Here is a 142,556-nt window from a genome sequence, read left to right as displayed (position 1 = left end):
TGGTTTCTTCTTGGTCCCCTTGGCCCTCTGGGAATGCCAAGTCCTGTTCTACAGGAGCCCCAGATTTATCCCTCTGGCTTCAAATGTAAATTCTCTTCATCAATTATGACCTCATTCTTTCATCCAACAAGCATTTGACTAGCTAGACAGCCATATAAATTCACAGTTACCATCTGTGTGCTAAATACAAATGTAGGTATTTACAAGGTGCCAAGGAAGGGAGAAGATGATTCAGGCTGGGGAGGGTTAGAGAAGATGGATGGGGGCGGTAGAGGCAGTTTATCAGTTGTAAGAGAATTGTGTAATAAATAGTCCAAGCAAGATCTGGTGAAGGGGGAAGGGATGAGGGAGAGTGATGCTGTGGAATGATCTAGACCAAAGAGAGATTATAAGAACAACTGGAGGGAGCTAGTTGCTATTGGCTCAAGCCTGTAATCCTCACTACTCAGGAGGCTGAGATCTGAGGATCACAATTTGAAACCAGGCTAACTGGAGGGGATCAAGAGGTGCTACATCCAAGGAGACTCCTAGATTTGGGGTCCAGATTTGGACACTGAGATAGGTTGGTTGCTGTCCCTTCCTTTTCCATATCTAGTTGTCCCTAGTATATCCATCCAACCTCCAACCTACCAACCTTTATCACCTCTCTGTGACTGGGTCTCCTCATCTGTAAATGGTGATAATAATGGGCATTTGCACCTAAGTCTGTAGGAAGAAATAAGCTGTTCAACTATCACATATAATGCAGTTTTGTACAGTCCCTGTGACATAATGAACAGCCAGGAAGTGGCAGCTGTGGCGACATCCCTGACGTCATCATCTTTGATCATCATGGCCATCAACATCGTCACCACGGGCACCATCATTGCCAATATCGACTTGTCATCCCCTTACCCGGAACCCTCCAAGAGTTACCACTCTCTGGATGGATGGTACTCATTCTACTATCTTTTCAAGCTTCCTATTTCTGGTGTTTTTCAGATTTCCCCACTCCACCCCCACCCCAAGTTTCTGCTTCCAAAGGCACTCTTTGTCCCAAGACTAACTGGCTCTCCGTGTATGTTGAATTAAACCTGGAGGTCACTTCCTCAGCCCCACCGACAGCATTCTCCTCCTTCTGCATCCACAGACCGCTTGGGTCTCCAGTGGATGAGAAAAACAATCTAATCAAGATGGAAGCCCCCTCCCCTGGGTGACAGGCTGTTGTGGAAGCCTGCTTTGTTTTTCTTTCCACTCTCCAAATCCTCACAGATGTCTCTCTGTTTTCTTCTGTGATATGCTTTCCAAAAGAGGGAGGCTGATCAGATACATGTAAATAGTTTAATCCCTCTTTTTCTTTCTCTCTTACTATCAAAAGAATTCAAGGGGTGAGTGAGGTGGAGTTTCGTTTCGATTGACCAAACAAACCTGCAAGCAACTTCATCTCATATTCTGAGGGGGGAGGGAGGGATGGCAAATGAACTAGAATGAGTTCTTAACCCCTTATTCTCTGCCCAGGATGAAAGGATAGGAATGGCTACTTGTAGCTTGAGATAAGAGTGGCATATTGGGGCTGGGGATATGGCCTAGTGGCAAGAGAGCTTGCTTCGTATACATGAGGCCCTGGGTTCGATTCCCCAGCACCACATATACAGAAAACGGCCAGAAGTGGCGCTGTGGCTCAAGTGGCAGAGTGCTAGCCTTGAGCAAAAGGAAGCCAGGGACAGTGCTCAGGCCCTGAGTCCAAGGCCCAGGACTGGCCAAAAAAAAAGAGTGGCATATGTCAGGCACCAGTGGTTCATGAACGCCTGTCATCCTAGCTGCTCAGAAGGCTGAGATTTGAGGATTGTGTTTCAAAGCCAGCTGGGGCAGGAAAGTCCATAAGATTCTTATCTCCAATTAACCACCAGAAAATTAGAAGTGGTGCTGTGACTCAAAGTGGTAGAGTGTAAGCCTTGAGTCAACAGAGCTCAGGGACAGCACCCAGAATAATAAAATAGAAATGACCCGCCAAAAAGAAAAGAATGGCAGAATAAGGAGTGGTGACAACCACAAACTATAGCATGAAGCCACTCTTCAGAGAAGACTGTGCCTCTGGGGTCATAACCATTAAAGTGTATATGAGCACAGGAAAACATTTACTACAGAAGGTGTGACACGTGACACAAGGTCACTCTAAATTTAAAGACTCACATCAGAACGTGGGAGTGTAAATTCATGGAAAATCTGTGACAAGTAAATTAGCCAAATGAGTCAAGAGCTATAAAAATACTCAACACCTTGACTCAGAATCCCACTTCTGGGATTGGAACCTAAGGAAATCACTCTAAATATAGAAAAGGATGTTTGCTGTGCTGTTATTTATAATTGCAAAAAAATGGGAACATCCCTTCTGCCCCTTTGTAAAGGGAGAGAGAGGAAGAAAAGCAGGTGTCTTCCTAAGCGTATCCCCTCACAGTATGCATTAGAAAGAATCTACCCAGACCATTGCCTGGGGATGGTGGCTTATGCCTGGAGCATTGTACATGGTTCAAAGCCAGTCCTGGCCAGAAAGTCTGTGAGACTCCTATCTTCAATTAACCACCAAAAAATGCTGGAAGTGGAGCTGTGGCTCAAGTAGTAGAGTGCTAGCCTTGAGCAAAAAAAAAAAAAAAAGCTCAAGGACAGTGCCCAGTCCCTGAGTTCAAACCCCAAGACCAGCGCACACAAAGATTGAAATCAATAACTGCATTAAAATTTGTGAATGTCATGGTTGTAATAAACAGTGAGTTTTTTTTAAATGTGTATGCTAGGATTTCAACCATGGGTGCTATATGAAGATTGTGCATTTAAAAACCACTAGCAGAATAAAACAGATGAAAATATATTTATGTTGTATTTGACGATAGAGCCATGTCTAGGTCTTTTGTTGTTCTTCTTCCTCCCCCCTTCTGTATTTTTCAAGAGTTCTTTAATGGAGTTTCTCACTTTTAAAGTAGAATTACGGCCTTCAAATTAGAAAAATCCATCAAGAGTTTTTGCTTCTATGTCTAAATGAACAGCTTTAAATGGGAGTCCTCCCCCCTCCCAAATTGTTTGGGTTTTTTTTGTTGGTTTGTTTTTGTTGTTTTTTGTTTGTTTGTTTGTTTGTTTGTTTCCAGTCAGGGCCTGAGCACGGTCCCTGGCTTCTTTTTGCTCAAGGCTAGCACTCTACCTCTTGAGCCACAGCGCCACTTCTGGCTTCCACCACCCCCCCCCCGCCCCCGCCTCCGCCTCTATATGTGGTGCTGAGGAATCGAACCCAGGGCTTCATGTATGCAAGGCTCTACCACTAGGCCACATTCCCAGCCCCCCAGAATTGTTTTTATTCCATTGAAAAGTCCATTGATGCTCAAATCCTGCCACTCCATGCATGTTAACATATCTCTCCTCTCTCAAAATGCCATGATCGCTCCAAGCAGAGTTGGGAGGAGGGGAGCGGCATCCAGGTCCCTCAAGAGTGGAAGCCACTAAGAAGACAAGGCTAAACATAGACGCGCTGCTTAAGCTTCTGGCAGGAAGACCCAGAGGAAGTCGGTATAAAATCTTCCACTGGATGCCCTCGCTCACCTGAAATGCCAGCAGTCTGCAGAACACAGATAGAAATAGAGTTAGAGGAATAAGAAAGCCATTGCCTTCAGGCCTGTGGAAACTGCCCCAAACCTGTGTGCTGAGGAAGGTGGGGAGAGGGTGAGGGAGGAGGCAGAGGGGCCTGGCTGGCTTCTCTGGAATAGCTGCTGAGAAGCCCTCCCCCTCGCCCCAGGCCCAAGGCTCCCATTTGTGATCCTAGTCACTCAGGAGGCTGAGATCTGAGAATCAGACTTCAAAGCTTCTGATGTGCTGGCCTGGGCTACCAGGATGACAGGCTCCTCAGGAATCTTTGCAGCCACTAAGAGTAATATCATCTTGTTCCCTCCCGCACCTTGTTAGGGAGAGCAAGGCCCCATTTTGCTGATACCTTGTAATGCTAGAGCCCATGGAGAGCTGTGTGCATATCATTTTTGGTGTCTGTGGTTATCCATTAAAAGCCCTGGGAAGCCCTCAGGGAATCCTGTACCAGCTCCACTCAACCACTCATCCCCTCCCAGTCTGATGGTTTTCGGTAGATTGCCCTTGGGCACGGAAGCTGCTTCACTCTGGGAATTTCAACCTTTTTCCCCTGGGTGACCACAGCCAACAAGTGCTGAATTGGAGTATGAAAAGGCCCAGGGCCTTTGATTCAAGGTGGTAAACCTTTAGGTGGAATTTGTAATGCTGGAGTCCCCATGGGGGCTCTGCTGAACTTGCTATTCTCTGGAGAGCAGTTCCTGAGATCCTTGGCCCACACACCAGTGGCTCCTGCCTGTAATCCTAGGGACTCTGGAGGCTGAGATCTGAGGACCCTGGTTCAAAGCCAGCCCGGGGACAGGAAAGCCCCTGAGACTCTTATCTCCAATTTACCACCAGAAAAGCGGAAGTGGTGCTGTGGCTCAAATTGGTAGAGCGATAGCCCTGAAGTGGAAAAAGCTCAGGGACAGTGCCCAGGCCCTGAGGTCAACACCATCACCACCACAACAAAAAGACAGAATCCAAATGCTACTGGTGTGTTACTCAAAAATAGATTCCTCCCAACTACCTCCCACTCTCTTACTATCCTCTACTTTCCAAACCCCGAACAACCAGGGTGCTGAGCTTTGAAAACAACTTCACATCTGAACATCTATGCTTATAGTAAAAGAACACTCGTGGTTTTTATTCAACTTTACAAAAGAACTCACCGCAGGGTTCTTCCCACGGGGAGCCCAGTTGTGTGCTTAAAATAAAATTATAAAATTTTATCCAAAAAGAAAAAAAAATAGAAGCGACCTAATGCAACTTTCCAGAAATAACACATCCTATATAAAGCAGTACCCTGTGTACCAAGGTAATCATTGAGACTTTCAAAGTCCTCCATGTGCAAATGGCTTTCCCCTTGGGAGCCCCCTGGTAAGTCTCTCACTCTTCTCCATCCCCTCTGTTGTATCCTGAAAGGAGTTGCCATGGCGACCGTGGGACGGTGACCTCTGGGGAGGAGCTCTGAAGAAAGGGTTTCCCCAGTGTGGCTGACAGCGAATGCCTCCACTTCATGCTGGCAGATGCCTCATGGGCTTAGCCTCCCACCCAAGAAAGGGATCCTACGTAAGAGAGGGGTCCAAATGCCTTCTGGTGCCCTAGAGCTGACACAGGGCGCACCCAGCTACATTTGTGCAAAAGCTAACAATACACCTGGTTTCCACCAATATCCACACGGAATGAAAGGTCATCCTAGAGGAGGCAAGTTGGGGCTGAATGGCTCTAATGAATTCATCATTGGAGTCCACTGGTATAAAGAAAGGGCCAGTACATATGCAAATAACTCTGTGTTTATCCCAGAATCTAAGCCTATTTAACCAAAGAAATGAGAGCTATGTCCTTTTGGTTTAATTAGCTCATCTGAATAGAAGAGACGCCAAAGAGACATAAGACATGACTCATCTGTCACTCTCAATACAGAGACCCTCCCAAGTTATTAATATTTGTAATTATAAATATAGTATGTGCTTATTGTAACAAGCCAAACAATAGAGACTTTTTTTCCTCCATCCTGGGGCTTGAACTCAGGGCCTGTATGCTGTCCCTGAGTTTTTTTGCTCAAGGCTAGCACACTACCATTTGGAGCAGCAGCTCCACTTCCAGTTTTCTGGTGATTTATTGAAGATCAGCATCTCAGGGGCTTTCCTGCCTGGCCTGGCTTTGAACCACAACCCTCAGATCTCAATCTCCCGAGTAGTTTAGGATTACATGCGTGAGCCACCAGTGCCCGGCATTTCTTCTAGGACAATGTCACCTCTTCCCTCAACAATAGAGACTTTTCAAGTTAATCTCTCCCCTTCCTTCATTCCAGTCCCAAACAGTTTACACTACCACCATGAACTTCCTGAAGTATACAGCCTTCTGGATGTTTCTTTGAAATCACTCAAATGGTACACACCTGCTCCCCGTCTATCTGTACATCCTGTGAATCCGAGTGCACCTTGCACACCAAAATACGGCCCAACTCAAGCTTGAGCTTTGGTTTCTCTACTTAAATGATATCATAGGGATTCCTCCAGGTCAATATTAGTCTAACTTGCCTTTCAATAGTTCTAGAATGATCTATAGTATATATAATAATTTTCTAAGTATCCCTTTATTGATGAACCAAATTCTACCCTACTTTTGTTACTAGAGACAATTCTACAATAAACAATATTGTACGTATGTATAATACCTATGTGAATATATATAACTTAATACTGCTGCCATTTTTTCTATAGAATATATTCCCAAAATTTATATTGCTAAAGGATCTGTTCTTTTTTAATGCTAGTAAATTGAGACTGCTTTAACAAAAGGGTTTAGCACTTCACCTAGCCATGAGTTCCTGTTCCTCATACATGAGTTCCTGTTTCCCCACATACTCAATACTGCATGTGATCAATCTTTAGTTTTGGCTATCTGATGAGTGAAAATGATACTATTATTTCACTTTGCATTTCCCTGACTACACAGAGTTGTGTGTATATCAGAGGCATACTGGCTATTTATTTGTATTCTTTCATCTGTAGAAGGCTTGTTCCCATCTTCTGTCTGTTTCTTTTTTGAAATTTCTTCTTTATTCTTATCATATTGTACATGAGGGCTGTTATTTCTCATCTTCCTTATGGATCTTAATTAGTCTTTTGGCTTAGTAAGAATTGATCGTTTTTGTCCCTTCCTGTCAGCTTCTCTTGTGAATGTCAGCTTTCACCCTTTTCTTACTTAATGGGCAGAGACATGGAACTAGCAAAGAGTAGGCGATACCATAAAACAGGAGCCTGAAGTCAGCAGAGCAAAGAAAAAGAATCTATGAAAGGAAACTGAGAGAGGAGGCTGGGAAAATCAAAGCAGATCACATTCAGCACGTATAATGCTCTTTTTTTCCCTCTGGAAAAATTATGTCGGCTGTATGCCATAGACTCCTGCCTATAATCCTACATACTGAGGAGGCTGAGATCTGAGGATTGCCATGTGAAGCCAGCCTGGGAAGATAAATCTGAGACTTCTATCTCCAATGAACCCCCTCTAAAAAAATAAAAGGGGAGTTGTGGCTCAAGTGGTAGAGAACAAAAGCATGAGGCCCAGATGGGATGAATTTGATCCAAAAAATTATTGCAAATTAAGTTGTAATAATATCACAATGCATTGCAAATATCACAATGAAATCCCTTTGTACAAATAATTCATGCTAATAAAATTTTTAAAAGAATCTCTTAAAGAAAAGAAATATAAAGAGGGATTATAACTTCATTTTTAAAAAAGACCATGAGATCCATCCCCTTAACAAGTTTTAACTGTGCAATATGTTTTTTATTAACTGTAGGTATAATGTTGCTTTGGTAAATCTGTAGAGCTTGACTTATAATCCTCATACTCAGTGGAAAGAGAAGAAAGTAGCTTTTCCAGAATTTACTCTTTGCTCTGCGGTAAATGGTCCTCTTCCTCTCCCACATGGCTTTATGTAGCTCACTCAGCAACCTTCAAAACTCAGCTCAAACATTGGAACAGCTCTCCTAGACCTGCCACAGGCTGATCTAGAGGTCCCTTCTGGGCATAATGTGTGTTTGTCAAGTCACATGACCCCTTGGTATCTGGGGAGTCCCCTCCAGGATGACTGCTCCTTTACAACAAGACCCCTTTTGCTTGATGTCTCTATCCTCAGGCTCTGACACCTTTGGGAAGTATTCCATTTAGGCAAAGAATGACAAACAGATGCAACAAACATTTCTTCAATAATTGTGTGCCAGATTACTGTGGAGGTAACGGGGAAGAATTATTGCACACGACCCCTGACCTCAAAGTGACTATAAACTCACTGTGACATTGTCTTTGCTCACTGTAAAGACAATAAACACAGGCAGTAATTATGCCAAAGTAGAATATTATGTAATAGAGAATATAATTGCTGCTGGGTGCTGGTAGTTCATACCTGTAATCCTAGCTACTCAGGAGGCTGAGATCTGAAGATCATGGTTCAAAGCCAGCCCAGGCATGAAAGTCTGTGAGACTCATTTCAAGTAACCACCTGAAAACCGGAAGTGGTATTGTAGCTCAAAGTGGTAGAGTGCTAGCCTTGAGTAGAAAAAGTTCAGGGACAGAGCCCGGGCCCCAAGTTCAAGACCCATAACTGGAAAGAAGAGAGAGAGAGAGAGAGAGAGAGAGAGAGAGAGAGAGAGAGAGAGAGAGAGAGAGAGAGAGAGAGAGAGAGAGAGAGAGAGAGGGAGGGAGGAAAAGGAAGAAAGGAAGGAAGGAAGGAAGGATACAAGTGCTGTGGAAGCCTATAGCTGGGTAGGATGTGGCATATGGTTGGGATTTGGGTAGAGGGTAAGAAAAGACAAGGCAGCCAGTGTGGGGACAGCGATGAATGCCTGGAACATGGAACAGCAGCGGGGATAGATAATATGACCTGAGCAGAATTTATGCCAAGAGGAAGAAGAACACCAAGGTGAATGGTGTCCAGCTTCCCAGCACAGAGCTGCGGGGTTCTATGTAAATATGCAGGCTGCCTTCCCAGGTCCTGCTGGCTGACTGTGCCACTGAAGACTGTGTGTACTCACAGGGCTTTCTCAATGGTGAGTGGCAGAATCATGTGTATCTCCCGCTCCCTGCAAAAGATATAGATATCCTCATCCTAACGCCTGGAAACTGTGACTGTGTTGCATTAAGTGGCAAAGAGGCATTAACTTCTCAGGTGGAATTAAGGTTGCTGATCAACTGACCTTAAAGCAGGCAAAGTATCTGGGTTGTTCAGGTAAACCCAGTGTCACCACCTGGACCCTTAGAAAGGAGCACATGTGGTCTCCGTGTCTCTCCTGGAGAGCACCCACACTCTGTTAAGAATATGCCCCTTCCTTTCTGCTTGTCTGTTGGTCTGCTTTTTGTCTGCTTGTCTGCTTGCTTGCTTACTTACCAAGTTTTCTTTAAAGAAAGAAAGAAAAGAAAAGAAAAGACCACATGCAGAGAGAAATGTGACTGCGGAAGAAGGCCAGAGTGGCGCCCTGTGAAGAATCTGGCTTGCCATGCAGCTCTGAAGACAGAGGAAGGAGGCCACAAGCCAAGGAATCCAGGGAGCTCAAGAAGCTGGAAAAGACAGAGAAATGGATTCTTTACTAGAGCCTCCAGAAGTCACACAGCCCTCCCAACCCCTTAGGTAGCCCAGAAACACCTGCTTCAGACTTCTGACCAGCAAAACCATAGGATAAAAGTACATCATTTACATTGTTTTCAAGGTGCTGGGGACCAAACAGCATCCTACAAAGAGCTCTCGCATACAAAGCAGGTGGCTCTACACCGAGTTCCAGAGGTAATTTTTTACAGTAGCAGTTGGAAACTTACATAGGAGGAATCTCTATGTGGGCACATCTCATACACATTTTTCTCTCTTTTTTGTGCCATTATTAGGGGTTGAATCGGGGATTTGATTTGTTGCTTGATTCACAGCTCCACTTCTGGCTTTTTGCTGGTTAACTGGAGATCAGAGTCTCAGAGATTTTTCTGCCCAGGTTGGCTTTAAGAAACCTCAGATCTCAGCCTCTTGAGTAAGTAGGATTACAGGTATGAGCCACCAGTGCCAGCATGTTGCCTATGTATTTACATCCACATATAACCTTGTTCTAGCTATTGAGGTGTTCAATTAAGAACACTTATTTGCCAGGCACCAGTGACTCATACCTGTAATCCTAGCTACTCAGGAGTCTGAGATCTGAGTATTGCAGTTCAAAGCCAGCCTGGACCAAGACTCTTTATCCCCAATTAGCCACTAGAAAACTGGAAGTGGCACTGTGGCTCAAGTAGGAGACTGCTAGCTTTGAGCAAAAGAAAGCTGAGGGACAGTTCCCAGGACCTGAGTTCAAGCCCCACAACAAAACAAAACAAACAAACAAAAAAAAAAACCCACAAAGAAATGCTTACTTAACAAAATTACATAATGAGTTCCTCATGTCTCCACATCCCTCCCAGAAAACAAAAACAAAACTCCAAGTTGCTTTGTTCTTTCCCTTAGCCTTTGCTTTTGCTATTATAAATAACACCAGAGCCAGCACCTTCCTTCTGTTTTTCAAGCAATTTGCTTATGCAAGTAGTATTCCTGCGCCAAGGATGATGCACTTTTGTTTTAATGGCTCACCTATTTAGCCAACTTTCCACCGAGTTGGCACTAAATTTATCCACCCACTCATGATGCAAGCAAGCACCCTCGTGCATAGTCGCTCCCTGTGCATCAAACACGATCATGCTCCAATATTAACTCTACAAGTTCTGAACCCTCAGACTTGGTCCTGGACATTTTTACTAATGACAGCAGGAATGACTTCCCAGCCACAAGGAATGTTCCTTAAGGATAATATTGGCCCAGGAGGGAGGATCCTGACATATCCCCAGTTTGTCATCAGCTTACAATAAGAAAGTTGTTGTTTTTTTTGTTTTAAGAGTTCCAAGAAGGGCTGGGGATATGGCCTAGTGGCAAGAGTGCTTGCCTTGTATACATGAGGCCCTGGGTTCGATTCCCCAGCACCACATATACAGAAAACGGCCAGAAGTGGTGCTGTGGCTCAAGTGGCAGAGTGCTAGCCTTGAGCAAAAAGAAGCCAGGGACAGTGCTCAGACCCTGAGTCCAAGAACCAAGACTAGCCAAAGGAAAAAAAAAGAAAAAGAAAAAGAGTTCCAAGAGATAGTCTGCCTGTGTTTAAGAAGCTGGTAACTTTCCAGTATTCCCAAATAGGTAGCTTGGGAATTGTTGCTGACTGACCCAGTGGAAAAAGCTGGGTTATTTAAAGTTCTGATTCATTTTTTCCCCCTTTACAATAAAGTCGTTGGGTGTTTGGGGAAGGGGGTTGTTTTTAGCTGGAATTTGAGTTCTTGTTTGTTTTAGGTTTTGTTTTTGTTTTTAATGAGTCCCTTGTTGATGGTGCTAATGAGAGCATTCTAGAAGCAAGAACCAGATCAGCCATTTTTCCACCTGCTTCCAGTCCACATGACATAGACCTAAGGCTTTATCTTCCCCTAGGACTCACTAAGCTTCCTGGATTCAGGGGAGGAAAAACACTACATGACAACATCCCCTGCCTCTGCCTCCTCTCCCTTACACTTCTCCCAGTGCTGGGGTGCAGGGGCTACAGCTCAAGCAAGGAGAAGCAGCTAGGTAGACATAGCACACAGCGTCTCGAAGGTCCTAGAAGCAGAGGCTCCTGGGAAATCGGGCCAACACTGTCACTATTCTAGTGACCTTTCCCTGGCCTTTGCCTCTCTTCCTTGCCCTTGAGCCCCCTCTCAGCCTGACACATCCATGTGAAATAGGGCCAACTGGCATCTAGCATTGAGGAGGACAGACAACCATCCCCTCTGCTCTCCCTGGGATGCTGGCAGGACTAGGTAGTTGACCAGAATTGAAAGTTTTTGGATTTTAGAGATCTTTCCTGACCCGTGGCCCTGACCTTAGCCCCTTAGGACTTAGGGCCTTGGGTGGTTTAGGCCTCAGGTTCTCAACAGAATGAGCTAATGATCTTGCTTCCCAGGGAGTGAGCATGGGGCATGCCTCTGGAAGAATGAGCAACAAATATTTACAAGGTAGCCACTGAGCAAAGCCATCACGTCCCACCCACACCCTGACACGTGACTCAGGCAGGGCAGAGCAGGCCTCCAGCCTCAGGTTGCCCCCCACACAAGACTCCAGAGCCCATGAAGTTCTCGAGCCACTCGGAAGCTCCCGCTCCACCCTATACCCCACCACGCCCAGAGGACTCATCAGACCACAGCAGGAAATGAGGAACGTATTTTTCAATCAAGAAGGGGAAGCAATGTCTTTGTGTCAGATAAGTGGCCTAGATCCAGGGCTGAGAGACCCGGGCGCATTTCTCCTCGCAGACAGCAGGTGCTCTTGGAGATGTGGTTATGGCAACAAAATAAATGATGGATAATTGCTTTTGTGACAACTTGCCAATTAAATTAGACTCAGCAGAATAACATAATGACAATTTGTTATGCTCCGGTGGGCACTAACATACCAATCATAATTAAATGCTATGACTGAAATAGAATACCGCTCAACGCAGGAATATATAACCCCAATTCCCTCTCTGCGAAACATTATAGGTTGAGGCTTGATTTTAATTTCGGGAAGATAATGGCATTAGTGCTTATCCAAGTGGGTTTGTGGAGAGGCCTGCGGTGAGAGGAGATGGGCCTTGGTGAGGGCTGGGCCTGCAATGAAACGCCCTGGGGACTGAGCCGCAAGGTCATGGGGAAGAGTTCAGAAACCTGTTGTAGAAACAGGGCCTGGCTGTCTGAAGCTGGGACCAGGTCTGCCATAGAAGTTGGGAAGTAAAGGAAGAGGGCTTTCCCAGTGACTTCCACAAGGAACGAGCCTGTGCTACAAAGCCTCCATTAGGGAATGCTTGGTGAGCTCGGTGAGGCATCCTTGAATGAGAACGCAGGTTCACACCCTATGATTGAGGAGCTTATGGCTCACTTTTGCCAGGCCTGCACTCAGTCCTCTCTGCTCATAATGCATTCCCCCCTCTCATAACCCTTAATTCATCCAGGAACCAGACTCCAGGACAAGAACCTACTAAAAAAAATGAATCACTGTTGGTCCATTCAACCCCAGAATGTTTGCCTTCAAAGCTACTCCCTTGCTGTCCTCTCCACAAGCACGCTGGCTACATGAAGCAGTATGCCAGTCAACATCAGCAGGGGAAAACATTCAAAAAGCAGTAGAAGAAAAGAAGTATGTCTTCTAAGTCTGTGTCTACAGCCTTCCCTAGCTGCACCCTTCCTGGTCATAGCTGATTGCGCCAGGAAAGATCAGCTGACTCAAGGTAAGCCAATCAAATTTTTCTGCTGCACATATGTATTGATTTATAAGCACTTCTTTATATTAAAATTTATAAACAATGACACTAGTAGATAAAAGCTACAACTCAACTGTCAAACATTTCACCCAACTGGATATTTTAAGTATTGATTACATATTCAAGTTTGAGTCTCTTTATTGATGTATCAATCCAGAACCAAATTTAAGGTGGCTTCCTTTTTTAACATTTCTGTTCACTGTTTTAAAAAATTAGGAGGAGGTTCTATTCAAATCAAAGGAATGGTTTAGCTTTCTTTTTTCTCTTAAAAAATCCTAACTGAGGCTGGGAATCTGGCTTAGTGGTAGCGTGCTTGCCTAGCAGGCATAAAGCCCTGGGTTCGATTCCTCAGCACCACATAAACAGAAAAAGCCAGAAGTGGTGCTATGGCTCAAGTGGTAGAGTGCTAGCCTTGAGCAAAAGCAGCTCAGGGACAGTGCTCAGGCCCTGAGTTCAAGCCCCAGGACTGGAAAAATAGAATCTTAACTGGCCAGGCACCAGATGTGGCTCACATCTGTTATCCTAGCTACTCGGGAAGCTGAGATCTGAGGATCCAGGTTCAAAACCAGCCCAGGCACGAAAGCTGGAAAGACATTACTGTTGTTGTTGATGATTGTGGGGCTTGAACTCAGGCCCTGGGTACTCTCCCTGGGCTCTTTTGCCCAAGGTTAGACAGCATTCTACCACTTTGAGGCACAGCGCCACTTCGTTTTCTGGTGGTAAACTGGAGATAAGAGTTTCACAGACTTTCTTGCCCAGGTTGGCGTTGACCCGTAATCCTCAGATGTTAGCCTCCTGAGTAGCTAGGATTACAGGCGTGAGCCACCAGCACCAGGCACTGGTGAGACTCTTACCTCTAATTAACTACCAAAAGAATTAGAGCTATGGCTCAAGTAGCAGAGTGCTAGCTTTAAGGAAAAAAAAAGCTCAGGGACAGTGCCCAAACTCTGAATTCAAGCCCCAGGACCAGCACATGCACATCCAAAAAAAAAAGAAAAGAAAAGAAAAGAAAACTTAGCTGAGGTGCAGCTCAAGCAGTAAGAGTGCTTTGATTGAAAAAGTTAACATTCAGCTCCCTCTACCAATCAAGAAGATGATGTCTGCTAGGCTCAGTGAGCCCTGAGGCCTGCCATCGACCACACTTAGGTATACCACTCGAACCCACTTATTTAGCAAGTAGCAAAGAAGACTGCCAGCTTTGCATGAGACCCAGCAAAGGAAGGGCTTCATGGCAGGGTCAGGCTGTGGTACAGGTAGCCTTGTGTCTCAAGCCATACGACCCAACTGTATCCATGGTGCTCAGAGAAAGCACTCCATGCTCCATCGATTATTTGCACCCAAGTGCCCTCAAAACCATATGACTAGAGAGAATTTTTAAATAATTATAATAAAGCCTTCAGTAAGACAAGGACAAATCCAAAGACTTCTGCTAAGGAATGTAACCAAACTTGTCCTTCCAAATGCAAGGGGAAGGGCTATTAACATGTATGAGGTCCTTAGGGGACTCGGCATTGTACCAGGGTATTTTTAGTAAATGACAGAAAAATGTAGAAAACAGCTTGATTGATTGACAGACAACCCAATTTTTAATCTGGACATCTTTAATAAATTCTGCAGTATGGGATTATCCATCTTATCTCACCTGGATTTCTACCCTTCACGAGGAGATGGCCTTGATTTTAGAGGCCAGAATAAGTGGCTTCTTTATCAAAAGGCTCCCTGCAAATACCTACTTTTGAACAACTCTGAGTCAGTCTCCAGGAGTCAAGTTTCATCAACTTTTCATGGTAAGAATTCTTCTGACTAGTTACACCTAGGGAATACATCACTTTACATAGCCTTGGTTTGAATAGAAGCCAAGTGCACATGTCAGTTTTGTCTGGATGCATTCATGCTCTTCCAAGAAGTTAGAGTCAGGGGCTGGGAATATAGCCTAGTGGGCAAGAGTGCTTGCCTCGTATACATGAAGCCCTAGGTTCAATTCCCCAGTACCACACATGTAGAAAATGGCCAGAAGTGGCGCTGTGGCTCAAGTGGCAGAGTGCTAGCCTTGAGCAAAAAGATGCCAGGGACAGTGCTCAGGCCCTGAGTCCAAGGCCCAGGACTGGCCAAAAAAAAAAAAAAGAAGAAGAAGAAGAAGAAGAAGAAGTTAGAGTCATGGCCGTGTCTCATGTTGGCAGAATACTAAGTTCCTAATATCCAGGGCCTGCCAGTCCTGGGGCTTGAATTTAGGGTCTAGGTACTATCCCTGAGCTTTTTTGCTCAAGGCTAGCACTTAACTAACCCCTGAGCCACAGCTCCATTTCTGGCTTTCTGGTGGTTAATCAAAGAACCTCACACTTTCCTGCCCAAGATGGCTTTGAACCAGGATCCTCAGACCTCAGCCTCCTGAATAGCTAGGATTACAGATATGAGCCATCCACACTTGTTTATCCAGCAACTTTTAATCCTTACAACACTTCCAAGCAAGGCAGTGCTGTCTCCTCTTCATCCTGCAGAGGAGCACAGTGAAGACGGCTAAAAGTAATCTGCTCAAGATTACAGAATGATGTATCAGAGCCAGTGGCTCACACCTGTAATCGTAGCTACTTAGGAGGCAGAGACCTAAAGCTCACAGTTCAAAGCCAGCCAGGGTAGGCAAGTCCATGGGATTCTTACCTCCAACTAACTAGCACTAGCCTTGAGCACAAAATCTCAGAGACAGCTCCAGGGCCCAGAGGTGAAGGCCTGGGACCAGTGGGGGGTTTAAAAAAAAAAAAAGACCTAAATTTAGACTGGGAGTATGATTCAAGTGATATAACACCTGCTTAGCAAGTACAATGCCCAGAGTTCAAATCACAGTTCCACCAAAAGAAGGAACATAAAGTTTGATTTACATATCTTAAAAGGATGGGAAACTCTGGGGTCACCTGCAGCATCAACAACAGGTGCTCGGTGCCACTGAGCCAGCCAGGCCACCTCGCTGATAAGGCCAGCTCCTGGCTGGTTTTCTCAACTGGAAAATGAGAAGAGGACTATCGCCCGTCTCACAACCTTGTCCTGTGGATTAAGTAAGACTAAATAATACATGGAAAGCCTTCAGCACCAATGTTAGGTACCTGTTGGATGAACATTATCACTGTGACGAAGCTCATGTCCACACCAACCGCCCCAATGGTCCCCGCACATGCGCACAAGTCCAGCTGACTGGCTGAGACGCACAGCCTGTCTTAATGATCTTGGAATAAATCACTCACTTCCAATAGTCCAGTTGTTAAGGACATTATTCTCAAGGTGTGAAAGGCAGGCCCTTCTGGATTTTACCTCCCTTAACTCATTCTGTGACCTACAAACCCAAAGGAGAACAATAACTCAGATGTGAAAAGGGCCCAGAGATCCCCCCACTTTGATAAAAAGGTACCCCCGCAGTTACACGGCAAGTTGTGCTGTTGTGATAAAGCAGGAAGCTGTTTGAAAATAATCAAAACTTCTCTCAGGAAGTCCAATTATATTTTTACATCAAGAATCAAAATGCTGGTGCTTGCAGCCTTCAGCCTATCATTCACAAACCTTTTATCCTGTAATTAAGCCAGAGCTGCTGCTGGGCTAATTCTTCCCTGAATGACACCACCCTTAGAGCTAGCCCGTATGTCAGGAGAAGACTTCACTCTGATGATCTATTACACCAATACATCACCGCGGTGAGCTGCCTCCTTAATGATTTATCCATAACACATCAGCAGAGCGAGGCACACTCGTAATATATTGCTCAATAAGACCGTGGTGGCCAAGGGAGGAAGTCTTGAACACAAGCAGAGTCAATGCCCTGCCATAGCTGGTGTCAGAGTGTGGCCATGCTGGGCTTTCCCTTCCTAAACAAATGTTTGTATAGGTGGGAGGGTTTTCGGGCCCAAGAACCAGGACCTTAAGAGTCTTATAAATCCAGAGCTGAAAAGACCCTCCATAGTGGGCTTGGCCTCTTAAGCCCATTGTTTCTAAGCATTCTCTTTAAGTTCTTCTTCTTTTTTTTTTCCTTCTGTAGGTCACAGGGTTTGAACTCAGGGCCTGGGTGCTGTCCCTGAGCTTTTCTGCTCCACTATACTCTACCACTTTGAGCCCCAGTTCCACTTCCGGTTTTCTGGTGGTTAGTTGGAGATAACAGTCTCATGAGCTTTCCTCAGATCTCAGTCTCCTGAGTAGCTAGGATTATAGGCATGTGCCACAAATGCTCCACCTTCATAATCCATTTTCAATTTGCTTCTCTTTAAGTTCTAAGTAGAAGCTGGGTGCTGGTGGCTCATGCCTGTAATCCTAGCTACTCAGGAGGCTGAGATCTGAGGATGGAGGTTTGAAAAGCCCAGGCAAAAAAGTCCCCATGAGACTCTTATTTCCAATAAACCCCTCAAAAATGAGAAGTAGCACTGTGGTTCAAGTAGTAAAGCGCTAGCCTTTATCACAAAGAGGCTCAGGGACAGTGCCCAGGCACTAAGTTCAAGCCCCACAACCACCACCACCAACAAAAGTTCTAAATCAAAGGCCACCACCACTACACTGCCTACCCAAGGGCTGCCATTTACATCTTCCTCTGGGAAAATGGGACCCCTGGAATGGCACACCATATGGCCTGAGTCCTCCCACAGGATGGATAGTTGTTAAACATGCCCACTATGGCATCAGACCGCCGCATTCCAGCCAAAGCTGTAGGAATATCAACCCCATTTTAAGGGTTTGAATTGAATAAGGTAATGCACATAGACCCACCCAGGGTTCACCAACAGAAACAAATAACTGCGTAGTAAGAATAACCAGTGAATAATAAGGTAGCTCACCTGTAACCCTAGCCATTCGGGAGGTCGAGATCTGAGGATTGCAGCTTGAAGCCAGCTTGGGCAGGAAATCTGTGGGAGTCTCATCTCCAACTAAGCACCAAAAACCCAGAAGTGGAGCTGTGGCTCAAGTGATAAAAGTGCCTAATATTGAACAAAAAAGCTAAGGGAGAGTGCCTTGGCCCTGAGTTCAAGTTCCAGTATCTACACAAAAGAAAAAGACGGTAGACACGGGCTAAACTTCATCATCCCTGTGGCCTTGTGCTCTTTCTCTGCCACATTTGTTTCCTAATAAACTATCCTATCATCTTCAATTATGTCCAAGCCTTGCCTGAATTCTTCTCTTACCAGAAGCAAAGATTGAGGTTGTTTAGCTGCCCTAAACTCTCGGTTTATTTATTGTGGTGCCTTGGCTGAAATCCATTGTTTAGCTTACAGTAGGACCTCATCTTAACTTAGTTCCAAATAATGTCACATCCACAGGCGCTTGCAGTGAACTTTGGGGTGGGGGCACAATTCAGCCCAAAACAAAGTCTTAATTAGGGTCATTACACAGAGGAACTAAAACAGGATGATATCCCAGTGGAAGCCAGAAAAAAATCTAAGGGAGCGAAGCCTTCATCCATCCCGAGCAGAAAGCTGAAAGACAAGGATTGCAGCTAGTAAAACAGAAAGGATGGGAGAGCGGGTTCTTTGATTAAGGTAAACACTAAATGCACTAAAACCAGAAACGTTAAAAGCTGCTGTCCCCAGGGGCAGGCTGAGCAGACAGAGTGGAGAGCTTGTTTAGAGCCCAGTGGGAAGCTTAAAGACAGACTGACAATCAGAAATACTCCAGAATGATTGTTACTTACCTTGTTGTTAGATCTGGTCAGGGTGTTGTGTGATATAAGAAAGGGTCTTATTTTTTCAGAGAAGTAGTAAGTTGAAGCCTTGGGTAAACGAGGACATGTCTAAACTTGCTTTAAAATTCCTCAAAGAGGGCTGGGGATATGGCCTAGTGGCAAGAGTGCCTGCTTCATATACATGAGGCCCTGGGTTCGATTCCCCAGCACCACATATACAGAAAATGGCTAGAAGTGGCGCTGTGACTCAAGTGGCAGAGTGCTAGCCTTGAGCAAAAAGAAGCCAGGGACAGTGCTCGGGCCTTGAATCCAAGCCCCAGGACTGGCCAAAAAAAAAAAAAAAATTCTTCAAAGAGCAGGGTGCTAGGGGCTGGGGATATGGCCTAGTGGCAAGAGTGCTTGCTTCTTATACATGAAGCCCGGGGTTCGATTCCCCAGCACCACATATACAGAAAATGGCCAGAAGTGGCACTGTGGTTCAAGTGGCAGAGTGCTAGCCTTGAGCAAAAAGAAGCCAGGGACAGTGCTCAGGCCCTGAGTTCAAGGCCCAGGACTGGCAAAAAAAAAAAAAAAGAGCAGGGTGCTGATGGCTCATGCCTGTAATCCCAGCTACTCGGGAGGCTGAGACTTGAGGATTGTGGTTCCAAGCCAGCCCAGGCAGGAGAGTTGGTGAGACTCTCATCTCTAATAAACTATTCAGAAAAGGCCAAAAGTGGTGCTGTGGCTCAAGTGGCAGAGCACTAGCCTTGAGCACTAAGAAGCTCAGGGACAGTGCCCAGACCCAGAGTTCAAGCCCCAGGAATTGCAAAAATTAAAAAAATTTTTAAAAAAATAAAACTTCAAAGAGCTAGGCACCAGTGGCTCATGCCTGAAGTCCTAGCTACTCAGGAAGGTGAGATCTAAGGATCTCAGTTCAAATCCAGCTTGAGAAAGACAAATCCAAGAGGCTAGTATCTCCAATTAACCAGCAAAAAGCCAAAAGGGTAGATGTGGCTCAAGTGGTAGAACACCAGCCTTCAGCAAAACAGTGAGAGCTCAAGATCCTGAGTTCAAGCCCAAAGGCTAGGAGTCTGGCTCAGTAGAAGAACACTTGCTTAGCAAGTGTGAGACCCAGGGTTCCATTTCCAGCAAAACACACACACACACACACACACACACAGAGAGAGAGAGAGAGAGAGAGAGAGAGAGAGAGAGAGAGGAAATACTTCAACAAATGAGATAATCCTGAGATAATAGCTCAGGAAAATCTGTATGTGCAAATATAGATGGAAAAAAGCCATGTTCCCAGATTCTGTGGGAGGTTGGGTTAGAAGTGGCTTGAAATGGTTAGGTGATTTGTCCAAAGCCATAGCCAGCATCCCAGCTGTTTTGACTCAGACAACAGAGAGAAGAGGCTCTTCCTCCGTAACCCACCCTGGGTGGTGTGCATGGCTCCTGGGCTCTGTGGCCCAGCACACAGATAACCAGTCACCGAGCCCTACCACCAGCAGGCCAAGTGAAAGGAGGGAAAACTGGAGGAAGAGCCAGTGGGAAGGCACAGACCTTCTAAAAGCCACCCTTACACCTTGCCACCCCATCCTTCACATGAAGAACAGAGGGAGTCTCCAAAACACCTGCTCTGCCCCAGTTCCTAATTAGCTCCAGTCCCTAAGAATTTTTTCAGCTGGGCCTCTACGTAGTGACAGTCCAGCTTCCCTCAGTCCAGCTTCCCTCAGAGCCAGGGGGTAGGGGTGGAGGGAAGAGAAAAATAAAACTGTGTACACAGGGGGCAGGGGACAGATGATCAGGAAAGAAGGACGTTCAGCTGGTATGATGGCCCCTTCCTGGAATCCCAGCATTCAGGAGGCAGGAAGAGTAAGGGTTCCCTGCTAGTTTGGGCTACACAGTAAAACCCTGTCCCCCAAAAAGGAAAAAAGATGCTGATTTCTGTTGTAGGTAGGAAATGTTGGGGGGAGTAGAGCTGATTCCATCTTGATTATTAGGTCCCCAAAATTCTGCTTCTGTAAATGGCTTGTTTGTTGCTTTCTCTACCCCCTGCGCCAACCCCTTACATCTCTGCTACGCCTTTACCCTTATAAACCCCAATTTAAGGACTGCTTAGGGTCACGGTGGCAGCTCCCAAGTCTGCACTGTGTCCCTAGCTGGTCAGCTCGCTTTTCACCGTCACAGTGTCAGCACCCAAGTCTGCACTGTGTGCCTGGCTGGTCAGTTCACTTTTTGCTTCCCCAATAAACCCATCTTTTTGCTTGAGACTGTCTCTGAGTGGTGGACTCACAATTTCTATACGCACACATATCCACACAATCTAAGAGCACCAAAAAAGGGGGCAATTTTTTCAGTAACTTTCCTATTGATACGAAGCAAATTCCAAGAACGGATAATTTTCCAAGATGTTTTCTTCTTCTTGCCTGTTTTCTTTTCTTGCTTTTCTGTGTGTCACACACATACTAGGGCTTGAACATGGGGCCTGGGCACTGTCCTGAGCTATTTTGTTAAAGGTTGCTGCTCTGTCACTGGAGCCACAGCTCCATTTCTGGCCTTTTGCTGGGGGAAATAAGACTCTCATGGAGTTTCCTGCTGGGGCTGTCTTTGAACCATGATCCCCAGCTCTGAGCCTCCTGAATAGTTATGATTTACAAGTACAAGCCACCTGTGCACCTGGCTTTTTCCTTTTTTTCTTTCCTTCTTTTTTTCTCTTTCTCCGTCCCTCCCTCCTTCTCTCTTTCTTTTTCTTTCATTCCTTCCTTCTTTCCTCCCTCCCTCCCTCCCTTCATTCATTTGGTGCTAAAAGATAACAGCAACTACTGGGTTGTGGGTGGGTGAGGATTGAGAAGTAGAGTTTAAGCAAGCAGCTGGCAAACGGGGACAAAGGACCAAGTTTGTTTCTTTTCAAGTTAATTGCACACACATTCCTCCTGCCCAGTGGGGTGGGGGTGGGGGTCACAGAGCCTCCCTGGCTGAGAGCAGAGACTCTGCTCATGTTCCTGTTTGATCCTTATAACAACTCAATGAGGTAGATGTTATTATTTCTGTTTTCAAGATAAGAAAACTAAGGTTCAAGTTGTCCCTAACTCCTCTAAGGTCACAAGACAAAGCAGGAGATGAGGCTGCTGTTCCTCTAAGGCCTGGTTCCCCTCTTTCAAGCAGTCCCCACCCCCTCCTCCACAGTAAATCAGCAGAGGTACCACAGAGTGCAAAAGGTTAGGAAACACTGCTTCAGGCAAAGTCCCCAAAGGGCTCAGCACAGTTGGCTCCCTCCCTTCCTGCTCCTAGCTATGGAGTACAGGGAACTGCTGCTCCCTCCTGACCCGCTCCCAGAAGGGCAGGCCTTTGTAATTTGTCCTCTGGCCTGCTCCCTCCCATCCCTACTCCATCCTAGCAGCACCCCAGGACTTCAGCTCTCTAAATTTCATCCAGAACCTTATTTTACAAGGACATTCACCAACCTTGAAAGGCAAGGTACCCTAAGGCAAGAAAGTAAAAAAAAAAAAAAGTAAATCCTACTGGTTGAACAGCGTGAGAGAGCAGTGCCATCTAGTGGTAGCAAAGCAGACCGCTCCCAGGCAGTGACATTTGCAAACAATCAATACCTCATTATTAACCATAATCACAGCCTGATGTTTACTTTTGGAGAAATGTTAGCAGCAAGGGATGCACTTGCACTTTTCTGCATGTTTCCAAAGCCTGCGATCCTAAAGGCCACAATGACTATTCAACAGCATCCTGCCCAGGAGCAAACGGGGAGGAAGCAGAGATTGATTGTATCTCTTTTTTCATCTTAAGCTGCTCACCCAAAACAAAGCACCCATTGGAGCCAATGACCTTTCACTAACTGCTGGAAGGAAAATGCTTGATTAAAAAACAACAACAACAAATAGCCTACTGCTGGATGTTGCTTAGAACTATCTTCTAATTAAAACAACCGAGCAACCAGGTCAAGTGGCTGATAGAGCATGTAAGGTCCAGCCCAGGAAAAGTGTCAATCAAGGGTAAAACTATACTGGGCACTGTCAAGCTTGCAATTCATCAAAAACTCCCATTCTGCAATCTCAACAGTCACAAATGATGCGGACAATTTTATGGGACATAGTGCTTTATTTCCTATATCCTCTACCCTCCCCTAGCAACCTTCTCATTATTGTGCCCCAGAAGTAACCACTTGTCTGGCTCAGCATCTCCACAGAAACTGCTCCAGTGCTGGCCTCATCCAATCAGAGACGTGCCTGCCACTTGGAGAGCTATCATGGGAGTGGCATGAAAACCATTTCCTGCTTTTTCCACTGGAGGGCAGGTGTCCTTCCTTTGCCAGCCAAGGTGACCTCAAACAATTGGCTCCTTGAACCTGCTCAGGCATTCCCCCTCTCACCCAGCACAAAGGGTGAAAAAACACGCGACAAGCCTTGCCGGAGTCAGTCTTCTTTGGGCTATTCCCAAGTAGAACTTAGAAACCAAGACCAGAAAGAAAGCAAGTGTTGGACAGCCCTGGCCTGCCTTTGCTCACTGATTTGTCCTTGCTCCTGCCCCCAGTGCTCTGGCCTTGTCTTCACTACAGTGTCACATGATCTCAAATGCATGTACTATAGACAACTTCCAGCCCAGTTCTCAATCAGGCAAGAGGGGCAGCCAGTCAAGAGCTGAGGACACATCAACTTCAGCATGACACATGTGGATTCTCAGTAGAGAGAGAGGCACTGATGCTAGCCTGAGAAAAACATAGCACTACATTAGAACGACTTTAAAACAGAAATCCATCTGCTGGATGTTTTTACATTGCAAACTATCATTTATTTAGAGTGAAAGGTATGTTTTAACAAAATGAGGAATCATAAGATTCAGAAAATGCATTATACCAGACTTCCAAAAAAAAGTGTGGTGGCTCACACTTGTAATCCTAGATGTAAGATCAGTGCCAGGTAAAATGTGAGATCCTATCTGAAAAACAACAAATACCAAAAGGTCCAGGAAAACAGCACTTGCTTAATAAGCATGAGACCTTGGCTGGGAATATGGCCTAGTGGCAAGAGTGCTTGCCTCATATACATGAAGCCCTGGGTTCGATTCCCCAGCACCACATATACAGAAAACGGCCAGAAGTAGCGCTGTGGCTAAAGTGGCAGAGTGCTAGCCTTGAGCAATAAGAAGCCCTGAGTCCAAGGTCCAGGACTGGCCAAAAAAAAAAAAAAAAGCATGAGACTTAAGTTTAAATCTCAACATCTCCCAAAGTAAAATAACTACCTAAAAAACCCCCAAAAAATCTATTGGTTTTTATTTATTCATTTATTCCAAGACAGGAACTTAAACTCCTTTTTTTGTCAGTCATGGGGATTGAACTCAGGCCCTGGGTGTCATCCCTGAGCTTTTGTGCTCAAGGCTAGAACTCTATCACTTCGAGCCACAGCTCTACTTCAGGTTTTTGGGTGGTTAATTGGAGATATACGTCTCATGGACTTTCCTGCCCAGCCTGGCTTCAAACCAGAATTCTCAGATCTCAGCCTCCTGAGTAGCTAGGATTACAGGTGCGAGCCACTAACATCTGGCTGGACTTGAACTCTTAATCTGATGCCTTCACTCATTGGCTGGCATTCTACCACTTGAACCATGCCTCCAACCCCCAAAAACCCACTAGTTTTTTTTTTTTGTTGTTGTTGTTGTTTTGTTTATTGCCAGTCCTGGGGCTTTGACTCAGGGCCTCAACACTGTCCCTGGCTTCTTTTTGCTCAAGGCTAGCACTCTACCACTTGAGCCACAGCACCACTTCTGGCTTTTTCTATAAATGTGGTGCTGAGGAATCGAACCTAGGGCTTCATGTATGCGAGGCAAGCATTCTACCGCTAAACCATATTCCCAGCCCAAAAACCTACTAGTTTTTAAGGACACCAATCAAGGATCCGATCTACCCAACCAAAGCAAAGGCAGGGAACTCTATAAAATCTGATGAATCTAAGGACTAAAAACCTCAATATTTAGATTGCAAGAAATGCAGGATGTCCACTTCTTTTCCTACTTTTCTGTCTTCCTATCCTTTTGCTGAGAGCACTTACCTGGCCAGCCCTCAACACCTTGTGTCCCTCTGCAGCTCCCTAGAGAGCTCATTTGTTCTCCTGGGTGCAATCCTACCCCTGAAAGGGACTGTTTTCCTGTCTGCCTTTGAACACCTCCAATGGAGAAGAGCTGCTCTTTCTCAAGACTGCCAATTCCCTGGCTGATAGTAACATGGCTGGTCTCTGGTCATTCAGTTTGTAGCCTTGGCACAGCTGTCTCCTCTTCCCTCTCTCCCTCCCACTATCCCAACTCCACCCTGCTGGGCAATTCTTCCATCTACCTGATACCACTCTCACAACATCCCTTCCCTGACTCACGTGTGTGTGTGTGTGTGTGTGTGTGTGTGTGTGCACGTGCCAGTACTAGGACTTGAACTCAGAGCCTGGATGTTGTCCATTCGATTTTTCACTGAAGGCTGGCACTCTATCACTTGTCACAGTTCCACTTCTAGCTTTTTGGCAGTTCATTGGAGATGCAAGCCTGTTAGATTTATCTGCTCATGCTGCCTTTGATCCTGTATCCTCAGATCTCAGCCTCCCAAGTATCCTGGATTACAGGCATGAACCACTGACACCCAGCCCTGCTCACTTCCTTACCCCAGGTGAACTCCTCCCCATGGCTGTCAATACCCCCGCCCCACGACAGATCCCACCTGTCTGTTTAAACCCTTTCACGTCATGAGAGATCCCAATCAACACAGCACTAATGGGAAGCCAAGGAGGAAAGCACTGCCCTTAGCTTGCAGACCAGCAGGACAGAAGTGTCCAGAACTGCCTAGACCCCAGCTTGTCCTATGCAAACCTCCGTGTAGCCTGGGTGCCTGTCTTCCTCTGCATTGGCTCAGCGAGCTCTCGCTTCACACCAGCGAGGCTGATGTCCTACGCTTGCGTTCCTCCCCTACACCTTGTTTATGCTCTTAACCGGGACAGAATCTCACCTGATGAAGGGAGGCCAGTCACCCGGGCTGCAGACAAACCAGGTATTGGGGCCACAGGAGTGCCTGGGTGACGTCTGGAGAGCGATTCAACAGGGACTTGGCATTTGACTTGAACAAAAGTAAAGTTTCCAGATAGACACCCGCTGCCCTGGGCACTGAAGGCGAGCTCCAATGACTGCTGGCTGGGAGGGCACTTCTCTAGGCGGCCGCCTTTCCAACCTCACACAGGCAAGTCCAGAGCTCCTCCCTCACCCCAAACCTCTTCTAGGTTTATAATTCAAAAGGATTTCTGCCCACCTTCCTGTCCCTCAAGTCACTCCAACCTTTCTGACTTGCTTTTAAGCCTTATAAAGCCATGAGCAGGGCCATATTTCCATTCTCTCCAAAACAGGAGAGAACTTGATGAAAGCTTTTGCCCAAACTGTGGGAAATATTCGCTCTGAATTCTCAAGGGAGTCTCACACCTTTCACTAAGTTCCTATCACTGAGAGTCAACCTGAAGGAGTCACCCTGTGGCAGTAGATTATAGCACTGTGGGAGGAGCCTCCCTCCTTCCGGCCAGGCCCAGGCTATCCCGAATCCTCTCTCATTTAACAAGATCAGAATGTGTGCAGAAAGGCGTTCTCTCACACTGCTGCTGAGAGAATTTAAAAATCAAATCCCAGGGGCTGGGGATATGGCCTAGTGGCAAGAGTGCTTGCCTCATATACATGAAGCCCTGGGTTCAATTCCTCAGCACCACATATATAGAAAGTGGCCAGAAGTGGCGCTGTGGCTCAAGTGGCAGAGTGCTAGCCTTGAACAAAAAAGAAGCCAGGGACAGTGCTCAGGCCTTTAGTTCAAGGCCCAGGACTGGCAAAAAAAAATCAAATCCCAGAAACACGGTTTAGTCGTGAGTGACACCCACCCCCATTTTGCTTCTGAGAAAACTATGTCTTTCACTTGCTCAGCAGGTGGCCTTCCCAAGGTCTGGCCATATGCTCAGTACTGAATGCTTACCCAATGTCTATGAAAAGGATATGAAGCACCTAAACATGAGGAATCATGAAACAAATAACAATGGAAGTTCAGGGCAGGAGGAACAGCACAGCTGAGAATTGCTACTGCCTCCCGGGTCATTCACCTTCATTAAGTGAGAGCAAAGAAGCAGACCCTGCCTTTCAGTCTGCCAGGAAAATACAGAAACAAACCACCAGGTCACAAAGCCCACCCAAGTGTTTATTCCTTCTGCCAGTACCACAGTTTGAACTCAGGGCCTCACACTTCATTCAGCTGGTTTACTCAGCTGGCACCTTACCATTGGAGCTCAGCCTTCTGCTGGCTAATTTGTGATAGTGTCTTAAGGACTTTTCTTCAAACTCTGATCCTCCATCTCAGCCTCCTGAATAGCTAGGATTACAGATGTGAGACTCTGGTGCCCGGCGCACATGCAGGTTTTAAAATATGGTATTTCTGAAGCAGTTTACTACTAGGCAATAAAAATTACTGGCTTGATTACAAATACAAAGAGTTGCAAACACCAGGTACTGGTGGCTCACGCCTGTAATCCTCACTACTCAGGAGGCTGAGAACTGAGGATCACAGTTTGAAACCAGTCCAGGCAGGAAAGTCTGTGAGACTCTTGCCTCCAATTAACCACCAGAAATCTGGAAGTAGAGCTGTGGCTCAAAGTGACACAGCACTAGTCTTACACAAAAAGACCTCAGGAACAGCACCCAGGCCTCGAGTTCAAGTCCACAACTAACAACAATGAAAATTACAATTACAGAAGAATTATTTCACTTATTTAGTAAAATAGCTGGTAAGCACCGTGGCACACCTCAGTCCCAAGGTGTAGTAGGAAACACCATCTGAATCAGCTGACCCCATCCTACCACCAAGCAGGTCCAGGGGCCAACAGAGACCATTCAGTCTTTAGCTGGGTGTAATCATTCACCCATTTATTCATTCAGCAGATATTTACTGGGGACCCTACCTGCTGCAGGTCTATTCCAGTTACCACCAACACACTCCATTCATGAGGCTAAAGTTACTTTTGGCCTTTGGCCATCACCACTGACAGGTCTTGGCATGGGATGCAAAACACAAGTAAACTCAGTCTCTTGCGGTAAAGTCAAAAGTATAGATTATCTGCAGATAAAGACAGCTGACCAAAGGATGACACTGTGTGTGCCAGCAGAAGTCTGAAAGCCCCAGGAAGATTCCTACCTAAGGGTCAGATGTAGCCAGCTCACACGCTGATGCACATGTCTGAGCAAACCACATGAGAAGAAGTCCCATCAAATAATCTCTATGAAGGTTTCCTCATGTTATTTACAATTTCCAAGTAAATTTATCTTATAAGCAGCCAGGGAATCCTTTATTTAGTAACATCCTGAAATAAAAGTTCACAAAACTGCTTCTTTCCAACCACGATACAAGTTTTCTGACAACCCAGAAATGGGAAGAGAAGGCAAACATATGCCTCAGCGATCAAGGAATATTTACACAGTTTGATTATTAAAAATAGCTCAGCATTCACCAAGTGAGCACAGTGCAGCTGTCAGTACACAATACTCCTTCAGGGAGGAGAAAGAGCTTTCGGTGGCTCTTTGGGTGCCTCAGAAGGCTGGTCTGTAGCAATTTCGCTCCGAGGCTGGTTTCCTTCCAACGTAGTTTGGGGTCTGACATTTACCTGTTGAGATTCCCAGAAAAAAAGAAATGACTACCTTCTGGTGCTTAAAACATCAGACATGTTACATAGATATTACCATTTGCACTGAACTGACTGGAGCTACAGGGGTCAGCACATTTTGTCACTGAATGAGAAATTCAGCATTAATATCTCAAATTCTATGAGTCAGGTGATAATAGCTCAAACCTATAACCCTAGCTACTCTGGAGGCTAAGATCTGAGGATTGTGGTTCAAAGCCAGCCTGGGCAGAGAAGTCCTCAAGACTCCATCTCACAAAACACAACACAAAAAATTTGATTACGACAAATACTAAGTATGATTTGTTGTTGTTGTTGTTATTTTTTGCCAACATGGGGCTTGATGAGCTCAGAGCCTGAGCACTGTCCCTGAGCTTCTTTTTGCTCAAGGCTAGCCCTCTACCACTTGAGCCACAGTGCCACTTCTGGCTTTTTCTGTTTATGTGATACTGAGGAATTGAACCCAGGGCTTCATGCATGCTAAGCAAGCACTCTACCACTAAGCCACATTACCAGTCCAACAAACCTAGCTGGACAGGTGATTTTGTTTCTTTGTCAGTCATGGGGCTTGAACTCTGGGCCTGGGCACTGTCCCTGAGCTCTTTAGCTCAAGGCTAGCACTCTACCACTTGAGCCACAGGACCACTTCCAAAGTATGATTTTTTTTTTCATTCCTATAAAGCCACAATCTCAGGAGCATTAATGATAACTCAGTCATTCTAAGTAGTCGTCAATACCATAAAAACCCAGTATATTTGATATAATAGTATTTGATCTGGAGTGTAAATATATGAGCCAATGTCCTGATTTTTTCAAAAAGCAACAATATTAGCTCGGAACCAGTAGCTCATGCCTGTAATCCTACTTAGAAGGCTGAGATCTAAGGATTGCAATTTAAAGCCAGCTTGGGCAAGAAAACCTGTGAGACTCTTTACTAAACTTCCAAAACATCTGTAAGTGGAGCCCTGGCTCAAATAGTAGGGTGCTAGTCTTAAGCAAAAGAAGCTGAGGGACAGTGTCCAGGCCCTAAGTTCAAGCCCCAGGACTGGCACATTAAAAAAGAGTAACAATACCACATTTATCTTTTTGGAGAAGTGCGGCAGAAGGGGTGGTTCTGGGGATCAAATCCAGAGCCTCCTTGGGAAAGTGAGGAAGGAAGATGAAGGTGACAGAAGGGAGTCTGAACAAGGTACACTCTGTATGTATGTCTGTGTGCGCGTAGATTGATATAAACAGTATGTCAAAATTAAAGACTCTTGTACAACTGATGCTAGTAAAAATATAATTTAAAAATTGTAATAATAAGAAAAAAAATTACACCACATGCCAGGCAAGTGCTCTACCACTAATCTATATCCTTAGCCCGGTAATAACATTTTTTTTTTTGCCAGTCCTGGGCCTTGGACTCAGGGCCTGAGCACTGTCCCTGGCTTCTTCCCGCTCAAGGCTAGCACTCTGCCACTTGAGCCACAGCGCCACTTCTGGCCATTTTCTATATATGTGGTGCTGGGGAATCGAACCCAGGGCTTCATGTATACAAGCCAAGCACTCTTGCCACTAGACCATATTCCCAGCCCCAGTAATAATAATTTTAACAATAAAGTACTCACAGTCCTTGCTTCTCCTATTCGTCTTAAAATGATACCTTCTGCCAATAAAGCCTTCCCTGTTTCCACAAATAACTTGTCTTCATCTGTTTCTCCAAGATTCTGCAGCTCAAAGTACTTCTCCACAAATCTGGAATTCCAACAGACTCATCTTAAACCTGTACGTTAGCACTGTTAAGACATGCCAGTGTAAGTTGGGGACTAGCTCAACTGGTAGAGTGTCAGTGTGGCTAGCCCCCAGAATCAAACTCCAACAAAACTGATGTGCTATGCTTACACAGTATCAAGCATGACCTCAACATCACCTTGCTATAGAAACATCTTTTTCTGAAGTAGATTTCAAAATTCCTCAAACTGATAACTGATTCTTGAGGATGGGGGAAATAACAACAGGACTTCATGGCTTACCGTTGACAGGTAGACTTGAAATTAGGATTGAACAGATCAAAAGCTTTTGGACCAGATCCATAGGTAGAATAAAATTTCCTAGAAAAACATAAAAGTATATCAATAATAGTAAACATATGGAAATGCCTCTGAGGTTTGCCTGAGTTGGCTTTAAAAGCCTCAGATCTCAGCCTCCTGAGTAGCTAGGGTGATAGACACTGGCCAATGGTGCCTAGCAACATTAGCCCTTCTGAAGTAATATGCAGCATAATCACACTGTGCATGACCTCTGTCTAGTTCCAAATGAACTCCATTAAGTAGGCAGTTCTCACTCTCCATCTTCCCTCTTGAACTTAGTTTTTTCTAAGAGACCATATCAAGTCAGTGCAGGAACCCTGTCTCCAGTGCTTTGTTCTCAAGACAATGCTGCAAAGACTACCTGTACCCAATGTCCCAGTGTGCCCTGTAAGTACAGGTGTGCAAAAGCTTAAAGACATGATTATGGGATCAAGGCATGCACTTACTTACTTGGAAAGGAGCCTTCTAAATTATTCAACAGTGGTACCAGTTTATACTCACATTAGTAACGTTTGAGCATACCCTATGCTGACCAACTGTAGATTCCAACATTTTTATCATTGCCAAATTGATAAATGAGACATTAAAACTAATTGTACTTTCAAATTGCTTTTTCTTTCATGGTAGAGACTGGCCATCTTAACACATTTCAAAGCAAATTGAATTTCCTTTCTGCAAACTATCCACATTCTTGGCCTGTTTTTCTATTTGATGGTCACTATGGACTGAATGTCTGTGTCCCTGGAAGTTCTTACAATGACATTCTAATCCCCAAGGGGATGGAATCTGGAGACCCTTGGGAGGTTAGCAGACTCTAAGATTATAGTGTCCTGAGAAAAGAGACAGAGGTTTGCTTTTTCTCTTTGCTCTTCTCCATGTGAAAACATGGCAGAACAGTCCTCTTCCAAATCAGGAAGACAGCTCTCTCAGAACTCACCTTGCTCACACCCTGACCTCCTATTTTCCAGCTTCCAAAGCTCTGACAAGAAAACTTTTGTTTATAAACCATTTAGTCTGTTGAACTTACTACAGAAACCCACACTAAGACAGTGATTATGGGCTTATCAATTTATATGCAAATATTGTAGTGATGTAAATAGGAAATCAGTTCTTTGTCAAATATACTATAAACCTTTTTCTTGTTGTTTTGTTGTTGTTGTTGTTACCTTTTGTACTGTTTTGCGCAGACATTTATAACATTTTCTTTTACGGATTCTGGGGTTTATGTTATGCCTCTAAAGACATTTAATAGATTACTTTTTAAATTCTCCCTTTCTTTTTTTGTCTTCCAATATTGCTGTGTTTCACTGTTTACAAAATTAGTTCTTGACACAGCTGGGATTTACTTTGCTATTAAGTTCTTAAAACTATGAAAACCACCAGGTGAGGTAAGGGGGGGAGGTACAAAGATAAAAGTAAAGATAAAAGTTCAATTAATTATATACTGACATTAGCAGTGAAAGGGAGAGTGACCCCTTCCAGTGCTGTCCACTGCAGGATGGATGAGGCTGATGTAAATGAAGAACAAAAGCATCCTGAGACCAAGTTCATGCAATGGATCGGAGCAAAACAAGGTGCTTAAAAAAATCTTTAATTCCCCCCCAAATCTCATATTCACCTGAAAGATCCACAAAGAACAAGAAAATACCTGTTCTTCTAACTCGAGGAAGTGCTATGGAGAAAGAAGAAAGGGGAGAAGCAGCAGCAGCAGCAGCACCTGGGCACTCTAAGCTCACACCTGTACTACTAGCTACTCAAGAGGCTGAAATCTGAAGAGCACAAGTTGAAGCCTGGCCAGGCAGGAAAGTCTGAGATTTTTATCTCCAATTAAACACACGCGCACACACGCGCACACACACACACACACACACACAGTCAGAAGTGGAACTGTAGCTCAAGTGGTAGGAGTGTGCCAGCCTTGAGCCAAAAAGCCCTGAATTCAAGCCACTGAACCAGCATCAAGGGGAAAAAAGACCTTACAAGGTTAAAGTAAATCCTATGAGATAATGTTGTTAGTCAAGGGTTAGCACAGTGCGGGGTACTGAGGAAATAGATGTCTATGACTGCAATGATCTGTCAGTTGCTGGACAAAGTGGGCTTATCTCAGAACTCTTTTCGTCCCACAGTAAAGGGAGCTGAGATGCCACAATCTGACTTGATATACAAAACCGGCACTGTGGGGCAAGCCCTTGGCTGGACTGATTATCGGTGACCAGCCGGCTACCGGAGCCTTTCCTTTCCGGGGTTCTGCTGCGTCTTGATCTCTCCACGGGCTGAGCACTCACGCTCTGATTCGATCCTCGTAGTAAAAGATGTCCTGGATGGGAGCCTTGGCTTTACCATATCGCAGGCGGGGCCTTTGGAACGCCGGCTCCTTCAGCGGCGGAAAGGCCTTGTAGACGTCAAACCAAAGGGGTTTCTCCTTCAACACCGACGCCCGGAGCAGGTCCCGGGTCCTACGGCAGAATCCGTAGGGTCAGTCGATTGCAAAGGCCTGCAAAGCCCCTGGATCAGCCTAGCACAGCCTGGAACAGCCTAGTCACCAAGCAGCCCATAGCACAGACCACCGGGGAGGAGGACGAAGCAGGGCCGGACCCCCCCACCCCTACCCCCACCCCCACCCCCACCCCCGTCCACGTAACACTTCGCCACCCCCAGCCCCGCCGTGTCACGCCCCACACGCGTCCCAACCCCGCCAACCCCGTTCCCACACGGACAGTGCAGAGGACGGTCTCGCCCTGCCCGGGCCCACCAGGACCCCCGGGCCGGGGGTGGGGGGACGCCCTCCGTCCGCTCCCAGCCCGGAGGACGGCACCTGGTGAAAACATTGCCCACAGTTTCCAGGCGGCTGCCCGCCATGGTGCAAAAACGCCTCGGGATGCAAGCCCCGCTGGAACCGGAACCGGAAGCGGTGAGAAGGCAAAGGGGCCTAAGTGGCTAGCCGAGCCCAGGATCGCACGTGACGTCACAGCTCCCGCCAGAGAGCAGAGCCAGACCGAAGCAAACGATGGATGAACTTGGCGCTTTGGGGGACTACTTGCCAGCTTCAGACTGGGGCACTCCATAGCAGAGCCGAAAGGAAAGGAGTCAAAGCAAAGCAGGAGTCATAAATGATGGATCTAGGGGAGTTGCACGTATGGGTTTTGTTTTGCTTTGCTTGACCCTTTCTGGCATTATGGAGCCAGGTCTTCTCCAGAAGGCCAGGCCACTCAGAGGAAATACAGGTAGGTGAGTGAGGGGAAAATCATGGAATACTAAAGACAGAGACAGTCCAGCCCCAGGCCTGGACTGAGCCTTTTTTTTCTTTTGTTCTGGTCCTTGGGCTTGATCTCAGGGCCTGGGCTCGGCCTCTGCGCTTTCGTGCTCAAGGCAAGCACTTTACCACTAGAGCCACAGCTCCATCTGTGGCTTTTTGCTGGTTAATTGGAGATAGTCTCTGGGACTTTCCTGCCTCCAGGCTGGCTTTGAACTGCCATCCTTAGATGTCAGCCTCCTGAGTAGCAACAATTACAGGTCAGAGCCACCAGCATCTGGCTCTGAGCCTAAATCGGGATCTGTGGGTGATTATGCAAAAGGAAGATGAGGCCCAAGAAGAGGACATTACCCAATCAGGTCTTGCTGGACCCCAGGCCTGATTCCTCCACCTATGTGTTTGTAGCACTCACCACCTAAGCCCTTTTCCCCCAGAGAGCCATCTGCAACCACACTCATAAAGATGCTGCTTGCAGTTGGTGGCTCCTCTGCTGGACGCAAGCAGAACCAACCTGCTGCATCTTCAAGCTTGAAAGAGAGTGTCCTGAGCAAGCAGATTGGAGAAAGAAACTCAGTCTGGGGGAAGTAATGGCTTAGTGATAAACTGTATCTGAGTAGTTCACACTTCAAGGGAAGCAACCCATAAAAATCAAAACAGCTAAGTGCCAGTGGCTCATGCCTGCGATCCTAGCTACTCAGGAGACTGAGACCTGAAGGTCACAGTTTAAAGCCAGCCTGGGCAGGAAAATCCATGAATCTCTTTATGTCAAATTAGCCAGTAAAGTGCCAGAAGTGGAGCTGTGGCTCAAGTGGTAGAGTGCTATTCCAGAGCAAAAAAAGCTCAGGGACAGCACCCAGGCCTTGAGTTCACGCCCCAGGACAGGCACACACACACACACACACACACACACACACACACACACCCCAAAGCATAATTTCATCATGGTATTTGTACAAGAATCGTCATCTTGCCACTGTTGTGTTGTGGCAAGGGAAAAAAAAACTCATCAAATGGAAAGTGGCTGGTAATATGGCTCATGCCTTCTATGGAATTCTATGCAGCTATGAAAATAGGGGCCTGGTTCAGGTGGTAGAACACCTTCCTATGAAGCCCTAGGCCCTGGGTTCCTGGTAGAGGGAATAGAGAATATTTAATATTCACAAGGCATTGGATGTTTTGAATCACATACAGGTCTCTGTATGAAGTCATCCCCAAGTCCTCCCATTCTAAAGGGAGGCTCCTGAGTGAGAGTCAAGCACTGTTTGATGAGCAGTGACCAGTTGTGTTATCCTACTGAATCCACACTCTCTGGGTGGGTTATCATCCTCAATATACAAAAGAAAGTAAGGCCTTGGGAGGTTAAGTCCCTCCTCTCACAGGTAACTAATAGCACCAGGATCCAGCCCAGTCTGGACCCCTGCCAGAACCCCATAGAACTACCTGAATTGGCCTAGTGCTGGAGACCCAAGGGCTGAGGGGGTGGAGCAAAACTGTTCCCAGAGGCAGGGAGTATGGTAGAACCCCTGCTGAAGTGAAAAGTGCATTCATTGCTGCCTCAGGGCTTGTCTGGAATGGAGAAATGGGAATGCACACAGCCCCAGCCTCTGGACCAGCTGTTGCAGGCTCCAGGCTCCAGGCTCCTAGTCCCAGGGAGGTCTAGAAGACTTCTCTGGGGAGAGCAAACCATTCCCAGCTAAATTTAGCCTAACCACACCTCAACAACTTTCTAATTCTGTCTAAGCCAGAGCTATCTACCTCCTTAGACACATGCTCCCCTTCTCCCCCACCAGGGCCTGCTTCCTGAGCCTGCTCAGTTTCAGCTGCTGAAGAATTAAGAAAGGAGCCAAGTGCTGGTGACTCACACCTGTAATCCTAGCCACTCAGGAGGCTAAGATCTGAGGATCAAGGTTGAAACCCAGCCCAGGCAGGAAAAGTCTAGGAGACTCTTATCTCCAGTTAACCACAAAATGCCAGAAGTGAATCTGTGGCTCAATTGGTAGGGAGCTAGCTTGGAGCACAAAAGGTCAGAGACAGGGCCCAGGCTCTGAGTTCAAGCCCCAGGACTTCCCCCCTCAAAAAGAAAAATAAAATAAAGTATGTAAGTAAGTACGTTCAGGGAGGAAAGCCGGAGACCTAATACCTTCATAGGGGAGACGTTTCAAGAGAAGATTTTTTTTTTCCCTACATCACCTTGAAGTGGTCCTTTTCTTTTTTTTTCTTTTTGCCAGTCTTGGGGCTTGGTCTCAGGGCCTGAGCACTGTCCCTGGCTTCTTTTTGCTCAAGGCTTGCACTCTACCACTTGAGCCACAGCACCATTTCTGGCTTTTTCTGTGTATGTGGTGCTGAGGAATCAAACCCAGGGTTTCATGGGTGCTAGGCAAGCACTTTCCTCCCCGTGTCTTCCTAGGGCCTTCATGAGTGAAGATTTGGGACCTAATCCCTTGAGAGGACAAGAGTCTTATTCGACTAGGCTCCATCATTCTGAGTTCATTTCAACTTAATTGTCTCCTTAAAGACCCTGTCAGCAAAATAAATAAATCACAGTCACCCTTTGAGGTACTGAGGGTCAGGACTTTAATATATGGAAGTTGAAGAGACATGGTTCAGACTATCATAACTGACTCGTATGTGCACAGGCTGCGTAGCTCCTATTGGTCCTCTGCCATTCTCCGCCTTGATATATACCACAGGACCCTGACTTCTGCACACTGTGTCCTCCACCCCTGGCTCTCTGCTTCTAGCTGGAATCCAGTTAGTGTGCAGTGGCAGGCCTTAGCAGGGGGAGAGGAGGAAGAAGGAGCACAGAGTCAGTCTTTATTCTGACTCCTTCTCTGTGCAGTCCAGTGACCCGCTAGACAGCTTGGAACACAGCTCTGTCTCTGTCTATCTGTCTCTCTGGCTTTCTCTCATACTAGGTTCAGCTCATGAACTGTGTCCCTCCTAGGGGATGGAGGCCACCTATTTCATGTGACTTCTTTGTATCCTGTCCACATCTTTGTAAATAGTGCCCCAAGTTAAGTAGTGATAGGAGTTTTTCAGATGAGAGAGAGAGAGCGGCACAAGCGCACGCGCACACCAGGCACTGGTGGCCCATGACTGTAATCCTAGCTGCTCAGGAGGCTGAGACTCGAGGATTGTGGTTCAAAGCCAGCCTGGGCAAGAAAGTCCAGAGACTCTTATCTCCAATTAACTGACAATGTTAGGCCCTGAATTCAAGCCCCAGGACCGGCACACACACGCACACAAAAATTAGGGACTCTTAATTGACTGACTCTTAAGACAGGAGATAAAGGGCAGGGAAGGAGACACTAGAAGAGGCCGCAGAAGTGCCTTTTCTTTTCTCCAGGCTGCTGGGCACTGCTCCCTCTTCTAGATGAACACTGTCCTTGGGCACTGACCCCTGCAGCCCCCACCACCTCCAGCCAGGCCAGGGGAGCGCGCTAATCCACACTCTCTCTCCTGAAGCTTCTCTATTCTGTTTACTTGTCTATGGCTGTCTAACGGAGCCTCTTTCGGGACAGGGCCTGGGCCTGCCTCTCCTCTCTGCCAGCCCACACCCAGCTTGTTGCGTGGCCCACTGCTGGTTCCCAGAGAGTTTTCCAGTGACTAGATAGATGGAAAGAGTCAAGTTAGGACAGAGGAGCATGCTGCCCACATCTGGCCCTCCCTCTGGCCTAGCTTTCAGACCTTCCCCAAATTACCCCTAGGGAAGATGCTGTGCTTGGATGGAAATATCCCCCACTGGGAAGCCTGGTTATGTCCACTTCTGGCTGTTCTCTGGGCCTCGCTAATGGATAGATTGCTTTTTGGGTTTTTTGTTTTTGTGGGGGTTTTTGGCTGTGGGCCTTGAACTCAGAGCCTGGGCACTGTCCTTGAGGTTCGTTTTTTGTTTTTTTCTCAAGGATACCTCTGTATCACTTTGAACCACAGCTCCACTTCTGGTTTTCTGGTAACTAATTGGAGATAAGAGTCTCACAGTGCCCAGTAATAGATGGCTTTATATAATCTTCTGGGCCTCAACCTTGTCATCTGTAAAATGGGGCTACTTCCAGACTCAGGAGGCAAAAGCAAGAGGATCTGTGGTTTAAGGGATGACTGGGCTACACAGAGGGATCATGTCAAAGAAAACAAAGGAAAAGAAGAAAGAAAGGCTTGTGGTGAGAGGTCAATGATTTGAGAGCTGCAAAGTGCTTAAAACCAAGCCTGTGGGGCTGGAGATATGGCCTAGTGGCAAGAGTGCGTGCCTCATATGCATGAAGCCCTGAGTTTGATTCCCCAGCACCACATATATAGAAAAAGCCAGAAGTGGCGCTGTGGCTCAAGTAGCAGAGTGCTAGCCTTGAGCAAAAAGAAGCCAGGGACAGTGCTCAGGCCCTGAGTTCAAGGTCCAGGACTGGCAAAAAAACAAACAAAAACAACCAAGCCTGTGACCGTTACTGCTCAACAAATAAATATAAGTGATGATGCCAATATCTGACTCCACACTTGAGAGCAACCATGTCCTACAGCTGAACCCTATCAAAAACTGACAACAGTTTCACATGCTGCTTGCTCTTTCCTTCTTCTCCCCTAAGGAGACCAGCTAGAGAGAGATTAGCACTCTGTGTATTGGGGGAGGGGTCCTGGGGCTTGAATGCTGGGCATGGGTACTGTTCCTGACCTTTCTTTGCTCAAGGCTGGCTTCTGATTCTTTTGGTGGTTAATTGGCAATAAGAGTCTCACAGACTTTTCTGCCTTGGCTGGCTTTGAACCACAATCCTCAGGTCTGAGCTTCCTGAATAGCTAGGATTATAGGTGTAAGCCACCAGTGCCTTGCTCAAAACCAACACTTGTGCCTATACCTAGCCAGGAAAGTCTGTATCACTTTGGATTTTTTTTCCATAACCCAGGAAATGGGGGAATTAATGGGCCTGGGCGCAGCAGTCTGACCTTTTACTATTGGAATCCAAGGCCAGTGAGGAGCACTCTGTGGAGTTCTGTGGCATACCACACAAGCATGAGACCCCCTCCAAGGCAGACATTCAGAGATGGTGTGGGCCTTTCTCTTCTGAAGTCCAAGCAATTCCCCTTGGGGTATAAACAGGACTTGCCTCCTGGAGAGCTTGAGACATATACCTTCTAGCTCAACATTTGGGGTGAGGCCTAAACCCTTCATCGATAACAAGCTTCTGGGTTGATGACAGCCCATGGGCTAGTCTGTAAATGGGATGGTAACCAAGTCACTCGAGTTCTTGCACTGACCGTTTGAAGAGCACGGGAGGTAGTGTGTCTGCACCATGCATTGAAGAATGAGGTCATTGCAAGGCAGGCTTATACGTGTGCTGAGCTTCGCACATGCCCAATGCAGACGCCCTGCAAGATCCTCTTGACACAAGAAAGAAGAGCGACTCTGAGGACCTGGCTGTAGCTCAGCAGAGCCTTTACCTGGAGTGCATAAGGCCCTGCATTCCATCCCTCCTCCTGCTTGTATAATTTTATTATTAGCTTACTAATACAGAGGGGGGTTACATTGTTACATTTGGACATACATTTACAATATGCTCCAATCAGTTTCACACACACACACACACATCACAGCATTCTCCCTTCTAGTTTGGTGTGTGTGTGTGTGCGTGCGTGTGTGTGTGACTTATTTTAAATCATAGGCACGATTTTAGAGAAATGAATAGTGACTCTGTGCTCTAGAAATGACATCTCGCTTCAGGCCTCAGACCTCCAGGAAGGATGACACTTTTTTGTGAGATTTGAAGCTTCTTAGTGTCTCTTTAAAAAAACTTTTTCTTTCTTTTTTATTTTTGCCAGTCCTGGGTCTTGAACTCAGGGCCTGAACACTGTCCCTGGCTTCTTTTTGCTCAAGGCTAGCACTCTACCACTTGAGCCACAGCACCACTTCTGGCTTTTTCTATATATGTGGTGCTGGGGAATTGAACCTTGGGCTTTATGTATACAAGGCAAGCACTCTTGCCACTAAACCATATTCCCAGTCCCTTAAAAAACATTTTATGGAACATGAAACATGATCACAGGAAGAAGCTCCATTCTATCTGGTTTGAGGTCAAAATAATGATTGGTCACTGTGGCCAGTGACGGCCACTTCTGCATGATGACCACCAGGTGGCAGATTGATACAACCTCGTTCTATAACCTCCATCTCCAGAAATCTCCCGCAATTCTCCCAGCTGGCCCAGCCTGCAAATCCAGCCAATTAATCTATGTTGTGATCATGAACAGGAGGAGTTCATGTTGGGAATGTTTCTAAAACCAGATGAAGAATACTAACGGGAGAGACACAGGCACACTACTGAATCACAGGCCCCTGAGCTGTTTAGAGCAGGTGGGCCCTTCCGGTACCCTACAAATTGCACCAATGCAGGGCTCCTGGGTCTTATTAACTGTCCCCTAGTAGCTCCCAACAGATAGCTTAGCATTTAGGTATCATCTCTGGAATTCAAATCTACATATTTTTACTTACTGTTAGAAAGCTCAGCATCTCCATGCCTCAGTCCCTTGGGGGTGAAATAAGAGCAATATTGATTTCATATCATTGTTGGGCATGGGGCGGGGGATTAGGTGCAATAATGCATGTAAAAAACATCCAGAGGAGGGACTGGCTTTCATGTCATCATGTTGTACCTTGCCTGCTTCCTTTGTTCTTTACACCAAATTCTCCTCTTTTTCTCCAACACCTATCCTCAAGCAGATACCTCAAAGAAAAGAGGGAGAGTTTAGATCTCAGTATGGTAATAACCATGTGAGTTCTTCTGGGCACAGTGTTTTACAGACCCTATGATCTCTTTCTTTGCAAGATAGGGACAGATGAGGAACACCAAAGCCTTTGAGGAGCCAGGGACACTGGCAGGACCGTGTGTGTGAATGTGTGTGTGTGTGTGTGTGTGTGTGTGTGTGTGTGAATATATGTATGTGTATATGCAATGTATATATGTAGATGCATGTTCATGAGTATGTATTTTAGGTTTAGCTTCCACATAGGAGTGAAAATATAGGATGTTTGCTCTGTGTGTGTGTATGGGTGTGTGTGTGTGTAAGTATATTGTACTGAGGCTTGATCCTGGGCCCTTCATTTTTTTTCCACTCAAGGCTGGCACTCTAGTACTTGAGCCCCAGCTCTCCTTCTGGCTTTTCGGTGGTTAATTGAAGTTAAAGTTTTACAGAGTTTTCTGACTGGGCTGGCTCTGAACCTTGGTCCTCAGAGCTTAGTCTCTTGAGTAGTTAGGATTACAGGCATGAGCCACCAGTGCCAACATTTTCAGATGAGCATGGCATGCAAGAGCAGATGTCTGGGGAAGCCATTAGGCCCTTCCTATCTACACTCTTGGGTCCTATCAACCTAGTAATCTTTGTCTCTCCCAAAATAGAGTTCTCAAACTGCTGCCTATAAGAATCATCTGAAATTTTACACTCTAATTCTCAGACTAAATCCCAAGACAATGAAATCAGAATCTTTGGGAGTGAGATTTGTGCATCAGAAACGCTAGCGAGTCTTCCTGACTAGCAAGCAGGAGGCCTGAGTTCAAATCCCGCCAGAAGGAGGAGGAGGAGGAGGAGAAGGAATAGTTGTAATGTGCAACAAATCTAAGACGTGGTGTTCTAGAGTTTCTCAAGGGCTGGGAATATAGCCTAGTGGCAAGAGTGCTTGCCTCGTATACATGAAGCCCTAGGTTCAACTCCCCAGCACCACATATACAGAAAAGGCCAGAGGTGGTGCTATGGCTCAAGTGGTAGAGTGCTATAGCCTTGAGCAAAAAGAAGCCAGGGACAGTGCTCAGGCCCTGAGTCCAAGCCCCAGGACTGGCCAAAAAAGAGTTTCTCAAGCTGTGGTGTTCATACAAATTCATACGAGTTGTTAAAAATGCAGATTCTGCTAGGCGCCGCTGGCTCATGCCTGCAATCCTAGCTACTCAGGAGGCTGAGATCTGAGGGTCATGGTTCGAAGCCAGCCCAGGCAGAAAAGTCCCCATGAGACTCTTATGTCGAATTAACCACTCAAAAACCAGAAGTGGTGCTGTGGCTCAAGTGGTAGAGTGCTAGCCTTGAGTATAAAGAGGCTCAAGGACAGTGTCCAGGCCCTGAGTTCAAGCCTCACAACTGACAAAAAAAAAAAATCAGGTTCTGGTTCAGTGACATTGGGGGAAAATCTGAGATTCTGGGTTTCTAACAAGCTCCCAGGTAATTTGCTACTGAGTCACAAACCAAATGTGAGTCATCAGGTTGTAGAATTTTGGTTCTCAAACATGTGTCAGCACATCTGGAGGGCTTATTACAATGCCCACAGTTGTAGATTGAGTGTATGTGGGTGGAGCCCAATAATGAACCCTGCTGACAGGCCCCTAGGTGATGCCAACAGTGTGGGTGTGTGGAGCACAGTTAGAGCGGGAGTAGAGGAATAAGGGATGTGGGTTTGGGGTCAATCTGGACCCTCTTTTCTGGCTCCATGCAGTACTAGCTGTGCCATCTTGGACAGATTACTTAAACTCTCAACTGCCGTGTCATCATCCATGAAAAAGGTATAATTGGGCAAGGTCAGTTGGGCTAATGTGAAACATGTCTAGGTCTCAGACTTAACTGTTTAGGGTACTAAGCAAAGCATTGAGATTTTTTTTTAAATTACAAAATGATTTTGTGCTGGCTGGCTCCTACCTGTAACTGTAGCTACTCAGGAGGTTGAGATGTGAGGATTTGTGGTTTGAAGACAGCTAGAGTGGGAAAATCTGTAAAACTATTCATCTCCACTTGATTAGCAAAAGCTGGAAGTACCTGAAGTTGTAGAGCACTAGTCTTGACCAAAAAAGCTCAGGGACAGCGCCCAGACCCTGAGTTCATGCCCCCGTACTGGCACACACATGCACGTACACCAAACACGCACACAGAAGATTTTTGTGCAGCCAGTACTACGGTTCCCAAATTTGAGTGTGCATGGGCATCACAGATTGCTGGGCGATACCCCCAGGGTTTCTGACCTATTAGGTCTAGAGTCAGGGTAAGTACGGGCATTTCTAACACGTGTGCAGGTAGCGCTGTGCTCTGGACACTAGTCCACACCCATCAGTGAGCTGGAGAAGCTTGGTTTGCTTAGCCCAACCCATGTGCAACATGGCCGGCTGCTCTAACAAACCCACCTGCTGGAGGCCAGGCTGGACCCTGAGGAACAGACTGTTCTAGAACATGGGAATGTAGCATCCAAGAGGAGGGTGGCCGAGGCCTGGATAACCCAGAGCCCAGAAACAAGGTGTGTTAGTTGGAAGCCACCATGTGGCTTTAACCTTGAGAGTCGCCCTGTCTGAAGATGGCACCCACTTCCTTTCTACGGCGGTGGGCGGCTCTCCTTCCCCGTGGGTGACCCGTGGGAGGTGTGCAGACGAGTGGGGAGCAGGGCAAACTAGAGATTCACGAACTGGAAGGAAGATCGCTGCGTTCCCTTTGAAATCCGAGCCGCCACCATTAATCCGGAAGCTTTGTTTACTTAGGGAGGTGTTGGTCTGGCGCTTTCCCAACAGGATAGGGCTTTTTGGTTTGTTTGTTTCCCCTACCAGAAGGCAGGTTACCTTTCCTGGGCGTACAGACAGGCAGCGCCCTGGATAAAGCCAGCAGCGGTAAGGAGGCAGGCGCCGTGGGAGCAGCAGTTCCCAGGCCCCTTGGCCTTCCCCACCCTGTGTGTTAATGGAGCTGATGCAGGTGGCCCCTGGACGTCACCCATCTCCGGGGGCCAAATTCCCCAACTGCCCCCCCCCCCAGACAGTGGGGAGAATAAGGGAAGAGTCCGGCCCACGCCGCTGGCCACATCAGAGCACCAAGAGAACACCAAGTCTTTATTACAGGAATTGCTATGAAACAGTTCCAAGAAAAAACCCACACACATGGGGGGGGGGGCGGTGGTGACAAAGCCACACACGCGCGCGGACTCGGAGCTGCGGCTTCGCCCGTGCGCCAGGGGCGCAGGCGCGGGGAGCGGCCGTCCCTGTCTGGGACTAGTCTGGAGCTTCTGCTGGCGGCCAGGAGGCTCCTCGGCGGAGGGGAGAGGGAGGGAGAGCCCTCCCTTCCTCCGGGGGCCACCGGCCTGGCGAGGGATCCAGGAGGGCCGGCGCCTCCTCTTGGTTGGCGGCTGCGCTCCGGATCCCCCACGCGCGCGCTTCCAAACTTGGTCACTCGGGCTGCGCCGCCCGGCCCTGCCCAGCAAGGGGCAGCTCGCCCCAACCCCCGTCCCCCCCGGATCGGAGCAGGGATGGGCGATCGCCCTCTCGCAGGGCTGGCCTTTCTCCAAGCTTCCCACCCTATTCCCAAACCCCCAGGTCCACGCAGCCGGAGCCGCGGAGCCTCGTGCCTGCTCAGGCTTCTGGGCCCTCAGAAAAGGCCAGCGCGTTCCCAGGTCCCTGGCCCCGCGGGCGAGGCGCCCCGGCCCCGCCCCTTGGCAGTGGTTGGTGCCGGTTGAGTTCGTTTAAGAGTTCGTAGAATCGGTTCCCTTTTCAGGTGGCCGCCTGGCTCACGGCAGGGGCAGAGCACTTATCCTAGGTGCTCCCAACAAGCTGGCAACTTCCCCATCTAGGTTCTGCCACCCCCTCCCCTTCTCGATGCAGTCACCCCTGAGTTTCCCGCTGCCTCAGCCCTTAGGACACAATCAGACTCATCCAGCTACCCAGCCCGAGCTCCTCAGAGCTCCCACTGCAGTGTGACTCCAGAGCTGGCTTTGCACTTCGGCCACACCGAAGGGCTTACCTAGACTGAGTCCTGCAGCTCTGGGAGAAGGGCAGAGGAAGGGGGACACCCTCCTCATCCCTGCTGGGTGAACTGAAGCTTGCCAGGTAGTGCCAGTCCCTAACAAGGAGCTCAATGAACCAGACAGGACAGGCAGCAGGTTCCTCCCTGTGGTGCCCAGGGCTGTCCCTGGGAGAGCAGAGGCTTGTAGGGAGGGTCCACAGCCCGGGGAAAGGCTGGGATGCAGGAGACCTTGGAAAGGAAGGGAGGAGTGCCCCGAGGAAGCTGGGGACTGGGTAGATCAGGCAGCCCGTGGCCTGCCAGGAGCAGTGACCTCCTTCAGGCCCAAGAGCCTCTGGTAGTGTCATCCTTCCCTTTCCCCCAAACTTCAATCTTTGTTACTTCCTGGGATTTGTTTTTCCTTTAAAGAAGGGAAGGGGTGGTTCCTGCATATGTGTTCATTGCCCACCGAAAAGCCTGGCTATAAAAGGGGCTGTGACTGGCTGCTGCCTCTAGGGGCCCCAGGCCCCTCCTCCAATCTCAGGATCATGACCCTGAAGTTCCGAGTCCTGCAGTAAATGGCAGTGGCTGAGCTGGACTGTGGCCAGAGATTGTGGCCGGAGAGCCCCGGGCCTTCATATGCAAGCACCATCTGTCCGGCTGCAGCTGGGCCCTTCAGCTGGGTACCGGTGTTGCTGTCTGGCAACCCTCACTGGGTCAGAGCATCTCTGGCGAGGCGGAGCCGCTGGCACCTGGGAGGAAAGAGGGACAAGGGAAGTCTTTCAAAAGAGATTCTTGGTCTTCTGTGATCACTGGTTCCTAGAGAGATAGTTTAGGGCAGATGCTACCAAAGAGCCCCCTTCTTTTTCCAGAAGCTCTAGATCAGCATGGGAACTCCTTGTTGCCCTAGAAACCTGCAGGAACTCCGGCAGGAGGTGATGGGTAGAGGGATAGGATGGGAAGGAAGCTTTCGTGGAAAGGGCTCCCAGGTGGGACATTTTGTGATACACAGGTAGCTCTGATGAGCCACATCAGGGGGCCTGAAGGGACAGAGAAGTAAGCTGGATCCAGAATTTGGTGGGACCAGACCTCTGGTTGAGGAATTCATAAGACTTTGCCAAGAAGACCCAGTCATCTGGATGCCAGAGGCTCATGCCTGAAATCCGAGCTACTCGGGAGGCAGAGATCTGAGAATTGAGGCTGAAAGCCAACCTAGGTAGAAGTCTATGAGAGACTCTTATCTCTAATTAAACACATACAGAGAGAGAGAGAGAGAGAGAGAGAGAGAGAGAGAGATGTAGTGCAGGCCTTACCTCTTACTGTCCTTCCCGTAGTGCCTCCTCCACCTTGGACACCTCTTGCCGCCTTCCTCGGAAGTCTTCATCTGAAAGGAAAAAGGAGGTGGCCTCATTCTCCATTCTGCAGTGCCTCGCTCAAACGTGTCTCAAGGGGGCCAGAGAGCTGCACCAACTCAATATGCCCTTTTGGGGGTACATGTTGATCCCTAGGTGGTCATGCATGAGTCCAGGAGAGAGGTGACAGCACCTAATGCTTCTCTGGCTCCCATCATTGACCTCTGAGGCCTTGTTCAAGTCCTTCCTTCTTGTGTGGACCTCAATTCTCTCATTCACTATATGGGGGGTATGGGTGTTGGGCTTCCAACACCTGGAGCCCTTGTTTCTGGACATCCCCTGGCCTGTCAAGGGAACTCTGGCATACAGATCAGGGTTCCACTGTGCATGGCCTGGTCTGAAGCAGACTCTTCAGGTCTCAATGGCCTTTGGAAGGGAGAGGTGAAAGCTGAAAGCCCCTGGGTCCTCATACTGAAGCTGCTGAGCTGTGGTTCTCCACAGGAAAGACCTGCCTGTCCATTGTAACTCTAAAGAACACTGTCCAGGAACAATGCCTGGACTCAGTGCTACAGGTAGAGAGCTGAGTGGAAGCAGAGCTGGTCCCTCTTTTAGGTACTGCAGGAAGGCAGAGGCACTGTCCCCCGAGTGGAGGGGAGCCCACATTTCTTAGCCCACCAGCCCTTGGTGTATCCCCATGGTGTGACATAAAACTCAGGAGCTCTCTTGGTGAGGGGGGAGGGAGGGAAAGGGTCACCCATCACAGCAAGTTGGAGCTCAAAAGTTCCCCTCCCTCCTCACCACAAGCATGTCCCTCAACGTCATCCAGGAGGTTGGCTGTTGACGCAGCAGCCCCCAGACTGCGAGGCCATTCAGGAAAACTGTGCCAGAGATGCATGGGTAAGCACAGTTCATTCTACCCCACTGCCTGCTCTACAGCTGTCTCCAGCCCCCCTCGGTCACAAGGCTTCCACCATATCTCCTATTCTCCAACCCTGTCCTCATCAGGCTCCTTTCGCAGGAGCAGCTGAGTGAGCATCCAGGCCCTGACTCCTCGCCTCCTCCCACACCTGGTGATATAGCCTCCCAACTCCCCTTGCCCATTCAGCTTCTAACACTGGGCAACTACTCCACAAGCAGGGGTCGTTTGCGCATCTGTGTGGAAAGTTCTCCTTTGCAAGGAACTGGGCATGGAAAGGTGGGTCTCTGGAGAAGAGTCTGCAGAAGACCCACGGACCATTTCCACAAAAGGAAATGGGGAAAGGCTTGCTGACTGCAGTGGAAGGATCCATTTTTTCCCCAAGGTGCAGCTTATCCAAAACTATACATATGACAATCTCATTGTCTACTACCCATGCCTGAATCCAGGTGCTCTGAGAGGGGGCAGAGCTGGTTTCCTCTTGCTGAGGACATAGCCCCAGTGGGTCCCACCGGGGCATCCACCACCCCACCCAGTGCCAGGCGGAAGGATACGATGGATGCTTTGGCAAGTGTTTCCTCTTTGACTTCCTCATTTTGGTCTTCTCCGAGAAGGCCCGGGCCAATTCAAACAGCTTCCTCCGGGTGGCTGGAGCAGAGAAGACCTGTGAGCCTTGCATTCTCTTGGCAGCTAGAGCGCCAGATGGCCTCCCTCCAGGTCTGACAGAGACCAGAGCAACTCCAGGCCCCTGGGGTGGGAGCCGAGGCAAGAGAGGTGACAGCAATCACAGACAGGGGCACCACCTCCCAACCTCGGGGAGCCAGGCTGTGATTCCAGGTCGGCCTGCAGGGGCAGCACAGGCCGCCACAAGCCAGGCCCTGGCCTTGTCAGCAGCCCAAGATCCGGGTATTCCTTTACCAGCTGCGACAGCCAGCCACATGTTTTGGATTGCTTTCCACCAGGCATCTTCCTGCCCCTCCCCTGGCAGAGCTGTTCCTAGGATTTCCATGACTAACCGGCCAGCTTCCCAGAAAAGGAGCCTCAAAGGGTAGCAGCCTTATTCACGCTGGCTGTAAGGCTGGGGGTGTGGGTGGGGGTGATGAAGGGGAAGGGAGGGGGCTTTCAAGATGGGCAGGGCTATGGGGCCCTTCCTCTGATTCTGGCCCAAAGAAGCCAGGCCTTGCCAAGCCCTCAAGCCATAGACAATGTGCCCACTGATGTCAAGACAAAAGGATGCCCGCACATTATTTTTCTGCAGACAGCTGGCTCAAGAGGATTTAAACTTAATTTGTGTCTACAGGGAAGTGAGGCAGGAAGGCTGAGGGAGCCAGCCTGCGATTAAAATGTCATTTCAGTTTGTTAAGAGTCAGGGGCATTAAAAACTGGGGGTGGGGGGAGGAGACTCCTTTCCTCCCATGAGGCCACAGGGCCTGCCTCATTAGCACTGAGAAGAAGCTGGACTCACATTTTCCCATATGTTTCAGCTTGTCCCTGAATAAGGCATCTTCAGACACAGCAGGGTTGGGATCACTGGTTCCTGGAAAGAGGAGGTACCTGCTGAGGGATGGAGCCCTTTGGGTCTCAGGTACTAGGATGGAGGGAAAGCAAGCAGCTGCCACGATGGGGCAGGGGGAGGGGGATCCGTGCCCTCTATGGTGGCTGGCTCAGCCTGTCTTTCCATTTGAACAAGAGGGTGAGGCTTCTTGACAGGTGCTGGTGGCTCACGCCTGTAATTTTAGCTACTTAGGAAGCCGAGATCTGAGGATGGCAGTTAGAAGCCAGCCAGGGCAAGCAAGAAAGTCTGTGAGACTTATCTCCAATTAACCATTAATTAAGAAAAAAAAATTAAAAACCTATGAAGCAGAGCTGCCCAAGTTCAAGCCCCAGAACCAGCAGACACGGACATACAAAAAAAAGAGTGCAGGCCTCTTTCCCAGCTGGAAAATACTAGAAATACTCCCCCCTGCCCCCACCCCTTACAAGCCATGCTATTCTCCACTGTGAAAATGGGACTTGGAGAGCCGGCTGGCAGAGAATATCAACCAGCCACTTCTCTATTCAATTCCATATTCTGTGAAGTCATTTTAATAGTTTGAAATGAGCAGTGGGGTGGTCTGGGTATTTACACTATGGAAGTCACCAGACACCACAAATCCAGCTTCCCCTGCACCCAGAGCAGGTTAACCAATGTGCTAGCACAGCCCACCCCCCCACACCCCGCATCCTGATATGCATGAGTCAACGCAGGAACAACACAGAGCCAGATAGGAAGGAGATCCCCTTCTTCCTTCTAGGGCTACCCTCTGTCCCACCCAGACAATGAGAAGGAATGAGAACAGGGCGATGGCAAGAGTCAGGCCCAGCCAGCCACTAGAGCCTCTGGATTCCCTTAGCACAGAACTGCTTGCATTTCTCACTGCCCTTCTAAAGCCACTGCTCCCCAGCCTGCAACTTGGCTAATCCCAAGTCACCTTGCCTGCTAAGTCCCCTTTGAGTCATTCTGATCCATCTCAGCAGCCCTGGTGCCTCTGGTTAATTCGGGATCAAGGACAAGAGGCTCTGTGGAAATTCCCAGATGCACATCTGGTAAAGACTAAGCTCCCAGCCTGTTGCTTACAAATCAGTTCTGTGGGATTTGCTCTGTCCAAGCTGGGATCAGTGAACTCCCCATCCTCCTGCTCCCGCACACCCCGCTCCACGGCCTGATGGAAGGGCACTTCCAGGCAAAGCTGCTGAGTCTGTCTGAGGATGTGGGGGCTGGGGGGGAGTGCAGTGACTGGCTAAAGGCCACTGGGTCCTCACAGGTGCAGAGTCCAGATGTTGAGTGTGAAAGCAGGGCCTCTGCCCCCACATTCCCAGCCCCAGCTCAACCCTCCGGTCCATGAATCCCACCAGTACTCCTGCCCAGCCCTTGGCCTGTCTCAGCCAATAGGACTTCTGAGACAAAGGGCCTGGCTGGTTCTCTTGGACTCAATGCTCCAAATTCCTTGTGCTTCCACACCTAGGGCAGGGCCTGGTCCATGGCAGATAACCCCTAGTTACTTAGGAGATTAACAGTTGGACCTTTCCCAGATTAATCCTGCCCTCCTCCTCTCCATGCATTTCCTAAGTTAACAAACATCTTGCTGGCTTTGCTGGTTTGCTTTTTCCCATTGCTTGGATGTATCTTCATACAAGACAGTGAGCTCCTCCAGGATAGAGATCAAGGATCACAAATCCCCACTTGCTACCAAGGGACATTACATGGTTCATGGAATCCCCTTCCACACAGGGGGAGTTCAGCCAGCCTGTGTTAACTCCCAGGTGTGGCATTAGCAAGAACCCCAGATGCTTACTTCATAGGAAATGTCCCCTCCAGCCTGCTGGGCCATCTCAGGCCCCCACCCACAATCTGTTTATTCACTCTACCCTTAATTCCATATGAGCAAAGTAAAGCTGGGGCACAAGTTCCCCGTTTCCTCCAGGGTTCTCTGGTAAGAAAGCAAAGTTACCTTGGACTGAAGAGGGAAAGCCAAAGTCATTTCCGACAGCCACACTGCTAGATTTGGATTTCTGGGACTCATACTTCAAGCGATCTGGAAAAGGAACATATTCCTTCCTGTCAGGGAAGTAAGTAAACTCCAGGGCTCCCAGAAAGTATGCCACGGATTGCCGGAAGCTGAACCCCTAGAATCTCACATGATTGCACACATGCACACAAAACAGACAAGCAGACAAGAGCTGGGCTACCAGCTCTTGGAGAACCAGTGATAATAGAAACAACTGCCTGGTTCTAACATTCTAGAATGTTCATATGGCAGACAGAAGCTCCCGGAGGGATGGTGGAGTTCAGCTCCCCTAGTCTAAGGAAAGACCAGCAACTTTGCTGCAGACTGGGGGCAGCCTGACACAACATCCTCACAACACAGTCTGCTCCTCCCAGACCAACACAGAACAGTCTCCACCTCTCTGACTTCCACAACCCTCTCTCCACACCCTACCCTAAACACTCTTCCTCCTGAAGGGGAAAGGCAGCTTCGTTGAAAAGCAGCTTGTCCCACCCAAATACTCTGTCCTAACATCCTCCACTGTGGGAGCCTTCCACTCTGGCACAGTTACCATTATTTCTGTCCTGTGGCTGGAGCTGTGCTCTTACCCCCATGGCCCTGGGCAAAGATCAGTGCTCATCACAGAGCAGTTGTGTAGGGGTACGGGGAAGGCCTCAGTGGGTACACCATCCTTTCTCTCTCGGAGTCCCAAGGTGTTTCTGATCCTGTCGACAGAATTCTGGTGACCTCTGACAGAACCTGGTGAGGGCCATACTTCAGCAGGACGCACAACCTCCAACACAACCTGAGCTCCAAGACTAAAAAGCTCACCTCACTTCCTTCTTCAGCCACAAGACAGTGGTTACAGGACCCAGTTGGTACCCACCTCTCTCCAGTGCAAGGAGGAAGTCCCGGTTGCGCTGCAGTTCCTTCATGAACTCCTCATTTTGCAGGAACAGTGCAATCCTCTCGTCCTCCAGGTACTGCTTCCAGCGGCTGTCCTGGTCACTAGTCATTGGTGCAGGAACAGGAGGTATGCCTCCCTCTCCACTCACAGGGTTACCCTGAAGAGGAAGCAAGCATGCTGCCCAAGGCCTACTCATTTATTGACTGTCCTGGGGCTTGAACTCAAGGCCTGGGTACTGTCCCTTAGCTCTGCTGGTTGACTGGACATAATGAGTCTGGCTTTGAACCGCAGTCCTCAGATCTCAGCTTCCTGAGTAGCTAGGATTACAGGTGTGAGCCACCAGCACCTGGCTGAATGCCTACTCTTGATGGCACACCGGACACTAACATCTATGCACATGTGCACACACACATACCCTTCCCACGGATCTTCCAGCCCCATCCTGAGGTCCACATCACGCAATGGGACCCACTTGTCAGCTCAAATCCACCACAAGGGGTCAGAACCTTCTCTGCTACAGGAGCAGCAAGGGTTTAACACCTATTTTTCCTCTTGACCTCAGATCACCTCATTCTTCCATCTACAGCCTCGGTGGTTCTGAAGAGATTTGCAAATGCTCAATCGTCGGCACACAGACTCCTAAATTTCTACCTCTCCTTGCATCAGCAGCCTCCCATGAGCCACACCTTGCAGGGCCATCGTGGGACCTGCCAGCATCAGGGGAGAGGCTGCCTCCGGCCCTTTCCCAAGGAAAGGAGAAGAAGTATCCTGGCTCTCTGCTCTTGGCTGCCCATGCCCCCCTCCCTCTAGCCCAAGGTGATGGCCTCAGCCAGTCTCCAGCCATCAGTTTCCCTGGATCAAACAGGAAGCTACCAGGCCCAGACAGGAAGCGGCGAGGCTTTCGGTTCAGTGCCCCTCTCCTACAAACTGAGAGCAACCGAAATAGCTCAACCAGAGCTTTAAAAATCAGGAAGCAAAACCGACTCAAACCGATCGTGTGGGCAAAGAGAGATGCTGGGCAGGCAGGTAGTCATGGAGGGTGGGGAGCGGTTACCTGAATGCTGTCCAGCTGCTGGGGCAGGATACGCAGGAAGTCATCAGGAAGCTTGCCTAGCAGAGGTGGGTTCCAGTTCCGGTAGCGCCTCTGGCTTGCAGGGGGTCCTGAGCTCAGCACATCAATCCTTGGGGTAGGAGTGAGGAGTAATAAGGGGATGGTAGTCAACTCAACCACAGACTTGGAGTCCCATGACACCAGTTCCTTGGGAAGATCACAGCCCTCTCTCAATGGGCTGGGCCTTGGCCTTGGCTTCAGGCTGTCATTGTTCTTCCATCATTCACTGCCATCCTAGGCCTCTAGCCCTCATAGTGCTAACATTGATGTCATGGATGTACACACAGAGGATAGCGAATGTCCTATGCAGATGCCAGGGGTCATTTCCTCCTGTGTTCATGCCTCATAGCACCAAGCTTGTGGCTACTGAGTAACATGTATGGTTCAAGGGATAAACACAGAAACACCAGCCTGATGTATGGTGGTTTATTGGGAAGGGGAGATACCAGGACCCCTAGAGAACAGAGCAGATTTGAGTTCCCATTCTCTCTTAAACATAGCCAACAAGGTGGGCTTGGGAAGACTCTTAGTTCCCTCTAGGACTCGTTTCCCATCTAGACCTTGTTGCTTCCCTGTCAAGATGTAGGGGACCCCTCATAAGCTGCATCTTGCACAGCCTTCTCTGAGCACTTAGCAGTTGGTTATCTGTCTCATGTGTGTATGTGTGTGTGTGTGCATATGCATGCATGCACATGCATATGTGCTTGTACACAACAGTACTGAGGCTTGAACTCCGGGCCTGGGCACTCTTCATTAGCTCTTCTGCTCACGGCTGGTGCGCTACCACTTGAGCCACAGCTCCATTTCTGCCTTTTTTGGTGGTTAATTAGAGCTAAGAGTCTCACAAACTTTCCTGTCCCAGCTGGCTCTGAACCACGATCCTCAAATCTTAGCTTCCTGGGTAGCTAGGATTCTAGGTGTGAGCTACCTGGAAGGCTCTTTTGGCGAGGGGTGCTCAGGGCCCACTCTTCCCAGGCAAGGTGTGTGACAAGGACCTGGGCCAGGGCAGAGGCCCATCCTCAAAGCAGGGCCAGGAAAGAGAGAGAGAGGGGCCAGGCCAGCCTGCACCTGCCCTGACCCGCAGGCTCCTGCCCTAGCCCAGGCCTAAGGGCAGCTGGAGCCCGGCCAGTATCTCCCCTCCAGTAACTCGGCAGCCTGCAGCGTGGCAACCGCAGGCCACGCGTCCTGCTGAATCAGGGAAATGACACATTGAGAAGGCAGCCGGGCCGGGGGCGGTGGGGGCTGCTCTCCCAGGCTCAGCCTGGCTTTGATTTGGCCTCCCCAGCTCCAGGAATCCCGTGCCTGCCCCCTGGCTGGGGAAAAGCTTTTCCCCAGCTGCCTCCCAATGTGGAAATAACTTCCTTTCCTTTTTCTATTTTGGGCTGGTTAGCTGAGTGGGGGTGAGGGGAGGGCGGGGGCAGCAGCAGACGGATAACCAGCTGCTAAGTGCTAGCCGCTCAGGGCCTGGAGCCAAAGGAACCCCTCAAGCTCGGGCCACCCTCCCTCCGGCTACAATACAGACAAGAAGCGGGCTGAGGACTCCCAATCCGGAGCCACTTCTGCAACTGGGGAGGCTTCTTTTCTTGCCAAGTCTTGGGGGGGAGGGGAGGGTGGTTTGGCATTCTCAGGGCACAGAAGATCACCTCCAGCCATGGGGAGCAGAAATCGTCTCGGGGCATTACCCTTTCTTAGGCCTCAGGATTGTTATCTGGGACACATTGCCAACCCCAATTTAACTATACCTCGGAGTCTTACAGAAGAGGGGAGCACAGGGGTAGGTTGTCCTCCGATCCCCTCTAAGCTACTTTGTTACTGAGAGGCCCAGATAGGTGGGATAAGGTGGGAAGGGCCCCTGTTGTCTACTGAGTCTCCCTCAATAGCTACTGAGCCTGGGAGGCCCAACCCCCACCAGGCCTGGCCCTGGCAGAGATGAGGTCACCCACAGCTGCCGGAGCAGGAAGGGGTGTGGGGCAGCCAAGCCCAGGCAGCCCAGGCAACTCCATTGTGGTCAGAAAGGAATGTCAGAAATGAGCTGAGAGGCAGTGGGGGAAAAAAAAACAACAAAAACTTCCAAGGCTGTCATTTCAATGGAAAAACAGCAGGCGGCCTATGCAGAGGTCCCCAAGGCTTCAGAGACACGCAGATGGATGGAGGAATGTCAGGGTGGGTGGGAAGATGAAGGAGGCTGAGGCTGGGGAAGATCCCCTGCCCCCCCCCAACTCCTAAAGCCTCCAACAACAGAGCTGCAGGCACCTTTGGAACCCCAAGTGTGCTCAGAGAATGTCCGATCTGACTGAGAAACACTTCCGAGACTAGGCAGGATTTGGGGACACAGTGAGATCCCCGTGGGCCAGGCCCTGTCCCAAGCCTACAGATAGATCATCTAGGCGAAACCTCGCCACAGAGATCCTGGCGTGCCAGGCCTGCCTCCCCTGGCAAGCGCCCTCTAAAGCTCATTCCAGGGATCAGACAGCAGAAAGGGGAGCAGACCATGTTCCCTTTCAAATGTGACCACGATCCAAGGCTCAGAGGGGGATTCCTAAAACTACCTGACCACACCACTCTTAGCTCATGTGGCCCTTCAGCAGCTTCTACAGCTATGGGGTAAGATGGAAGCTCCTTGGAGGAGCCTCCAGCCTGTCCAGATTCATCTAGCTGTTCCATACTTCCAGGAGCTCCCCAGGTAGCTTCCCCTCTCCGGTTGCCAGTCCTTTGCCTGGAACACCTCAGGTTCATGCTAATATGTGCAGCCTTCTGGTCACAGCTTGGCTAGTCACCTTCCCTGCCCCTGTGTCTGTGGCTCCCCTAGTCTCTGATCTCCACCAGGCAGGGTGGCTCCTCTTTGTGTTCCAGGGGACTCCATAAAGGCTGGAAGTGCATGTCCTCTATGCACAGATCTGAGTGAGGCCCTGGAGCTAGCTCCCCTGCCCCAGAGACAAGGCTCTACCGCTGGTGAATGCTGGCCTCTGAGGAGGCCTTGCCACTGGTGCCAGTGTTCAGGGTCAGAGCCAAAGCTGAAGGCCAGCCAGCTAGTGCAGCTGGGGGCAGGAAGAGCAATAAACTACTGATTATAACCACTGATTACAGGTCTGCTCTGTTCCTGGTACTGCACTAAGCATTTTACATGCAAAATCATATTCAGTCCTCATAACGGTGCTGAAATGCAAAACAGAAATCCCATTTCAGCCGGGTGCTGGTGGCTCATGCTTGTGAAGTGCCAGACTTTGAAGTCAGGCCCCACTTTACCACGTGAACCCCACCTTACCACATGAACCCCACTTTACCACGTGAACCTGAGATAAGCAGGCCCTGTGAGCAGACCCAGGACAAGCCCATTAGGGCCCAGTCGGTCTAGAACTCTAACCGCTGGGAATGCTTAACTCTGACCACCCCTAGAATGCCTCAAACCCTGAGCCAATCAGATTTGTACCTGTGTCCTAATCTTGCTTGCTTGAACACCTGATTGTTGTAACTTTGTTTTTTGCCTTTATAAGCCCTGTGGAATCGTAGCTCCTCCTAACCTCCGCTGTGTTGGTGGGTAGGACAAAGCCTTGCCTTGCTTTTGCATTTCGGAACGTCTGAGTCTCAGTGGCCTTCTTGGTGGTCGTTTCGCGACTTGGCACAACACTTGTAATCTTGACTACTCAGGAGGCTGAGATCTGAGGATCGTGGTTCAAAGCCAGCCCAGGCAGGAAAGTCTGTGAGATCCTTATCTCTGAGTGGCACTGAGGCTTAAAGTGGTGGAGCATTAGCCTTGAGCAAAACAGCTCAGGGATAGCACACAGGCCCCAAGTTCAAGCCCCACAACTGACCCCCCCTTAAAAAATCCCATTTCACAGATGAGGCAAATGAAGCTCAGAGAGTTTAAGGGATAAACCCAAGGCCACATAGCAAAGACAATAAGTCAGAGGTTTAGCTGAAGAATAGGGGTGGGAAAAGCAGTCTGCCTCTCTCTGACTCTACAACTCAGTCTAGATTTCTGCCGTGTCTCCACAACACATCAGCACTGCCATTCACTCTCCCCATACGCTCAGTTCTCCCTTCTGAGAAGCAGGCAGAACTATTCTACCGAGCAACCTAACAGTCTCTGGACATTTATATAAAAGCATGTTGGGAAGGCGAAGGAGGGAAGGAAGGAAGGAAGGAAGGAAGGAAGGAAGGAAGGAAGGAAGGAAGGAAGGGAGGGAGGGAGGGAGGGAGGGAGGGAGGGAGGGAGGGAGGGAGGGAGGGAGGGAGGGAGGGAGGGAGGGAGGGAGGGAGAGAGGGAGGAAGGAAGGAAGGAAGGAAGGAAGGAAGGAAGGAAGGAAGGAAGGAAGGAAAGAAGGAAGGAAGGAAGGCAGCAGGCAGAGAGGCAAAAGAAAAGCTAGGCCCTGTGACCCACCCATCCCATGCTATATACATCCTGTCAGGTCCTACCCAGCCCCACTCACTGACCCCCCACTTCCCACTCCAGCACAATTTGCACCCCTATTCCACTCATGTCATTTTCTTTTCTCTTTTCTTTCTTTATTTTGGTGGGACTAGGAATTGAGTTCAGGGACTGGAGTTCTAACACTTGAGCCATGTCCCTTGACTTTTTGTTCTACTTTGTTTGTATGGGGGCTTGAACTCAGAGCCTGGGTACGCTCCCTTAGCTTTTAGGCTCAGGGCTGGCACCTTACCACTACAGCCACAGCTTCACTTCTGGCTTTATAGTGGTTAGTTGGAGATAAGAGCCTTCCCGGGCTTCGAACTGTGATCCTCAGATCTCAGCCGTCTCGGTAGCTAGGGCTACAGGCAGGAGCCACCAGCACCTGGCTGTATTTTGTTTCTGAGATAGCATCTCCCTAACTTTGCCTGGGCTGGCCTCAATGTCAAGATCCAGCGGCACAGCATCAGCATGGGCTCTGGAAAACAAGCAGCTCTCTCTACCCGGGACCCTGGTGACAGCCAGGTTCATCTTAAGCTGTCAAATGACAGAGTCCCTGAGGAACTTCACAGTCTACTCTCCTGCCTCTAGTGACCAAACTATCCCAGGGAAAGAGAGAACTGCTCCCATGGCAAAGGAACTCTCCCAACAAAGCTGAGTGTGGTGGTGCACATCTGTAATCTCAAATGTGAAAGCCACTCAGGAGAAGGTAGGATAGCAAAAGTGAATCCCTACCTAAAACCAAAATGAAAGCGAAACAGGGCTAGGGGAGTGGCTCAAGTGGTAGAGCACTTGCTTAGAGGCACCGAGTTTAAACCCTAGGACTGCTCTACTCCAGCAACGACAAATAGATGGCCACTCCATCCGTTAGTGATGGCCCTGTGTCTGAGGTTCCCATCTGGAACACAGTGATTAATTAGTAAAACGTTCCCGTGGGGCTGAGGAAGGGAAATATCAGTGTAGATCCTAGGTGTTGGTTCTTTTTACTCTGGCCTCTCCCTTGACTATTAATTAGCTCCCAGAAGGCAGAGGCCAGGCCATCCTTAACTCTGTCCCATTACTAAGTAGCCCAGAGTAGGAGTTCAGTAACTCCTTGTCATCTAGCTCAACTGTCTCATGCCACAGGAGACACCTGCTCAACTGAGATGTCCAGCCAAGTTTCACCCGGTGTTTGCACACAAGCGGCCCTCTGGTCTGTTTTCCCGCTCCTCTGCTCTGAGGCAAGATGAGTTCTCACCGAGGAGGTGGAGTTGGGGGAGCCAAAGGGTAAGGCCTGTCAAACATGTGCATGTGGTAGGCCGGCGGAGAGTACACAGGCGGGGGCTCTTCGTCAGAGCTATCGGGCTCCAGAGTCCTTTCCAAGATCTAAAGCAAAGACAACCAAGAAAGAAATATTAGAATCTATCCTTAAATTTCAATGGCATTCAGACAAAATCAAGTGTGGTTCCTTATAAGGAGCCCTGTGCTGGGCTGATGGGAGTGTAAATTGATACAACCGCTCCTCTGGAAAACTGGCCTTTATCTATGAACTCCACCTCAGCCCCTAAAATCCAGTGGACTCAGCAGACAAGAAAGCACACGTCTCCACAAGAATGTTCATGACAGAATTAGCCCTCCAAGGAAGGTTCAGGAAGAGGCCAAACACAGCCAGGTGCCACTGGCTCTGATCTGTAATCTTAGCTACTCAAGAGGCTGAAATCTGAGGATCATGGTTCAAAGCCAGCCTGAGCAGGAAAGTCCTGAGACTTATCTCCAGTTAAACAACAACAACAAAAAAAAAACAGAAGTGGAGTTGTGGCTCAAGTGATACAGTAGTAGCCTTGTGTGAGAAAGTGAAGGGACAGTGCTCAGGCACTGAGTTGAAGGTCTGGTACTGGTACATGCAAGTGTGCATGCACACACACAAGAATAGGCCAAACACAGAGATGGAAGTCAGAGTAGTGTGAACTCTGGGATGGGTAAGGAAAGAAAAGAGCTCGTTCTGTTGAGGATGTTTCTTCATCTGATAATGAAGTGCATTCACGCTGTGAGATTTTCCCTGTAATTTGTGTTCTTTTTAATTTTTATATGTATTTATTTACTTATTTTTGCTGGTCCTGAGGCTTGAACTCAGGGCCTGGACACTGTCCCTGAGCCTCTTTGTGCTCAAGGCTAGCGCTCACCACTTGAGCCACAGTGCTACTTCTGGCTTTTTCTGAATAGTTTATTGGAGATACGAGTCTCAGGGACTTTCTTTCCAAGGCTGGCTTCGAACTGTCATCCTCAGATCTCAGCCTCCTGAGCAGCTAGGATTACAGGCATGAGCCATCAGTACCCCATGTTGTATCCTTTTTATACGTGTGTTTTTTGCGGATGGTAACACCCTTGTTACCCTCATTCCTGTCTATTATCTGGCAAGGTAGGACATGGATTGTCACATCCATTTTGCAGATAAGGAAACTGAGGTCCAAGTAAATAAAGCAACAGCAAAAGTCACCCACTGGTATTAGATCTGAGTCTTCAATTTGGACTACGGTCTCTCCCTCAGGTGCAATGTCTAACTAATCACATTAAATAGAGCCCACTCGTCCTTCTGGACTCTTTCTTCACTCAGGAGCCAGAAAGAGGGGCGAACCCTGGGTTTCTGCCACTTGGGTTGACTTAGACCCTTCTTCAGAAGCCTCTGGAACAAGAGATCCCTCCTCCCACACCTTGGCCTCCTGTTCCTCCCGGCTCCTCCCCATGGCTCCGCTCCCATCTGCCCCAAGACTGAGGCACAGGGCAAGGCTCAGAGGCTGTGTGTGGCTAAAGCTGCCCCTGCAAGTCTGGGCTGGGCTGCGCTGGCACGTCTCTGCTCTCAGCCAGCCATGCCTGGCACACAATGCCCCCAGGAACACCCCAGGGGAGTGAGCATGCACAAATGCACACACAAAGGAGCACTGGCATGTGCACACTGCCGCAGTGCTCTTTGCACATGCAGCCAGCCCGACCCAAGGAGGCCTCCTGCTCTGGAATGCGCTAACGTTCTTTCCTTTGAGGCGGAAAGTATTTAAACAGATGCTTCTGCAGGGAAAGAAGAATGTCACTGCTTTTCGTGCTGCTGCTCTGCTTACCCCATGTTTCCACAAGGAGGAGGTGGGGCTGGGGCTGGGTCGGGGGGAGACTGTATAAGTGCTGTTCCTGCTCAATGGCAAATTCCACAGGATTCCTGATTCCTGGCAGAGGGTGGCAGTTCAATAGGAACTGTTTCCCACGGGGTGGGGGGGGGGCGGGGAAGGCGGGGATTGGCTGCTGCCACCTGCAGCCCCACCCCCACCCCAGTCCTGAAAGATGGGGTTTCAGGCTGGGGTTGGTCTAGTTGGATGAGAAGAAGAGCGCTGGGGGAACTGTTCCCAGAGGAAGCCTGCTGGGGCTTTCTGTGGCATCAGCCCCCAGAAACACACCCCCTCCATAGCAAAGCCACCAGGCAGGATCCTGGAGAGGAATGGCTCCAGAAAAGCAGATCCCCCCAGGCCCAGATATCTGGCTTCTCACATGCTTTATGGAGCCCACCCAGCAGCTGCTGGTGGCTCAGGCCTCCAGGATGAAGCCTAGCTATTCAAGAGGCTGAGATCTGAGGATCATGGTTCAAAGCCAAGCTGGACAGCAAAGTCTGTGAGGCTCTTATCTCCAATTAGCCAGCAAAAAAAGCTGAAAGTAGAGGTGTGGGTCACAAGGTACAGTGACAGCCTTGAGCACAAAAGCTAAGTGACAGGGGCTGGGAATGTGGCTTAGTGGTAGAGTGCTTGCCTAGCATGCATGAAGCCCTGGGTTCGAATCCTCAGTACCACATAAACAAAAAAAGCTGGAAGTGGTGCTGTGGCTCAACTGGTAGAGTGCTAGCCTTGAGCAAAAAGAAACTCAGGGACAGCACCCAGGACCAAATTTCAAACCCCAGGACTGGCACAAAGAAAAAAAGACAGCCCTCTCCTTTGCATCTTCCTGGTGGCTCTCTTTTTCCCACCAACCACAAGGAACTTGTTTTGGCTTTAAAGGTGCAGGAGGCGTGGTGGCCTCATAGCTCACCTCATTGTGGGTGATGGATGCCTGCCAGGTGCTCTGAGTGGGGCAAGGTCTGGGCCATTTATCTGACAGGAGTTATTTCTCTGTGGCAAGGATACCCCTTGGGCCAGCCCGCCATCCATCAGGCTCAGGGAAGGGGCTTTTTCTAGTCAGCAGTTATTGTCATTCCAGCTGCTGCTCATAAATTTTCTGCAGCACTTTGTGCTGGCTCAGGAGCTGCCTGCTGATGAGCCTAGGCAGGGCTCCAAAGGTGGGGGCTGGGGGAGGGCTGGGGGGGGTGCTGAGAAGGTGCCCAACCTGGAGGAGTGTAAGAGCCTGAGGGGAACTGGTGCACACCTCCAAGGTGACTCAGAGCTGGGGAAGCCCACGGGGAAGCACGGGGCTGTGGGCACCATGCACAGATATGTAAGCACACAGATCCTATCTCTCCATGAAGGAGGGTCTGGATTTCCTAATACTTCCTCCACTGGCTGACTAACAGGCAGGTCAAAGAAATGGTTTCCAAGGGGGGGGAAAGGCGCTAGGAGGCTGTACAAGAACAGCAGCAATGTTTACTCATCCAATGAATATTCCCTGAGCACCTGCTATGTGCCTGGGAGCTGCAGGTGATGCAGGTGACTCAGGGACAGGTACCACTGCCCACATCGCTTCTCTTCCCCTGGAGACAGAATTCCCCATGGGCAGGAAGAGGCTGGGGACCAGCGGAGAGGCTTCACCATGCAGGACACAGCTCTGACTCATGGACAGACGCGGCCTGCAGGGCTGGCTTGAGATCCCCGAGGCCATATGTAGGTCTAGGTTTCCCACTGTAAAGAGGATGGCTCACACCTGTAATCTGAGCTACTCTGGAGGCTGAGACCTTTAGACTGAAGCTCAAAACCAGCCCAGGCAGGGAAATCCGTGAGACTTTTATCTCCAATTAAACAACAAAAAGGGGGAAATGGAGGTATGGCTTAAGTGGTAGAGTGCCAGCTTTGATTAAAAAAACAAACATTTCAAGCCCTAGTACCAGCACATGGACACACATGCATGCACGCGCGCACACACACACACACACACACACACACACACACACACACACTATAGGAGACTCCAGGTCTGGAATCAGTGATGTGAGTGGAGCCCTAGTACCTGAGTGTTTAACAAGCTCCTGGATTGACCCTGACCACTGAGTGAGTGCTGGTATCTGTCGAGTGACTGCCTGTGACTTCTGCTCCTAGCAGAAGGTGGCTTCCTGACCCCGCAGTTTCCCAGGTCGGAACCATCGGATGGGGGCCCAGCCCTGTCGGAAGTGTGCACTGCGGTGGGTGGGAGGCTCCCGCCTACCTCGGGAGGGATGCTGTCCTCGGAGTCGGAGCTGTCCTCGTAGGGGCTGCCCGCCCCGGCCTCCAGGTTCATCTGCAGCAGCTGGTCGATGGTGGCGTCCACGGCGCCGCTGTTGGCGCGGAGCACGCACTCGATGATGTCGTAATCCATGTTGGGGAACATGGTCTTGAAGTCGTCCATGGCCTGGTTGAACTCCAGGCGCCGCACCTGGCGAGCTGGCCGGCTATTGTTGAGCTCCTGCGGGGCGGCGGCGCTGCCTCCCCCGGCCCCGCTCCCGGGGCCCCGCGCCCCGGCGGCCCCGCTCCCACCGCTCCCGCCACCGCTGCTGCTCCGGCGGAACAGGCTGGTCATTCTGGAGGACGTCTCCTGCAGGCCAGCCGAGCGGTGCCCGCGCGCGGCGTCCCCGGCTTGCTTGCTCGGCGGGCGCGGGCAGCTCACTCCAGCGCCAGGCCCGGGCTCGGGTATGGAGAGCGCGCGCGCTGGCGGCGGGGAGGCCCCGGGCAGCCCCTTCGGGAGGGGTCCTGGTCCTAGCGAGGTGGCGGCATGCGGGGCATCGGTCATCCACACCCGCGGGGCATCTTGACGGCTGGATCCAGCTGGGTCCCACCTGAAACAGGGAGAAGCTGTGGTCAGAGACAGCAAGCGAGAGCTCCCTGGGGTGGGGGGTGGGGTGGCCAGGGGGTTATTAGGAAGAACGGGGAGAGGGAATCCCCTCCCCAGCCCAGGGGGAGACCTCTTCCCTGCTTTCTCTCCAATGGCACTTAGCATCCCCGCCTCCCTTTCTTATTGGAGGTCAGGGTTGTGTGCAAGCTAGGCAAAGGCTGTACCTCTGAGCTGCACCCCCAGACAGGCCATAGTTCTTTTCCCATGAACTAGAGCTACAGATGGCATGGCCCACTCGAACCCCCAAAACCCTTAACCTTGATATGGGTTACCACATGGCAACACTCTGAAGTGTGAGCTGGCACCCCCATTTTGCAGATGGAAAAACCAAGCACAGATTCAAAGGGAGTAGGAGGAGCCAGGATTTGAACTCAGAAAGTATGTCACTACCCTAGCCATGAGCCACGATTGCTACTCTCCTTACAAGGACCCCTGAGGACCAGATGGGAGTGGAAGGGCTCAGTGCCGGCTAGTCATTTGTCTCTCCACACGATGATTTCTACCACTTCCCCTGCATCACCACCATATTTCTTCCAATATGGTGGTCTTGCTCTTATATGGAACCCCAGGGAGTGCAGGGAATTCCTCAGTATCACTGGGACCTTTCAGCCTGAGAAAGGAAACATCATTTGCATTCACGAAGGGCCTGGATCTGATGAGGTGACTCAGACCCAGACCCCACTTTTGGAGAGCTTAGATCAGGCCCTAAAATGTAGAGGAAGCAGGATACATAAAGTTATCTCCCCTGCCTTCATTCCCCCCTCCCCATGTTAGGCTGACAAGCTTTATTTGTTTTCTTTTTAATTTATCAGGAATGCAGATTTATTTTTACAGAGCACTGAGTGTCCTTGCATATACTCTTTTTTAATCCAGAAGTTTCTTCTCAAAGCTGTCTTAAAAAAAAAAATTGAAGCTGAGTGCCCATGGCTCACACCTGTAATCCTAGCTACTCAGGAGGCTAAGATCTGAGGATTGTGGTTCAAAACCAGCCCAGGCAGGAAAGCCCATGAGAGTCTTATACCCAATTAAGCACAGAAAAACCGGAAGCAGAGCTGTGGCTCAAATGGTAGAGCACTAGCCTTGAGCAAAAGGAGCCCAGGGACAGCACCGAGGGTCAGAGTTCAAGTTCCAGTACTGACAAAGAAAATTATTTTTTGGAGGAGGGAGCACTACTGTGGTTTGAACTCAAGAGCCTTGTGCTTGTTAGGCAGGTGCTCCACCACTTAGGCCATGCCTCTGAGCTCTCAAGGCTGTCTTGAAAAACTATGTTTGTTTTCAGTTCTGCTCTTAATCCCCACCATCAAACCCAGGTCCTCCGCCCCAGGCAACCTGGTCAGGCACCCCCAGACTCAACACAGTGGTGCCATGCAGATGTTGAATGGAAAGTCAGGCAGAATTAGGGACTGAACTCTGTAACCAAAAACCACACCCCCTCAGACCTAGACATGTGAATTATGGCTAGGTCACATCTCTGTTAGATACCTTCTGGTGTCGAAATCATAAAGTCTCACCTTTCTCCAGCTTATCCCAAGACAGTTACAATAATTTTCTTTATTTGTGCTGGTACAGGAAGGGGCTTAAATTCCAGGTCTGGGCACATCCCTTAGCTTTATTGCCCAATGCTGGTACTCTACCACTTGAGCCACAGCTCCACTTCTAGCTTTTTGGTGGTTAATTGGAGATAGGAGTCTCACAGACTTTCCTGCCTGGGCTGACTTCAAGCCACAATTCTCAGATCTCAGCCCCCTGAGTAGCTAGGATTACAGGCATGAGCCACTGGTGCTGGATTGTTATCAACTGCATTTTAAGGGACTGCTCCATCAGGGGATACTCCGATTTGATAACAACAAGTACAAACCTATTCTCCCTTTCCTAGGATTGAAAACCACCCGCTTAACAGGGGATGGACAAACATTTTGTGTGCAAACCAGTGGCATGCTTCTTGTCATAGTCAGAGCAGTCAAACGTTTGAGGGTGTGAGCTAGGTAAGACTGAGGGCTGGGAAGGGACAATGGAGGGCCTTCTACCCAGGGGCAGAGGACACATTGCTGTCACTGATTCCTGGTCCCTTCATGATTCATTAGGACCTCATACTCAGGTGCCACCATGCTTAGCAGCTAATCATTCATCTCTGCCTCCCTGGAAGGACATGGAAATTGTCAACGGACTCCAGTTCTGCAAACTGCTGGATGTCTGCCTAATTCCAGAGGTGGGTTAGATTTGAAAGTGGAAAACTAAAAGAATGTGAGTTCTGAGTAGCCAGTGAACACTGAAGATACAGAACTAAAATCCTAAGCTGGACAATGGTGGCTCACGGCTGCAATCCTAGCAACTCAGGAGGCTGAGATCTGAGGATCATGGTTCGAAGCCAGTCTGGGCAGGAAAGTGTGAGACTCTTCTCTCCAATTAAAGCACAGCAAAAGGCCAAGGGGGGGGGGTGGGGCTGTTGCTCAAGTGGTAGAGCACTAGCCTTGAGCAAAAGGAGCTCAGGGACAGTGCCCAGGCTGAGTTCAAGCCTCATGATTGGCTTAAAAAAAAAAAAAAAAGAAAGAAAAGGGAAGGGAAGGGAAGGAAAGGGAAGGGAAAAGAAGGAAAGGAAAGGGAAGGGAAGGGAGAACTACAATCCTTTCCCACTTGGAAAAGCATGTTAACATGACAACATCAATGTGTCTCCATTTGTTCTTTGCATATACTACTGTACGCAAGTTTACTCAAACGTGGTCAAACTCCACATTCTATGCCACCACATTTTTCTGCTTAGTAGTGTATTGTAGCCATCTTCCCGTGTCAGAACACAGAGATTACTTTATCATGTGTAATGCTTCGGTGGTAATGTGTTGACTGGGGGAAGCATGATTTATTGCCCGACTCCATCTATCACATCTTCACGCAGAGAAACAAGCCACAGACGAGGGAGGCCAAAGCCATTTCCCAAGGAGAAACAGAAGGATGGCCTCAGCCATGAGCCCACAGATTGGTCAGGAGAATGAGCACGGGAAGGCAGCCCAGTAAGCACAATCACCCACAGCTGACTCCAGCTACCCTGACCCCCTTTACACCTCCCACCTCCACAGCACAGCAGGGGGTGGGCAGGATGCCTCTCCTCTGCCCTGATGCCCTCCGAGGCAGGGCTCCACCCTCGTGGCTGCTTTGGTCCTGGGCTCTAGGAACCCACCCCAAGACCTCCAATAGAGACTTCTGAGGCCAGGAGATCCCAGAAGACATCACACATGGTGGTCACAGCCTTGTATGAAGGAAGACCCTCTGGAGGAAAGTGACCATCTCCCTGACCCTCAGATAATTCAGTAAGAAAGACAAGGACCCACCTCACCTTGTCATGAACAATCACTCAGAGAAAGGGGCCAGGGCCCAGACTGCCCCAGAGAGGAAGAAGAAAAATGGCAGGGCTTATATTTTTCCCATGAGCAGTCCTCTGGACAGGTCCCCCAGGCTCTGAGTCTCTGACTGTGCAGAAGCCCAAGAGCCTTGCTTAACCCTCCCATGGGCAGTGAATATGTGCTGGGCCAGACCCAGGCTGCTGCTCAAGCTCTGCCCTGCCCAAGAGGCAGGGCCAGTTTACCCTCTGTGCTGTGGCCCCACGTGGCCTCTCTAGGTGTTGCTGATGTGGTCTCATTGCAATGGAAACATGACCATCCTCTGAGTGCGAACGTGCAGCCTCTTCCATGTACGAGCGCCCACCCCAGTGCAAAAATGTCATGTTGTGTGTGTGTCACAACATGTAAATGGCTAACAATGCCAATCCAGCCCCACCCCCTGTTCCGTGGTATGGTGAAGAGACTGAGACCCAAGACCAGGGAGGTACAAAGCAAGCAACGGAAAATCATAGACTTGACCACAAAAGGGCAACTGTGAGGATTGCAAACAGTAATGGGAAGCCAGGCACAGCGGCTCATGATTGTAATCCCAGCTACTCTGGAGGTGAGATTACACCCAGGAGATTACCATCGGGAGGATCACAGTTTGACGCCAACCTGTGCAAATAGGACAACCTCTTTCTCCACCCACAAGGTGGGTGTGGTGGCGCGCCTGTGATCTCAGCTACTTAGGAAGTGCTGATTGGAAGATCACAGTCCGAGGCTGTCCCTGGAGCCAGGGGCAGGAGGATATAAGCTTGATCCCCTATCTGAAAAGCAAACAGATGGCAAAGGGAGTGAGGGGGGTGACCCAAGTGGTGGTAGAGGGCTTGACTGGCAAGCGCAAAGCCCTGAATTCAATCCTCGGTAATGCAACAACAAAAAAAAAAAGAGGAAGGAAGGAGGGGGGAAGGAAGAAGAGAAGAGTAACAGGGAACCTGGGGAAGTAATATAGATAGGGTAGAACATACAAATATGCCATTTCCACAGGTCTGCCTTTGGGGCTCTCCAAAGCAAGGCTGGCTATGTATGATGAGCTCCATAGCACTGCGAGGGCCCACCCCACTTGCTAAGCATAAACAAGAGTCTGAAGCCTGGGCTGAGGGGGTAGCCGGCAGGGCAGGACAGAGCAGGGCAGGGCAAATCCTCTTTGGGCTGCCTTTGCAACTGCTTCAGTGAAAACCAGTTTAACCCTTCCGCAGAGCAGGGAGGTATCTCAGGTTTCTTCTGCTATTGTTCGAAAGGCTGGTTAGCAAAGAGTTAGAAGAGCACAAAGGCCTTCGCCAAGTGGAGACTTTCTTCCTGGAGTGGAGAAAGGAAGAAAGGATGTGATGAGAATTGAAAAGAAACTGGAAAGAAAAGCAGCTTAAAACCTATGGAAAAATGAGGGCATGCAGCTGTCTTAGGTTTATGAATTATGCTAAGCTCTCATTTTGATGTTGATTTTTTTTTTTTTTTTTGCCTATATGAAGGCTTGAACTCAAGGCCTGGATGCTACCCCTTAGCTTTTTGGCTCTACCATTTGAACCACAGCCCTATGTCTAACTTTTTGCTGGCTTATTGGAGACTTTTCTGCTCTGGCTGGCTTTGAACTAGTAGTTCTTAGATCTCACTCTCCTGAGTAGTTAGGATTATGGGCACGAGCCACTGGTGATCACTTGGGATCTTTATTACAACTTCTTTCGTCTTTACTACAACTCCCTATCTCTGCTTCTTCATTTAACAGCTGTGGAGACTGGTTCAGAGAAGACAGGTAACTTGCCCAAAGTCACACAGCTAGCTAGAAAGGAGAGACCAGAATTAGCAATGCCTACTTCCTAAGAGTAAAAAATGCCAAGTAAGGCTTACAGGGCTAAGAGCCAAGGGGCCTGCGAAGCAAAGCCACGTGTGCTCCAGGCAGGGGACATTCCACTAGAGGAAACGTGACCCAGACCACATGGGAGGGGGGTCTGTTGGCACAGCCCCAGAACTGGCTCTGCGACCTTGGGGAAACCATCTCTCTGAACCCCACTGTTGAGTGCTGCAGGGAGACAGAGATGACCCCTGACTGGCTGCTGATGAAGGAAGTAGAACAAGCCTGCAGAGCCCCTTAGATTTCCCCCAGTGCACAGGGTGGGTAACCTGAGGACCTGGATGCAGAAACCTCACACCTGTCCTCCCCCAGGTCCCAGGGAGCCAGGCCCATGGCAGGCCTCTGCCTCTACTAGAAGGGGATCCAGGCCTGGCAGAGGGTGGCACACAGCCAAACTCTAATTCCTAGTGTGAGTGGCGGCCAAGGCCTGAGTCACTGTGAGCCTGGCCCAGGGAGGCAAGCAGGCTGCCCCTGTGCGCTGCACCTGGCCTTGCCCAAGGTCACGCCAGCCAGCCTCCTACCTCCGGAAGGTCAGGTCTGCACAGAAGGTGTGAGGGTCCTGGAGCCAGAGGCCTGAGTTTAAGTTCTCCCTCTAGTAATGCGTGCGATGTGGGAAAAGTTTCACTTCTGTGAACCTCAGCTTCCTTGTTGGTAGAAACAGGGATCAAACTTACTTGTGGTAGGAATGTTGTGGGGATCTGTATAGTGGGGTGGTGGGGAAGGCCCCTGACTGTTATGTTATCCCAGTTACACTCAATCCTTGAGCCGAGCCTTTATATCCATACCCATGGCTTTAAATCCACACTGGGCCAGGCATTGGGAGCTCATACCTGGAATCCTATTCAGGAGGTTGAGATATGAGGATCCAGGTTCGAAGACAACCCAGACAGTAAAGTCCATGAGACTCTTATTTCCAATGAGCCACCAAAAAAAAGCTGGAAGAAGCTCAAATGATAGAATGCTAGAGTGAAAAGGCTAAGGGATAGCTATCCCTAGGTCCTGAGTTCAAGCCCCAGTGCTGACATAGAAAGGAGGGAGGGAGAGAGGGAGGGAGGGAGGGAGGGAGGGAGGGAGGGAGGGAGGGAGGGGGAGGAACTGGACACTGGTGTTCATGCCTGTAATCCTAGCTACTCAGGAGGCTGAGATCTAAGGATCACAGTTCAGAGCCAGCCTGTGCAGAAAAGTCTCCATGAGACTCTTATTTCCAGTAAACCACTCAAAAAACAGAAGTGTCGGTATGGCTCAAGTGGTAGAGTGCTAGCCTTGAGCACAAAGAGGCTCAGGGACAGTGCCCAGGCTCTGAGTTCAAGCCCCGCGTAGAGAAAGAGAGAGAGAGGGAGAGAGGGGGAAAGAGAGAGAGGGAGGGAGGGAGGGAGGGAGGGAGGGAGGGAGGGAGGGAGGGAGGGAGGGAGGGAAGGAAGGAGAGAGAAAGAAGGGAGGGAGGAGGAAGGAAAGGAGGAAGGAAGGGAGAGAAAAGATCCATATTGGCTTCAGCCTGGTGCTCACCCTTTCTGATCTCTCCTGTAGGCACAGCCCTGGACTCCACCCCTGTACAGTCTCCCTGTCGCCTCCACACAGATGTGTCTGTCCAAAGCAGCTCAAACAAAGGAGGTCTCATGATACGCCAAGCCATAGCTTGCTCCTCCCTGCCTTCCCTGCCTTTGTTCATGGCAGCTCCACTGCTCAGCTAACATTTGGGAGTCATCTTTGAGAGCTTTCAAGGTCTTAAACCCTGGATCCAATCCATAACAAATCCTGCTTTCCCCACCTTCAAAATGACTTCAGGGGGCTGGGAATATGGCCTAGTGGTAGAGTGCTTGCCTTGTATACATGAGGCCCTGGGTTCAATTCCTCAGCACCATATATATAGAAAAAGCCAGACGTGGTGCTGTGGCTCAAGAGGTAGAGTGCTAGCCTTGAGCAAAAAGAAGCCAGGGACAGTGCTCAGGCCTTGAGTTCAAGCTCCACAACTGGCAAAAAACCAAAACAAAACAACAAAATTACTTCAGGGCTGGGAATGTGGCTTAGCGGTAGAGCACATGCCTCAAATGCATGAAGCCCTGGGTTTGATTCCTCACTACTACATAAACAGAAAAAGCTGGAAGTGGCACTGTGGTTCCAGTGGTAGAGCGCTGGCCTTGAGCAAAAGAAGCTCAGGGATCGTGCCAGGCCCAGAGTTCAAGCCCCAGGACTGGGAGGAAAAGAAAACAAAAAAACAAAAATGACTTTGGGGCTGGGGGGTGTAGCTTCACAGTAGGGGGCTCAACCTCAGTACCACAAACAACAGCAAAAGACACCACCTGGCCACTCCTCACCAGGAGACTACCACCACCCCACATCCTTCCCCCCCCCCCCCCCCCCGCCTCTGCCCGCCTCACCTCCCTTTATGTCCTGGTGGCATATCCTCCCTCAGCCCTAAAGCCTCCAATGACCCTCCATGCTCTCAGAACACGGCCCAGAGCCTTACTGTGGCCTACCAGGCCCTGCGGTCCTGCCCCTGCCATCACAGGCTGAACACACACACACAAGTGTGCACACAGACACCCACCTATCAGACCCTTACTCTCTCCAGACACCCTGTGTCCATCAAGAGCCAAATACACCACCCCTCATCCTGGGGTTCTATTTTACTCAGCATCTGCTGTGGTCCACTCCCCTTCAGGCTGGGGGGCAGCTTTGTCCACCGTTTCCCAGAATCGCCTGACCTTTGCTGGTCTTTGTTCTGTGTGACAGGCACCTGGGTGGCACATTTGTCACTGACCATCTTCTCACTAGGCCTGAGCTCCCAGAGGGCAGGCCTGTGCCTCATTTGTTCACCACAAGGTCCTCAGAGCTAGAGCAGTGCCCAGCAGGGTGACTGGATGCTGGTCAGGTGGGAAACGAAGGAGGAAAGGCAGGGCAGAGGAAGCAGGAACTGGGTCTTCTTTTCTGGTCAGTGGTAGGGCTTGAATTCAGGGCCTAGACGCTGTCCTGAGCTCTTTGGCTCAAGGCTAGTGCTCTACCACTGAGCCACAGCGCCACTTCTGGTTTTCTGGAGGTTAATTGGACATAAGAGTCTCATGGGGACTTTTTAGCCTAGGATTACAGGCGTGGGCCAGCAGCCTCCGGCTAGTAACTGGGTTTCCTAAAGTCCTTTCTTGTCTCCATTCCCTCCAGCTGGGAGGCTCAAGAGGTGCAACTAGCCCCCTTCCCACAGTGACTGAGGCGGGGGCAGTTGGCTGACAAGGTTCAGGCCCCACCAGTTTTTGCCTGCCTGCCTTCTCTTCCCTGACCCACAAGGTTGACGCCTGCTGGTCCCCTTTCTACACCCGTGTCAGCTCCAGCAGGCTGGCCTGAGCTCCCGCTGTGCTCCAGGGAGGACCAGTCCCCCATGCCAGGTGGGAGTTAGAACAGAAAGCAGGAGGAGGAGGTGGGGGGCGGGGAGGCCAGCACATTCCTGCCTCCGGTGAGCCACGGCTATGGTTCTATGAGGAAGAGTGGAGCTGGTCCTCCAGCCCGGCTCTGCCAGGCCCAGCCTTCCTCTTCTGACCATGGCGGAGCACTGACCTGGCTCTTGGGCTCCTCTGGAACCTCTGCCTTAGGGGGACTGGGCTCTGGCTGAAGATCTAGGGGCAGTCCCGTGGCACTGCCTGGCCAGGCCACTAGGTGGATCCAGACTGAGGTCCAGGTTGCTCCCGTGAAAGGGCAGATTTGGCTTCTCTCCCAGAACCCCAGCGTGTACCTTGCTCTGCCTGGGGACCCACAAAGGAGAAAGGGGCCATTCAGTCACCCCAGGGCTTGAGATCTCCAGGTGGGGGCTATGTGTTTGGTAGACTTTGCTAAGCCACCTGAGGATTCTGTCCTATGACATCCACCCAGCCTTCGGGACATAGGATACCCACCCCCTGCAGCTTGGCCCTATAGGCAAACAAGTTAGACTGGGGGGGCCAGTGATGAGGCTTGGTGTGAGACACAGCACCCTGCCAGACTTTTCCATCTCCCATCCTGGAAGCTAAGGCCCAGGCTGACTTTGTCTCCTCAGGAGTCCAGGATGCAAATGCCAGCGGGGCCAGAATGAGGTCATATGACCCCTGGGAGGCTTGTGTAACCATGGTTAAGTCCCCAGGAAACCTCAGAGTGAGCTGAGAGGCTGCTGGGCCCAAGCAGCTGCATCCTAGTCCAATTGTCACCTCAGACATGATGGGGGTGGGGTACGGGGCAGTGTGCTGAGCTCCTTGGCTTCTGGGCTTAAAGAGGCCCCAAAAAGGGGGAATGAAAGAGGGGAGAGAGCAAGAGACAGCAAGTGGCTCTCGTGTGTGTGTGTGTGTGTGTGTGTGTGTGTGTGTGTGTGTGTGTGTGTGTGTGTGTGTGTGTGTGTGTGTGTGTACCAGGGCAAGGAGGAGGGGCAGCCCTCACAGAGCCGCCTTGTCCTCCTGCCCCTGCCCAGGCTTGTTTTCTTCCCAAGCTATTAATGTCGCTGCAGCTTCAAAAGCTGGATGACCTTTAAATGCTGAGCCTTCTGCTCCTGCCCAAGGCACAGAAACAACTTAATGGATGCTCAGCCCCACCAGCCACGGCTTCGCGGGGCTACCACAAAGTCAGCCTCTTCCCTCTCCTGGGGTCTCGAAAGCTGCGGGGCAGTCACACCTGTGCCTTCCCTTGCCCAGGCAACCAGGAAGGACCCTTGGCCTAGCCACTGGAGAAAGAGCCAGACTGGACTTGAGAGGACACGTGTCTCTTTAAAAAGACACAATGCTGGCACATCCTGCTGTGTGGCTGGGGACTGGCCCTTGGCCTCTCTGAGCCACTCATGTCTTCCTCACCTGTTAAACTTGAGGTTTTGACTTCTCCTTGCTAGGGAGGAAAGAGAGACACAGGAAAGTGGGACATATGGCGCCCATACCCACCCACCTGGACACGTTGTAGGGACCAAAAACTGGAGGGCAGGGGCTGGGAATATGGCCTAGTGGCAAGAGTGCTTGACTTGTATACATGAAATCCTGGGTTCAATTCCCCAGTACCACATACATAGAAAAAGCCAGAAGTGGCGCTGTGGCTCAAGTGGCAGAGTGCTAGCCTTGAGCAAAAAGAAGCCAGGGACAGTGCTCAGGCCCTGAGTCCAAGGCCCAGGACTGGCAAAAAAAAAAACCACAAAAAACTGGAGGGCAGCACCTGCCACCCCACGGCCACTGTGTGCAGAATGTGGCTTTGCACCGCACAGCACCTATCATTTAATCAGATCTGTAAGGCTAGATCATTAAAAAAGTTTTTGTTGTTGTGTTTGCCCCCCATTTACTGGATGTAGTGGTACAGATGTATAATCCCAGCACTCAGGAGGCAGAGGCAGGAGGATCAAAAGTTCAAGGCTAGCTTGGGCTACATGGTAAGATCTTGTCTCAAAAGAACCAAGGGCTTGGGATGCAACACAGTGGTAGAGTGCTTGCCTAGAATGTGCAAGGTCCTGGATTCAATCCCCAAAAGGAAAAGAAAAAAGAAACAGGCTGGGCTCATGAGCCCGGGCAGCACCTCTGGTACGGGTGACGTCATTTGTTGAGCTCTCCTTAGTAAGATAATGGGTGGCTCAAGCCTTGAAATCCCATCACTTTGGAGGCTGTGGAAGGATTGCCGAGTTCAAGGCCAATCTGAGCTACATAGGGAGACTCCCTACCAATCAAACAAACAAAAAGCTGATGGTAATAAAGGCAAATAAGGGCAATGGTTAACCCTGTCCAGCTGCCTCTTTCCAAGCCAGGCACTATGCCAAGTGCCTAGGTTAACTCTACTTCCAGTCTATACCCCTGTGAGGGTTCATCTTACTCCTGTCCCCTCTGCTTTATAGGCAGAAAAATGAGGCAGGGAAAGGGGAAGAACTTGTCAAGGTCACTACAGGTAAGTGGCAAGCTGAAATCTGAACCTAAGTGGTCTGATTCCCGGTTCATGTCTGCATCCATCAGGTGCTGTGTTTCCTATGCCAAGCACAGAGTGAGCACGCAGCAAGAGCAAGCTCCTTCCTGACTGCGGTGCACTGGATCCTAAGGGTCCACGTGACCCCTGCAGAGGCCGGGAGAAGGGAGATATGAGCCTCCGGCTTTATAAGGTAGAGTGATTATATTCAGGAAGCAAAGGAGTAGGGGAAAAAAAAAAAGACAGAAGCTTCACAAAAAGTCTCTTGGCACAAACCTTTCTCCCCACCCTGCTAAAGTTAAGTTGCCTGAGCAACAAACTGTTTAGGACCATAACCTAGGCTATGCAGAGTCTATTTCCACAACAATTCCTCCTTCCATCAACAAACTCTACCAACTCAGCCAAGAGCTCAAACCAAGACCTGGATGCAGTAGAGGGGTGCTTCTCCCCACTTCCCTCTCCTCACCCAGGTGCCACAGTTCTGGGGAGCCTCGCTGGTCTGGCAGGATGACATGTGTGCCTGGGACCTAGTGAAATGGACCAGTGTGGACTAAAGGGCCATCAGCTGCTCAGGTACAGGCAAGGAGCTGGGCTGGCTCCAGGCATGAGCTCACACTGGCGCAGTACCAGCTGCTGGGGAATAAGGGACAGGTTGCCCTTCCCGGGCCTCCCCTGCAACCACACAGGACGAGGGCCCTTTTGACTGCTGGGAGCTGAGGTCTAGAGCTGAGCTCTGACATCCAAGCAGCAATGGGGCCCTGGGCTGGGTAAGCAATTAACACCTCACCATTTGGCAGAGGAGCAGGTCTGGGGAATCTAGGAAGCTAAGATGAATAGGGGTGCTCAAGGTGGGCAGAGGAGGGCCCTCAGACCAGATGTCCAATCCCTGACTCTACCTGATAACACGCATTGTACTTCGCTGATCCGTGAATTCCAGCTGTGGACTTCACCTATAGATCCTATGTGCACTATGTTCCATATATGCATAAGGACCTGACTTGGAATAACATGACAGAAGGCTGAGAACACTCTACCCAGCCTCCTCTAGGAGGCTGGTGAAATGACATCATCCTCAAATAGAAGATGGAATATTGCCAGGCACTGATGGTTCACACCTGAAATTCTAGCCACTCAGGAGCTGAGGTCTAAGGATGGTGGTTCAAAGCCATCCTGGGCAAGAACATCTGTGAGACTCTTATCTCCAGTTAACCACCAAAGAATGCTGGAAGTAGAGCTATGGCACAAATGGTGAAGAGCCAGCCTTGAGTAAAACAAACAAACAAAACACCTCAGAGATAAAACCCAGGCCCTAAGTTCAAGTCCCAGTACTAGCACCACAAGAAAAGAAGAAAGATTATTCAAAGTAAACAAAAGTAAGACATTTCATTAAGTCCCTTCTCTCTCAAACCTAAGAGAACAATGCCAAGCATGAAACAGGAAACCCAGTCATTAAATTAGAGTATATAGGATATGGGGAAAGGTTACATGTGCATGCATGGCAGGTGGGGGCAGGGGGAAGCAATCTCCTGAAAGAAATGATAGGAAACAGATAGCAAAGAGGTTTCTTCCAGGGGGCTGGGGATATGGCCTAGTGGCAAGAGTGCTTGCCTAGTATACATGAGGCCCTGGGTTCAATTCCCCAGCACCACATATACAGAAAACAGCCAGAAGTGGCGCTGTGGCTCAAGTGGCAGAGTGCTAGCCTTGAGCAAAAAGAAGCCAGGGACAGTGCTCAGGCCCTGAGTCCAAGCCCAGGACTGGCCAAAAAAAAAAAAAAAAAAGAGGTTTCTTCCAGAGAGAATTTAGCCATAGAAACAGAATTAACTGCCCTAGAAATTCTGTATACCTTATAATGTTGATTATGCTCATTTATTAAAGATAAAGTATGTAAAGAACTCAAAGAGCATCAAAAGATAGCATGGTTAGTGATTTGTACATTCTTTTTGCATATGTATATTATCTACAATTGAAGTTACTTTTGTGTGTGTGCTAAGGATAGAATCCAGAGGCCTTACGCATAAGCATGCGTTCTACCACTGACTATACTTCTGGTCCCTTGAATTACATACATTTCAATAGTCATCATAGCAAATATCTATGAGTACTTGCTACGTGCTATGTACCTCCTAAAAGTTTTGTTTTTTAGGTCAGTCGTGGGGCTTGAACTCAGGGCCTGGACACTGTCCCTGAACTGCTCTACCACTTTGAGCCACAACTCCACTTGCAGTTTTCTACTAGTTAACTGGAGATAAAAGAGTCTCACAGACTTTTCTGCCTGGGCTGGCTTTGAACCATGATCCTCTGATCTCAGCCTCCTGAGAAGCTAGGATTACAGGCGTGAGCGGCTGGCACTCAGTCTAAGCATTTAGCATGTATTGTTTCCTCAAACCTCCAAAGTAAAGCCCTTACTATACTCATCTTATTGACATGAAAACTAAGGCTCAGAGAAGTTTAAGGACTCCCGTAGGGTCAGACAGTCAGATTTTCTCAAGTCTGGCATCAGTGGAACCTAAGTACTACCCCCTCCACTAAGCAACCTTCCACCCTGGCCTAGCGCCATGCTCACTCCTGGTGGAGAAGGGAGGAAGGAAGGCCCAGTTGGCAAGGGGATGGCCCAAGCAACAGCTATTCCAGACCCAGGTCTGGAGAGCCTAATGCAAAACAGTGCTGAGTCTAGAGTAAGAGGTGGCAGAACAGCTGAGAGCGGAGCTCTCCAAGCCAAGTGTGGTATCACATACCTATAATCCCAGCTACTCAAGAGGTGAAGGTAGGAGACTCTCTTTCCAAGGCCAGCAAAGTTAGCTGGAGACCTTATCTGAACAACAAGCTAAAAGGGAATAGAAGCATGGCTCAAGTGGCCTAGCAAGTGTGAGGCCCTGAATTCAATTCCAAGTATTTTAAGAGAGTAGAGGTTAGAAGGAGAGGGCAGGAGACAGAGATAGAGACAGAGACAGAGAGAGAGTCTCCAGCTCAGGCAGTTAGATTTCCTAATGCTGTAGCTAACTGGGTGACTGGTTCCTTACGGGACCCCTTATACCTGTAAGTTGGTCCAGCCAGGGGTCGGGACGTAGCCTAGAATCCAGCCCTGCGGGAGAACAGTACAGCACAGAGGCCTCAGGCTGGGGGCTGGGGGGCTCAAGACTTCTAAGGGAAGAGCAGGGAACTGGGCCAACAGCCCCTCTGCCCCTTCCTGTTCACAGAAGGAGAGAAGTCATGGGATATTAGGAGCCAGGCCTCTCTCCCCTACTGGGACAGTTGGTGGCTCACGCTGGGGCCCGCTTTCTGGAGAGGGAGGGGCTCTCAGCCCTGGGCAGCAGGAGCACAGGCTGAACGTCAGAAGTGCAGCTCTGGCAGCTAAGGAATGCAGGTTCAGGCTGGGGAGCAGAGGCTAGAAGGGGGTGGGGGGCTGCCCAGGACCAAGCTTCAAAAGAGCAACAGCAGCTGTGACTAGAGGCCACCCTCCCGCCAGAGCCAGGACACTGTCAGAAAGGGCCCAGCCCAGACAGCAGATGGAACTGTTTAGAGCATGCACATGTAACACACACACACACACACACACACACACACACACACACGGCCATGGCTGCTCCCCCCTCCTCTCTCGCCCTGGCCCTGTAGCTATAATGTTCCCCTTCTGCAGCCAGAGGCACCCCGAGGCCAACCGCTGGCATCCCCTCCCTACAAGACACTTACCCACATCCCCATGTGGGCACTCGCTTGGGAGTGCGGTGATTAGGGAGGTGGGAGCAGGCTCATGTTCTCACTGCTGTGGCTGCAGAGTTGGATTTAAACCCAGATCCTGAGACGCTTCAGGCCAGCGTTCCTCCCCCGTGTGAATGCGCACACCAGCACACACCAGCACACACGCCACACATACAGTGCAGGCACTCAGGCTGTTCCTCCTCACAGCCAACTCTGAAGCTAGGTGTGAAACTAGTCACTCTCCTGCATGCATTACACACACACACACATGCACACACGCCACCCTACAAGCCTCTCCTTCCATCCGGCTGCTGGCAGGCCCCTAGGAGGCCCAGAATCCCTCCCTTTCTCCCCCACCATGCTCCTGTGGTGGCGTTTTACAGCGCTGATGAGGTCAAGTTGACCTGACCTACAACAAAACTGACAAAAGCAGTCAGTGGCACACGTGGCCAAGGTCCTGGCTTCCTCGGGCTGCCTGTAAGCCCAGCTTCTGAGGGATGGCGAGGGAAGGTGGCAGGCCAGCCCTGGTCTCCAAATCAACAGGGGAAGAGGTCCCATCACCGGTTGCCTTTGCCTCCCAAAGGCTTCAGTCTACTTCTAGAAAGCAGGGAGCGGAAGCTCCCATTCTGTCTGATGGCTGCCATCTTCCCAGGTTGCATGGATGTGCATGGTGAGGATGGATCAAAGCCACAGAAAGGCCCCCTGTGCTGGGTACAAACCACCAAGACACCCCTAGTCACTTCATCCCTGTTCCTCGGGGATGGCAGGACCTGAACACTCTCTTTAGAAGCACAACCTATTCTCTCAAGTGAAACTCTCAGCAGAACACCATTATTAAAGGAATTAAGGGAGCACTAGGAACAGGTTTTGTGTGATAGTGCACCTGACTGGTGAGCACAAAGCCTAGAGTTCAAAGACACAGTACAGCCAAAAAGAAGAACAAAGTAGAAACTTGCCCTCAAACTCCACCCCCCCCCTTCTCAGCAATTATGTGTAATCAAGAGCCTGTCATTTCCTGGGTGCTTATCCAAGACTCTCTCATGCTCCAGGTTATTTAATTTCATAATGAACTCCAAACAATTATTATATTACCTCCTTCCGTTATCCTAGCCATTTTACAGATGGAACACTGAGTCACATTAGAGGCGGTCCAGGACTGGGCTGCATCTAACCATATATAGTCTTCCAGGGCAGATGGGATGTGTCAAGGCTCTTGAGTTTAACCCCTCCATTCAGCTCTAAGCCTTCTGTGCTGCCTTTTCGCCTTTCTGTTTCAATGTCACTTCAGGAATTGCAAATGTGCTTTTCTATGGTTCTAAGACCCAAATGCTCTTTGCATTCTAGTAGCATATCTCCGAGGGTGGCTGAGACCCTGAAGTACACACACTCTACTGCACTGTTAAATCAGAGTCTCACTGGGTGCTGGTGGCTCACGCCTGAAATCTTAGCTACTCAGGAGGCTGAGATCTGAGGATCGCTGTCCAAAGCCAGACCAGGCAGGAAAGTGTGAGGCTCTTATCTCCAGTTAACCACCAGAAAACCGGAAGTAGCACTGTGGCTCAAAGTAGTAGAGCACTAGCCTTGAGCAAAAGAGCTCAGGGAGAGTGCCCAGGCTCTAAGTTCAAGCTCTACAACCGACCAAAAAATAAAACAAGAAAAGTAACCAAGTAAACCAGTGTCTGGCAGTCTGCCTTTTATCAAGCACATCCCCTCAACCCTCAGTCATTCCAGTATAAAGTATGGGAACCAAGATCTTACAGGCTGGTGCAGTGTGGAGATCTGGACACTGGTTTGAACTCCCATCACTAATTAGTCAAAAGACCTTAATCAAATCCACCTACTTCCTTCAGATTCCCATCTGAAAAAATGGACAGGAAGACTAAGCAAGGATTCCTTTTACCCTTGATATCTTTGTCTCTGCTCTGAGTCCCCAGATGGTCCACACTTGTAGGAAATGAGTTTCAAGGCCAATGTACACTGCAGGCACACATCACAAAGAGTTCCCACCCGGCTGGTTTGGGAAAATTATGCAGAAATATATTCTTCTCTGGCTCCAGGTCCTACACAAAGGGCTTTGGGTTACCCGTGCCACCTCCCTCCTCCCTTGAACATCTATTTTCTTCATTGGAGGCCTCAGCCATCGAAGCCAACTGGGTTCTGTAAACATTGGGCCTGCACACCTGGACTAAGTCAACAGTCATCAAACAAAGGCACAGCCAAACCTCACAAGCCTCAACTTGTACCAGTGCGCTTATGTTCTCCCAGTCTTTCTCTCTCTCTCAGAAAGCAAGCCTGGGATGGGTGGATGATAAACTCTCTCCTTCCATGTTTTCATGAGGGGCTGGGCTGGATGGAATGGTCCAAGCCTACAAAAAGGTTGCAAACTTAAGGGGGTAGGTGGGAGGTCAAGGAAACAGCATGAAGAACAGCCAGCAGTTGCTGGAATGATCACTGTTCAAACCTGATGGATTCAGCTAGTGCTCAGATATTGCTTGCTGGTGACAAACATATGACCAACTCATTCTTCTAGGTCTATGAATCCTTGACAGTAGAGTTGCAACGGTGATCACATGCTCAGCCCGGCTATCAGCAGAAAACCTATACTAATCAAGTAACAGAGTTCCATGGGAACCCAGGGGGCAGAAACTGTTGATGTGCAGATGGAGACAAAACCACTCACTACCCTGTCACCCCCCTAGCAATGATGAATTTCTGTGCCTCAGCCAGAGGCAAGGAGAGTGACTTGCCCAGAAGGGCTAGCCATAGGGGGTGAGCCTAGCAAAAGATCTCCCATCAATCAGGTGAGTTGGGTGCAGGGCTGCAGTGGGTGGGTGGAGAGCAGGAAGATAGAAGAGAAATGGGGGCGCCCGGGCTCAGGACTGATTAGTCCCATTCTGCCACAGAGGTCCCTGCCCCACACAGGGCTTCCCTCCCACCAGGTCAGGACTCTCTCCACATTATCACCACTGTGGCCAACAGGCAGCAGCCAGATGAGGCAAGCCAGGCAAGAGGAAGCAGCCACACTTGAAAATCATTAACAAGCTGGGCTGAGCTTGGGCCTTTGTTCTTGAACAAGTCTGTAACAGTTCACTTTTAGGAAGGAGCTGGGAGGTTGTGACCAGCTCAGAATTGCGCCCAGTGGCTCACGCCTGTAACCTTAGCTACTCTGAGGATGGAGGTTTGAAGTCAGCCCAGGCAGGAAAGGCCATGAGACTCTTATTTCCAATTAACCACCAGAAAACCAGAAGTGGCGTCGTGGCTCAAAGTGGTAGTACTAGCCTTGAATGGAGAAAGGTCAGGGACAGCACCCAGGCCCTGAGTTCAAGCCCCATGACTGACAAAAAGAAAAGAAAAAAAACCTGCCCAATTGAGCACAGGCTCGGACACACACCAGTCCCTGGTACAAGCTTGCTTAGGCCACTTCTAAAGTGCAGGCAAGCCAGGCATTGTCTGTCATCCCAGGCATGCCTGTCATCCCAGAACTCAAGAGACAAGGCAGGAAGATGATGAGTTTGAAGCCAGCATGGATTGCATAGGAAGTTCAAGGTCAACCTGGGCTATACAAGTCTATGTGTCAAAAAATAAAAGCAGGGGCTGGGGATATAGCCTAGTGGCAAGAGTGCCTGCCTCGGATACACGAGGCCCTAGGTTCGATTCCCCAGCACCACATATACAGAAAACGGCCAGAAGCGGCGCTATGGCTCAAGTGGCAGAGTGCTAGCCTTGAGCGGGAAGAAACCAGGGATGGTGCTCAGGCCCTGAGTCCAAGGCCCAGGACTGGCCAAAAAAAAAAAATAATAAAAAAATAAAAAAAATAAATAAAAGCAAGGGTTAGGGATGTAATTCGGTGACAGAGTCCTTACTTAACAAGCACAAAAAAATAAGCAAATAAATAAAAATAATAAATAAATAACATACAAACAATGGCCCTTCATACAAAAAGTCCATCAGGAAAGTCCTTTAGATTTTTTTTTAAATCTCCAATTAACCATCAAAAAGCAGGAAAGGTAGCCGTGGTTCAAGGGGTAAGGCACCAGACTTGAGCAAAAAAAGCTAAGGGCAGTGCAAGGCCCTGAGTTCAAGCCCCAGTATCATCACAAACGCCAAAACAAACAAACAAAAAACCAGTTTCCCTCTTCGACCTCATCCACAACAGTCTTTACAGCCACTTCCCCCCCAACTTGTCAGGCTGTAGCTGTTCAGAAGGGTCACCTCTCAGCCCGAGCGTGGTGGGGAAGGCTGTGCCATGAATTAGGAATTGGTTAATTCTGAGGGAGGGAGGGAGGAAAGGAGGGTGACAGCTGGTGGTGGTGAAAGGGAAGGAGGGACACGGTTACCAGGGGAGAAAAGCCAGTCACCAAGGAAAAATCTGTTTCTAAAAATGCAATGCAAACAATAATCAACCAGGCTTTGAGCAAGCCTCCTAAGCCCTCGGGCCCAGAACTGTCCCCAGCTGGCCGGGAAAAGCCCTTTCCCCCTCCCCAGCGGGTAGGGGGGCACGGGAGAGAGAGGGTTTACTCTGCCTCCCGCCCTCTTTGATGTTTAACCCCCAGGCCTTCAAGGAAATGAGGAGGAATGAGAGGCTTGTCCTTTGTCAGTTACAAAGTAAACAGCTCTCCCTGGGGAAAGGCTGGGGGTCTTCCTAAACTCTCAAGACCCCTCCTGTGCCCTCTGCCACCCTCCCTTGGCTCTGCTGGGTGGCAGCAAAGCCAGGTGGCAAGGGCTGGGCTTGTTATGGGGCATTGTTCCCTCCTTGCTCTTGGAAGCCTGGCTTGAGCGGGGCCACCCACCAGGTCCCACTCACCCGCCCCTCAGGGTGGCTCTGTTAGTAAAGGGCTTTCGGGGACAGGAAGCAATAAACAGAGTCAAGCAGCCAAGATGCCTGGGCTGATTGTGCAGTTTATGGGTTTTCCAGGCCTCTGTGTACTCTCCCGCTAGCTGCCTGGGGCTGGGCAGAACAAGGTGCTAGCGAGAAAGAACAACTCCTAGCCAGGACAACTCCTAGCCCCTGGCTTCTCAAGTGGCCTTTTGCCAGGTCTGCCTGGGTCTTTACAAGCCTGGGAAGGGACTGTGTGCCTTGAAGGCCTAGGCTAGCCGCCATGGAAAACAGCACCCTCTCCCCCTGCCCCCCCAAAAAAACCTTCTAGAGACCACTTGCTAATGACTTCAAATCTGTAGCATGCACACATACACACACACACACACCACCACCACCACTACCACCACCACCACCACCACCACCATCACCACCACCAGCTATTTGCTCACTACTCCACCAGCTCTGAGTTACCTGTGGGGTATTCCCAGAGGGGAGGGTGGGCCTGGCTCGGTGCCTCCTTGCTAAAGCCAGTTGGGAGGCCCTCCTTCACAGCTTAGCTTATTTAGCTGTGTGTTGGGAGTGGAAAGCCATTTGGGAAGAACTGGGATTGTATGAAGGTGGCTCTGGGCTGCTGGCTGCCCTACCACAAGGCTGGGTTGGCTCTGCTTTCCCAACACAAACTGTGATCTGGTGCAGCAGAAAGGTGCCCGTGACTGCAAAGCTATAAATACAGAGCAGTTGGGAAAACCAAAAGAAAGGGGAAATCACCCACTTATCTTTTAATGCCAGAAACCAATAAACAACATCGGGTACTTCCACATATGACCAGCCATTATTTCTGTCATTTAAAATTAGGGATTTAAACACACTAAGCACATCATTGGCAGGAATGAAAAACAGTCCAGCCACCTTGAAGAAAGTCGGCGGTTCCTCAAAAAGTACAACACAGAATTTCCATGTGTGTGCTGGGCACCAGTGCCACACACCTGTAATCCCAGCTACTCAGGAGGCTGAGATCTGAGGATTGTGGTTCAAAGCCAACCCTGACAGGAAACCCCATGAGACTCTTATCTCCAATTAACCACCAGAAAACTGGAAGTGGAGCTGTGGCTCAAAGTGGTAGAGCACTAGCCTTGTGCAGAAAAGCTCAGGGACAGCACCCAGGTCCTGAGTTCAAGCTCCAGGACTGACAAAAAAAGAAAAATCCCACGTGATCTCTTATCCCACTTAATGGCTATAGACTCGAAAGAACTAAAGGCAGGGAGGGGCTCACAAAGACTCGTGCATTGCAGTATTTGTTTACTGCTGCTGTGTCTACAACACAACCCAAGGGTCCATCAACAGATAAATGGATAAACAAAATGTACACAGTGTAAGTATTTGGAACAATGGGCCACAGAAAGGAGTGAAATTCTGATATATACTGTAATGTGAATGAACCTTGAAAATATTAAGCAAAACCATCCACACTTAAAAGGACACAAATACTGTATGATTTCACTTATATGAGGCACCTCAAATAAGAAAATTTATAAGGATAAAAAGTAGAAGAGTAGAATAGAGGCTTCCAAGGACTGGGGCAGCAGAGAACAGGAGGTGCTATGGGGTTTTGTTGCTGTTATTTTGCTTTGTTTGTTTTTTGCTAGTACTGGGGCTTGAATTCAGGGCCTTATGCTAGCACTTAGCTTTTTTGTTCATGGCTGGCTATACCATCTGAGCCACAGCTCTACTTCTGGCTCTGTGTGTGTGTGTGTGTGTGTGTGTGTGTGTGTGTGTGTGTGTGTGTGTGTGTGTGGTAGTGGTAGTTAATTAGAGCTAAGAGTCTCACGAACTTTCCTGTCTGATCTGGCTTTGAGCTACAATCCTCAAATCTCAGCCTCCTGAGTAGCAAGGATTACAGGTGTAAACCACATTCAGTTGGGACAATTGCTTAATTAGCACATTAGAGCATTTTGAGGGGAGGGGAATTATGAAAAAAAAACTCTGGAAAAGAATGGTGGTGATAGATGTATAGCAATGTGAATACAGTAAGTGCCTCATTTTAAAATGATTTACAGGGGGAGGGAAATGAGGAGAGGAGGAAAGGGGGAGAGAATGAGAGAGGAAGTAACAAGCTGGATAAGAAATGTACACACTGCCCTACATATAAAACTGTAACCCCTCTGTACATCACTTTGATAATAAAGAAATGAATAAAATTTCTAAAAATAAATAAAATAAAATGATTTACACATATGTAACTGTAACCCCTCTGTATACCACCTTGACAATAAAATTAAATTTAAAAAATAAAATAAATGATTGAAACGATAAGGTTAATTCTATTAGGAGTATACAGAAAGGGGGGAAGGGAGGGAGGAGGTGAGATGAAGAAAGGGAGAGAGGGATGGAGGGAGGGAGGGAGGGAGGGTGACACATAATGAAGGCAGGTTGAGGCAGTGGGTTGTAGAGGTCACTGTAAACCATGGGCAGAGGCAGAGCTACTGGGACAATTCAGAGAGAGGCACAGGAAATCCTGGCCCACACAGAAGGGTTCTGTCCCCATCTGCAGGGAGTAGGCCCAGACACAATGACACCCCTGTTGATGAAGACTGTTCACATGGCTTGCAGAATCACAAATGCCACAGGGCTGGCGAAGATGACAGTACAGGGATAGAGTTTCTGCACATGTGGGATATGTGGGTTATGATAGACCAGGAAATTTAACCAGGTTTAACACTTACATCTGAGAGCCTCAGAGGGAGTTCCTGGCATGGGGTAAAAAGAACATGAGTCCACTGCAAGAAAACAAGCAGAGTCTGCCCAGACAGAAATCATCATTCAACAGACAAGGCTTCTAGACCCTAGATGGTGAGAACACTGGGGGAAAGAGGTTGGATAAGAGAACTGACCTATCTGACAAATACAGATGCTCCCCAGTCAACAATGAGGCTTTCCCAATAAGCCATTGCAAACTGAGACTATCCTAAGGCAAAAATGCATTGAATACACACAGCCTACCAACAACCATAGCATGTTCTAAAAGCCTGCCTTAAATATGCTCAGAATACTCGGGTTAGCCCACAGTTGGGCAAAGCCTTGTTCTATAGCAAAAGTGTTGATGGTTCATGTTACTTACTGAACTGAAAAAGAAAAATGATGGTTGTAGTCTACTCTCTAACCATCATGAACTAGAAAAACCAAAAGGGAACCATCACCAATCAGCTAGAGGATCAACGGCATGTTGGTACACCTTAAATCTCCTCAACTTATTTTGCTCCAAAATATACACATATATAAAACAAGAACTTTCCTCTCACCCCACTTGCAGAACATCAAAATCCTTACTAATTGAGACCAGATCATTGAATCCAAAATAAGAAATGAAATTAAAAAAACTGTCAGTGGTGCCGGGTGTTGGTGGCTCATGCTACTCAGGAGGCTGAGATCTGAGATTTGCATTTTGCAGCCAGCCAGGGCCAGGAAAGTCCATGAGAGTCTTATCTCCAAGTAACCACCAAAAAAGCTGAAAGTTGGCCTGTGGCCCAAGTGGTAGAACATCAGCCTTGAGCATAAAAGTTCAGGGACAGCGCCTAGGCCATGAGTTCAAGCCCCATGACTATGACAAAAACAAGCAGGAAGAGAGAGAAAGAGACCCTTTGCAGCCACTCCAAAGCCCTCCCCACCCCCATGCCACCACAGTTTCTGGCGACTGCATTTATCATTCCGCCTTCCTTCCTTCTTTTTTTTTTTTGACATTGTACTTTCAGTCTCAGCCAATTGCTTGTCATTTTTGTGTCGCTGCTGATATGGAGACTTGAGCTGCTGCTTGGCTTTTTCTCTACCACTTGAGCCACAGCACCAGTGCTGGTTTGCGATTGATTTAAAGGTCTCGCTGATTTAACAATTTGGGTGTGGTTCTCAGCCTTCTGAATATTTCAGATTATAAGTATCAGCCACCAGTACTCAGCATCTTATTGCACTTACTTCCTAAGTGCCAGAGAGAAGACTGAGACACGGGGTAAAAATGCTCCATGGCACCCCTCATTTAAAGGGAGGATGGGTAAAATCCAGGGAAATCATAGCGACCTCAAGACTTTATTCTCTGTGACTAAGCAGTCACAGAGACCCTGTAGCTTCACCCTTGGGATGGCAGGGTTCCTTCCAGGTTGCTGTCATAAGAAAAGGAGAAATTGGTCTCTAGATAAGGTCACAGGAGGCCTGGGAATCAGCATTCCCAAACTGGGTGCTCTGGAGGTCCCCGCAAGTCTAGGGACAGGGATAATGCTATGCAGGGCCTTGGTCCCCATGCCAGGTCTCCCCAGGGGAGGCAGCAGTGTTCCAAGTATCCTATTTCAGGGATTGGGAGACAGCAGAAGTGCGAGGCCTGTAGCTTCCCCACCTGGCCTCTAGAGGCCCAGGGACACAGGCCTATGAAGAGGCCATCCACTGGCTCGGTGCTTTATTTGGGAGAGACTGCAAAGAAAAACGGCCCTGGCGGACCTAACAGAAGCAGGATAGAAATGTACTCCCACTCAACTGGAGTAACGGAAAATGAACCATATGTACGCACTTGGCAAGGTGCAGCCCCATAGTCTTTATTTGATTTTCACACCAGCCCAAGGAGGCAGCTACTGATTTCACTGTTTTACCAACAGGAAGCTCTGGCATTGTGTTTGATGAGGGCTGATGAGAGATTTAAGTATCTTTGAGTAAAATGTTAAGGATAGGTGTTTTGTTTTGTTGGCCAGTCCTGGGACTTGGACTCAGGGCCCGAGAGTTATCCCTGAGTTTTTGTGCTCAAAGCTACTGCTCTACCACTTGATCCATAGCTCCACTTCCAGGTTTTTTTGTGGTAAATTGGAGATAAGAGTTTCACAGACTTTCCTGCCCAGCTGCCTTTGATCCTCAGATCTCAGCCTCTGAAGTAGCTAGGATTACAGGTGTGAGTCACTGGTGCCTGGCTAGGATATATGCTCTCTACTAGTTATCTTCCTTCTCTCCACCCCCCTTTCTTTTCTTTGCCCTGCTTGTACAGCTTGAAATTAGGACTTGGGTGCCGTCCCTTAACTTTTTCACTCAATGCTGGTGCTCTACCACTTGAGCCACAGCTCCACTTGCAACTTTTTGGTAATTAGAGCTAAGAGTTTCACAGATTTTCCTTGCTGGCTTGGAATGGCAACCCTCAGGTCTCAGCCTCCTGAGTAGCTAGGATTTGGGGCGTGAGCCACTGGTTCCCAGCTGTTTGTTTCTCTTAAAGACAAAACAAAGCAAAAGGAGATGTAGGTTAGGTTCCAGAAGAAACTTCTTGACTGTAAGAAGTGTTGAACTTCACAGGATAGACCCATGAAAGCTGTAGTTGGATCAAATGGCTTTGTGCAGGCAGGAGACTCGATGGCTTGACATTTGCCACTAGGTAAGCAGGCCCAACCATGCTCAGAACTCCCTTAAGACAATATGGCTCCACCTCCAGTCTCCAGGGAAGCTTTTGAACAATGCAAATCTGAGGACCCACACATCCTTAGCTAAACTTAACATCTTAGCAGATGATCAAAGAATACAGGTAGCAAAACAAAGGGTTTATCGTGATTATTAACGGGCAAGGCTTATCACTGGCTGATTTAATCAGTGGGGTCAAGTGTGATCATGTTAAAGTTAGCACTCAGGTTACTGCCGAAAGCCAACCATACTGTTGTACCTGTTGGTGAGTGAAGTTCACCAAGCCAGTAGTGACAGAGATGACAGGCAGGTTAGAAAGCTACAGGCATGCCTCATGAAGCCCCTTCCTTCCCCTCCCCACTGTGAAACATAGGAGCACCTCAGGACACAGAGCAGACCTGCTTTGGTCCCTGGCTCTTTTGGCTTGTGATTTGCCTGAAACAGAGGGCTCCCAGATAAGTATCATTAGCCAGGGAGGGCCGAGCACTCTGGGGGAAGCAAAAGGCTGTATTATAATCAAGATGCTCAGTCGAAAGAAAGGTGCTAGTTTTGTGTGCTTTATTTCTAATTGGCAACCCACAGGTTTGACTCAAACACAAAATGTGCTATTGATCATAAAACAATCAAAGGACAAAGGCTACAGAGTTTACTCAGAGGTGGATTTTCCTTAAAATAATAGGAGTCCCCATCACCATTTCAACCTCTCAAGAGAAGCCCAGGCCTGGAAAGCAGGTCATAGGCCTCACCCTCAAGGTTATGCTGAAGAGGCAGAGCTAGTGCCAGCACACTGACCCCCTACCCAGGGACCCACACCAGATGGCCAGCAGCTGCCTCTGAGAATACAGTGAACAGAGTGGGGGCTGAGGGCCTCATCATGCAGAAGCAAGAACCATGCAGGCCAGGCCGGGTCAGGTCAGGAGCCACCCCACGGGGGGTCATCTGCTAGAGGAGTGGCCCCTCTCCCAGGTCAAAGGTCTCTCGGCAGTCCTGGCTATAAGCCCACCTCCTCTTTGATCCAAAAGAAGGGAGGTGGTGGGGAGCACAGATCTGCCCAAAGCAAAGGCAACACAAAGGCTGCACCTGTTTCCATGGAGACAGGATAGGGGAAAGCAAAGGGAACAAACGGAGGGAGAAACACAAACCTGTCACCACCTTCCGGACCAGCGGTGTGATGGATGTTGGCAGGCGGAATCCCGCCAGGAAGACAGCGGAAGGATGAAAGGTAATCAGCAGATCTAGAAGCCACACTGCGAGCCCTGTGCATTGGCAGAGATGAGGCTGGCGGGCCTGGCCTCCCTGGGCCCTCAGGCCTACAAACTGGCCTGCGGGGCTCTACTCTACAGAAAATCCTGAACAACAACAACAAAAATCCTGAACAGAAATCCAGAATGAGGGACTATTCATTTCACAAAGGGATTCTTTGCTTGGCAAGATTCCTGGAAACACAGTGACCCCAGGGAGGTCCCGCTTTTTGTCTCTGGAGGCAGGAGGAGGGCCCAAGAGTAACACACAGACTGTAAGAAAAGTCCACAGGTAAAGAATGGTGGAGTGGAGACAAGGTTCTGCTAAGCCTACAAGACAAGAGCTGTGGCAGTCTGGAAACAAGTGAGCAGGGGGCCTGAGGCCATGTCACAGGAAGGACACAGACAGGGACCAAACAAAGAACAGGGGCAGCTGGGTGCCAACCAGCGCCCACACTTGCATCCACCCTTAGGCCACAGGTCCCAGCGCTGATCCCCCCTGAAAGTCCCAAGAAGGCAAGTGACCTGAAATATCCCCGAGTGGAGGGCAGAAGATAGCAGTACTAAGTTCAGCAGATGGCAGGGGCTCAAGGGCAGTCATAAGAGCCTCTTGGCTTGCTCTGGACATTCATCAGGTGACACGTACTAAGGACCTCTTCACACCCGTTGTCATTCTGGGAAAGGGCCAGGGCCAGGCACCAGCCTGCTCTGCCCTTGAAGAGTGGCACTGGAACACCCCGCATGGGGTCCTTTCCTGACTGTAACTGTACAGGGAACACAAGCCAAGGAGAGCAACCATGATACTTACCAAGTGTGCTGTGTGGGCCAGCTACTCAGAAACTATTTTGGCCTCCATCCTTTGGGGGGAGGGGATACACATTCTCCCCCCCCCCCCCTAAACAGGAGACAAGCACAGAAAAGGTTAAGTAACTTGCCTGAGGCCATTCAACTAGCAAGTGGCAAAGCCTGGCTTCACACCACAGGTCTAACCAGCTTCAAAGCCTGAGGACCACAAGGCCAAACAATTGCCACATCAGCCTGTGTAGCTAGCACACAGAGATCAAGGACGACACGACACAAGTGACATGCTCGGAGGCAGAGGATGGAGGAAAGCTCAGCTCTCCTAACCCATGCCCATGCATTTAGCCTTGATGCCTTCCCCATGAAGGGACACAAACTACTGTCCTGTTCTGAATCTCAGCAGAGGCATCTTCCAGGTACACACCCCCTCCCCGCAGTGAGAGGAGGAACATGGTATCCCATGCCACTAGGAGCCTGTGGGAAGAGCAGGCTCAGTACCCGGCTCCCAGCAAAGCCTCCCTAGAAAGAGCAGTAGAGTGTGTGACAGAACAAAACCCCTGGGCATCTCCAGGCCTCCAGGTCAATGACGTCTCCATCAGATTTCATTGGGGAGCCTTGGGAGCCTGGGCACTTTCAGGGGTGTCTAGTCATGGCTGACCACCAGGGAACCCATCAGTTGTGGGACGGATGACTCTGTCTTCACTATTCTCTAACTACTTCCCAAAACAAAGGCCCATCCCAGGGTCTCAGCCTTACTCCATTCCCTGCCCTGGAGCGAAAGCCACCAAACAAAGAGACAAACCAGAGCCTGGCAGAGGTGGCTCACACCTTGTATCCTTGCTACTCAGGAGGCTGAGTTCTGAAGATATCGTGGTTCAAAGCCAGCTGGAACAGACAAATCTAAGAGACTCTTTATTTCCAATTAATCAGCAAAAAGCCACAACTGGAGATATGGCTCAAGTGGTAGAATGCCAGTGAGAGTTAGAAGGCCTTGAATTCAAGCCTCAGTACACACACACACACACACATACACACACACACAGAATCAGAGAATGTTGCCCTCCTAGGAGAAATCTCAGGAAGCCAAAGAGCTTCCTCATGACTTCATGACACTGAGGAAGAGCCTGGCTTCTATTTTATCTAGCCAACTGCTAAGGATTAAGGACTTAGGAAGCAAGGACTCTGATATCAGGACACCTGTTTAACACTGTGTGTGTGTGTGTGTGTGTGTGTGTGTGTTACGTGTGACTCGTGATTTGAACTAAGGGTCTAATGCTTATTACGCTGACATTCACTACTCCAGATATGCTGCCAGCCCTGTTTCTTCCTTGGGTATTTTTGGAGATGGAGTCTAGCAAACCTGTCTACTCCAACTAGCTTCCAGATCTTAGCCTCCTGAGTAGCCAGGATGACAGGCATAAGCCCCTGGCAGCTAGCAAAACAATTTCTGAAATTAAAAAAAAATGGCATCACAGCTAGGCACCCTGACTCATTCACGCCTGTCATCCTAGCTACTCAGGAGGCTGAGATCTGAGGATCACAGTTTGAAGCCAGCCTAGATAGGAAAGTCTATGAAGGGTCTTATCTCCAATTATCTGGGGGGAAAAAAGTGCCTAGACCCTCAGTTATAACCCCAGTACTAACACCCCTCCCCCCCAAAAAAAAGAGTCAGATTTTTTTTCTGACCCAAAGCATGGCTATTTGCCTGTTCTGACCCCAAGATCTAGTTTTGCTGATTAGGAATTATGGTAGGCACTTTTCATCACTGTCTAGACTGGACCTGCAGGTCTAAGGTTTTGACAGAAATATGGTTCAAACAAGTATATGACATATAATAAGCCTGGAAACAGCTGGGAGCTGGTGGCTCACGCCTGTAAGCCTAGCTACACAGGAGGCTGAGATTTGCAGATCATGGTTCAAAGCCAGCCCAGGCAGGAAAGTCTGTCAGACTCTTGTCTCCATTAACTACCAGAAAGTCGGAAGTGGCTCTGTAGCTCAAGTGGTAAAGCACTAGCCTTGAAGTGAATAGCACAGGGTCAGTGCCCAGGCCCAGAGTTCAAGCCCCATGTCCAACAAAAAAAAAAAAAAAAAAAAAAAAAACCTGGAAACAGTCTAACAAAAGTTTTGCTAAGGGACTGGGAATATGGCCTACTGGTAAAGTGCTCGCCTCATATACATGAAGCCCTGGGTTCGATTCCTCAGCACCACATTATATAGAAAGAGCTAAAAGTGGGGCTGTGGCTCAAGTGGTAGAGTGCTAGGCCTCAGCAAAAGGAAGCCAGGGACAGTGCTCAAGCCCTGACTTCAAGCCCCAGGACTGGCAAAAAACAAAACAAGTTTTGCTAAGGGCTGGGAATGTGGCTTAACGATAGAGTGCTTGCCTAGCATGCATGAAGCCCTGGGCTCGATTCCTCAACACCACATAAACAGAAAAAGCTGGAAGTGGTGCTGTAGATCAAGTGGGAGAGTGCTAGCCTTGAGCAAAAAGAAGCTCAGGAACAGTGCCCAAGGCCTGAGTTCAAGCCCTAGGACTGGCCAAAAAAAAAAAAAAGTCTTACCAAAAGGTATACTAAATATATTCATATACTTATAAATAAATATATCCATACACAAATATATTTATTTGTATTTAAATATATTTTTGTGGACATACACATTTATAAATATACTTACAGATTTATTATAACTTTCTATCGTAACTATATATATGTGGATTAAGAACATGGCATTTTTTTCAAAATGATTTTGACAGTTATGGGAGCAAAGAAAAGTTTGAAGTCTGTTTTTTTTTACTTCCCTGAAACTCAAGGACTCTGGTTACCCACTTAGAGACCAGCTGAGCTTGGGCTCAGGTTGTCAAACTACAGTGCTCACAACAAATGCTGGACTTCCATCCTACACAGACACTTACTTCAGCTGCTTCTTAGATGTGAAGATCTGACTAAGTCATCCAACCTCCTTGGGCCTCAGTTTCCCCATAAGTAGCTAAGCAGAATGCCACACGAGGCATATGCAACATCTTGATGATGGTGATGACAAAGACATCAAATGAACACCAGAGGTGTGCATCAGTACAGTATCACCAAATAGCAGCCAACCACCAAGCATTTTCTGTTGGTCCTGGACCACTTTATGTTCACATTGTACTATTCTGGCCATGTTCCCAGCTACCTGTCTCTAGATGATATTAATAATTAATATTTATTGAGCACTCACTATGTGCCAGGCACTGGACTAAATGCTTCACGGGTCCTAGCTCATTTTGTCTTGACAGCAACCCCATGAGTCAGGCGCAGGAAGCTGGCTTGCTTGCTTAGCTCACTGAGCTAGCAACTCAGGGCCCAGTGGCTGTTTGATGCTACAGCCCAAGTCCTCCAAAGCCTCTGCTCACAGAATGGCCTGTGACCTCAACTCATTAGCAAAGCAGGGCCTACACCAAACTCACTAGAACCTGAATTTTAGCAAAATCTATGAAGGATCCACGTGCACATCCAGTCTGAGGCTCGCTGCTCTAACCACCAGCCTGCCTAAGGTTAACCAGCCTGGTTTTATCCTGTTGAAGGTAATAGTAGAAGGTTTGCTCTCTCCATGCTCACATACATAGCTGGCAATCAAAGTGAATAAGATAGTTAGGGAGTATAATAATCTATCAGTAATATGCAAAATGTGGCTTTTAAAAAGGCTAGGAGGACCCACATCAACTGCCATCAGTGGCTTCCTCTGAGGAGTACAAGGTGGGGTACGGGTGTCAAAGGGGTCTTTATATTATTTCTAATGGCCATTTTTCCTTTCATTTTATTAATTTTATGTTTATGTGGTACCAAGAAATCGAACCCAGGGCATGCTAGGCAAGCATTCTACCACTAAGCCACATTCCCTGCCCCGATATGTTATTTGAAATTTATACTAAAAAAGATATGGCTGTGTCTTGGTTGTATCATTAAAAAGGAAAGAGGGTTTGAAAATACAAATCCACATCACTGGCAATTGGCTGTATTGTACGAGTTCCATCTATCTAGGGCTGTTGACAACTTGTAGCCTCAGATCTTAGAAGGCCAAAGTAGTCAGGAGGAAGATCTTAGTGCAAACGAGGAGAGCTGTGCTCAGAGCCAAAGCCAGTCACTGCCCCTAATTTGCTATGGGACCTCAATACTCACATCTGTGGGCCTGTTTTTGCTCAGTTATAAAATGGGGGCAACCTATCCTCCTTTGCAGCCATATCATGTGGGTATGGGGATCAGCAATGCAGTGAAAGGCACAGAAAGCCTCTGTACACACTGCCATACTATGCCAGGGTCAAGCGTTTTCTTAAAAAGAAATTACAAAAGAAGTTTATCCTAACTCATTCCAGTCCCTAAACACAGAAGGGATTCCATGACTTTATAAGGAAGATATACCAGAGCCACCTGCATGGGTTCCACGGAAGCCTCAGGCTGCTTCTCAAATCCTTATTTGAACTTAGAAGTTAGATTTGAACTTGGTGACGATGACTCAGCTAGTCAGGAGGCTGAAATCTGAGGATCATAGTTCGAAGGCAGCCCAGGGAAGAAAAGTAAGGGAGAGTCCGTTTCCAATGAGCCAGCAAAAATACTAGACTGGAAGCAGAAGTGGTAGCATGCCAGCAGTGAACAATTCAAGCCAAAGAGCACAAAGCCCAGAGTTCAAGTCCTAGTATCAGCACAAGAGAACAACACCAACAATAAGAGTTAGCTTTGGACCTGGTTCAAAACAAAGGATTCTTTCTTTTTGGGGGTGGGGGAGGGCAGGGGGAAGAGGGGATAGATATTTCTTAATATGTAGCTGTTTCCTCTGTATTGCTTGGTAGTCTCTGTAGGCTCATGGGTCCCCAGGGAGTTCTGCTCGGCGTTCTATGGGTCCCCTGTTTGGGTGACTCCAGAGTAGGCGGGTCACTATTTCTAGCACAGCTCTCCTAGCTGCCCTAGGAGCCAGAGACTTATTTGCCTGGGGTTCAGCTCATTTCTGGTCTATGCATCATTTTCCATGTCTCATCTTTTTTTGTTGTTTCTACTGGAGTTTGAACTCAGGGCCTGTGCTTACTAGGCAAGCGCTCTACCTGAGAAAGCTACATGAGCCATATCCCCAGCATTTGCTTTTATTTTCAGGTCAGTTCTCATGTTTTTGTGGAACACTGGTTTCAGGGTCTCAGCCTGTCATTGTCCCCCCTCCGGCCTCCTGCCTAGCTAGTATTACAGGCATGTACCCCCACACTTAATTTGGGATGGGTTTTTTGTTTGTTTTTTTACTGAGACAAAGGGATCTCACTAACTTGGTGCTCAGAGTGGCCTTGAACTGCTCTCCTCCCAATCTCTCTGTCTTTGGGCTAGCTAGGCTTAGAGGCCTGAGCCAGCTCTCACTTTTCATCTTAGAACTTATGTGAGCAGAATTAGGAAGAACAGAGAATTTCCTCTAACTCATATAAACAGACTTGCTTGAATCCATAGAGTTAGCTTAAAATTGAGTCCAGTCAGGTTCTCTGGTCCCAAAGTCTAACACTTCTTCATGACCTTTGAAAGACCTCCTCTCTTTCAGACTTCTCTGTCCTCATTTGTTTGCAGATTGTCAGCCACTGACCTCACCCCACCACCGCCTTCATTTGAAGAGACTTGACTCTGACGACTAAAAGCCACTGTGCTTTTTTCTTGAAATCCAATACTAAAATGCCATAGACTGAAAGTGCCAAAGAAACTGAGCCAGGAAAGAATCCCCAGCTATATTTTCCCAAGGAGAATGAGACCTGTCTAACCCATTAGTGCGTCAGTTCCCATCAACAATCCCAGAGTACACAATTCCAGCCCCTCCCCACCCCCCCCCCCCAGCCTCAGCCTTCTTCCTCCTGAAGACAGACAGCACCAGCTCTCGGTACATAGTAGGTGCTCAACAAACCACAAGCACTACCATCATGGCTACCCTCATTCAGGACCCCTCAGCCCAAAGACAGGAATCTAAATCAATTCTCCTGTCCAACACATTAGTCATCCGAGGAACTGTTTTTCGCTCACTTTTTTATTCATTGGTTTGATACTGAGTCTTGCTATGAAGCCCAAGCTGGTCTCAAACTCACCATCCACCTGGAGTGCTGGAATTACAGGCATGGACCACCATGACTGGATATTTAATCTCTTTTGAATACCAAAGTCCAGGGATTCTGATTCATGGGTCTGGGGGTAGGTCCTTGGAAACAAGTACAGTTTTTGGGTTTTTTTTCCTGGCTGGCACACAATAGCTCAAGCCATGCCTCCTGTCCATAAACCAATATATATTTTAAAGCAGCTCTCCAGGTGATGCAAATGGGCACCTGCAGTCCCTGGCTTCTTTTTGTCCAAGGCTAGCTAGCACTCTACCTCTTGAACCACAGGGCCTCTTCCGGCTTTTTCTGAGTATGTAGTGCTGAGGACTCAAACCCAGGGCTTCATGCATACTAGGCAAGCACTCTACCTCTAAGCCACATTCCCAGCCCCAAAGTTCTGCATTTCTAAGTAACGCCCGGGTAATACCAATGCCACCCACTCCACGCCTCAGAAAGAACAGCACCCCAAACACCAGGTGGTGGGCAGATGGCTGGAAAGGATTCTTCTCCCTTGTACGGTCAACCAGGCCAGCTCTGGCTGGACAGAGGCTGCAAACAGTCAACAATATAATCTCAGATTGGACCATCATGACCTAGAGTTAAAGCTTGTCCCCAGATGACCCTCTCTTTAGCTTCCTGTTAACTTTTTGGCCACAAGTGTAGTCGAAAAGATACAGCAACAAATGAATGTTGACTCCACCCTCTCCCCTGCCCCGCCTGCATTTATGTAGAGTTGCTTTCTCAAGATGGAGGAAGGGAGAAAGAAGTCAGAAGGAAAGGGCCCTGGTTACTTTCACTCGGGGTGAGCAGGCTGTAAGAACTCAGGGCCTGACTTGGCATGACATCCCAGCCACAGGGACTGGAACAATAGCAGCTCTAGAGGGCTAGCCAGGTTCTTCTGGTCAGCCAGGCAGGAAAAGTTCCTGCCTGGAGCTGGCTTGGTAAAAGACACAGTGAAGGGGGCTGGGAATATGGCCTAGTGGCAAGAGTGCTTGACTTGTATATATGATGCCCTGGTTCGATTCCCTAGCACCACATATATAGAAAAAAAAAACAAAACGGCCAGAAGTGGCGCTGTGGCTCAAGAGGCAGAGTGCTAGGCTTGAGCAAAGAGAAGCCAGGGACAGTGCTCAGGCCCTGAGTCCAAGGCCCAGGACTGGCAAAAAAAAAAAAAAAAAAAAAAGACACAGTGAGGGCTCTGAAAGAACACGAGCAGGGGATATATACGGCTCTGCCTTCGAGGCAGGGGATATATACGGCTCTGCCTTCGAGGCTGGTGTACTTTGTGACCCTGAACATCTGACTGAGCACCTTCTATGAGCCAGACCGTTTTACAGAAGTACTTTCACTTGATCATTCTAGCAACGTTACAAGTCAGGTATTTTTTGCTTTTTGTTGGACACACAAGGAAACCAAGCCTCAAGAGGTAGGCGACAGGAAACTTAACAGGACACAGTTAGCACCAGAACCTAGGCCTTCCAATTCTTCATATTCCTTCATATTACTATTCAAAACTCTTTTCTTTGGAGGAACTGGGGTTTAGAGTTTGAACTCAAGGCAGTCTACTACTTGAGCCATGCTCTCAGTCCTCAAAACCCTTTAATTACCCAGTAATTTAATTTTCCCTTCTACTAGATCAGAGAAGAAAAGGAAAAGTGTACATAAAGCAACAGAACTGGAAGTGGCCTTGGGTCTCCAAGAACAAGGGACAATCCTAATTGTAATTATTACTCATCATTATCATCAAGTGTAATTAAGGGATACTGAGAGGAAAAGCAGGTGTCTATCTTATGCTCAGGGCAGCTAAGCAAGCCCCAAGCCCTGAGCAGTAGCTGTAAGTCCAGTCCTCCTTCAGAGGTGAAAAGCACCTGGGAAAATACCCACGAGCCTTTGGGGGAGGAGCCAGGCAGCAGCTCAAGGAAGGAGAGAGCAAGTCAGAGTAGCATGTTCCTGGCACTTAGGCTACCAGGCCAGGGCTAAAGTTGGAAGTGAGGCTCAACCAGTGTGTTGCTGGGCCCGAGAACCAACTTAAACCTGTATTCCATCATCCCACCACAAAGACCCTTCCCAAAGCAGTCAGGTGACACTCAAATGAGGGTCCCACTCTGTCCCACCAAGGCCCCAGACCTGTACCTTAGCTGGGTCCCTCCTCCTAGCACTGTGGCAAGAGGGGCCTTGGCAGAGGCCCAAGCCCTGGATTAATATTACACCCGTAGAACCCAACAAATACCTCCTGACTTTCATGCTCCATAAAGTCCTGAGACTTAAAATAAAGACGAGTAGGGAGTGATATTAAGCAATGGTATAGCCACAACATATTCTGAAACACACCATTTCATCTTAAATGTAGCCTGGAGTACTACATGAAAAAGCCAGATTCAGAGCACACAGTCAGTAAGATCACAACTGGTTTTTAAACTGGGCACATTTAAAAAAAGAAAACAAAACAAAATAAAAAACAAGAATAAAAAAAGAAAATAGAGCCTGGTACTGGTGGCTCATGCATGAAATCCTAGCTACTTGGGAGGCTGAGATCTGAGGATCATGGTTTGAGGCCAGCCCAGGCAGGAAAGTCCATGAGATTGGTATCTCCAATGACCCGCCAAAAAGCCAGAAGTGGAGCTGTGGCTCAAGTGGGTAGAGCACCATCATTGAGTGAATAAGCTACAGGATACCACCTGTGTTCAAGCCCCAGTACTAACACACACACACACACACACACACACACACACACACACACACACACACACACACACACACACAAAGGAAGGAAGGGAGGGAGGGAGGGGGGAGGGGAAGAGAACCAGGCACTGATGGCTCATGCCTGTAATCCTAGCTACTCAGGAGGCTGAGATCTGAGGACCAAGGTTCAAAGCCAGCCAGCTGGGGCAGGAAAGTCCAAAGTATATTATGTCCAATTAACTACCAGAAAAGAAGAAGTGATAATGTGGTTCAAAGTGGTAGAGCGCTAGCCTTGAGCAAAGAGAGCTCAGAGACAGTGCCCGGGCCCAAGTTTAAGCCCCACAGCTGACAAGAAAAAGAAAGAGAAAGAAAAAAGAAAAGCAACCAAATGGTATCAGCAGTAGAATTAAAATAATTTCAACGATCGATTGTTATTGGGAATGAAGCATTTTCAGTTTTTCTTTAATGAGCATGTGAACTACCCAGGGACAAGAGGATTGTTTTCTGACCCAAGTCAGTGTCAGGATGGAAACCTGTTGGGGTGCCTCAAAGCCACTGGCAGCCAGCTGAAGTCCAGAGGCCCTTTGAGCTGCTGGGCTCAAGCAAACCTGGGGGCTACCTTCCCAAGGGGCGGAAATTCTCCAGGGGACAAAATGAAAAGCCCAATTTCCTCTCAAGGGCACTCAAGGATGTTGGCAAACGATGCTAAAGTGAAACAGTACAGTCAGATGCTCTGCCCCAGAGGTGGCAAAGCACAGCTACATTGTGGGATTCAACATCTCCTAGAGACATCCAGCACCAGTGAAGTCCTCCTGTGTGGCCCCCTCCCCCATCACAGGACATCAAAGAGACAAGCTTCACCTTAGGGGGCTCAGGAGCCTTGGAGGAACGCCCCTGTGAGGGAGAATGAGGACAGGAAAGAAGGGGGTTAGAAGAATAGGAGCTATGGCTGCTGTCTCCAAAGAACACTTAAGTGCAGGCGCTGTGGTGGCTGAGAAAAGCTCCAGTGCTTCTGGGTGCTTGCACCGGGCCCCCTGAGGTCTCAGCTGGGGCTGAGGACCCAGATGCTCCTCCAGCAGACCGCGGGAACCCCAGATCCAGCTTCTTGTCCTCATCGCAGAGTCAGGAGACCTGTGATGGAGCCAGGCTGGGAGCCCCCGAACATGGAGAAGGCTAGAGAACTTCCTTCTGTAGAAGTTTTTAAGACCTCAATCCTGAAGGGGAAAAGTAACATCCTTATCTCTTGAAGCTGGGAAAGGACAAACAGAGTCAAGAGGAGAGGTGAGTTCTCTAAGTGTCCCTTACACCTGTCACCAAAGGAGTCCTCTGACTTGGCTTCCTGTGGTGGCATTTCTGATGAGATCCTAGAAAAGGCTGAAAAACAGTCACACTCATAAAGCCAAGGAGAGGAGCACAGGGAAAGAGCACAGGCCTTTAGCTGGGAATACAGAGTGCAATCCTATCTCAAAACAAAAGAGGGTAGGGGATAAAGCTAGGCACTGGTGGTGCACACCTATAACCCTAGCTACTCAGGAGACTGAGATCTGAGGATACAAGTTCAAAGCCTGCCAGAGAAGACAAATCTGACAGACACATATCTCCAATTAACCACCAAAAAGCTGAAAAAGTAGAGCTATGGCCCAAGTGGCAGAGAATCAGACCCCAGCAAAAATGCTAAGGGACAGCACCCAGGCTCTGAGTTCAAACCCTAGTACTGGTGCATGTGCATGCACACACACAAAAAAAGCAGGATTACAGGTGGGTCACATCTGTAATCCTAGCTACTCAGGAGTCTGAGATCTGAGGAATGCAGCTGGATGCCAGCCCCAGCAGAAAAGTCTGTAAGACATGTTCAATTAACTGCCGGAAAACTGGAAGTGGCACTGTGGCTAGGGCTAGCCTTGAGTGAAAAAGCTCAGGGACAGCACCCAGGCCCTGAGTTCAAGCCCCACAACTAACAACAACAAGCCCTAATATTGGTGCATGCATACACACACACACGCACACGCACACACACACGCACACACACACACACACACACACTCACTCCAGACTGCCATTTCTGTCTCCCCTACTCTTATGTCCAGGGTTACTTGCCTGTCCTAGCTACTTTATCAAGACCTCATAGATCCAAGAGAAATATATGGGATGGCACTTCTACAAACCAGCAAATCCTAAACAAATGGGAGGTACCGTTATAAATTGGGAGCACCTTTGCAGTCCACCCCCCTCCAGGACAATATGTAAATCGGAAGCAAAACAGCCAAGGGCATTGGTGGTTCCCCCCAAGCATTGAGGCACACCCAAAACAAGGTTGGATGGAGCTGCTTCAGGAACAGAGGAACAGAGGAAATGGGCTGGGAGGCTGCTACCCACAGGGCCTCGAGGGCCAGCCGGGAAAGGAAGAAAGAAAACCAATAAGAGCAGGGGAAGAAGTAAGGAGGTTAGAGCCCCACGTCCCTGGGAATGAGGCGGAGATGAAAGGGAAGCGCAGCTGCGGGGAAGCAGGCTGTGAGAACAGACCTCAATTGTTCCTGGGACAGCCAGGGAGGACGCACCCGGGCTGGCTCGGCCGCTTTGTGCCTTAATGTAATTAAGAGCTTGGGGGAGGCCACAGTTGGGAATCCTTTAACTCTTGCCATTCTCACAGCACAGAGGAGGCGAGAGGGTGAGGGGCTGTAAGGAGGTGGGAATGGGCAGGCAGCAAGGGGCAGCCAGGGCCTGGGCCTCAGGAGGCCAAGCTCTTTCTCCCTCCTCCGCATGGTCCCCAAAGTCCTCCACAAGTTGGCCATTGCCCTGACCCCAGTTAACACTCCCTCTAATTGCTGGCGACACAGAAAACTTAAGTAGCAAGAAAAAGCTAAAGTTAATTAAGGCAAGAACAAATGTCCTTTCCTCCCGCTCAGCCTTGCCACCCCCTCCCTCCCCACATGCTCTGGGTTGGGTGTTTGGTGTCAGAGAAGTTGCTCAGGCAGCTACGGCTACAGCTGGAGTCACAAGCAACAATAACTACTACATTGGCTTGCTGGACAGGAGCAATAGTCTTAAGGGCTTCCATGAGCTTCATTCCAAAGATCCCTGACCTCTCCGGCTACCCTCCACGTTCCCAGGATCTGCTCCCAGACTCATCTAAAGAATGCCAACTACTTGTCACTCTGCAAAAAGGTTCTTGCTACCAAAAGCAGGTATTCTACAGGCTAACACAAGAATTCATGCAACACAGTGTTTTTTTGTGTGTGTTTTTTTGGCCAGTCCTGGGCCTTGGACTCAGGGCCTGAGCACTGTCCCTGGCTTCTTTTTGCTCAAGGCTAGCACTCTGCCACTTGAGCCACAGCGCCACTTCTGGCCGTTTTCTGTATACATGGTGCTAGGGAATCGAACCCAGGGCTTCATGTATTCATGTATACGAGGCAAGCACTCTTGCCACTAGGCCATATCCCCAGCCCCGCAACACAGTGTTTTGCAAGCCTTATCTCGTGTAACTGTTCAACAACCCTAAAACAGGAGGTACAATTCTTTAAAAAAAAATGTTTGAGGGGGCTGGAGATATAGCCTAGTGGCAAGAGTGCCTGCCTCGGATACATGAGGCCCTAGGTTCGATTCCCCAGCACCACATATACAGAAAACGGCCAGAAGCGGCGCTGTGGCTCAAGTGGCGGAGTGCTAGCCTTGAGTGGGAAGAAGCCAGGGACAGTGCTCAGGCCCTGAGTCCAAGGCCCAGGACTGGCCAAAAAAAAAAAAATGTTTGAACATTATTATAAAGGTGAAGATGATATACAGCAGGGTTACATAAGCCAAATAAAGAGTACATTTTTTTTTGGTTAAGATCACCCCTTCCTCCTCTCCCAGTTTTTCCCTCCCCCCAGCCACAAGTTGTATAGTTCATTTTCAACCCAGTGTCTACTTAGTACCACTGCTGCATTTGTTCACCCTTTGTCCCTCCATTTCTGTGTTTCCCCTTTTCCTTCCCAAAGACAGATAAACAAACAAACAAGACAAGACAAAAACAAAAATAGCAAAGAAGTAACTCTTGTTTCCATTTCCTGGGGTTCATTTCGTAAATATTATTTTATATGATCAGGTACACATAGGCATTGTGCCTTTGTGTTCCTCCCCTAAGGGTAACCTCCTATGGTCTCACTGTGTGTGGATGCCTAGAGTCCTCTATATTTTATCATGTCCTGCATAGGAGAGAAAACGTATCATTTGTCTCTGAGCTTGGCTTACCTCACTTAGCATGATTTGTTCTAGGCCATCTATTTCCCTGCCAATGACATAATAGTATTCTTCCTAATGGCTGTGTAAAATTTCATTGCATGTAGGAACCACACTTTTGGGATCCACTCATCTACTGTAGGGCATCTGGGTTGTTTCCATAGCTTGGCTATTGTTAGTGTGGCAATGAACATGGATGTGTAGGAGGTACCTTTTAATTTTTATTAAGATTGTTTTTTGGCTTATTGTAAGGCCTGAACTCGGGGCCTGGGCACTGTCCCTGAGCTCTTTTTGCTCAAGGGTAGCGCTCTGCCACTTGAGCCACAGCGTCACTTCTGAACAGATACCATTGTTATCCCCACATTAAAAATGGGGAACCTGTGGCTTAGAGAGGATAAATAACTGTGCCCAAGACGAACAAGCCAGAAAGCAGCAGAGGAAGGATACAGACCCTGGAACCCCAACACTCCCAAGCCTGTGCATAGAAGCTGTATTCTCTCCTGAGGGGCTCTCAGAGGTGCACTAGATAGCAGAAACAAGCCACGCGGAACTTAACCTGGCAGCAAGTTCTCAGCCACGGGCCTGTGAGGTTTCTGTGAGGCCTATGAACCCCCAGCAGAACCGAACAAACAATTTCATACGTCCGCAGGAGCATCCACGTTTTCTTTTTTTCAGTACTGAGATTTGAACTCATGCTGCTCTTACACTTGAGTCATGCCTCCAGCCCTACCTTTCACTGGATATTTTGGAGATGGGGTGGGGTGGGTGTTCTTATAAACTTTTCTGCCCAGACTGGCCATAAATCACAAACCTCCAGCCCTCAGCTTCTTGAGTAGCTAAGATTGTAGGGATTATAGGCATGAGCCTGGCAGTCTTCACTTTTTAGGGTGGATTGTCTCTAGATTATCTAAGGAAGTTCAGAACCACGGGGAAAAAAAAAAAAGGCTAACAACCAAAGAACTAACGCCTTGCAAAGTTGATTCTAGAACACATGCCTTTTTTATTTATTTAATCTTCTTGGTAGTAGTGGGGACTGAACTCAGAGCCTTACGTGTGCTCTACCACTGAGTTATGCCACAGTCCTTTTCCATTTACTTTACTTTTTCAGATAGAATCTCACACTTGCGGCTGGGGATATGGCCTAGTAGCAAGAGTGCTTACCTCGTATACATGAGGCCCTGGGTTCAATTCCCCAGCACCACATATACAGAAAATGGCCAGAAGTGGCGCTGTGGCTCAAGTGGCAGAGTGCTAGCCTTGAGCAAAAAGAAGCCAGGGACAGTGCTCAGGCCCTGAGTCCAAGCCCCAGGACTGGCAAAAAAAAAAAAGTAAGTTCCAACATTGTTCCAGTTTTGATGCTTTGTTTTGCTTGGATCCATAAAGAGAAAAACTCATTCCCTGCAGCCCCAAACAAACAGAATTAGTAGGAAGGGAGAAGTTCCTGTGCTAAACTCATCTGCTACCATTTTAAAGACCTCTGTGTGTCTGAACACAAGGATGTTCCTTAACAGAGGCCAAGGCCCTCACTTCCAGATACTCCAAGACGGTAAACAGTAACAATAATACTGCTGCCAGCACTTGACATCCAATTAGCAAACATGAATTCTGTGCAGCAGAGGCACTATTATGGCCAATTTAGACATGACAAAATGAAGAATCAGACAGGCTGAACAACTGCCTAAGAACACACAGCAAATACAAACCAGTGCCAGGACTCAAACCTGTACCTATTTGACCTCAGAGACAGAGCTCTAGACCAAGACCATTAAAAGCAAATCCACAGACCACCCATACATGACTAATGAAGGGTCTTTGGCAGAAAAAGAAATTAAAAAGCACAGAAAAGGAAAGATTTCCAGAAACTTTTCTAAGCAAGTTGGCATTAGCATAATGTGCAAGCATATGATCTGGGAACTCGCCTCTCTGAACAGGGTATAAAGCAGTTTGGATGTTGTTGTACTTGCCCAGACTAGCTATGGACATTGTTCCCTGAACAAATGGGGGAAAAAAAATAAATCTTTAAAAAGAAACCTGTCCTTCAACTCAGTCTGAGAAGAACTGTTTTTAAGTCAGTCTGTAAAGCATCTGCATGTAAGAAGCTCCATGCTATCCCCTAAATCAGCCCTCAGACTTCAATGCTTCCTTACTTTCTCAAGTGCACCGGAGCCACCTCGGTAAAAGGCAGGTGACTGAGCTGGGAATGTGACTTAGTGGTAGAGTGCTTGCCTGGCATAGGTTCAATTACTGTACCACATACACAGAAAAAGCTGGAAGTGGATGCTGTGGCTCAAGGGGTAGAGTGCTAGCCTTGAGCAAAAGTTCAGAGACAGTGCCCAGGCGCTGAGTTCAAGCACTAGGACTGGCAAAAAACAAATGCAAGTGACTCAAGAAGTCCTTGGGCTTATAACTCTCTCTTTTTCTGTCTCTGTCTCTCTACCTCTTTTCTTTTCTTTTTTTTGTATGTGTGTGCCCATCCTGACTCTTGAACTCAAAGCTTGGGTGATGTCCATGAGCTAACTCTCTACCACTTGAGCTACAGCTCCACTTCCAGCCTTTTTTTTTTGGGGGGGGGGGTTACTTAAAGATAAGAGATTCATGAACTTTCTTGATTAGGCTAGCTTTGAACTACAATCCTCAGATCTTAGCTTCCTGAGTAGCTAGGATTACAGATGTGAGCCACCAGTGCCTGGTAACTCTTCATTCTAACCAGAAGATATGCTTGCTGCTGGTCTAGAGCAAGGCTCTACCTGCACATGTCTACCAGTCTATCAGCCCATCAGACTGATGCTAGGAACTTCATCCAGCAGAGCCATTAGTGCAGCAGGACCTGCACTATGCGCACTGGCTATAAGTCGCCAGAAGGCCTTGGCATTGAGCTGGCCTCCAATGCAGCCCTTGAAAAACACCTTTCCCTCACTCGGGGCTGATCCTGGAACACACCAGCCTTCTTCCTTAAGTTACAGAAACAGCAGCCCTTTCTGTCCCAGGGGCTTGACAAAAGACAGAAAAGCAGCTTCGGAGCACTTACAAACATTCAGAGGAATACTAGCTACGACCATATCTCCATGACTTATGAGAACACTGCCTACTTCCTCATTCGGCTCATGCCACACTGCAGCTGGGCCTCAGACTATGCCCTGAAGAACACACACACACACACACACACACACACACACACACACACACACACACCATCACCACCACCACCACCACATTTACGCAGCACTTTTTGATTTCTGAAAAAGATGCCAGGTGCCTGTGGCTCATGCCTGTAATCCTAGCTACTCAGGAGGCTGAGAGCTGAAGATCACAGTCCAAAGCCAGCTGGATAGGAAAGTCCATGAGACTCTTATCTCTATCCACCAGAAAACCAAAAGTGGAACTGTGGCTCAACGTGGTAGAGCACAACTAGCCTTGAGCTGAAGAGCTTTGGGACAGCACTCAGGCCCTGAGTTCAAGCCCCACGACCTATTTAAAAAAAAAAAAAAAAAAGAAAAGAAAAGAGGATTTCACATCTACTGTGAGAATTAAGAAGCTAAGAGCTGGAAGGCTCAGAGGAAGGGATGTGTTGGGTTTAACATAGAATGGCAAAGACTACCTCCATGGCCACTTCTGTAGCCAGAACTCCAAATTCAAACAGTCTCCACTTCCTTTGGTAACCCTCACAACACCTGTCGTACTCCCCAGAAATTAGTGATAGTAGAGAGACTTTCTTCCTGGGATGACCTTCAGTCCCTCACTCCGTTTACAGCACAAGGAATGAAGGACTTCTTAAGGGGGCAATGTGTGGTCCGTCTCAGATCGCCCATTCCACTGGGAAGATTCACTCACTTATTCACTAGCATGGATGGAGCAAGTGCGGGTTCCCTCTCCGCATCCTCCCTCTAATGATGGAGGGGGAAAATGACAGGAGGGCCATGCAGCCATCAACTAAGCTGCTAGAGTCAGGAGAAACAGAGTTCCTGGGCAGTAGCTCTCCACTAGGAGAAGGGCAGCCAGAAGGAGACTGGGCATCTGGAATGGATGGTGCCTACCAGGGGCACCTACTCTGGACTCACAGGGGGTGAGGAAATGTTTGAGGGTTACTGACACTCAAAGCAGACACAAAAGAGGGGTCAGTAGTGACAGCCAAAGGGGTCTGGCTGAAAAAAAAAAATCCCTTCTTTGGATCTCAGGTGACTTCCATGAAACCGTGAGCCTCTTTGCTCTTAGCAAAGCCAAACCACATTATTCTACCCCCAAAACTTGCTGAGCTCCTTGCACAGCCCCGCCCACTTCTCTCCAGCTAACCATGCCCTTCGTTTTCTTCAAAGCCCACTGGAAACACATCTCCACATGGTCTTGTCCAGACACTACAGCAGGGGTTCTCTTTTCTTTTCTTTTTGTTGTTGGTCCTGGGGCTTGAACTCAGGGCCTGGGAACTGTCTCTGAGCTCTTCTGCTCAAGGCTAACACTCAACCACTTTGAGCCACAACTTCACATTTGGTTTCGTGGTGGTTCGTTAGAGATAAGCGTCTCACGGATTTTCCTGCCTGGGCTGGCTTCAAACCATGATCCTCAGATCTCAGTCTTCTGAGTAGCTAAGATTACAGATGTGAGATATCAGCTCCCAGCTAGCAGGAGTTCTTGACACTGGGCACTACTGGCACTCTGTTGAGGGGGCTGTCTTGTAAAGTGGAGGATATTTAATAGCATCCCCTGGCCTCTGCCCACAATGCCAGTAGCACCTCCACCATCATCCCCATTTGTGACAACCAAAAAAACAACAAGGCTGCCGACACTGCCATTGTCTCCCAGGAGGCAAAAATGCCCCCATTTGTGGCCCACTGCACTGCACTCCACTGCAAGTGCACAGTAGAAACATGGGGGGGGGGTGCTTAGGAAATTCACACCTGTCTGAGCCACACCCTCCAATGGCAAAGTCACATGTGCCATGAGGAGGTGAACCACTACCTAGAGCCACGGTGCACACCTCAGGCCCCTCAGCCAGAGCTAAGATTCTGCAAGTCAACAGGAATATTACAATGTACTCTAATGTACTGGCTGGTCCCTCCCCTCCACTATAGTGAGTGTCCACCAATGCCGAAGCTGTAGCTGCTTCTCCCCTCTCCCCACAGAGCTCCATACAGCGCCTCTGATTTTCATCAAACTTTAGAGAGTGCCTGAGAGTGCTTTCCACCCCAACGTGAGATGAAGAAGAGGCTTTAAATAGCACCAACTCACCCACATTCAGCATAGGAGGAGGTGATAGAAGAGATGGGGAGAGAAGAGAGCCCAGCCACCTGATTTTTGGTCCCCGGAATGAGACTCTTCATGCTCTCCTTCTGGTGTGAATGGTCAGAGGCTGGGCCTAGGAATCCCGCATCTCCAACCACAACAGCAGACAGAGGATGAGTCATCAGCCATGACCTCCAATCTACCGCATAGGGACGCTGACAGTGACTTGAGAACAAATGATCGCAGGCCCAGGAGGAGCCTTTCTGGGCCCTGCTTCCTGTGGGATCTTTCCCCACAGATTTCTCAAGGATTCCTGGGAGCACCTGAGAACCTGATAGATCCCACAGATCCACCTCCTCATCCACCTGCACAGGAGGCTACCCCTGCCCAACGTGCCTTCAGACAAGGCTATGCGGCTTCAAAGGCATGTTTCTAGATGTGAACCCCGATCTTTCCCGGTGAGTAACAGGGCACTCAGCATTTACTCCTTCTCTAGACCTCATATGCCTTCTAGGTGCTTAGAGAGCAGAGGTGCCATCCTTCTTGATTTTTACAAGTGGGTAACTTTAAAGTCAAAAGGCAGGAGTAAATCCTGGGATGAAGTGTGCCCTGAGCCAGCAAATGACCCACCCCAGCACCCACACCCAGCTTTCTCACTAAAATGGACCCAATACCTGAGAATGCCAAGTGCCACACCAGGGTCACCTTCCATGTAATGTAATGGTTCTATGTTCTGAGATGTGACAGCTGTGATATTGTGTGCCAGCAGAACAGACCATCCTTAAAGATCTGTATCAGGTGACCCTGGCCAGCTTGCTGAACTCCATGTAGGGCATGGGACCTGGTAGCCAGCGTGACCGTGACCTTCCTTCCCTCCCTTCAACTGTACACACACTGCCTGTTGTTGCCTAGAGACCAAGCACGCTCCTCTGCTTACTCTTTTCAACCTCCAGAAGCTCTGGAAATGGGGCCTCGGGGAACTATGTGGGGGGGAGGGGGGCTGCAGGGTGAAGGGGGAAGCAGTGGTGACATTTCCTTAGAAGCAGGCCAGCCCAAGCCCCACCGCCTCCCTCCCCTCCCTAGGTTTGAAAAGCCCCAGCAGGCTGGAACTGAAGGGCTCCCACAGGGAACAAGGCCCCCTTTGAAAGCCTGTGTTTGCCCCAGCTGTCAGCGGCCAGGGGTTGCCATGGCCACGGTGCACCTTGGCCAGCCAAGCCCAGGCAGGCACGGTGGAGCGGCCTCAGCACACAGATGCTCTACCTCAAACCCGTCTCAGGGCCCATGTGCACCCCCACCCAAGGCCCCCCACTGCTTCAAGAAGCATTGATATTCATCCAGTCCCTGGAGGGAATGAAAGAGGATTAATGGCCCCTTCCGAAAGGCTAAGGGGCAAGTCCAGGTGGCTGGGGTTGGATCAGACTCACTGGGGAGGAGACTGGCCAGGCCCATCTAGCCTTCCCAGGAACCACTCTGCCTCCTGGACCAGCACTGGGCCCTGGGCTGGCGGCTAATGGGAATGACTAATTTATGTAATTCATTATCCCTGTATCCTGGAGCCAAGCAGGGTCGGCAGAGGGAGGAAAAGGAGGGGCTGTCCTCCATCCTCAACCTGAACCTGGCAGAGCTGCAGGGAAACTGCAGAGACACAAGGACAAAGGGTACCAGGACAAGGATGAGGCCTGACAGTGGGGGCTCTGTGGGGCGATCCTGAGACTGCCTTCCTCCTCCTCCAGCCCCCCAACTCCACAAGGCCATCTCAAGAAAAGGCAGAGGGAACAGAGGCTCTGAATAATTCAGCCCTCAAAATGCTCTGTGGTCAGAAGGATTTGTTCATTTCTTCACTCTGGCTCTGCAGTTTCAGAACAGGAGGGACTCTGGCCCCAAACCAGAAGCTTTGTTGTAGAGCCTGCCAAGGGCCTGGCCCAGGATGGGAGTTCCAGAAGCCTTGAAACTTCCAGGATCTGCAGAATCTGCCTGAAGGCCCATCACAAGGAGCCCAACTAAGCAGGAAAGTGAATGAATGGGAAGTAGGGAGAGAGGAGAGGTGACCTGTTTGTTCACAAGCTCACAGCCAGATGGGGCAGGATGGGGACAAGAACAAAAGCACTAAACTAGGCTAGCATCCGTTTTACTCATCTCTCTCTCTCTCTTTCTCTATTTATCTATCTTGACTCTGTCTGTCTCTGTCTCTGACTCTCTCTCTCTCTCTTCTCTCTCTGTTTCAAGCATATAGGCACTGGTAGATGGGATGTAGATGGGAGATACATATCTGCTCTCTCTTTTATAATGCTATGCAATGGATTATAAACCTAGCTTACCTTTTGTCAATGGCCCAACAGCCTTGACCACATCACTGTTCTAGGACCTTCCCTGCCTCCACTAAGAATTTTCAAGTCTTAGAGTGTAAGACTCCCTCAACCCCCCTTTAAGGCAGTACAATCTCCAACATACCTAATGAGAGACCCCACCCCAGCATACCAGCTCATTTTACGTACTACCTTACACATATTCACCTTACAGGACTCAAAATTCTCATAGCTTTTATCCAACCAACCGGACACAGCTAGGATCAGGTAAGCCTGGACACATTTCTGATGGATCTGCCCAGATCACATACTTCTGTGAGGACTGCCCCACCCCTATTCACAAGGCAAGCCGCACCCCCCCCCCAATCCCATGTGGTGCAATTAGGAGCATGTCCTTCTTCCTGGGCACAGCTGATTGGACCAGCAGCACACAGTTGGCCCATGTAAGCCAATCTGATTCTCTTCCCAGGAATTCAAATCAAAGTTCAGATACCATTTGGTCTCTTAACGTTACTAGAAAGAGGGTGGGTATGTTTGGGAGTTGAGGGACAACAACAGCTGATCTACATTCATAGGAGCAGCAGTGTCCTGCAGGTGCACCAAGCAGAGGCTCTGAGAGCAGCTGCCTCCGTTCCAGGCACTGAGGAGGCCAGCTGTGTTTCCTGTTCTTCATTCTTCATCTCCCTCAGGGCTTCAAATAACACAGGCTGGTTTCTGTCCCTTGTACTTGGTGGAATCTGAACTGATTTGGACTGGTTTTACTAATCTGGTTGGACAGATGAGGTAATGTGAATAAATGAATGTCACATGACCAACATGTCATTATGGAGTGGTAAAAAACCCTACCATGTGCAGGGCACTAGGATCTAAGTACAAAGCTAGCCCAGGCAGGAAAATCCGTAAGACTCCTATGTCCAATTAACCACCAAAAAGTAAAGGTGTGGTTCAAGTGGTAGAGTGCCAGCCCTGAGTGAAAAGGCTAAGGGGTAGCACTGAGACTCATTACCAACACACACACACACACACACACACACACACACACCCCTGCTATGTGATTCTTCTTGAGTGTCATCTCATGCCTCTTTCCTTCCCAGAGCTAAAGGAAGAGGCAGGTGGTCCCTTCCTGTCTGTGGAAAAACCTGGTGACAAGGCAAGTGACTCAGCCAGAGGCACTCCAATGGTCTAACACCAGTGGCGAGAAAAAAAAAATACATCCATACTGTGAAATCAGCCTTTTACTCCTCCGCTTGTCCCAGCCCCCTTGCAGGGCACGTGCACCCTGTGATCTTGCTCTGGTCATTGAAGTGACGATGGCAGTCAGAAGCCCGTGTGGTGACCAGCTCTTTGGAGGCTAAGGCAGGAGGATTGTGAGTTGGGGCCCTCTAGGACTACATAGTGAGTGTCAGACAAGCCTGGACTACTCATAGACCCTATCTTAAAAAACAGAAAGGGAATTAACAGGTGCCCATTGGTTTCCAGCCAAAGCCGAGGAGCTGCCTCTACCTCTTCCTTTCCCTCCTGCAGTCATCTAGAAAGCCTCAAATTCCAGCCCCATCAGATATCCCATGAACTACAAACAAACTTAGATTGTGTCACCCTGCTGGGATGTCAAGGTGTGACTGTCCCTGCCACCTAGCCTAAACATCTCCTGCCTGAATGAAGTACAGGGAGCATTCAATCTGAGCCCTTCATTTCTCAGGTCTGCAGCATGCTGCATTCAACTGTGTAATGTTCATCTGTTTAACAAGTCTTGGAGCACCAAAGCCAAGCTTTGTAACAAGTACAGACAAGGACACGGTAATTAGAAAAACAAAACAAAACAAAAATCCAATAGCTGCCCTGAAGAAGCTCCCCATTTGGTGACCCACAGGCCCCACTTGAAACTAAAAGAAATCATTCTTCCGGGAGCAAAAGCCAACCTCCCACCCAAGCCCTGGCTAGCCCACCCCTGAGATGAACTAAGCCACCAGGAGCCCAAGGCAGCACGCCCCAGCCACTCCTGCGGGGTGGCAGCCAAGAATGAGTTCACACCAGGCCTTCACACCCTGAGCTCCACCCTCTCCTCTCAGACAGCCTCACGGCGGCAGATAAGTGCTTCCTTTGCCCTGGGTACAGAAGGGAGGGGAGAACCCCTGGAGAGATCAGGACAGCAGACCACAGAAACCAGGAACAGCAAGAGAAGCGGCTCTTTGGTCGCCGCTTCTTTAGGGGATGCCTTCCTCCTTGGTTTTAACTATAAAATAAATCTTCAACTTATAAGATACCCCACCCATCCCAAATAGCTGAGGATCAGAGAAATCATCACGCTGTCAGGTGTCTGGCTACAGGCTGCTCTCTTTATGCAAAAAGCTCGTTGAGAAGAGGGAGAGTTAGGTAAACGGAATCGCCACATAGAGTTATACAAGCATTCAGGCTGTTTATTTCTTAAGATGCTATTCTACCGAGGCAAACAGGGCTGGAAGCTAGCTCACACCCTGCTCACCAGACTGTAGACCCTGGAGGAAGGGTACTTTCTTCCAATCCACCCCCAAATAGATCTACCGGGGCGTCTCCACAAGGAGTAAAGGAGCTTGGTGATGGGTCTGTAGGAATTTAACTGTCTTAGATTTGACTTTTGGGTATGTGTGCAATCTATCACAGCAAAAGGTTCAAACAACTAAAACTAAAACCCAATTCTGCCCAAAGAAGTGGGTGTCTTACTCGGACAAGTTACTTCACCTTCCCTCACAGTTCCCACTTCCTAATAGATAATAATCCCTGGCCCATAGGATTGGCCTAAATCCCAGATTAAATTACATAAATTAAATATCTGACCCAGAGTAAGTTCTTTTTCCCAAGGGGAGCTATGAACAGTAGTTACTGGGAGGTGAGGGGGGGATGACACACGAAGGAAACCAAGGAAAACACTCTGGGAAATGTAGGACCAGACCCAGAAACTGTTTCCAGCTATCTGAAAGATCTCATGCACTCCCCTCCTTCTCTGGTAACCTCATTTTCCTGGAGACCTCAGCCTCCATTCAGAGTCCAAGGTAAGGCTAGTATACCATGGAAAGGACAGGAAGAGTAATAATGAACCAGTCACCAGCCTGGAGAGGCCCTTTCACAGGGTATGAGTAACCAAATTTTTTTATAATTTTATTTATTATTATTATTATTTTGCAGTCCTGGGTCTTGGACTCAGGGCCTGAGCACTGTCCCTGGTTTCCTTTTGCTCAAGGCTAGTACTCTACCACTTGAGCCACAGCGCCACTACTGGCCATTTTTTTCTATATATGTGGTGCTGGGGAATCAAACCCAGGGCTTCATGTATACGAGGCAAGCACTCTCCCACTAGGCCATATTCCCAGCCCCCAATATTATTATTATTGCACTCTACCCTCTGAGCCATGCCTCCAACCCCACTTTTTCTTAATTTCATTTTTGTCAGTAGTGGGGCTTGAACTTGGGGCCTGGGTGCTGTCCCTTAGCTCTTTTGCTCAAGGCTAGTGCTCTACCACATTGAGCCACAGTTCCACTTCCAGTTTTCTGGTGGGTAATTGGAGATAAAAGTCTCATGGACTTTGCTACCCAGGCTAGCTTTGAACCACAATCCTCATATCTCAGCCTCCTGAGTAGCTAGGATTACAGACATGAGCCACCAATGCCCAGCCTCTTCTTCTTCTTTTTTTTTTTTTGCCAGTCCTGGGGCTTGGACTCAGGGCCTGAGCACTGTCCCTGGCTTCTTTTTGCTCAATGCTAGCACTATGCCACTTGAGCCACAGTGCCACTTCTGGCCATTTTCTGTATATGTGGTGCTGGGGAATCGAAGCCAGGGCCTCATGTATATGAGGCAGGCACTCTTACCACTAGGCCATATCCCCAGCCCTTCTTCTTCTTTTTTATTTTTTATTTTATTTATTTATTTTTTTTGGACAGTCCTGGGCCTTGGACTCAGGGCCTGAGCACTGTCCCTGGCTTCTTTTTGCTCAAGGCTAGCACTCTGCTACTTGAGTCACAGCGCCACTTCTGGCCATTTTCTATATATGTGGTGCTGGGGAATTGAACCCAGGGCCTCATGTATACGGGGCAAGCACTCTTGCCACTAGGCCATATCCCCAGCCCTCTTCTTCTTTTTTAATGCCAGTCCTGGGCTTGAGCTCAGGGCCTGGGCGCTGTCACTGAGCTTCTTTTGTTCAACAATAACACTCTACCACTCGAGCCAAAACTCCACTTCTGGCTTTTTTGGTGGTTAATTGGAGGTCAGAGTTTTACACTTTCCTGCCCAGGCTGGCTTCCAACCACAATCCTCAGATCTCAGCCTACTGAGTAGCTAGGATTACAGATGTGAGCCAGTGATGCCCATCTATGATAACTATTGTCACACTGTCTAGTTTTGTTTCTGTGTGTGTGTGTGTGTGTGTGTGTGTGTGTGTGTGTGTACACCAGTCCTGGGACTTGAACTCAGGGCCTGGACACTGTTCCTGAGCTTCTTTTGCTTAAGGCTGGCACTCTACCATGTGAGCCATAACTCTACCTTCCAGCTTTTTTTGGTAGTTTAATGGAGATAAGAGTCTCACAGGCTTTCCTGACCAGGCTGACTCTGAACAGCAATCCTTATCTCAGTCTCCTGAGAGGCTAGGATTACAGGTTTGAGCCACCAGTGCCCAGCTTCGCTGTCTAGTTTAACGGGATAAATTTTTATGTTAATGTATTCAAAAGAGCCATTACTGCATATGAATTTCACAGCAGTATATTTGTTGGTTTTGATTTTGCCTTTTGTTTTAGTGCTAGGAATCTATCTTTCTTTTATGTTTTCTTTTCTTTTTAGAACCAAGACCAGACTTAAACTCAGTACCTGACACTTTCATTTATTGAGTAGTGCTCTACCAACTAAGCCATGCCTCCAACTCCAAGTGTGCTGGGGATCTAATCCAGGCTTTGTGGGGTCCAAGCAAGTACTTTTCCTAGCCCTTCTTATTGTTATTTTGAGACAGGGTCTTGCTATGTAGCACAGGCTGGCCGTAAACTCTCCATCTTCCTGTCTCAGCCTCCCAATAGCTGGGATTAGCATGTGCACATGCCCAGTTACCATTAATATTCTTTTAATGACACCCTCCTTGCTTGTTTCCCTCTGAGGTTTATAGTCCCAGAACCCTGAAGGATAAAGCGTTGCAGAGACAGGAAGCTGGGAACCCTTCCCAAAGCTCCTGGAGGGACCTCATCCTTGGCACAAGCCACCGATGCCCCAGAAAGCTGCTGGCTTCTGTCAAATGCCACCTCATTCTGTTCTCCTCTTTCCTTGCTTCTCCAGGAGGAAAGTTAATAGGATGATTCATTCTCTTACTAAATCAACGTATAAGAAAAAGGGAAATCACCTAAGTTTCCAACCCTCTGTTCACTAAGCACAAGCTGCTCCGTGCTCTCCCTCTCCAGGCACATAATAAACCCCACTGAACCCCTCTCCTCCCTTTCCTTCCATGTCTCAGGAATTCACTATTGTCGGGCACTGTGGTGTACACTTACAATTCCAGTAGGCAGGAGGTTGTTGATCAACAATCTGAGACAGATGATCAACAATTCACAGCCAGCCTGGGCTAAAATAGCAAGACCCTGTCTCAAAACCAAACAAAATCCACTATCTCTGGCAGTTTGCTAAGTTCCTACAGTCACAGCAACCAGGACTGAGTTGCCACTTAAAGATAGGTTTTCAAATAAAATGTGATAGGAGAAAAGGACACATGGCTCTTAAACCCACAGGCATGCGATCGGGCTCAGCAGATAGTAAAAATCCACCCAGAAAATATCACCAGCCCTGCCGAATCTCCTCAGCTCCGCTCCAAACTTGGAAACAGCTGTTTCTCTGTAACTCCAAAAAAGCAGTTCTCGTGTTCTGTCTCCTCATTCTTTCCAACTCTGTGATCTGTACACTTAATCTGCCTCCAGGCAGCTCATCCCTCCCTCAGCCTGTCAAAGGAAACCAACAAAGGGCAATCTCAACACTGCCTAAACAGAAAGCACTGCGGCAAAACATGCACAGGCCCCACAGTGTGATGTTGGACACACTAACCTCTCTGTGCCTCAGTCTCTGTGGTGATAACATTACCTCCAGTAGAGTTGATTATTTAACCAACATTAATATGCCTATATACTTAGAAAGCTTATGGGTATGCAATAAGCATGCAAGATATACTAGCTACTATTGTTAGGCCATCCTGTGTGACTGAGATTCTTTCTAGCTCTATTGAACAGATGGGGCCAAGAGCCATTTGCAGGTGTGGGACAAAGTAAGAGGTCAGCCAAGTGCTGGTGGCTCAGGCCTGTAATCCCAGCTACTATGGGAGGCTGAGATCTGAGGACTATAGTTCAAAACCAGCCCAGGTAGGAAAGTCTGTGAGATTCTTACCTCCAATTAACCACTAAAAAAAAACAACAACCTGGAAGTGGAACTGTGGCTCAAGTGGTAGAGTGTCAACCTTGAGCAAAAAAGCTATAAAACAGGGGCTGGGAATATGACCTAGCTGTAAAGTGCTTGCCTCATGTACATGAAGCCCTGGGTTCAATTCCTCAGCACCATATATATAGAAAAGGCCAGAAGTGGCGCTGTGGCTTAAGTGGCAGAGTGCTAGCCTTGAGCAAAAGGAAGCTAAGGACAGTGCTCAGGCCCTGAGCCCAAGCCCCAGGACTGGCAAAAAAAAAGCTATGGAACAGAGCCTAGACCCTGAATTCAAACCTCAGTACTGACATAAGAAAAAAAAATTTTAAAGATCCGCCTCAAGAAACGTACAATTTTACTTTTTTAAAATTTGTTTTTTCTTTTTCTGATGATTCTGTATTCTTTATCTTATATGTGGTATATTCATGTGCATATCTGTGGGGCCTGGGAGAGCACAGAACCTGAGGGAAAAGGGTGAAAGAGTGCAGCAGTGGAGCTCACTGGAGATGGGAGGGAGGGAACAGGAAAGAATGAGGGGAGAGATGGCACTGTATTCATTACTCGACTCATGTAAATATAACCCCTCTATGTAACACCTCTATAATAACAATAAAGCAAATTCTAAAAATTAACAAAATTAAAAGGTTAATTGACCAGCTCAGAATGGCACTGTCCTACAAAAGCAGGGCTCTGGTGGACCACTGTAATTTGCATACTCACAATCAATCCACTTATTTATTTATTTATTTGTATTTCCTTTTTTTTTTTTTTCTTTTGTCAGCCATGGAGCTTGAACTCACACTCTGTCCCTGAGCTTTTTCACTCAAGGCTAGTGCTCTACCACTTTGAGCCCCAGCTCCACTTCTGGTTTTCTAGTAGTTAATTGGAGACTTTCCTGCCCGGGCTGGCTTTGAACCTCAATCCTCAGATCTCCATCTCCTGAGTAGCTAGGGTTACAGACGTGAGCCAGCAGTGCAGTCTGACATCACAAACACATCTCAATTCTGTAACCCATGGAGAAAGGCAGTGTCTCCAGGGAGTGATGTCGGCCTTGTCAAATACAATTTCTGTTCCTTTTCATACTACATGAAAACACTCCAAAGCATCCTCAGGGCGAGCGTGCCATCCCAGAGAAGGCGTCGAAGACCACTGGAGGCCAGGGAACACCCAACTTCCACAATCTCACAGCCTGAAACATCTCCCTTGGGAGGATCCTAGGCTGTCAGCGATTCTGCAAAAGGTCAGTGTGAGTCAGCATTCGTGTAGGCATGGCCTAAGACATGTGGACGGCTGCCAAGCCCATATATTTTTTTTTTTTTTTTTTTTTTTTTTTTTTTTTTGCCAGTCCTGGGGCTTGGACTCAGGGCCTGAGCACTGTCCCTGGCTTCTGTTTTTTGCTCAAGGCTAGCACTCTGCCACTTGAGCCACAGCGCCACTTCTGGCCATTTTCTGTATATGTGGTGTTGGGGAATTGAACCCAGGGCCTCATATATACGAGGCAAGCACTCTTGCCACTAGGCCATATCCCCAGCCCCAAGCCCATATATTTTTTAAAAGACATCTACACTGTCTTCACCCTTGATACCAAGCGACAGGAATATTTCCATTAGGCTCAAAAGCCTGTTTTGCTATCTCTACTCACTGAAATGATGTTTCCAATATGAGAAGAATTCTTCAATGAAACCTCTAGAAACATCCCAGACTTCTCAGCAGAAGCAATGAATATGGTACTCAGGAAACCTCTAAATGCTAGTAAATGAGAGGCATGGAAACAAATGATTTGGTAAATGCATGCCCTCAAGTTCAGAGTCTAACTATATCGAACAAAAGGCTCAAGTCTACTTCTATTATGAACATTCACTCTTTCATAAAGCTCTCCATATATTTGACCACTGAGATGCCATCACCTTATGGCTAATCTGGAGAGAAAGAAAAGTAAAGAGTGTAACCCTGTAGCCCTGGCTCTACCACTAACTGTGGTTTCCTGAAACTGGAAGAAAAGAAAGTCATGCTGGGCATTGGTGGCTCACATCTGTAATCCTGCCTATTCAGGAAGCTGAGACCTGGAAGAGGATCAAGGTCCTAGGCTCAGTCCAGGCAAAAAAAAGTCCCTAAGACTTTACTTCCAAAATAAACAGCAAAACACCAGGCAGGAGGGATGGTTTATGTAGCAGAGTACCAGCCAAGTATGAGATCATAAGTTCAAACTCTAATACTAAAAAAAGAGTTAGAAATAATAATAGCAAGATGGGTGCCAATGGCTTACACCTAAAATTCTAGCTACTCAGAAGGCTGAGATCTGAGGATTGAGGTTTGAAGCCAGCCCAAGAAGACATATTTGAGAGATGTGAAAGTGTAGCTCAAGTAGTAGAGTACCAGCTGTGAGAGGAAGAGCACTAGGTCCTTGAGTTCATGCCCCAATACTGCCACAAAATAATAATTAATAGTAACAACAGCTAAAACTTATGAAGACCTTACCACTTAGTGTTTGAAGAGTCCAAGTCTGAACAAAAGTCACATGATTATCTCAACTGTCACAGGAAAAGCCTTTGACAAAATTCAATATCCCTTTATGATAAAAACTCTAAAAAAAACTAGGAGTAGAAGGAATGTACCTGAACTTAGCAAATGCTACATTTGACAAATTTATAGCCAACATCATTCTTTTTTTTTTTTTTGGCCAGTTCTGGGCTTGGACTCAGGGCCTGAGCACTGTCCCTGGCTTCTTTTTGCTCAAGGCTAGCACTCTGCCACTTGAGCCACAGCACCATTTCTGGCCACTTTTCTGTATATGTGGTGCTGGGGAATTGAACCCAGGGCTTCATGTATATGAGGCAAACACTCTTGCCACTAGGCCGTATCCCAAGCCCCCCAACATCATTCTTAAATAGGGAAAAACTGAAATGGTTTCCTCTAAAGAATGAGATAAGGGGGTCCATTTTCTCTACTCTTAATCAATATGATTCTAGAATGCCTCTCCAGAGCAGTAAAGCAAGGAGAAGGAGATAAAAGGGACTTTGCTAGAGAACAAAGAAGTCAAGATATCACTATTCTCAGATGATACGATCCTATACTCGACAGACCCTATAAATCCAACACACACACACAAAAAGCCCCTAGAGTTCATAAATACCTTCAGGAATATAGCAGAATATAAAATTGATACTCAATCATCAACAGCCTTTCTAAATAGCAAAAACAAATAGGCTAAGGAACATAATTTTATTCAGTGACTTAAAAAACAGTATATAATACTTAGACATTAATTTAACCAAGTATGTGAAAAACCTTTACAATGAAAACTATAAAAGCTTGAGGAAAGAAATGGAAGAAGATTGAGGGGAGGGGCTGGCTTTAGGAGAGATGGGGAGGACAGTGAAAGGGATGACATTAACCAAGATGCACTCTACTTACAAACATATTTGTTGAATGGTAATTCCTTTGTACAACTACAGGTAGTTTTTTTATTTTGCACTGATCCTGGGACTTGAACTTAGAACCTAGGCACTATCCTGAGCTTTTGTGCTCAAGGCTGGCACTTTACCACTTGAGCCACTGCTCCACTTCCAGCTTTTTTGGTGCTAACTGGAAATAAGGGTCTCATGAACTATCCTGCCCGGGCTGGCATCAACCCATGATCCTCAGAGCTCAGCCTCCTGAGTAGCTAAGATTACATGTGTTAGCCACTAGGTATCCAGCAAAAATACAATAATAATAGAAATTGAAGAACACATCAGAAGATGAACTAGTAGAATCAATATCTACAGATTTAATGCAATATCTATCAAAGTTCCCATAACATTCTTCACAGAAATCTCTTTTTAAAAATCAATCTAGGGGCTGGGGATATGGCCTAGTGGCAAGGGTGCTTGCCCCATATACATGAGGCCCTGGGTTCAATTCCCCAGCACCACGTATATAGAAAACGGCCAGAAGTGGCGCTGTGACTCAAGTGGCAGAGTGCTAGCCTTGAGCAAAAAGAAGCCAGGGACAGTGCTCAGGCCCTGAGTCCAAGCCTCAGGACTGGCCAAAACCAAAACAAAACAAAACAAAAAACTCAATCTAAAGCTGGGAATATGGCTTAGTAGTAGAGTGTTTGCCTTACATGCATAAAGCCCTAGGTTCAATTCTTCAGCACCACATAAACAGAAAAAGCCTAAAAGTGGAGCTGTAGCTCAAGAGGTAGAGTGCTAGCCTTGAGCAAAAAAAAAAAGCCAAGGACAGTGCTCAGCCCCAGGACTGGCAAAAAAAAACCAAAATCAATCCAAAAATTCACATGGAAACATACAAGACTCCAAATAGCAAAATCAATCCAGAATAAAAAGAAGAATGGAGATATCATGATATTACCAGGTTAAAAATTATTCTACAGAGCCATAGTAATGAAAAGTTTGGTATTTGTATAAAAACAGATCCAAAGGCCAATGGGACAGTATAGAAAATCCAGAAATAAAACAGCTGAAACCTGCTAACTTTTTACAAAGGAGACAAAAACACACTAGAGAAAAGATACCATCTTTAACAAATAGTGCTGGAAAAACTGGATATTCACTTGCAGGAAACTACAACTGGACCCATCTCTCTTTCTGTAGAAAAATCAACTCCAAAAGGATCAAAAAATTGATGTATCATACTGAGTGAAGCAAGACAAGCTAAAAATATAACTAGGTATTAAGTAGGGCACCTGATATCCTAGCCACTCAGGAGGCTGAAATCTGAGGATTGCAGTTCAAAGCCAGCCTGGGCAAGAAGGTCTATTAGATTCTTAGCTCCAATTAACCAATGAAAAGCTGGAAGTGGAGCTGTGGCTCAAGTACTAGGGCTCTAGCCTTCAGCACAAAAGCTCAGGGACAGCACTCAGATCTTGAGTTCAAGCCCCAGGACCAAAACAAAAGAGAAAAGGGGGGAGGGGGGAGAAGAAAAAGAAAAGAGAAGGGAAGAGAAAGAGAAGGAAAAAATGATCAGAATACATTGCACATATGAATGGAAATGTCAAAATGAAATTGCCCCTGTACAATTAATGTATGCTAATAAAAAAGAAATAAAACTAAATAGCCCCCAATAAAATAATAACAATGATAATAATAGCTGATATTTATTGAAAATTTACACTAAGCCCCTGAGGTAAGGATTTAGTATATATTTGATTGTCATTGGCAATACTATGATTCCACAGTATGGATTAGGAAATTAGTTCAGAGAGATTGAATGAATGAATGACTTGCCTCCAAAACACAGTGGCTGGACTCAAACACAAGCAGTCTGAGTTGGTAGTGGTGGTATGCTGCTGTTTGCTTTGTATTCCAATCCCAGTGCTTGAACTCAGGGTCTGGGTGCTGTCCCTGAGCCTCCATTTCCAGCTTTTGGTGGTTCACTGGAGCTAAGAGTCTCATGGACCTTCCTGGCTTCAAACCTCAGTCCTCAGCTCCTGGAGTAGCTAGGATTACAGGCATGAGCCACCAGCACCTGGCTAGACTCAGTGTTCTTGAACACATACCATCGGTCTTCTCAAGATGCTAAAGGACCCCAGGACCCATAAATTCCTCTAGGAGAAAACTGAGTAATCTTTGAAATCCTTTCTGGCTTTAAAATTGAGGAAATCTCTCTTTTAGAAATAAAATAAATGGGGGCTGGGGATATGGCCTAGTCGCAAGAGTGCTTGCCTCCTATACATGAAGCCCTGGGTTCAATTCCCCAGTACCACATTTACAGAAAATGGCCAGAAGTGGCGCTGTGGCTCAAGTGGCAGAGTGCTAGTCTTGAGCAAAAAAAGAAGCCAGGGACAGTGCTCAGGCCCTGAGCCCAAGCCCCAGGACTGGCCAAAAAAAGAAATAAAAGAAATGTGGGCTGGGAATGTGGCTTAGTGGTAGAGTGCTTGCCTAGCATGCATGAAGCCCTGAGTTTGATTCCTCAGTACCACATACACAGAAAAAGCCAGAAGTGGTGCTATGGCTCAAGTGGCAGATTGCTAGCCTTGAGCAAAAGAAGCTCAGGGACAGTGCCCAGGCCTTGAGGTCAAGCCCCAGACTGAAAAAGAAAAAGAAAGAAAAGAGATGTATGACTCTGACGTTTTATCAAAAGCAGTGATGCTCTACTTCAGCTAAGATGAAATGAAACATCTGTAAGACCTCACCCAGAACCAGTGAGGGGGAAACCATTGATTTCCTAGTGTAATGATGCCCTGTGAAGCAACCAGACTGGCCGCAACTGTCTCAAGAAAAATGACAGCTTGAGAGTCTTACAGGATGCACCAACAAGCAAAGGCCTGCACGTTTGCAACTATCAGTTCTCAAACTTTAACTTGACTTTGTTTTTTGGTGGTACTAGAGTTTGAACTTGGTGCTTGTGCTTGACAGATACGTGTCTTACCACTCGAGCCATACCTCCAGCCCTCTGGCTTCTGTTATTTCTTAAATAGGCTCTTACTCTTTGTCTTGGTACGTCTGGACCATGATCCTCCTTTTAACATGTGGCTGGAATGACAGACCACACTCCTGCACCCAGCTTTTTTATTGGTTGAGATGGGGTCTTGTGAATCTTTTTGCCTAGGCTGGCCTTGAACTACAATCTCTTGGGCCGAGTCTCCTTAGTGGCTAGTATTATAGGCATGATCAGTGCCTGATGCTTCTTTTCTTTTTAAAAAGAAAAGTCAAATGCAAGAAAATATTACACAACAGAGTCTCGTTTGTTTGGTCTCCAGAAGAGAGGTTCTTGCAATGTAGTCTCAACTCACGATGCTCCTGCTTAGTCTCTTGAGTGCTGGGATTATAGGTGCATACTACACACTGTTTAAAGGGGCTAATGTTGAAGTAGCACAAGATGCTACTTGCTGACACAGCCCCGAGGGGTGGACTCCCCAGCTCCTCTCCCACCCCTAGCTCTCACCAGCTCTCAGCTCCTGGTACAGCCTGAAACCGAAACTAATTCAGACCTGAACAAAGCAAAATCATTTCCTGTGTCTTATCACCCTGTGGGACCACAGTGCTCCATCACCCAGCTTCCAAAAGAAACCAATCGTTGCAGATACCCTCCTAAAACAAGAATGACTTCTTAGGGAATAGAGAATCTTGGGGTTAGGGATGAGGCAAGCGCTCTTTGCCATGCTGGTTTCTCACGCTTGTCTTTACTTTGCACAAGTCGATTAAATTCATCCTGGGAACTAAAATTGGCCATTCAGTGATTATTTTTCCCCCTTTGGTTAATATTGGGGTTTGAACTCAAGGCTTTGCACTTGCTAGGCAGGGCCTCTACCACTTGAACTATACTTCCAACCCCTGGTATTTTAAACGTGTGTGTGTGTGTGTGTGTGTGTGTGTGTGTGTGTGTGTGTGTGTGTGTGTATGTTCTGGTCTCGGGGCTTGAACTCAGGGTCACTGTCCTGGAGCTTTTGCGCTCAAGGCTAAGGCTCTACCACTTGAGCCACAGCTCGACTTCTGGCTTTTTTGGTAGTTAATTGGAGATAAGAGTCTCATGGATTTTCCTGCCTGGGCTGGCTTTAAACCTCGGCCCTTAAATCTCAACCTTCTGAGTAGCAAGGATTACAGGCATGAGCCACCCACACCCAGTAAACTTTTTTCTCTCTCTCAAATACTGGGGCTTATACTCAGAGCATTGTCCCTTTGGCTTTTTCCCTCAAGGCTGGTGCTCTACCACTTGAGCCATAGTTCTACTGCCGGCTTTTTTGCCGGTTAATTGGAGATAAGAGAGTTTCTTGGATTTGTCTGCCCAGGATGGTTTCAAACTATGATCCTCAGATCACGGTAGCTAGGATTATAAGCCCGAGCCATCAGTGCCTACCAATATTTTAAACTTTTTGTCCAGCATATGTCCACACTTTTTTTTCTTTTTGTGGCATCTCTGATCAAACCCAGGGCTCCAAAATATCTGGCAAGCATTCTCCCACTGAGCTACAGCTCCCAATTCTTCTTGCTTTTTTTTTTTTTTTTTTTGCCAGTTCTGGGGCTTGAACTCAGGGCTGGGGCTTGAACTCAGGGCCTGAGTGCTGTCGCTGGCTTCCTTTTATTGCTCATGGCTAGCACTCTACCACTTGAGTCACAGTGCCACTTCCGGCTTTTGTCTGTTTATGCCTGCTGAAGAATCGAACCCAAGGCTTCATGCATGTTAGGCAAGCACTCAACCGCTAAGCCACATTCCCAGCCCATTCCTCCTCTTTTTTAAATACAGAGTCTTGCTACATAGCCCAAATTGGAGCTAGAAATCCAAGGCAGGAGTTCTGCCTGGGCCTCCAGAGTACAAGAATTATAGTTGTGCATCACCACACCCAGGTTGATTCATCCTTAATCAGATTCCCTACTGACAGCAGGCTTGTTCTCTAAGACCTCAGAAGCCATCATGTTAGATGGATTATAAACTCTGAGAAGTGTTCTCAGAAGTGCTTTGTTAACCTTACCCTTGCCTTACTCTACCTGTAGGCCCCTTTTCTCTGTTTGGGGGATGCTGGATGGGGCCTATTACAAAACCATCATACTGTTGTTGGTTTAAGCAGAACAGAGCAGCAAGGCTAAGTGCCTCTGCCCAGTGACTGTATGATCAAATAGAAATAACGAATTAGGCCAGGCAACAGTGGCTCACATCTATAATCCTGGCTACTCAGGAGGGAGGGTGAAATCTGAGGATCAGGGTTCAAAGCCAGACTGGGCAAGAAAGTCTGTGAGGCTCTTACCTCCAATCAACCACCAAAAAAGCTGGAAGTTGAGCTGTGGTTCAAGTGGTAGAGCACCAACCTTGAGCAAAAAAGCTAGGGGACAGTGCCCCAAGTTCAAGCCCCAGTACCAGCACAAAAAAAGAAAGGATGAATTATGTGCTATTTGCTCACTCATTTTACAAAGTTTGACTGAGGGGCTATATGTCTGCCCAAAGCTCTTCTAGGTGCAAGGCAAACAGGGTGGATGAGAAAACAAACCAGTTTCTTCCAGGAATGCCTTCTGAGTGCTAGCTGATGCTTGTAGCCAGCACCTGACAGATACTTAATGGATTCCAGGTTTCTTTTTCTTTCTTTCTTTTTTTTTTTTTTTGCCAGTCCTGGGGCTTGAACTCAGGGCCTGAGCACTGTCCCTGGCTTCTTTTTGCTCAAGGCTAGCACTCTACCACTTGAGCCACAGCGCCACTTCTGGCTTTTTCTATATATGTGGTGCTGAGGAATCAAACCCAGGGCATCATGTATACGAGGCAAGCACACTTGCCACTAGGCCATAGTCCCAGCCCCGATTCCAGGTTTCTTGACTCTTCTCTCAGGACTTGGACTCCATCCTGTAAGGCTGTAGACCCCACCCAGACAGCATCCCTGCTGCCCCAGACCCAACTGCTGAGCAGACAAGGTATATCTGGTCTCTTTAACCTCATGGATGGGTTGCCCCTGTGTTACTAGACATTCTTCAATCACTTCTAGAGGGGAAAGGAGAAGGTCAGAGTGAAGGAAAGTTTTGGCTCAAAAAATTCCAGCATCCGCCTATCACTATGCTGACCCAAGCCTCTAGGGGCCTCTGCTGCATCTTCCTGTTTCCAGATGAAATTTCTTAGATCACAAAGACAAATGAAACTTGTTCCCACTTCCCAAGCCCTTGGGAGGAGGCCACTCAGATGAGTCACTTTTCTTACATCTCATATCCTATTTGGAACATACGCCTCATGTCTTACTTGACTCCTTGCTACACAATTTAAATTCACTTGCCTCTAGTTCTGTGGCTAGGTACAGGGACACAAGCAAAAATCCCCTAAGCAGCAATATTTATGAGACTTCTATTCCTTTTTCTTGGCAGTCCTGGGGTTTGAACTCAGGGTTTTGTACTTGCTACATTAAGCCTCTGCCACTTGAGCCACTCCTCCAATTCTGTTTTTGTTGTTCTGGTACTGGTATTTGAACTCATGGCCTGGGTACTGTCCTTGAGCTTTTGTGCTCAAAGCCACATCTTCCCTTCTGCCTTTTTTGAGTAGTTACCTGAGGATCAGAATCCCAAAGACTTCCCTGCCCTGGGTTGGCACCACAGTCCTCAGATTTCAGCTTCATGAGTAACTAGGATTACAGGCACGTGCCACCAGTGCCTAGCTTTGCTGGTTACTTTTGCAATAAGGCATCATGAATTTTTTTTTCTTTTTTCTTTTTTTTTTTTTTTTACCTAGGCTAGCTTCGACTCATGATCCTTCATAGCTCAGCCTCCTAAGTAGCTAGGATTAGCTAGGTGTGAGCCCCTAGTTCAGTATGTTCACTTCAAAAAATTACAGGAGGTGAGTATGGCTTGGCTATTAAAAACCACAAAGATATGAAGGAAGGTAACCGTCCTGCCCAGTTCCTTCCTTGCCTTGGAAAGTGTCTGGATCCCAAACCCCTGGCTTTCCTCTGACACCCACACCCTGGTCACTTAGCTGGACCCAAAGTCCATGGTGTAAGACAGTGAAGTCCTCAGGGTTGAGAGTGGGAGCCCGAGAGGCCGCTGCCAACTGTATCGTCACTCTGTTCAAGTGTCCTCTCCGGCAGGAAGCCTGATCAGTCCCAGCTCTTCCGGATGACCTTCTTCAATGCTTCATCTTGGGTTTTGTTGTCGTTGCTTTTCAGGGAAGTGTTGGAACCAGGGCTTTATGCATGCTAGGAAATCTGAGCTTCCCCACCAGCCAACTGAACTCAGTGGACCCTCGAGGCCTATTCTAGCAATGATCATACCTGTGTGTGTACACACGCAGTGTGCTTGCACACGCTGGTACCGGGGCTTGCACTTTGGGCCCAGGTGTCATCTCTTATGTCCCTTAGCTTTTTTTACTTGAGGCTAGCACTCTACCACTTGAGCCACATCTCCACTCCTAGCTGTTTGGTGGTTATTTGGAGATTGGAATCACACTTTCCTGTATGAGATGTCTTTGAACTGTGATGCTCAGATCTCAGACTCCTCCTGAGCAGCCAGGATTACAAGTGTGAGCCACCAGCACCCAGCTTCTACCACTTTCTAGCTACATGATCTTGGGCAAGTAACTGAACCCCTTGACAAGTTCATCTAGAAAATGGATGGGATACCCCAGGGTCTTGTGAGATATCAACAAGCTGGCCTATGCAAAGCGTAAGAACATTTCCAATCTAGGCACAGGTGGCTCATGCCTATAATCCTAGCTATTCAGGAGGCTGAGTTCTGAGGATCATAGTTCAGCCAGGGCAGAAAAGTCCTTGTGAGCCTTATCTCCAATTAACCACCAAAACATGGAAGTGGAGCTGTGGCTCAAAGTGGTAGAGCACTAGCTTTGAACAAAGGAGCTTAGAGGCAGCGCCCAGGCCCTGAGTTCAAGCCCCATGACCAAAAAAATAAAAAATAATAGAAGATAAGGGGCTTGTAATATAGCCTAGTGGCAAGAGTGCTTGCCTCGTATACATGAAGCCCTGGGTTCGATTCCCCAGCACCACATATATAGTAAACAGCCAGAAGTGGTGCTGTGGCTCAAGTGGCAGAGTGCCAGCCTTGAGCAAAAAGAAGCCAGGGACAGTGCTCCGGCCCTGAGTTCAAGGCCCAGGACTGGCCAAAAAAAAAAAACCCAAAATAAAAGATGTTCAACAGCAATGAATCAGCTCACCTCTCAGTGTTGGGATTGTGGTTTCTCCAGCCTATCTTTTCCAGAAACCCCATGCACCCTTCCACTGACAACCCCACTGGCTGGCAGTATCCCCATTAGAGTCCCTGTCCTCAGGACCAATCATACATTAACATAAAAAGCCATTCAACCCCATTGCAGCCCAGCCTAGAGAGCTCACTCTCCAGGAGAAAGGTGAAGAACTGTTTCCACAGCAGCGCAACAAATGCTGAGCCGTTCCACGGTAAGGTGCTTAGCTGTCATCTCTCTATTTTAGCACATATTCACATAGGTAATGCCACTGTGCTCAGAATTCAAGAGCCTCACCTCTCCCCCAGCCCCACCCCCCACCCCCAAGGCTCACCTCAGCCTCTACAGTTTTGACCAAAGATTCATCTTAATAACAAGCCTTAAAACGTTCACACCCAACATGCAGAAACAATTAACAACAGCTTCTGTCAAATGAACACTTCACTCTGCCTGGCACACACATAAGATCTCCTTCAATAGGAGACACTGGGGTACTTGAGAAAGTCTTCGAGTAAGGTGGAGCGCTGGGGTTCTACCTGAGCATGCCTAACTAGGCCTTGGAGTCAATCTCCAGACCACAAAACCAAACCAATCCACCCAAAGGCCTGTTAGAAACTGGTACAGTGAGGAACTGCAGCAAAGCAGAGGCATTCCTGGAATCTGGAAGCACAGGGGGATCAGGGAAGCAGCATGAGCCAATGCAACTAGAATCTAGAACTCCCAACCTGTGGAAACCAGGGCTACAGCACACAGACAAGAATCAACTATTGAGGAAGGCAAACTCTCAGCCACTGACACAGGACCCTTGCATGCCACCAAGATGTCTTCCAAGTCCCAGACCACTGAACCACGACCCTTCAGGGGCTCTAGGGTCCTCTTACAGGCTGTAAGTATAGGAAGCCAGAGGTATGGCTTGCCATGTTGAATAGTCAGAGGGGATCCATGCACCCAGTGCTCTGGAAACCCCTCAGCTGTGTTGCCTAGTGACCAAACAGAGTAACTAGGAATCTTAGAGTAGAAACAAAGTGTGTGTGAGTGGTACCATGAGCCAAAAACAAAGGGAAAAAAATCCTGATGACTTGGATGGGTTCCTGCGGGGTGCAGTAAGGCCAGTGGAGTTGGAACTTTTTGTTGTCGGTTGTGGGGCTTGAACTCAGGGCCCGGGCATTGCTCCTAAGCTATTTTGCTCAAGGCTAGTGCTCTACAGACACTTTGAGCCACAGCACTACTTCCAGTTTTCTGGTGATTAATTGGAGACACCAGTCTTACAGACTTTCCTGCCCAGGCTGGCTTTGAGCTGCAATCCTCAGATCTCAGCCTCCTGAGTAGCTAGGATGACAGGCATGAGCCACTGGTGCCCAGCGAGTTAGAACTTTTGTATCCCATCAAAAGCTTCTTGAAGGCCCTTGGTGCTGTCATAGTAGGAGGCTATTTCACATCAGATGAGAAGGGAGGAAGAGATGTTTCTGAGCATCCGTATGGTATTTATCATTTATGATAAGTGATAAGAATTTCTGCCCTATCACTGAGTCCATTGTATGTATTGCTCCGGTAGAGCAGAGGTGACTGGAGCCTAAGGAGGGCTTCTCAGACCCTCCAAATGACACTCTCAGACTCTTAGCACGAGCAGAGGCGACAATCACCTGTGCAGCAGCCCAGGGCCCAGTGAACTATGGGAAAGCAAGGAATGGCTACGCTGGGGATGGTGATAGCCAGCTCCTCCGGCCTTGACTTGCCTTCTACAGTCCCAAGGGATCAAGAGGACCTACAGAACCCACATCCTACTCTTGGACAACCTGTCCCACAGTCTTCCTTCTTAACACTCTCCATGAAGGCCCTTCAACCCATTTCCACAAGATGAGCGGAGGTTCCCAAAGAGCCTGGCTCCCATACCAAGTTGAAATGCTCCAATCCCCACCTCAGCCTTTTATTCTCCTCTAATTCAGTAGTCCTGTGGCTGGGGGTGAGTGCCCCAAGCCTTCCCATTACACAGACAACAAACTCAGACCTGGAGAAGGGCCATCTCGGCTGCCCCCTGTCCTCTAGCTTGCAGCAGGAAGCTGGGAACTGAGCCAGATCTTCCAGGTCTCCCTGGCATGGAGCCCAAAGTGGCATAAGAAGGCCAGGAGAAAAGGCCTTAACAAGAATCCTGCTCTTTGCCCCCTGGGGTTATTCACTGACCAGCCACAAAGGAAGGATCTGTTTTGAAGGGCTTAGACTAGATCACCATTTCTAAAACAGTAGTCTTTGGGGTCCTGGATCCAAGAGGGTAGGGTAACCCACTGATACCAAGTACAAATGTGTCCCTGTACTATGTGGATGGAGAAAGAATAGAACTTTCACCAGGTTCTCAAATGAGCCCAGCACTCTAACCTTCCCATCCTCCCTCATCCTAATTATATCTTCCCAGGGCTATCCCTATCCCAGCTGCCTAGAGGCTCTCCTACTGTGTTCTCCAACAGTGTTCCCTTGTCTCCTGCTTCTTCAACCAGCAGAAAGTAGACAGGGGGTCTAACCCAGCTTTACAACACCCTCCAGCTTTCACCTACATCAATCAGGTGTTTGGGGAAGCTGGTCTCCATCCCAGAGAAGCCACTTGTCCTTTCAAATGGAGGTTCCAACTTCACACCTGATCCAGCATAGTGAGAGGACTTCCAACACGAGGGAACTCAGGTCCCTTAACTCCCTTCAGGCAGCCTGGCTAGCTCTACCAGGCTGTATAGAAAACCCCGGGTGCAAGGCCCAGAACACTTCCTCCCAGGTGGCTTTGTTCCTGGGCCAGGAGACTGAGTGCCGCAAGATAACCAAAGGAAAGGCGGATTCCCCGCGCTCCAAGATGCTGAGCGAGACACATGGTTTTTCCTCCATGCAGTATCACTTCTAGAACGTCTTGATTCTCAGTTCTATTAGCCTCTCAACCTCTACTGTCACCAAGAAAGGGGAAGATCTAAGACCACACTCCCCCAAATTCTTTCCTGGAAATTGATATTCCCGTGTAAATTTCTTGGAGCTAAAACTTTTCTTTTAAGGGGGTGGGCAAAGAAATGGACAAGCTAGTGCTAAGTGGAGAAGATGAAGGGAGGGGTTCAGGAGTAAAAGGGCAAATGCCAGCGCCCCCCGGGGGAGCTGCTCACGGGGGACACTGAGTCCCGGGGTGGGGAGTGGGGACGGCGCTTTCAGAACTTTCCCCAGCCGAGTCTCTCGGGGAGAAGCAGCTCCCAGGGGACGGGGTGGGACACCCGGAAAGGCGGAGGCGACCTGTGACATCGGCCAGGGCAGAGAAGCTGGCCTCCCCCCCACCCCACTCCCCAAGTTCAGCTCCCAGCTGCCCCCCCCATCCGCCGGCCCGCGCCCCCCACTACCCGAGCCCCCGGGCCGGGGCCAGGCTGGGAGGGGCGCCCGCACAAAAGCTGCAACAGCCGGGGTTCGGGGAGGCCTCGCCGCCCTCTGGCTCCCCCCGCGCCCGCGGACGACCACCCCCCGAATCGCGCGCCCCTATTTCAAGCCGCCCCCCGCCTCCCCCGGCGCCCTCCCCCCACGAGCTCGAGGCCTGGGATGAAACGGAGGGCTCGGGAAGGAAAGGCGGGGCCGGGACCTGCCGCACGCGGCTGGGGCGGCGCGGGCTCGGCGGGGAAGCCGCGGCGACAGCCCCGGGAATCAAACTCGCGGCTGCGCCCGGGGCCGGTGGGTCCATCCCCCCCCTTCCCCGGGAGAGGTGCGGCGGGAGCCCGGGCCGCGGCCCGGAGAGCGCGCGGCGGGGTCCGCGCCCCGGGTCCGGGCGGCTCCGCGGCGGGAGCGAAGGGAGGGTCTTACCGATGGCGGCGCGCGCGTCCGCTGCCCGCGGGCGGGTGGGGCCGGCGGCGGCGGCGGCGGGCGGGGGAGGGGCGCGGGCCCGCGGCGGCGGCCCTGCTCGGCGGCGGGCGGCGCGGCGGGGCGCGGGGAGGCGGGGAAAGCGAGGCGAGGCCAGGCCGGCTTCCTAGCGGCGGGCGGCGAGAAATGCAGCTGTCCCTGCGCGGCTGCCGGCGGGGCCGCCAGCGGGGCCGCGCGGGGAGGAGTGGGGCCGCGGGCGGGGCGGGGGCCGGGCCGCGGCGGCGCCCCCAGACCCCCTCTCCCGGGAAGGAAGGAAGCGCGATCCGGGGGTCCGGAAGCCCCGGCGATGGCGGGGAGGGGCGGGGAGGGGAGCACCGGGGATCGAGCCCGACGGCCGCCGCGTGTCACTCCCGCACCCGCGGCAGCGGTGGCTCCCTGGCCCGCGGCAGCGGTGGCTCCCTGGCCGTGGGAAGTCGGGGTCACCTGGGTGAAGCCGGGGTGCGGAGGGCGCCCCCCCCCCAACCTCCCCTCCGGGCTCCGGGAGCATTGCCGGGAGACCCGAACCCTAAGGGGACCTGAGGATGTCGATGCTGGCGGAGAACCCCGAGCGGGGTGCGGAATTCCGACAGCCGTCTGGGGCTTGGGGTGGGGGGGTGGGGGATGGGAGACTCCTCGGGAGATCCCGCTCCGTCGAGGAAACACCCGGGGGATGGCAGGACATTCACCCGCTCAGGTACTGCCTCGTCCCGCCTGCGTCCACCCCCCCCCCCACCCCCCTCCGCGACCCCGCCACCTGGGGCTACTGCAAGTTTTCCTCGGAACAACTTGCTTAATCCATGGGAAATCGAGTGTGGCCATTCCGCCACGTGGTTTGGGTTTCAGGCTCCAGTGGGGGGGGGGGATGGGTAGGGCTGGGTGAGGGGTGCGGAGCCCCCCGCTCCGCAGGCTAGATCAGTCTCAGCTCCGGCCCCCACCTCCGGGTGAAGCATCCAAACTCTCCCGCCTCCGGGGGCCACCGGTCCCGGTTCTGCCGGTGCGCCCGGGGTCCGTGCCCTTCCTTCTTCCGAAGGCTCACGGCCCGCTGACCCTGCGGAGGAGCCACACGCTCAGCCACAGGACCATCTGATGGCAAAAACCACAAACCCGAGCGCCCAGACACCAGTGTGCTTCCATCGTGAACTAAGGGACATCCGGGCGAGGTGGGAGGGGGGGGCGGACGGGGAACCTCCGTGGCCCAACCTTCGGGTAGCATGTGGAGCCGAACTCCAGGACTGGGTAGACAGACCACCAGGTCTCCCTGCTTCCCTCTGCCCTTGCACAACCAAAATTCAAAACCAGTTCAATTTCTGGGGCTCCCCAGAAGGTGGTCCCTAGACCCCCAGTTAAATATTGCCACTGTGCCTCTTGGCTGATTCCTAGATCCTTTCCCAAGTGGTAACTGACAGCCCAGGATTTATTCTCTCAGGCAGAAGACCCTATTCCATGTTATCTGATGTGTCACCTTATACTCACACAGTTGCCACTCATCTGCCACTTTTATGCTTACTGGCAAGATCTTTGTATAGTTCATCCCTGCCACTTCTGCATTTCAGGACCGAAAATATACCACTGCAAAATTGGGGATTTCCCTATTTGTACTATCCTGTGGATTGCTCATAGAATGCTTAAGTATATTAGTGTTATATATAACTACTATTTTTTTTTTTTTTTTTTTGGCCAGTCCTGGGCCTTGGACTCAGGGCCTGAGCACTGTCCCTGGCTTCTTCCCGCTCAAGGCTAGCACTCTGCCACCCGAGCCACAGCGCCGCTTCTGGCCGCTTTCTGTATATGTGGTGCTGGGGAATCGAACCTAGGGCCTGGTGTATCCGAGGCAGGCACTCTTGCCACTAGGCTATATCCCCAGCCCTACTAATTTTTTTTTTTAAAGCCAGTCATGGGGCATGGTAGCTCACACCTGTAATCCTAGCTACTCAGGGGGATTACATCAGCCGATGGTACTTTGAAGCCAGCCCTGGCATAAAAGGCTATGAGTACTCTCCACTTCTCAAAAAATACCAGAAAGCTGGGAAGGAGGTGTGGTTCAAGTGGTAGAGAGCCAGACCAGTAAGTGGAGACACTGAGTTCAAACCTCAGTATTGGTTTGGTGACATGTCACTTGTGAAATTCCTATAGGTGAATTTTCTCTGTTCTCATAGAATGAGTACAATGAGTGAGCCAAGTACAGAAAGCAAAGCAACATTCTGTACTTTGGAAGTAGCAAAGCTCTCTCTGAATCGATAATTAGCCAATCAGAACCTAGGAGAGTTCAGCCTATCCACGTTCTGCAATGATGCTCTAGTCCAGGTGGTTAACATGTCCAAAAGATGTGTGTCAGCCTGGTCCAACACTATCCCTTTCCCTCCCCCTCTAGCTTCCAGTCCAGCTGTAGTGGGAAAGAAGCAGAGAGAAGACCCAGAGGCCCCACAGAGTACATGAGGCCAGAGATGATGGCTAGACCTAGACTTATCCAGCCATGGCAACACCAGCATTTGCCTTGCACTCTGTGGGGCTTAATTCTTATCCTTAGAGAGTGGCTTCAGGGGTTGCTCCACCATCTTCCCTGAACAAGTGGTGGGAATCCCTTCCTTCTCAGGAAGGAAAGAGGAGGGTTGTAGCTAGCTATTCATAACTGCCTTGCTGGTTTTCAGGAGAGTGTACTTGCACAAAGGGGCTGCTTCTGCTGGAGAGGGAAGGTGAAGTGAGATATTATTATACCGCTCTGATTGGGATGCATCAAACCCAGACAGGCATATGACAAGCCTCCCATTGGTAATTTTTCTGCTTAACCTTCCCGGCCACCCTCCCAGACCAGCCTCCAACTAGCTTCTTTTCAGCTATGTCTTAATGTTCTCACGAAGCTTTGGTTTCCATGCTGGAGGACAGCCCCAGTCAGAATTGTGGAAGCAATGCAGGTGTCATCCAGCTTCTCAGCAACTCTTTCAGAGGATGCACTTGGTGTCTTTGAGTAAGTTGATGTTGCCATGGCTGAGATAGGAAATAGGATCAGAAGCTGGGGGTGTAGTTCAGTGATAGAGCGCTTGTCTGGCATGTGTGAGGCCCTGGACGTGTGTGCCTAGTACTGCCAAATAAAAGTTGGAGGGACTATATACATGCATGTATTGTGACTTCCCGGCCCCCTGATCTGTCTCTTCTGTCAAGTCTTCCTCCACTTTGGATCCTCTTGAGGTCATTCTCACTCTCCTTGGAGTGGGCTCATTTATGGCCTTAGTGGGTGTATTTCAAGTCTCCTGGACATTGAGACTCATCTACACAGCTGACAATCAGCAGAAATCGTAGCTTTCATGGCCCCCATGAATTAGGAGTGAGAGATTTTAGGCATGTAGCAACCTTTCTAAAGCCTACCATTCAATTTAGTAACTAGCCTTCCTCCTTAAGGGTGCTGGACTGCTTCTACTTTTAATGTTTTATAAGTCATTCTGTTATACCAAGTAGGAATGAACCAACTGCCTGCAGTTTCAAAGGGAGCAACGTTGAAAGTGGACTTTTTTGGATGATTAGGATTCATAGTGGAGGATATATGTTGGAGGGTTGTTTATGGAGAGGGCATTCTAAGCAGAGAGCAACATAAGCAATCAGTCTTCTCTTTCTCTTTCCAGAGACATCCTCCCTCCCCCTATTCTTCCCCCTCAGAGATCCCTAATGATCAAGAGCCTCTTATTATTGACAAGGTGACAGAACTCTCTTGTTCTGGATGGGGCCACCCTGAAACCAGGGCCTCAGGAAGGGAGGGAGCTCAGGAAGGAATAGGTCCGCCTCTTCTAGCAGGAAGTGACTTACAGGTCCTTATCACAGGAGGATTCTGTCCTAATCACTTGAATTTTTGCCTTTTTCTTCAGCTATTGATGTTGTCCTTTAACTGGAAAAACGGAGCACACCTTTTCTACCTATTGACAAAAGCTGAACTGTAGAGGGGACAGTAGATCCAAATCAAGTCAGGCTACTAGCCTGACTGTGAGACCTCTGAATATCCAGCCATGGCAGGTGCATGGAGAGAGCAAGGGCAGGGGTGATACCACAGGTAGCACAAGGATATTGTCCCTAAAATAGGACTCTCTTCTCCCTTAACCTCTTTGCAACCTCCCACACTTCCTTGTTCCCCTACTTCCACAAGAAGGACTGATTTCGCTCTGGCTCTTTTCCCACCACTAACAAAGAGCATGGGCCTTGGGCGGGGGGGGGGGGGGTGGGGGGGGGTGGTGGTGGGGGCGGGGAAGATTCAAGACTTACCTTTGGATCTGATTGGCTTTGTAGTGATCCTGGCAGAAAAGGCTCTGCTGGCCTTCAACTGTCCCTCAGATTGACAAAGGCCTGATTTTTCATCCCAGTTTCTAAAGCTGACTTTCACTTCTATGAGCAGCTTCTAGAGTAGATGTTTATCCCAGCTCTGGACCTGAGCACTGAGTGCCAGATAGAGTTGTTAGACCTGTTACTGAAAGGGCATATTCCACCCCTTCTCCTTAGTTCTTCCAACTCTTCAGCAGTCATGCCAAAAGAATAGCTTGCTGAAAAAAAACGAATGTTTGCACATCTTTATCCTGGGCTGACTCAGCTAAATGCAGGTGAGTTCCTTTTTGAGGAAGCCTGATTAAACAATGCAAATTTACAAGATCATGAGAGAAAATCCTTCCAAAGTAGTTAACAGCTAGCTACTTAACACTGTGCACTTTTCAGATATTTAGGGTTTGGAAGGAAGGTGGAATACCAACTTTGGATAGTCAGGGGTGAAGAAAATTTCTGACACTATGATTCAGATGGTGGTGATACTGTCATTCCTGTGATAGGACCGTTTGTGCAAAGTGACATGCAAGATCCAAATCAAGTGCCCAGCTTGGAGGAGGGCTAGTCAACTCCAACTGAGTAGGTCCAAGGAGGAGGCTAGCTCACATAAAGACCTATGTTCCTTGGCCCTCCATTCCTTCCTTGGTAACTAATGGGCTTCAGGTTGCCCATAGGTGGCTGCCAAAAGAAGCTGGAATCTGTACTACTACACAAACTCAGCCTTGGATCATTGCACACTGATGTCTGCCTCAGTGAGGCAGATGATCCACTTACTTGTGAGGGGCAGTCCAGCACTGGGGAAATTTATAAACCCAGTATTATTTCAAGCTATAAGATTCTTTCTGTCCAGTGGTCAGTGCAAATAGTAAATTGGGGGGCTGGGAATGTGGCTTAGCAGTAGAGTGCTTGCCTAGCATGCATGAAGCCCTGGGTTCGATTCCTCAGCACCACATAAACAGAAAAAGCCGAAAGTGGCACTGTGTCTCAAGAGGTAGAGTGCTATCCTTGAGCAAAAAAAAGCCAGGGACGGTGCTCAGGCCCTGAGTCTAAGCCCTAGGACTGGAAAAAAAAAACAAAAAACACTAAATTGGAGGGTGGAGGCTTGGCTCAGGTAGTAGAGCATAAGCAAAAGTGTAAGATACTGATTTCAAGTCCTAATCTAGGACCAAAAACAAAAACAACCCTAAAGTGGAAATGTCTACTACTATCCCATCTACAGGCAAAACTCAGGTCTCCCCGGAGGACCAAATTGAAGGGTCCTGTAGAAAACATCTGGAAGCTGAAACTGGAAAGATTAACTAGTAACGTAGTGAAAAATCTTTCCTGTTCCTATGACAAAAACACCACAATTTCCCTCTAATTGTTTCAGTCAAAATACTAAAGCAATTTTCACAGAAAATTTGCAAGGTCTCAATTATATATGAAACAGACATGGATATCCAAAACTTTTCAATTAAAGTGTCACTCACTGACTTGCTGTTCAGTGATACAGTATTTGGGGGGTACATCTCCCTTAACAGCCTCTTGATGTCTCCATCATCAATAACATGCTCCCTAATGCTTGGCACAATGCCAGGAGTCGGTGGAGTTGGGAGGCAGGAACATTGCCTTCTAGTCAGCCTGGTGCCTGTCTACCTGCTTTTTGCATGGTATGGATACCAACCAGCCCAGCACTGGCCCTCCCCACTGTTTCCAGCTCTGTACTGAGAAGCACATACTTGGAGAAGTAAGTAGTGCTTCACTCACTTTTTTCTACCATCACAGTGAACTGATGAAGCTTCAGCATTAAGCAATCCATCATAACATTTGTGACTGGTTAACTTTTAATTTGTCAAAATAAATCTGCAGTATTTTGCATGTTAGTAATACAGTGCTGGTATTGACAGGTAAAATCATCATCATCTGCTTACATAGAAACCTTCATTTAGGAGCACACCTTTGGAGGGAAATGGGTACACAATAAAAGGCAAATGCAGGCCAAGCAGCAAGCCCTAGAGCATAACAGGCTGGATGTCAGATTTGGGGATTATCTAATACAACTGTTTAGCTGCCAATCTGATAAAGGGGAAGCTCTCAACCAGGTTACAACCGAAGGGAAAAACATATTCTGCCTTTCCGTAGAGTGGTGATCGTCGTGCCTTCACCTGGTTGATTCAGTTCATCAGCATCACAACTCAATTGCAGTTCCGAGACTTAAAGAGTTTCACCATACAATGTGGCCCCTTTTGCCAAGGTGGCCTGCCTCACCATCATCCTGCCATCAACTCTCTCCCTCCCAAAAGAAGACACGACGTGGCTTTATTATTGCAGACAAGCTTCTTAAGTGAATAAAGAATGCATACAAAATAGCATTTTAACTGAAGTCATACAATGAACTCTCACTCCTGTTTACTATACAATGAATTGATAAAACAACCATTTCTAGTATATATCTTTTTTTTTTTTTTAAGACTAATACTTTCAGGATTCTGATGACCACACTCCAAGCCTCCATGTAGGACCCACACCTGCCCCTATTGAGGATTGCTCCGTTAGCCACTGTGGAGGAAGCCTGGGCTATCTGAATCATGAAGGATTGTGACTTCTAGCCCATCAGAGAGATGACAGGTCCCAGCAGGCAGAGCCAGAACCCAGTCTTGGATATGCATGAAAAGAAATGAAGGCTTCCTCCAAATGCGTGCCTTCCCAATCCAGACCTCAGCAGGGCTAGTCCTGGGCCTTTTCTACACGAGTCCTGCCAGTAGTCCACACATAATGCTCTACACATTAAAAACAAACCATTTTTTGTACTGTGGATAAGAACAGTTATAACAAAGTCATAGCTACATATTTTTCTCTACATTTTGTTTATTGAGACAAACTAATTAAAAGGCACAAACATAGGGCATGTTTACATGGACATTATAACAAACATATACATTAAAAGTGTAGGAATGTGTTGCCTTCCTGCTAAACAGAAAGTTCCTAAGCTTTTATATATACAAAAGTTGTACAATTTAATGTCCTAAAGTACAAAAGATCATTTATAAAATTATTTTACACTAGGTACTATTTATTTAATTTTTCTTTACTATGTAGTTCAACCCCCTAGAACTGTTTTGAATAATGACACACAGATACCTGTCCCTGATGTCAAGTCTGCCTCAGATGCAAGGTATTTTGATGCTTGAACTGACACGGTGGGGTATAAACGGAAGTCACCCAGTTTGATAGTCAGTCCTGAAAACATTCTGCAGAATTAACACAACTAATTTCCATTTCTTTTAACTGCAAGATTAAAAAATGAAAAGAAAAAAAACATATTGCAACTTAAAAAAATCACAGCGTCTTGGTTTTAGTTTTAAAACAAAACACAATGCTTTAAAAACATTAACGTGTGGCATGATGGTATAAAGAGTATCTGTTTTCTTAGCTTTTGGTTTCTATCTTATGTACAGAGATAAAACATCCTGCTAAGAAATAAAAAGCACATGTCTCAACATGCACAATCACTGTTGGGTTTCCACGGAGAGTGCAGAGGGTTGCCTCCCTGAAAACACCACAAAGCTGATATAAGTGTTTTCTAAAAGAAAAAAAAAGTGACGTCCATATTTACACAGCTGAATGAACAGATCTGCACAATACTTGATTAAACGGAAGGAGGAAAAAAAAGATACACGCTGCTTGTTCTGAAGGGGCATACTACCTAGTTAGTGGTTAGAATAAAAACTGTATACAATTTAATATAAGACATAAACTCTAGTGAGCATCTAACACATCTGTCCCTGTTGTAACATCAACAGGCTCTGATTGGGAGAGAGAGGGGCATATCACATCCCAGTGCCTCCAGCGTCTTCCAAATTAAAGCAATATAAGAGCTGTCCCAAAGTACTCCTTGGCTCCTGAACAGGAGCCCTGCTGGCCTCCTTTTTTAGGAGCCTGTCTGTCTGCACACTTGACTTTTTCCTCTGTCAGGTGCAGCCTCTTCTTATCAAAAACACATTTTTTTTTGTTTTTTATTTTTTTTTAAAAAAAGTCAACTACAGTGCTATATTCCATCAGGATTAATATGCTGAGCAATATTTACATCTCCAAATATCAGGTCACAATCCCTATTATATGTTGAAGTTAGAATGATAAATTATCATATGCTTTGCATATCAGAGCTGGTATCACCTTTCCCATAGGGAATGCTGCCTGAAATTAACATATTCCCAAAGGTAAAATGCATATTCTCTGAAATGCATTTTATTATGACAATGCATGTACTTACTCATAAAAATAATAAACACAGACAAATCTACACTAGCTCTTAATCTGTGGATTTTAGATTATAATTTCAGGTTAAAATCAGCCATCCACCTTGTATATGGAGAAGAGCTCTGCTAGTGTTTAGAATAAAATGACTTTTTGGGATTAGAAATGGTAAACGCTGTTTTTATTTTGAAATGGGCTTTGCTTTTTTATGAATGGTTTTAATTCTGGTGTTTCACCTTGCCAAATACTATCCTGTTTAAGCAATGCTGTCAGCTAAAAGGAATCTCTGATTAAGCTTAAGTGGTCCAGTGATGTTACATATCACCCTACTTTGAATAATCCCAGCCAAATTGGAGGAAAATACTACGATACTCTTATTAACTAATGTAATAAAATATCCCAATTTCATCATTTGCTTTTTGCTTTAATCAACTAAAAAAAGTAAGTTGCTGGCAAATATTTACTTTAACCCATATTTCAACCATATAATACTGTTTACCAAGGTGGAGACGTAGGCAAAGCTTGGGGCAAGAAAGGCATGCTTTCTACAGGCCTCATTGCTATATTGAGAGGGGCAGCTAAAGTCATAGGCGTGGGCAGGTTCATTGGAGATGTGATTGTGACAGGGTGTGCTATATTCACTGGGGCAGTGACAGGAGTGGGGAGGTTGACTGGGGTAGTGAGTGTTAAAGGAGAGGTCATGGATAACGGGCTGGTTATAGTTACAGGATGTCCTATGTTCATCGGGCTGGTTATGTTAACTGCACTTGAAACATTTACTGGACTTCTCATGCTCATGGCAGCTGCCACTGTGACTGGGTTTGACATAGTCCCAGATGACACAGAGGATGTTATATTGAATGGAGTAGTGAGAGTCACAGGTGTCGTAGCAGCCGTGGAGGTTTGGCACAGGTTAGCAGCTTCTAAAATGAGAAGACAAAAGGGCCTTTAGACTCTCAAAACTGAACAAAATTCACAATCAGTTTCTGAATCAACTTTTTTTTACAAGAAGGACGAGCATTTGGTAAATCAGATTACAAATTTTCTACCAAATGATGAACAGAAAGAGAAGACCCTCTGCACCCAAGCCTGGGAGCCAGGGACCCGTGTACCAATCTCTTCGCTGATGTTTTACCTCCTGCAAGGATTTAGGCAATTTGTTTAGCCTTGCACTTTTGGTTTCAAGTTCAGATGTACTTACCTACCTCACAGTGATGCTGGGAGGACCAGTTAACTTCTGTAAGGCACTCTGGGGGCAGAGATACCAAGTAGGGCTAAGTGTCCTCACTACCACTTCATGCAGTTCTTCTTAGTTCTAAAGACTTTCCTGGGAAGAGCCAACCACCAGCAGGCCAGGCGAAAAGAGCTTGTTTACAGAGCTGGGCCAATGGTTACACAATAACAGATAATCAGAAAAATCTTCTCATAAGGCACACTAGCAGAGAAAGGTATGTGTACTCAGTGACATGTTAAAGTCTTCTTAGAAGTGAAGCCACATTCTGTTAAGGTTTTTAAAATGCATAGAGAATGATAAATAAGCTAGACTCACATGAAAACTGTTCTAATTAAATACTTTACAACTTTCATTTCTTAATTACATTAAGAAAAATACTGCTCAGTAGGTTTGTGTTGTCCTCGCTCCTATTTCTGCTTCCTTCTAATGTCGACATGATCGCCTACTTTGTTCTTGCATCATTTAATCACACATATATACACTACCAGCATATCCACGAGGACAAAGGCAAGGAAACCCTGCAGTGAGTTGGGGTACACTGCAACACCTGGACAGTTCTTAAAGAAAATTTCCCTTAAAGGTGACACCTCCAACCTACCCCTCAACCAAGTTTACCACCACTGGCTGGTGAGCCACAAAATGGTATAACAGGGGCATTGTGTGGGCTGGTGGTGACTTGGCTGTCAAAACAGAAAAACCCATTCAAAACTAGAGCTAGAAATCTGCACATAGACCACATAAGGGCCATATTACCTTAAGTGGACCCCTGAGTAAGCAACTGTTCTTTAATCAATGATATA

The 142,556-nt window shown here is 48.5% G+C and overlaps 3 protein-coding genes across 6 annotated transcripts in view; all 3 read right to left on the bottom strand.

Moving 5' to 3' along the window:
* Positions 1-27,885: 27,885 nt before the first annotated feature.
* Mrps23 (mitochondrial ribosomal protein S23) lies at positions 27,886-33,236 on the bottom strand. The gene is made up of 5 exons (XM_048364946.1): positions 33,129-33,236; positions 32,599-32,769; positions 30,257-30,334; positions 29,852-29,978; positions 27,886-28,223 (listed from the first exon to the last, which is right to left on the bottom strand). Exons 1-5 carry the CDS (start codon positions 33,170-33,172, stop codon positions 28,110-28,112), a joined length of 534 nt encoding a protein of 177 aa, XP_048220903.1. The 5' UTR covers positions 33,173-33,236; the 3' UTR covers positions 27,886-28,109.
* An 11,451-nt stretch (positions 33,237-44,687) lies between these two features.
* On the bottom strand, positions 44,688-131,971 carry Cuedc1 (CUE domain containing 1). 2 transcript variants are annotated; one of them, XM_048364944.1, is made up of 11 exons: positions 131,952-131,971; positions 61,865-62,471; positions 57,735-57,862; positions 52,033-52,159; positions 50,958-51,135; positions 50,036-50,119; positions 48,010-48,081; positions 47,099-47,192; positions 46,427-46,488; positions 45,590-45,660; positions 44,688-45,028 (listed from the first exon to the last, which is right to left on the bottom strand). In XM_048364944.1, the coding sequence occupies exons 2-10, from the start codon at positions 62,423-62,425 to the stop codon at positions 45,593-45,595; spliced, it is 1,374 nt and encodes a 457-aa protein (XP_048220901.1). In that variant the 5' UTR covers positions 62,426-62,471; positions 131,952-131,971; the 3' UTR covers positions 44,688-45,028; positions 45,590-45,592. The 2 variants fall into 2 exon arrangements, with proteins under 2 accessions (XP_048220901.1, XP_048220902.1); XM_048364945.1 differs by having other exon boundaries at positions 46,427-46,485; positions 131,952-131,969.
* A 6,110-nt stretch (positions 131,972-138,081) lies between these two features.
* Vezf1 (vascular endothelial zinc finger 1) overlaps positions 138,082-142,556 on the bottom strand; it is a 17,368-nt gene continuing 12,893 nt past the window's right edge. For all 3 annotated transcript variants that reach the window (XM_048366799.1, XM_048366800.1, XM_048366801.1), the window contains exon 6: positions 138,082-141,445. In XM_048366799.1, the coding sequence (XP_048222756.1) occupies positions 141,018-141,445 (428 nt within the window). In that variant the 3' untranslated portion in view covers positions 138,082-141,017. The remainder of the gene's footprint in view (positions 141,446-142,556) is intronic.

Source organism: Perognathus longimembris, chromosome 17, assembly GCF_023159225.1.
Source record: "Perognathus longimembris pacificus isolate PPM17 chromosome 17, ASM2315922v1, whole genome shotgun sequence".
Classification (NCBI taxonomy): domain Eukaryota; kingdom Metazoa; phylum Chordata; class Mammalia; order Rodentia; family Heteromyidae; genus Perognathus; species Perognathus longimembris.
The sequence above is the reverse complement of the archived record's forward strand: the minus strand, read 5'-3'. Positions and strand labels throughout refer to the sequence as shown.

Excerpts from the sequence above, each read along its gene's own strand:
- Mrps23 (XM_048364946.1), bottom strand. The coding sequence starts at position 33,172 with ATGGCGGGCAGCCGCCTGGAAACTGTGGGCAATGTTTTCACCAG. Across the intron at positions 29,979-30,256 it reads TTCAAGTCTACCTGTCAACG|ATTTGTGGAGAAGTACTTTG; the intron begins GTAAGCCATGAA and ends TTGGAATTCCAG. Across the intron at positions 28,224-29,851 it reads GAATAGGAGAAGCAAGGACT|GTAAATGTCAGACCCCAAAC; the intron begins GTGAGTACTTTA and ends GAATCTCAACAG.
- Cuedc1 (XM_048364944.1), bottom strand. The coding sequence starts at position 62,425 with ATGACCGATGCCCCGCATGCCGCCACCTCGCTAGGACCAGGACCCCTC. Across the intron at positions 57,863-61,864 it reads AGGACAGCATCCCTCCCGAG|ATCTTGGAAAGGACTCTGGA; the intron begins GTAGGCGGGAGC and ends TCTTTGCTTTAG. Across the intron at positions 45,661-46,426 it reads CGTTGAGGGACATGCTTGTG|ATGAAGACTTCCGAGGAAGG; the intron begins GTGAGGAGGGAG and ends TTTTCCTTTCAG.